We start from the raw sequence: 129,050 nt of genomic DNA, 5'->3' as shown, positions 1-129,050 counted from the left end.
TTAAGACGCTTCATTTTTTCGATATTTTTTTTAAAAAGATAATTTTAACAATAAGACGAATATTTTTTTTTAAAAACATAATTTTAACAATACGACGAACGCGCTTTTTTATGAATTTTTAATGAACTTTGAGACGTTTGCTTACCGCTCCTGCACTTTAAATTTGCGTGCGAGTTCCACAGTGAAAGAGGATTATTTTCCTGTTCTTCACTTCATTTTTCGTGTAAGTATTTTTTTTTTTCTGTTCACAACTTTGATTTTTCGTGCAACATTTTTTCCATTGCGTGAATTCTTTTTTATATGCGTGAATTATTACAATTTCTGTGACATTCATTTGAAGAACATACTTTTTCCGTGAATTCACACTTTTTTTGCGTGCCGATAAATGCAACCCAAAGGAGAATCAGGGCAGTCGCTCATTGTCTACGTTTTCCTTTTTTGTACGACAATTTTCCATTTGAGAGAACCCTTGTTTGAGTTCTTGATGTTGCATATCGTGCCGAGTCAGAGACGGATCCAGCAATTTGGCAACACCGGATTTTCTCCATTAAAACCCATGTTCAATAATCGATTCTTGTTGGAGCACCTAGTCCCTCCAAGAATCGATACATTCCTATTGTTTTAAATGGAGGAAAGCAATGTTGCCAATTTGCTGACTCCGCCAGTGTGCCGAGTCTCCACCAGTGGATGGGTTGTCAGCTACACCACCATTCTTCACTTCTTGAAGATCTCTTGTCAAAAATACTTTTTCAACAGGCTCCCCTTGTCGAACTATACTTCCGTGCATAGGACTTTGAATCTGAAATCGGAAGATTTTCCAAACGGACTACTTACTTTTCCTCGGATTTTTAATAAGTATCTTTAAGAATATGACTAAATTTAGAAGTTTTCGACAATTCGTAGTTTCCCAGACGAGGGAACGTGACTCTAAAATATTCTGTAAAAATGCCTATCTACAGGGTGTCCGGATGTTAACGTATTTAACTTTCAGGGTCGATTTTTCTGCTCAAAATATGACGATTTTTTCCTATACAAATATGCCCGAAAACGCTTCATATGCGCTTCCAAAGTTGCTATTTTTCTTTCAAATTGATGTAACTCTTCGTTATTTTGTCATAAGTATAGCTGAAACTTTTTGTAGCGGGGTATTTTTTAGTCTGTTGTTAATTTTTTGTGTTTTTAAGGGCGTGCGTCTTCGGAAAATGACGCTACGAGCGTTCCAAAAGATTAAAATTGCGATAAGTTTTTTGGTAGGTGATATTTGGAAAAACGGATTGCGGCAACAGCTCCGGGATTTTACATGAATGGATATGTTGCGCATGTGTGAGGAATTTGCAATTTGATTTATGATTCCTATGTAAAAGTTTACGAGAAACACGATGGTGCCACTGGTTTTCTCTGAAATCAACTCCCAAGCTCAAAAAAAGCTCTCAAGTTGAGGCCAAAATGGAGGGGATATCCCACGCTATCCTGAGAGTCCACGTCTACATCAAGACAAACTCTCCATGCCAAAGATAGGGTGCGAATACATTAGCAGGGATGCCACTTTATTTGGGGACTCCAAAACTGAAAACACGGCAACCCTGCTAATGTATTTGCTCCCTATCTTTGCATGGAGAGTTTGTCTTGGTGTAGAGGTGGACTCTCAGGGTAGGGTGGGATATCCCCTCCATTTTGGCCTCAACTTGAGAGCTTTTTTTGAGCTTGGGAGTTGATTTCAGAGAAATCCAGCGTCACCATCGTGTTTCTCGCGAACTTTTACATAAGAATCAACAGTCAAATCGCAAATTCCTCACACATGCAACATCTCCATTGATTATGCAATCGGTCGCTGGCTTTTTTCGAAGAAAAAAAAATCTGAAGTTTCATTTGAAGTATTTAATATTCTAATAACTTAGGTGGCCTTCATTTCACTGACTCTTTTGAGGTGAACTCGTCTTTTTTATCACTAGAACGTCGCAACTAATACGGATTCTACTTCAAGATGGAATCAAAAGTCTTTGATAGCTTTTACGGAGGCGATATGAATAGTATGTCCGAATGAATTTAATTGCGAGAGTTGATGCACCGATTTTTAAAGCTTGCTTTTTGAATTCAATTCATTAGGTTCCTGTATGCATTCTTAACTACTTCTTCAAATAATTGTTTACTTGATTCAGAGCGTTAAGGAATGAATTTGCGTATTTCAAATTACCTGCAGAGTTTGCAGACTCATTTTAAATAATCAATTCAGAGATTAAGTCAACTTGAAGTGATTCAAAATTTTACTTGCTCGAGGCGAGCCACCAGTGGCGTGGCGCGCTTTGCGATTTATCGATTGCTCTGCTATTTAAACCTATGGAGAAGGATCAATAAACATGGTGTTCGCAACGAACACCTTAATGATCGATTCTTCACCATAGCTTCAAATGGAGCATAATCGAAATTCGATCGAAATCGAAATCACAGCTCGCCACTGGGAGCCACCTCTTTTAAAATTAGATTTATTTACAATCTTGAATGAATTGTGTTTTTTACATGCGCGTATATATCGACGGTGAAAATAGCAGACCATGTATCCTGTTTGTGGCGTTTGAAAATATCCTCTCCCATTTCATTTTTTTGAATGATAACAAATCCAGGGCTGGATTAAGGGGTGGCTACATGGGCCGCGGTCCATTGCGGCAAATCTAAGGGGCGGCAAAAATTTGCAATTTTTTTGAGTGTAGGTATAAAAAAAATCGGATTTAGACAATACAATTACAAACGAGAAAAGGCGACAAAATCTCTCATTTACTGAGAGTATAGTAATTTCTAATTTTGTCGTCTCTTAGTGATACAAGAGACAGTACCTTCAATTAGTCGAGTTATGAGAGAAACCAACACGCAATCTAGCCTTGAACGCGCGACTTAGAGAGAAATGATAACGAGGACTTGAGATGAAAAGGAGAAGCCCTCAGCGCGGCGATCGGCATGCAACACATATTAGCGCCTACAAGACTGCACGAATACCTCTCGCATTGCATCAAACTCAGTGCGGTCATTGCGGTCAGCGTGAAACGCATAGCGCCTGCAAGCCTGCGTGAATACTTCACGCATTGCGTCCAACACAGTGCGTTCTGCAGCGGTCGGCGTGAAACGCATAGCGCCTACAAGACTGTCTGAATACTTCACGCTTTGCGCCAAACATGGAAGGCCTTGTCCACACGGAGATAGGTTTACGAAACTTAACTTTCGCGCACTTAACTTCCGTGAACTTTTGCTAGTAGTGTTGACAGGGCTCTCCAAAAAAATGTGTTCAACACGAGTAAATGCGTCTTATGCACCCACACCCCTCCCCCGCTGGCACGTTCACTTGATGATTTTTATCGAGTTTTATTACGAATGAGAAAGGGGCGGGAAAATACAGGCGGCCATCGGCGGCAAGTAGGTGAATCCGGTCCTGAACAAATCAGTATCATTCCTTGGAGTTTTTAGTGTTTTCTTCAAACAGAGCGAAACAAATCAAAGAAGTTTTGAAGAATTGACTCTGGGCACATTAGTATTTAAGGAATAAAATATGGCAGGAAATCTGCAACGTCGCAAATCGAGATGCGTGGTCTAACTTTCGCGTGGGATGGTAATAGATACACGGGAAAAGATTTAGAGTGTCCTGAATTGGTCCGAAACACGTGATCAAGAGTTTTCCGGTGGTGACAAATTGCGTATATTGCGGTGTATTTTAGACATTTTGTAAGTTGTTTCTTTAACGTTATTTTCAGTCGCTGCTTACTACAAAAAATCTACTCAGTTGGTTGAATCGCATGTTCGACAGTCTCATTCTTCCCAGAGAGATTTGAATGATTGTATGTAGTCTCTTCGTCAGTCCTTTTCGTCTATTTGCGACCCTCATAGCTCCATACAGGTTAACCTCAAGCGATTCATCAAAAATCACCACACAAATGAATACACTTGCCATTTATAGTTCAGATATCTCAATAAAGTTACCATAACCTGGAGTAATTTGCAAGAAACGCGGGTCCGGTGCTCTGCCATGCATAGGAAAAACGCTGTATGAGCTTTCAGAGGTTGCCAAATTTCCTCCGATGAAATGTATGTTCATGGGGAGAGTTACACGCATTTTCCCTTGAAATTTTCAGATGATTTAGATCTGGTTGCGAATTTAAGTCTCTGAGTAACTCGAGGAAAAATCTTCACAGTTCTCCCTGAAAATTCATAAATTATCAAGGAAATTTGGCAACGGCAGAAGGTTCATACGGTGTTCTTCCTCAGCTCAGCAGCACTCTGCCGTGCTTAGGAAAAACGCCGTATGAACATTCGAGAGTTGCCAAATTTCTCCGGATAAAACATGCATTTTTGAGGACATTCATGCATTGTTTTCCTTGACATTTTCGGATATTTTAGATTACATTGCGTACAAAATTGTCTGAAACTTTTGCAAAGAAACATTCTTAACTTTCTCAGTGAATTCGGTTTTTATCGAAGGAAACTTGGCAACGTCTGAAGGCTCATACGGTGTTCTTCCTCAGCTCAAGTACTGGTACCCGCACTGCCGCAAACGGGCTGTCCGCCCGTCTTGACCGCTCGAAATCATGTGTATTTAAATGACCAGTACTGTGCTGCCGTGGTAAGGAAGAACGCCGTATGAACATTCGAGAGTTGCCAAATTTTCCCCGAATAAAATGTGTATTTTTGAGTTTTGTTATGCATATTTTTCCTCGAAATCAGACACTTTAGATCAAACTACAAACAAAATTATCTGAGAAATCGGCGGAAAAATACCCAAAAATTATCCTGAAAATTAGTGATTTGCCAGAGGAAATTTGGCAATGCCGGAAGGCTCATACGGCGTTCTTCCTTAGCACGGCAGTGTGATTACCAGACTGGAAGCGCATGTAGGATTGCAGGCTAGAATAACTGAGAGCGTGAATCGATGGGCCTCTAGACAAGGTATGAATTGAAGCACGACGCTACGCGTTTTCTCATCAGAATTTCACAAGGAAAACGGTTCATACAACGGGAAGTCTTAAAATCAACCACAAGCAAGACATTATTGTATACGTTTTTCTATTAACATTGGTTATATGACAAAAATAAAAATGACGTCATTTGTATAATCGAACTTCCATTTGGATTGCATTTTGCAAAAAGGAACCACTAGCATTGCAATGTTGCTAAGATTGTGCAACTTCTTTTGTCTTGGAAAAAAACCTGATTATCCAATGACAGTTTCTATTTTACTCGCTGAAAACTGTGAATCTAAGACAAAAATTACCATGTGAATTTCATATTTTTTCATGATTTCAGTTATATTACTGCAAAGGATAAATTTTCACAATCTTAGCATCATTGCAATGCTTCTGGTTCCTTTTTGCAAAATGCAATCCATTTTATCTGTGATTAAAAGACTCGTTAAAATGTGTGTGGTTCAGGAGTTGATTTCAAAACTTCCCTTAGTGTGGATTGTTTTCTAATAAGATTTTGAGGAGAAAACATGTGATGCTTCTTTCTAGTTCAGATCTTGTCTGGTCGCCCATTCGCCTTTCATCCCCATGATTCATGTCTCGATTATGCAAATCTAGGATTTTTAAACTTTTTTTATCAAATTTTGGCGTTATAACTTTTTTTTTTTTAAAAAAAAAAAACTTTTAACATAATTCAATTTAAGCATAGTGAAGCAAAAGGAGCAAAATCAATTTTGCCAATGAGCCCCGCAACGCTACTGTTCTTTGGAGGTCCAGGGCTCATCAGCAAAACAGACTTTGCTCTTTTTGCTTCAAGATACCTCAACTTTGTGTTGAGGTTGGCAGCAACTTGTAACTTTCAAAGATTGGCAAAAGCCCCCCTCCTACCCAATGGCACCGCTCCTTTCGGATCCTAAAGGATTCAGAAGAAAGTGCTTAGGTAGGATACTCTTCTCTCAAACCCTCGAGGTAGATGAGACGAAGGTATTCCTTTCAAGTCAAGCACGTAAGAGGGACAAAACGCTCATTTAGTCTTGCAGGGGAATTTGTTTTGGGGAAAAAAAGGATCACATTTAGCTGGAAGGAACCAAGTCACATCAGCTATTGCTAAATTTAATTGGACACTTAACTGTTATACATGAACAGATGAACACGACACAGTGAATTTTTTTTTTGCAAACAGTGCCTTTTCTGCATAGCATGCAGCAAAGTTCTTGAAAGTTTCAAAAGAATCCGCAGGAACGTTCGCTTATGTAAAATCGAATTGCTTTGTTAAAGTTGGCAATGGCTTATGTGTCTTGGTCCCTTCCTGCTAAACGCGATTGAAATGGAACACTGGTTTAACTCTCCGCCTAGACTGATACGAAACCAATGCGATTGAGCGTTTTGTACCTATGTTTGCTCCTAAATGGAGAGAGTACTGGAGAGTACAGATATGTCGGTCATTTTTGTGGTCATGGAGCTTTTAGGGTCCGCAGGGCGCGAACCTAGGAATTCAAATCATCCAGAACGATTTATTATTATAATTGCTACGACTCGTCGTTTGTAAACTGTGTTTTTTACTTACTTTTTACGTGCATTTTCTCATTGTTGCGGAAGAACGTTTGGGCATCGCCATAGGCGTACCCAGGTCATTTTGCTAGGGAGGGCCTGGCCCACCTTCTACAGGGGGGTCTGGGGGGTGAATCGCAGTTGCGCTAGTGGTTTCCGTCGGATCCACACCCTCGGAGACTTGAACGATCGGGTAGAAAATGGAATACCCCTCAGTGCAAAATAGGGTCCCGGGAGCCTCCTCCAGAATTTTTTTAAAATTTCAACCCTGTTTGGACGCATTTTGAGGCTTCTGTGATGCAAATTTTCCATTCATTTCTGCCGAAGAATTACGTTTATTATTCACTTTCGGCAAAGAATACTCTCAAATTGTTGCATTGAATAGATTCGAGAATTTTTTGAAATTCTAACTGTATTTGGCCCCATTTGAGGCCTCCATGATAAAAATTTTAGAAAATACTGAGTGAATGAACACGGTGTTTTCAAATTAGGGCCGCTTGTAAGATCTCTTGTCAATCTCTGGTCACCAAATCAGTGGTCAGACTCTGACCAGCAGTCAATCTGCTAATCAGCCTAACTACTGGTTTACAAGAGAGAACGAAGACTGACCGGGACTTGACCTGAAGAAATCCGGGAGTCATACACACCTATACCTCTGGTCAACTCAAACCACCAGTTTCGTCAAGCACCTGACCAGAGGTCTTACAATCGGCCCTTATTATACAGGTACACTTAAACCTTTGGGCCCTAAGAGCTCCATATTTCGACATCTTTGTACTCTCCACGTACATTTTTTCTACATTTTAGCTTCTCGACCAGGGGAAGAGCAGACCTTGGCTTCACTTACCTTCCTCTACAGGAACCCCAGTGGTGCCTCCAAGACGTTGCCGGGATCCGACGCGGATTCGGCAACAGGGCCGGGTGGTTGTTGCGGTAGGCGCGGTCACGGGGCGACCCCTGGGGGGGCGGGGGGCGGCGGGGGGCCCGGCGGTGGCGGTGCCGCGGCGGACAGCGGTCGGCTCGCGGCTCGCCGCTCAAGCATGTGCAGTCGTAGTGTCGTCGTGACGGTGGCGCCCGGACGCGCTCTTCTCCTGCTCCACCTGCTCCTCGGCGTCGGCCCGGGGATCTCCGACTCTCACGCAAGCAAATTCGACGCCGACTACCCCCTCCTCGCCGCCAGATGCAAGTCCAGCTGTTTGCTCCGGCTCGCCAGGCCCCCCGCCCCGCCGCCGCAATGCCGCAGCGCCCACGCAACAGGTACGCCCCCCCTGTTCTCCCCATGCTTGCTCTTAATCTTAATCGGGGTGTCCACTCTACGGGAAAGGCACGGGTTCACTGGGAAAAAACCACATTGGATCTAGAGTCCAGACTCTTGAAAATATTGACAAGAAAAAGGACTCTTGATTCAATCAAATTTAAGCTCAAATGGACCGCGTTAAGCAGAAAGGAGCCAAGCCACATCAGACATTGCCAAATTTAATCTGGGCAATTTAATTTATTACATGAAAGCAGTGAAGCGGATTTGTTTGAAAATTTCAGTGAATTTTCTGCATGTTACAAGGCAGATCCCCTAAAATTTTCAAAAAAATTCGCACAAACGTTCTTTTGTAGAAAATTAAAGACCTCTGTTAAATATGGCAACAGCCGATGTGGCTTGGTTCCTTTCTGTTAAACGCGATCCAAATCAAAAGGAAATCCGCTCAAATTAAGAGGCTTGGTTCTTGATTTAAGCTTAAATCTGATCGAATCAAGAGTATTTTTTCTTGTCGATGTTTTTAAGAGTCTGGACTCTAGATCCAATGTATTTTTTCCCCCAGTGTTTTAAAAGAATCAGTGAGAACGAAAACACACCAACTCTAAAAGATGAAAAGAATGAGGCGCACACAAAACTGCACAGTATGTGAAGAAGTAAGTCCAAGAAGAACATTTTTGGTGCCGAAAGACAAGTACTTAAGGACACTTTAAAGGTCCAGTTGGAACAGATTCGCTATTTCCCTCACTTCAATGCCTTTTATGAAAATTGGCTGTCCTTAGTGAAAATTGAGGATTTTAGAGTTACCGAGTTGGTGTGTTTTCGTTCTCACTGATTCAAACGGATTACCTTTTGCAATAAGAAACCACTATCTCTGGCTCTCATACACGGAGAAAAAAACTTCGTGCGTGGGATCTGAAGTTGAGGTCATAGGGATCTCTGAAGTTTTCGGATCACGTATCTAAAAACTTGAGGTCGAGCTGCCAAATTTCGGGTCAGACATCTGAAGTACTTCGATACATACCGAAAGGTTCGGGTCACACATCTGAAGTACTCCGGTGCATACCGAAGTGCTTCGATGTCTGACCCGAACCTCGGCAGCTCGACCTTAAGTTTTCGGATGCGGGATCAGAAAACTTCAGAGATCCACATGACCTCAACTTCGGGTCCCATGCACGAAGTTTTTTTCTCCGAGTAAAAGCTTATATCTGTATAGGGAAACCAATGGCATGTATGTTCTTTCTAAAATAAGCCATAGTATGGCAGTGGCTCCTCATTGCAAAATGTAATCCAAATGGTCTGCGAGCTGATATGAAATTAATAAACAAAGCGATAGACATGGAAGGCACAGGGAGTAAGGAGCGATCCTACGGGTTGAAGTGAGTGGTTCCTTTAGACTAAGGGAGAAAATGATGGACTAACTATAGGGTTATTTCTCGTTGGTTGCTGTTAGTTAGTCTATTACTTACTTCCTCTGCCCATTGCAACCACCCTTTTCCACCAATAGGATTGCTTTATTTTCAGTATATCATCTTTGCGGTGATATCAACTGGTGTTCATAACAGCTCAACATTGTTTACCTTAATTGAAATCGGTGAACTATTGTCTTTGTTTTCTTCGCAAAATAGTGTGGATCCATCGCTATTTCACCACATTATTACGTACAGTTTGGGCCACGTTTCTTAGTGTTTTTTTCTTGTACCTATATAGGGAGACTACGGACAATACGAACATGTCGGTGACTTATTACTTTTTTTTTACTATTCATATGACCCGTCGTTTTTAAAGCGCGTATTTGACTCATAGACCGTGGCCAGCAAGGGGTAACCCTCCCCCCCCCCCCCCCCGGTGGGAATTTCGAAGGTGGTGATTTTCTTGAAGCTCTCAACTAGTAGAATAAGATTTTCCTTGTCTACGCGAATTTTATCGTGGTGGGGGGGAGTAGGCCCCCCCTAAACCCCCCAAAATTGCTCAGAATTCCGACTTTTCCGCGAATTTTCCCACTTTTACCCGAAAAGGCTTGATTTTAGGGCAAAACTCCACATAACCATTCTGAAAGCTCGTAAAATTCTGGTCTAGAAAAGTTTTAAGTGACTTTGACCAGGACCCGCGGTCCCCCAAAATGGGGGGGCTTAAAATGTCAAAATATCTCAAATTTCCGCGAAAATGACCGTTTCGCCGCGATTTCTCGCCAATAACGCGAAGAAGGTTGGTATTATCGTAAAATTGTTTACCCCTATAATAACAGAGCATTAATTTTTCATTCTAGGGCGGCCTAACCCCTCGTGGGGGGGAGGGGGCCCCCCCAGCAGTACCCACCCTATAAAAACCGTCAAGATTGGCCGCTTCCTTGAAGTAGCGTTATGCGCAAAAATGGGCGGCAAAATGAAAACAAGTAGCGTTTGTTCTGAGAGAACATCAATGTGGATTCTTGTGGGGGGTGACAGGGGGGAGGGAGGTACATCCTCCTCCCTCCCCCTCCCCCTCCCCCCAAAAAATAATCACGAAAAACGTTAATTAAACGCGAAAATTCCACTTTATAAGACGACTTTCAGGGCTTGTCATTGACACGCTTACACTAACATAATTTAACGAGGGGGGGGAGGGGAGAGGGTTTACCCTCCCCCTCCTCTTCCACCCCCCTCCCCCTCCCCCCAAATAAATAATCACGAAAAAATTTAAATAAACGCGAAAATTCCATACTCTAAAAGGCGACTTTCAGGGCGTGTCATTGTCACGCTCACACTAATATAATTTAATGAGGGGAGGGGGGGGGTGTTAGACATCTTAGCCTCCCCAGCCAACATTAAAAAGGGTGGGGAGGGTAATTTATAAACGTTACTTACTTAATAATAGGAGGGACGGGGAAACCTAGCTGCAGTAGGAGAATTTTAAGATTTGAAGGGATACGTAATTAAATCAGGGAACGTAGAGATACTATTTTATTTTTTGGAAATGACTGAAACTGAGGGGAGTTTATTCATAATTGACGGAAATGTACATACTTAAGCTTATGTCAACATTTTTGAAACGTTTGGAGAATAGGCTCAAAGTGTATTGGATCGTTTGCCAAAGTATTCAATCATTCATTTGGTCACAGACAGATACTGCAGTGAACTCTGATTGACGAATAGTTATCAAGATAGTTCGACTCGGAAAAAAGCAAAATTATTTGAATGTTTGCTTCTTATTGGTTTGATTTTTATTGAGTTTGCAAGATGAAGTCAACTTTCACACCGTCAGCGGAGGTAAACTGGCTAGACCCATCTCCATGCCTTAATATACTTTTTCCAGTGAGTATATTGGGTGTATTTCTTTCGGTTCCATTCAGTTAAGAATAGATCGATAAGTTGGTTCTTGTTTTTACACTTGCCTAAATTACTTTTCAAACTACGGGGTATTTTGGTTGGGGGTCCATTCGTGAAAAAGTATCCCTTAATCCCCCCCATAATCGCTGAATGTTTTTGATAAATTTATCACTGCAGTTTCTGTCTGTGACCAAATGAATGATTGAATACTTTGGCAAACGATCCAATACACTTTGAGCCTATTCTCCAAACGTTTCAAAAATGTTGACATAAGCTTAAGTATGTACATTTCCGTCAATTATGAATAAACTCCCCTCAGTTTCAGTCATTTCCAAAAAATAAAATAGTATCTCTACGTTCCCTGATTTAATTACGTATCCCTTCAAATCTTAAAATTCTCCTACTGCAGCTAGGTTTCCCCGTCCCTCCTATTATTAAGTAAGTAACGTTTATAAATTACCCCTCCCCCACCCTTTTTTAATGTTGGCTGGGGAGGCTAAGATGTCTAACACCCCCCCCCTCCCCTCATTAAATTATATTAGTGTGAGCGTGACAATGACACGCCCTGAAAGTCGCCTTTTAGAGTATGGAATTTTCGCGTTTATTTACATTTTTTCGTGATTATTTATTTGGGGGGAGGGGGAGGGGGTGGAAGAGGAGGGGGGAGGGTAAACCCTCTCCCCTCCCCCCCCTCGTTAAATTATGTTAGTGTAAGCGTGTCAATGACAAGCCCTGAAAGTCGTCTTATAAAGTGGAATTTTCGCGTTTAATTAACGTTTTTCGTGATTATTTTTTGGGGGGAGGGGGAGGGGGAGGGAGGAGGATGTACCTCCCTCCCCCCTGTCACCCCCCACAAGAATCCACATTGATGTTCTCTCAGAACAAACGCTACTTGTTTTCATTTTGCCGCCCATTTTTGCGCATAACGCTACTTCAAGGAAGCGGCCAATCTTGACGGTTTTTATAGGGTGGGTACTGCTGGGGGGCCCCCTCCCCCCCACGAGGGGTTAGGCCGCCCTTAGAATGAAAAATTAATGCTCTGTTATTATAGGGGTAAACAATTTTACGATAATACCAACCTTCTTCGCGTTATTGGCGAGAAATCGCGGCGAAACGGTCATTTTCGCGGAAATTTGAGATATTTTGACATTTTAAGCCCCCCCATTTTGGGGGACCGCGGGTCCTGGTCAAAGTCACTTAAACTTTTCTAGACCAGAATTTTACGAGCTTTCAGAATGGTTATGTGGAGTTTTGCCCTAAAATCAAGCCTTTTCGGGTAAAAAGTGGGAAAATTCGCGGAAAAGTCGGAATTCTGAGCAATTTTGGGGGGTTTAGGGGGGGCCTACTCCCCCCCACCACGATAAAATTCGCGTAGACAAGAAAAATCTTATTCTACTAGTCGAGAGCTTCAAGAAAATCACCACCTTCGAAATTCCCACGGGGGGGGGGGGGGGAGGGTTACCCCTTGCTGGCCCACGGTCTATCAGTTTTAGTGTAAATTTACTCATTTTGGTAGGAGACTGCTCATTCGTGAACATACTCTTGGTCATCTTGGTTTGATATTGGAATCTGAAGGTTGGAAGTGGTTAATTTTGTGTTGGAGGGTTGGGTGCCCTTTTGGATCCTAAAAGCTCCATATTTCAACATGTTCGTACTCTCCCTACATCGGTGCTCTAGTATCAGTTACATGACAACGCCTGGATGCAATTATTTTTGCTTGAAGGATGACCGGGTTGCATACCGAAATATTCAAGGCGCTCTGACTTTGTCATGCGGGCCACTCTCACATTATATTTGCCCTTCAATTGAAGTTAAGCTTGTGTCATCTCGACTCTCTCTCTCCCCCCTTTCTCTCCCTCTCTTTTGCAAACCTACGTAAAAAATATCCAAACAGGCTCTCCCAAAACAAACATTTTGACAGTTTTTCAAGAATTTTCATTTTAAAATCTTAGATGATTTAAAAGTTTGTTTCAATAGTCGCTGCAGAGTAAGTGTGTTGCATAATTCTTTAGTGCTTGCGAGGTTATAGATAAAGATCAACTAACTTTTAGTGTAAGCAGCCCATGTGCTGTTGGTTTCTTAACTAGTTTGATATTTTTACTTTTTTCCGTAAAGCTGTCCATTAGACCGATGAAGGTGTGAAAACGGAGCTGTCATGTTCGGCAGAGGGATTAACTCGAGGTTTTTTACTATCACGTACTCTTGAGGTGTAGTTTCTTGATGTAAAAACTCTGCCGTTCTGAGTATAAACGAAGTAAGAGCATTCGGAGTTTGCCAAACTTCGTCATATAGTATTTTACTCTTGAAGAAAGTCGTGAATATTTCTCATTACAATCTTTGAAGTTTTTTCCCCGCAACGTGATCCCGCACTCCTAAAAATTAAAATGATATATATTTGTTCGAAAAGATGCATTTGGTCGAAAGTGATCTGACAACCTAATATTCATACGTTGTTTTTCCTAGAGCGGGAAGGCTCCACCAAGCCAGAAAGGATCAGATTACCTGCCACATATTCACGCCCCCCTCATTTTCTCTTCATTACATCTCGTAGAGCATCATAAAGGAGGAAAAAGCGAGGGCAATTTAAAGTGCACTGTCACCTACATATTATCCAGCTACGCGTGTTGTCAGTTTTAATTTTTTGTGCGAAAAATGCAGAAGTTTGAGGCTCCAAATAGGACGAATAAAAAACGCGTAAAGCAGGTGTAGATAGAAATATAAATGAGTCACACGGGAGATATGAAAACTGATTGCACTTCCTCTCCAGCAAAGTTGTACCAAAATCTTGTCAATTACATCGAAGTCCTCTCTTCAACGCACTATTTTTGCGTGGTTCGTTTTCCGCGGGCAGTACTTTTTAGCCGCCGGAAATCACATCTACTTAGAGTGAGATAAGATGGGAAAATAGTACTGGCTCCACGTTATTTTGGGGGAGAAACAAGGCCTAAAAGTTCAAAAATGTCAACTTCAGTCGAAAAATTTTGAGCTTTAATGGATATTAGCACAAGACTGAGATTAGAGCTTGAAATTTTTGGACTCTAATTGGAATTTGTGAACTTTTTGGCCTTGTCGGCCATTCCTGAGGACGTTCTCAAGTCATTTTTCCTGAAAAAAGGTTTCCTCCTACAAGTTTTTCTATTATTTCTTTCCTACTTTCCTCTTGCCTCATTACAGGTCGTCCTACAAGTATAATGTCCTTATAATTTATTTTCAAAGGAAATTTGTCCTATTTTCGATTAAAACATAAGTAAATTAAAAAACATAAATTAGAATATTAGGGGTGTTTCCTAGAAATCAATTCAAGTTGCGAGGTTATGTCAAGAAATGTTCCCTCTAAACTTCACTGATGTTAAAGTATCAACTTCAATTAGGACAAATACCCCTCGAAAAAAAGCCAGTAGGATATATTACTCGCAGGACTCACTGTAATGGGATAAAAAACGAGTAGGGAAAGACTATCAAGAAAAATTGCGATGGGACGGAAAAATTTAGACTAAATGACTTAGCATCGGCCTTGTCTCCACCGCAAAAGAGTGTGTACCCAGCACTATTTTACTGTCTTGTTACATAAAATTTGGGCCACTTTTCTTAGTGTTTTTTTCTTGCTCAGAATGAGACATATACATCAGTTGCACTTTTTTGCAACGAGGCTGCAATCACGCCGTCGTATGTGTTCGTTTGCACGGATAGCATGTTCGAAATATGATACGGGGAAAACGGTCGTGTGGTGATCTCATGGGGGGAAAATGCCTTCGAACCAAAAATTAAAGTCTGAAGTGCATAGGTGAGTGCAACGAGGATATGACGTTGCATAACGAGGCATGAGAGGCGGTGAGGGGTCGGCACTGCACCGTGGGAAACATAGTTGAAACCGAAACGTTGGGTTGTTGTTGGGATCGACAGACGATTGTAGTATTCTTGTAAAGCTCTCTTCAGCTAAGAACTGTGAGTTGCTTGCAAAGATACCTTCACCTAAAAGTTGACAAAAATACCTTTTATAAGGTTCATTAATTTAGAAACATGCTACGAATGTCCACTCTGTTTCATAATCTTATGGGATCTTTTTATTGGCGCTAAAATAACTTTTGGTCGTTCTTGTAACACTGGCTATTTTAAAAAAAAAAGGCAAAAAGAATAAATTAAAAAACTTGCACATTTTATAGGGAAAATTTTAAAAACAATTATTAAATTATTCTATACTTAGCAGACTTTTTTGTTATTTTTAACGTAAATATGTAGCCATCTTGCACATGTTAAAGCTTTTTGTCACTTTATTTTAGTAAGTGCGAACAGAAATTTCTCAGATTCTTTTTTAGTTTTTTTGTGTTGCACATTTTGCCTTCTTTTTTTGTTCCAGTATCATTATGAATGATTTGACGTTAACAACATTTTGATGCATTTTTTTTGCATAACTTTTTTTAACTTAGATTTCCTATAAATTTAAAACTAAAAAAAGAACAAAGAGGGTTTCCTACACCGAGGGAAAATAAAACTCTAAAAATGAGTCAAGTGATTCTAAGATACTGTCTTGACTACTCGCGCAGTTAACTTTAAATCATGGGAATGCAAACATAAGTATACAAGGATAGTCAAAGCATCATCCACGGATCTTCAAACAACGTTTTTATTAGCCCAAGCCAAGCTGTATCGCAGCATTTTATTGTTCTCTGTGTAACTCGTAAATTTTAAACAAATTTTTTACGGTTTTCTTAAAATCCAAAAACGGTCGATATGTCAATAGTTAAGCATTTCTGAAAAGTTCGCACAGATCTTAGTTGAGATAGATCATCATCTTTTGAGAGAAAAAAGGATTCGAGTTTTTGATCTTACAATATGCGATAAAAACGTGGATCGCATTAAGCAAAAAGGAGCCAGCGCGATTACAGTATTTTCAAAACTGTGCAGATTCTTCTATTCTTTTGAAAATAACCAAGTATACGTGCAGTATTACAGTTTACAAAATTATTTTCCTTTAAAACTGACAATTTTTTGGTGGGAAGCAAAAACAAGATAGGAGGAAAAAGGAGGACATCGTAACTAAAAAACATTGACAAAATAGGTATTGCTTACCGCCACAAAAAAGGGCGACCGCGGAAAGAATGAGCAACGCGGGTTTTAGTATTGCAACATTATTAACACGGTCTATGGAAAGCAGCCGGAAAGAGCGTACACTACTAGCGTGGTGAGCGCTCAAAAAATTCGATGTTCTGAGAAATTTTTTAGGCAATGGACCACTAGACAAGGTACAAATTTAAGCAATCTGATACATGTTCCTTAACCAGAATTTCACGTAGAACACAATTCGCGCAACGAAAATTACTGAAACCAACTCCTAACGGAGATATCAACATTTTTATTTCACATTGGTTACGAGGAATTTGAACTGCCCGCTCACAAAAAACTCAAAGCTCTCCGTGAGTCAAATCGCGCACTACAACGGTTTCAGCAAGCTTCTCAATCGAACTATGTTCATTTCCCACCATGTGTTTTTCAAACTATAAGTACTTTGCCATAGCTGAGCCAAAGTGTCAAGATTGAGGTTGCCAGATTTTTATATTGCAGAGACTGTCATGATAACGTTTAGCGCGCGATGTGAATCACGTAGAGCATTGAGTTTTCATGAGCGGGTGGTTTCAATTTATTCACGCACCGAGAATCATTAAATATCTTCAAAAGGAGTTGATTTCGGTAATTTTCGTTGTGCGCATCGTGTTTTACGTGTAATTTTGGTGAAGAAACATGATCAGAATGCTGAAATTCGTACCTTGTCTAGTGGTCCATTATAAAGAGGCAAACTTTTTACCACACTGGAATCGCTCTGGTTCCTTTTACTAAGCGCGATCCACGTGCTAATTGGCATGAGCTTAATCTCAAAAGTTCATCAACTCATGGATACGAGTTGCTTGGAACAAAAAGAGACCTCTTTTGAACAGGCTCGACCCGGCAACCTAGAGGAGCAATGCAGTGGCGTGCGTGAATTGCGATATATCGATTGTTATGCCATTTAAACCTATGAAAAAAGATCGATTATCAGGGTGTTCGCAGCGAACACCTTAGTAATCGATTCTTAGCCATAGTTTCAAATGGCGAGATATCGATAATCAATTATTCACGCCACGCCACTGTTGCAATGCAAATATACCCTGCAGTCAGGCCGCCACACCGTGTGGTTCATAATTTGAACCTCAAATGAATCGGTTTCTGTTAGACGGCGGAAGACCAAAAATTTATGAGCCCTGGCGTCCTGCGTGATTAACGAGAGCCAAGGTCATGAGTTTCTGGACTAATGCTGGTCTAACAGGAACCGATTCAAATAGACGTGGCTCACCGCGCCCGCCCTTTCCCCCTGTCCCTCCTTACATCTTGGGGTTTTAGGTATCGATTTATTCGCTACTGGAACAGGATAGTCGTTGCCAGTAAAAACTCTTGTTCTCGCTCTCTTCGGAGCTGTACAATTGGACCGCGTGAAGCAGAAAGGAACTAAACCACATCAGCCATTCCCAAATGTAAACGAGCAATTTATTTTTTTGCATGAAAACGGTTGCCAATAAGTTAAGAAAAAATGCCTCCAAACTGTCGAGGCATTCTGTAATACTACCTCATAATGTAAAATAATTGTTTATATTTCTCGTTGAGAAGGTAACAAAAATTCAAGAAATAAGTAAAAAAAAATAAAAAAGAATGGTTGAGCGGATTCTTTTTGCAAATTTGAGTGAATTTTCTGAATGGTACGAAGTAAATTCCTTGATATTGTTCTCTTGTAAAAAATTGAATTCTCCAGTTAAATTTGGCAACAGCTGATGTGGCTTGGTTTCTTTTTGCTAAACGCGGTCCAATTACTTCACCACAAGTAGTCAGCAACAACGTGATTCCATTTGAACTATAATGATTTTGAGGGATGCGAAAAAAAAGAGTGCTTTTTACTTGCCATCATTAAAACGTGTTTTATCATTCTATGCGTCGTAGTGAGCAGATAACTGATTGCCAATGTTGTAAATGTGCACCTCAGATTGCAAAGTTTTAACTAGATACATTATATTTTAGAGATCATTCAATGCTATCTCACCTTCCGTGTGAAAGTTATTTTTGGAAGTCAACGCTTGGATTCGCCTTATGATGACAGACGACTGGAGTTTCAAGCAATTTGTGTTGTAAACAAGAGATTTGCTTCAAGACCCACCCGTTTCGACAATCACCAGTCACTGCTCAACTTGTTGCTATTCAATCGTTCCCGGGTGAAAAATAGTTCTAGTCTCCGGAATGTCCTTGACGTCCTTGACGATTTCCTCTGAAATTTTTGCAGTGGTGAATGCATAGGTGAAGTGCGCTTCAGCTAGAATTGTATTTACAATTGTGTGGTTTTTCTACGAGGATTAAAAATAAACAAGTGGCACGGAATATTACAAAAGAATATGAACTATGCAAAACAATAATCCGGGTATCGGAACTTGGCTGTTTTGAAAACGCCTTCAAATGCGGCGTGATACCTCACGCATTCCGGAGAGTTCAAATAGTTGTATCATTGCGCCTTAGAAATGCGACGAAAGATTTAAATGGAGATAGCCTCCATGCACGCTGGGCGTGTCGATTTCCTTTGACATTTTTGCAGTGGTGAATGCATAGCTGAAGTGCGCTCTAGCTAGAACTGTATTTACAAATGGGTGGTTTCTCTACGAGGATTAAAAATAAACGAGTGGTTAGAAATGGAAACAATATAATATGAACTATGCAAAACGATAATCCGGGTATCGGAACTTGGCTGATTTGAAAACGCCTTCAAATGCGTCGTGATACCTCACGCATTCCGGAGAGTTCAAATAGTTGTATCATTGCGCCTTAGAAATGCGACGGAAGATTTAAATGGAAATAGCCTCCATGCACGCTGGGCATGTCGATTTCCTCTCAAATTTTTGCAGTAGGTGAATGCATAGCTGAAGTGCGCTCCAGCTGGAATTGTGTTTAGCAAATGGGTGGTTTTGATAGGAGGATTATAATTAAACAAGTGGTTAGAAATGGAAACAAAATAATATGAACTATGCAAAACGATTATTCCGATAATGGAACTTGGCTGTTTTGAAAACGCCTTCAAATGCGGCATGATACCTTACGCATTCCGGAGAGTTCAAATAGTTGTACCATTGCGCCGTATGAATGTGACGGAAGATTTTAACGGAAATAGCCTTCATGCAGGCTCGCCAGAGCGCGTCTCGGGCTCTGGTACCAGTTTTAAGGTCCGGGCCCCAAACATGGAGGGGGGTTGGTCCGAGGGGCATCCCCCGAGAAATTTTAGACTTTATCCGACCAATCGGACGCATTTTGAAGCTTCCATAAATAATTTTTCCATCAATTTCTGCGGAATAATTTTTTTTTTTTTTTTTTTTCCTACTTTCAGCACAAAGTACTTGCAAATTGTTGCATTCAAAACATCTGGAACTTTTTTTATTTTTTTTTTGGGGGGGGGGGCATACGATACAATTTTCAGTTCTAAGAGGGCCAGGCCCCCTGGACTCCCCCTTCGTTTGTCTATGGCAAGGGAGTTGAGCCATGAGCCATTGAAGTCGAGGATGCCCAGACTGGAGACTCTTAGCATCTGACGACGGAAGAAAATGAAACGCAGTTACTAAAAATATCCATCTGTACTGAAAATCTTGAAAATAGATAAAAATTTTCCAGGAAGTATACTTCTTTGAAAATTTAAGAAGAATTCTACAGTGCCCTAGCGTGTTTCTGCAAATCTATTCACCTTTTGCGAAATTTTTAGGGTAAATTTTTCACTTTTTCTTACGAAACAAGGGTTGCGTGTGAATTCGTAGTGGTGTTTCACGGGTAACACGGGCTCCCTCCGGGGCCCGGGCCCCGGTACCAGGGACCCAGTATCCCTCCCTTGTGGCGGGCCTGAATAGAATGCCCACAAAGCATGGGAACTACTACCTGACGATGTAGGTAACGTTGTGTGTTGTCACATAATTGTATCACAAATCGAGAACGCCTTCAGTTCGCTATACTTCTTCACGCGATACTTCACCGCTCACACCAGAGCTTAAATATTTGTATCATAAATTGCCGTGTAGAATCCTCCATTTTTTGAACGTTCATGAAGTATTTTGTCTCTCATTTAGTCGGGAAAACCATTTGGAAACTTTTAGTAATATACACTCGAGGTGATACAGAATTCCACTCGAATTTTTCGATAAAGATTATAAAACTAAGAGAGCATCCCAAGTCAGTCTCATGGCCGATAAGGTCTCTCTTTACAATTCTACCCACCCAGCATTAATTTTATTGCAACAATCCCATTTCAACATTACAACGCGTTCAACCGCAAGAAGGGATCAAAACTTTAACGTTACTCGAACAGCTTGTTTTCAAATAGACCGACGGAACACATTTTTTGAGCCTTGGTTCCCCTCATCAATCACATTTCAGCAGATCATGAGTTTTAGCGCTCGGACTCTTTCACAAATACACGACACAATCGCTGATTGTATCACTGAACACAACAAAGATAGCCATCGTCCGCCCTAAATGGACTGCGTCAAGCAGAAAGAAACCTAGTCACACCAGCTATCGCCAAACTTAAATGGGCAATTCAATTTTTTACAAGAAGACGGTTGTGCGAATTTTTGTGCAAATTCCAGTGAATATTCTGCATAGCGCGAAGCACATCCCTTCAAATTATCAAAGGAATCCGCCCCGAAGTTTTCTTGTAAGAAATTGAATCGCCCAGTTAAATTTGGCAATGACTGATGTCGCTTGGTTCCTTTCTGCCGAACGTGGTCCAAATATGTGTGAGTCGCTTGTTCAAATCGGTTAACCAGCCATAAACTTTTGCGGTGAACTGACCATTCCAACTAATGATTCGCGATCAGGCATGACGTTCGGTCGAGCGGTGAGCGGTCCTCGCGGAGGGAACGAGATGCACTAAATCCGGTCATAATTTACGGTTTTATTCGAGGGTGAAAAAGGTGCCGATGGCATCTCACCTGGCCGTGCAATCTTCTCAGCCATAAAACGGAGCCTTTTGATTAGCCTGTGCCGACGTATGCATTCCCTTCTGAGAAGTCCACTCTGATGAGCGGTCGGAGGGTGAGTGGACGCCGACTTATGAATGGGGACCCTCCGCTTAATTTGCGGGGTTTTGCGTCACAGTTTTGCGTGTTTTCCTTGCATTGCGGTTGTGGATTAACTTTAACGATCCAATAAAATGAAATGCCGCGGACCTCTGGTGGCGTCCATGGCGCTCTCCGTTCCAACACCTACTTTTTTATGACGCAGTGCCTGGCTGTGGATGGAGTGACGTTGAATCTTGCAGATTTTGAAGGAAATATTCGATTATTAACCCCAGTCTGACAGATTCGAACCTTTTAACACGAATTTTCGTCTTTCAAATCGGAGATCAAAGGAAAGAAGAAGAGAAGGGGGATAAAGAAGAGGAAAAAAGAGGAAAAGGAGGCCAGTTTTAGTTTGAAAAGTGAAAATTCTCTTTCTTTTTTCTTTCTTTTTTCTTCCTTTTCCACATCTTCATCGCATTTTCCTTCTTTTTCCTCTTTTCGTCCTTTGACTACTTTATTATTTTTTTATTTTTTTCTTCTTTTCCTTCTTCTCACCTTCCTTTTTTTCCTCTCCATACCATTATTTTCCCTCTTCTTTACCATCTCCTCCTTCCCTTGCTCTGTTTCTCTTCTTACTTTTCTTCTTATTTTTTCACTCTCTTTGTCTTTTCCTCTTTATCCTCCTTTTCTTTTTTTTCTCCTCCTCTTTTGTCCTTTCTTTCCTTCTTATGCTTCCTCCTGATGTTTTCCTCCCTAATTCCTTTGCCAGTTTCCTCATCTTGTTCATATTCTAACTCTCGATCTTCTGCCTCCCCTTCTTATTTTTCTTCTTCTCATTTTTCTCCTCCCTCTCCTTATTCCTACACTTCTCTGTCTCCCGATTTCTGAAGCGTCTTCACTTTATACATCTTAAGAGCAGTAAAGAAACAATTTAGAGTTCCTAGCTCCTCGCAACTTGGTAAGGTAACCCAATCACGTTACTCTTCCAGATGTAAAGGACATATCTCACATTAGGGGAGCATACCTGATCTGTAGGGAATATAACTCACTTTCTGGAGGTGGAGAAGAGCCATTTTCGAAATAGAGACATGCACACCACCAATTTTTCTACGAAACATCTCTCCCCGATATGTTAAAAAATTCTCGAGGTAAATGAACTCATTGTTGTGCTTAAATAGTTTTGCACTGCATTCCAAAAAAGATAGGGAGCATAGCCGGTTAGGCGTCATAGACCGTCAGAGATTCCTAGAAAGCGACGAGGTCGTAACAGTACGGCATGCATACAAAAATTTTAATAACTTCTCGTTGTAATTCCGTTTTTTCCCCGTTTGGAGCCAAAAAAATAATGATTGTCTCTCATGCAAACGGCCATAAAATATCACGAGCGCATCAAAAAGTGTAAATCTGCTCATAAATTCACCATCTGCGTCAGAAATTTGCAGATTTCGAGTTGCATGCAGAAGGAGGTCCTCACGGCATTATATTATGGGCAGTGGCGTGGCGTGAATTGCGATACATCGATTGTTATGCCATTTAAATCTACGGAAAAGGATCGATAAATAGGGTGTTCGCAGTGAACACCTCAATAATCGATTCATTACCATAGGTTTGAATGGCATACTAATCGATGTATCGCAATTCACGCCACGCCACTGATTATGGGGCTCATGGGAGTCACCCTCAGAGGCGTGTCGTGTTTTGCGATATACCGACCGGTCTAGCATTTTAATCTGTGGAAAAGGATCGATAAACAGGGTGTTCGCAACGAACACATTTATAACCGATTCTTTACCACCAGTTCAAGAGGAGAAATATCGATAATCGATCATTCACGCCTCATTAGTGGTCACGCTGGTTCCACAAATGCACTCTAAGCTAAAAATGGGCGCTGTTTTGTGACGCAGTTCCTCATGTGCAAAAAAGAACAAACGTACATCTTTTTACTTTCTCGCCACCCTAGGGTAAAGGAAGTATTGTCATGCTGCAAGGGAGGGGGGCTGAAATTCCATAATTTCTAGACGTTTTAAGGTCCCAGGAGTCAAAATAACCATACTTGAAATAATGTGTGTCCCTCCGTCAGGCGTCCCTTAAATCTGTGTACAGCGATATCTCAGAATCTATCAGTTCGATTTCATTAAAAATTTGCAGAGAAGACCATATCTATGGTCTCCTTATGCACGTCAAAGGATTTCGGGGTACGCTAAGATTTGGGGGGGGGGCTAGGGGTCAAGGTCCATTTTTAGCAAAATCACACGGAAAGCTCATTTTGAAGGACTGTAAATTTTGAAAAATGCCTTTAATTCTATAGAAGTGGGCATCAAGCACATCACCTAGGTCATTAATTTAAGTTCCTTAAATATCTTTGGACTGAACTCAAAAGTCAAGGTATACGAGGCACAATAGTAGTTTTTAACTTGACTTGCAATGCAGGGAATGAAGGGTATTGGATGTATTGCATTTGTTATGTTGTTTGTACAATTATTTAATTGAGGAATTGCGACTTACCGTCCCTCCAGTGACAGGAGGGCATATCTTGATTTCCGTATGAGCTCCAAAAAGCATGGATTCAAATGTAAAACAGGGCTCACGTGGAAATTGAGATACGTCTTTATGAGACGATACGACGTCGTCCGTACTATGCTATTCACAGCTCGGAAAAGCGGACAGCCAGAACCAGTTAAATGGAGATGTTACATATGTGAGGAATTTGCGATTTGGCTATTGATTCTCATGTAAAAGTTTGCGAGGAACACGATGGTGCCACTGGTTTTCTCTGAAATCAACTCCCAAGCTCAAAAAAAGCTCTCAAGGTGAGGCCAAAATGGAGGAGATATCCCACGCTATCCTGAGAGTCCACCTCTGCATCAAGACAAACTCTCCATGCAAAGATAGGGAGCAAATATACAATAGCAGGGATGCCGGGTTTTCAGTTTTCGAGTCCTTAAATAAAGTGGCAGCCCTGTCAATAATGTGTTTGCTCCCTATCTTTGCATGGAGAGTTTGTCTTGATGTAGAGGTGGACTCTCAGGGTGGGGTGGGAATGGTGGGATATCCCCTCCTTTCTGGCCTTACCTTGAGAGCTTTTTTTGAGCTTGGGAGTTGATTTGAGAGATAACCAGTGGCACCATCGTGTTTCTCGCGAACTTTTACATAAGAATTAATTGTCAAATCGCAAATTCTTCACACATGCAACATCTCGATTACCGGAACTACCCACCTATACATGCTCTCGACTTTCGAAATTTCAGTGATTAAGTTCAAGTTAAAACAAAAACGGTTTTGCAGGTTTTCTCGTGAGTTCCAGTTTCGTGAAAATGTATATCACTGATTCGAACTCTGATCCAATTTTGACCCAGAGTAAGACACACTGCAATTCAAATATAATTATTCTCTTCATAGATGCATGTGTCTCTTATTTTTCTGATGCCATTAATGTCCATTTCGTATTGAGTGTTCTTTTATTCTACTTAAATGCGAAAGTTCATGATTTTTCATTAATTCTTGTGCTTTATTTTTTTTCCAGAAATTATTGAGACTACCTGAGTTTAAACACGTGAGTTCACATTCCGCTCATTTTATCTAATCGTAACATAATAAAAATCGAATAATATATCCGAAGTTCCATGCATCATTTGTTATCTTATAAACTTTTACAATTACTTGACCACCTTTAGCAAAATGGAACCAAATATTTTGCGAAGTCTCCAAAACTCGTGCATGCAAGTTTCTACAATGGGCAAAAACTCCTGATAGTTTAACCAGCCTCTATATTTATACACACGATTAGACAAAAAAATAAAATAAAATGAAAAATTGAGAATTCCAAAAAAGGGACTGCAATTTTATAGTCGAACTTTCATTTGGACGTATATCTATAAAGTGGGCGTGATTCCCTCTGGGGAAATGGAAAAGTGGAATTTTCCATTCTACCAAACGGAACTAAGCGCCAACTGTATGTGGCACTCATGAGTCATGGGCATGTGACAAGAGTGTTGTGGACAGGGCTCATGAGTTAAAACGCATATCGACGGTGAAAGTCGGCAGTCATATAACTCGCTTGCGGTGTCTAAAAATCTCCGCCTCTACGTCATTCTTTTAAAGGAGAACAAATTGACATTATTTTTTGAAGTTTTTGCAGAATTTTCTTCGCATTGAGAAGAAAAATCATGACAGTTTTAAAGAATTGCCGTTGAGTAGTTTTCCATTTAAAAAATAAAGTATGACAGGAAGTCTGCGACGTCGCAAACCGAGTCATGTGATTGCCGACTTACACCGTCGATATGGGCGACTGCGACGGCGGCTGCATCGTCGCCGCTGACGTCATTGGCGCTTTATAATTCCCACTCACTCATACGACCCTCGACCAACGAGCACACCCCGTTTCTGGTTCCGTTTAGGAGAAATACGTCCATTTCGTTCCATTATGGTTTAAATTTTTGCATATTTTGGTTATTTCTCCCCGATGGCAACAAAGTTGTGCCATATCATCAACACTGCAATACTACCGTGCTAATGAAGAACACCATATGAACCTTTAAGCGTTGCTAAATTTCCTTGGGTAAATCATGAATTCTCGGGAAAATTTGACAATAGTTTCCTTCCAATGTTTCTGATAATTTTGTTCGCAATTTTACCTAAAGCTCATGAAAATATCTTGGAAGAATATTCATAACTTTCCTCAAATATAAACATTTTTTCAAAGGAAATTTCGGCTCTCTCGAATGTTCATACGGCGTTTTTCCTCAGTACTGCGGAATATGCTTGGCTTTTCTCCCCGAATCTCGGTTCAATTCCTCGATGTTTATTCCAAGAATGTTCGTTGAATTTTCTTTCTTATTACATCGGGTTGGATCATGCCCAATTTTCTGTTTATGTTTTATTTACCTCCATTTCTATCGATTTTACGGGCACACTCGGCCTGTTTTTCTGTTGTTCATGGAAAAATACGCACAACTTATCTACTCGTTAAAAAATCTTATAATATTAACATGTTACAAACGTTTCGTCAAGCGGCCTTCAGATCAGTGGCGTGGCGTGAATTGCGATTTATCGATTGTTATGCCATTTAAACCAATGGTAAAGAATTGATTATTAAGGTGTTCGCTGCAAGCATACTTTTTATCGATCCTTTTTCATAGGTTTAAATGGCATAATAATCGATACATCGCAAAACAAGCCACGCCACTGCTTCAGATGGTATCGAGCAACTCGTCATTTTATCAATCAAGGCCTCGCACGGTAGTAAAAATAATTATATCGACCGTACCAAATCTTCCTCTCTTTTAGCGTTGAAATCAGTCAAGTAAGACGTAGGTTTTATTGACAGATGCCAAAAATTTGCCCAGTTTTCTCTTGAAACTGTGCCATGATGAATTACTGTCTGGCACATGAATAGTCGTTTCTCGCACGAAGGGACGCAACTCCATTCTAAGGTTGCAAAATTGACAAAAAAATGAATTTTTAACGAGCATAAGCTTGCATATAATTTTCGTCGAATATTTGTCGGATTATCGCGTGGGATCTGAAGAACAATTTGTGAAGTTTTCTCGCAGAAATTTTCAAATTCTCCTGGTTGAAATGCAATTTGCGCGAAAATATCAGGCAACATTGAAATTTAGTTACGTTCTTTCGCGAGAGGAAGAACGAAATCTGACTTTATATGCACTGTAATGAAAAAAAGAAGAAAAAAAACGGAGCGATAACAGCTTCCAATTACTTTCGTTTTTTGCTCGTAAAATTACAAATTCAGGGTATTGTTGCGATTTGCGGCAGCCTCCGTCGGTTGAATTTGTGCTGATCTCACCGTTTTTGGTGTTTGTTTGTCGTTTTTTTTTCCTTCCTCTCTTCACCTGTTGCATTATAATGCAATTTCTGCTACTAAGAATACCTCATTCATTAAGACGCAAGTCAACAAGTGGTGGTGGTGGCAAGTGGTTTCCTGCCTGTCTGGTGAAATATAACTCAGTCTGGTGTAGAAGGAGGGGTAATGTGAGATAAAACATTTCTTGAATGAGAAGCTCATACGTCTTGTACTGAGGAAGAGTTAAAGTGACACTTAAGGAAATCTAAGGACTCATAAGGCCTTGTCTCCACGAGCCGTTTCACGAGATTTGTCCCAGGGAAAAATCCCACTTACGAAGTTGGGAAAAATATTGAGTTAATCAATATTTTTCCCAGTACCAAGTATGGTACTTATACCCCTAGGACCCACTAAGAGAAGAAGAAGAAGTGAAAACGAATTGTGCGATATTTTATTCATTACTAAATTGTTCATGTTTGTTTAGTTAAAATAATGTGTCTAATTGTCAATTGAGTGCAATTATTATTTTAATCCCGGTTAAATACTCGACTTTAACTAATTTATCTTCCCGCGCAAACTAGTCGCAGGACTGTATTAGCCCCGTCCAGTGGAGACGGTAACTGGGAAAAATCCCAGAAGTTTCATTCCTGCGATTCGAACTTGGGACAAATCCCATGAAAACGTCCCGTGGAGACAGGGCCCAAGGAAAGATAGAGTCAGACGAAAATCCTTTCAACGAGCCGTCCCTAAAATATAACGCATAACGCTCCAAAGGAGGAGGGTCTTTGCCAGCTTCAGACGGCGTTACAGAGGGATGGGGGAGGGGAGATTAGAGCGAAGCGTTACGTAACGAGGTTAAGAGATATTTTTCAAGTTTCCGTAAAATTTTTTGTCGGTTGTCTTATAAAGTTGTGAAGAATCTCGAAAATATGTTCTAATACTTTCACTTTTCCAACCTAAATCGAAATGCCAATCCGTTCAGTAATTGTAAGGAGATATTTATTTTATTTTTATCGAAATGAGTGGGAGGGTCCAGTCAAGCGTTACGTAATATTTTAGAGGAGCCAAGAATAGCTTTACGGAGCGTTACAGGGGGGAAGGGATGTTGAAAAACCGAAAATTCAGGGTCACGGAATTCAGGGACGGCCCCTAAGATGGGGTCGCATTCTGCACCATTCGGCACAAGGGATACTAAAAAATTCCAAAATATGTTCTTTTTGAGAGCGATTCAAATTCAGAACAGTGACTCTCGACCTTCTGTACATGTACATGTTGTCACTTAAAATACATTGTCATTGCAAATAAATGCATTGCAATACATTGAGACACAAACCTGCTAGTCTCTGGCATCAATACAAGGGTTGAGCTTGCAAATTGTCGACCAACTTTTTATTTTAATTTATTTTTTATTTGTTTCGTTTGCTTTTTTTTTAAAACTTAAGCTCTTTCACCGAAAGGACCCCCCACGTGCCCTTTGCGGCCCTTTTGGGGTCCGTGGCTCACAGCTTTGAGAATCCCTGATTTAGAGACCGATTGATCCCTACTTTGCGAAAAATATATATGAAGTATGGTGGGACCTTTAGTTGCCTATCTTGCCAACTTTAGCACCGATTCCCTTCAAACCCTTTGTAACATCATAAAAAATGCAAATTATGGCTTCACTTTTTGATCCATCTAGGATCTTAGAAAGTGTCCAGCAATGATATCTGAAAATCTAAATATTTTTACCTCAAACTTGATTTCCGGCTGTACTGAACGATTTGAGTTTCCCTCTCAGTGCACATTTTGCCTGACACCATCACGAATATGAATTGACTGTAATATATATATCTTAATATATAAATTGAAAAATAGAATGAAATTGTGAATTAACCTCTGTACTAATTGCGAGGGGCGTTGGTTCATTTGAAAGGTGTTGTACTCAATGCTTCGGGAAAATTATAAATTATTTTCTGGGGTTTGTCCCCGATTTTTAAATCCCTAAAAACTCATAAATTGGATGAGGGGAAGTAGGGGTTTTTTCTTTTTTGTTTTTCGGAAAAGCTTTGTTGCTACGCATCTTACTTTACTATCTGCTGTCTTTTTATCAGCTGTTTTCATTCAACAATCATCATTAAATGAGGTTACCTCCAACACTCAACTGCCATCAACTTACATTTCTCTTTTCCCGCGTTTTTTCTTTTCCAATTTTACCCCCAAATCGTGATTGGCTCCATCTTTTTCTTATTTCCAATTTTTCCTCATTAAGTCAATAACCTCCAATTTTTCTTTCTCATTTCCAATCAGAACGTTTCACGCTGTTAGTTATTTCCTTTTCAATGTGCATTAATATGTATATTGTTTCACGCTATTAGTTATTTTCTTTTCAATGTGTATTAATATGTTTATTACTAATTTCCATTTACTTTCCATCCTTTTTTTTCTGATTTATTTTTTTAAAATTAGTAAACGAACTTTGCAGTTATGATTTTGTTAAAAGAATAATAATTTTTAAACGTCTAATTTTAATTTTAAATTTAACATTTGTTATGAGTGAAATTTTAAAAAAGAAAATAAGACATGTGAAAGAGAAATGTGTACAGGAAAAATAAGGGCCTGCGAAGCAGCCCCATAAGCCCCTAGTATTCACTAATCTGTATGATCCTCGCATTGTAATTGAGTAAGCGTCACCTTAAAACAACTTTCATGTTTAGTTACTTGGTGCTGTTCATGATTCTGTAAGGTTCAGTGCCGCACCATCAATAATATCTGGTAAAAAAAAGAGCGAAATGACTGCAGTAGAAGTTTCCATTTTCAACGTTACTATCTTCTGCATTCAAGGTGTTGATAATGAAAACTAAAATGTGCATTTTTCTAAATGTGCTTATTTATTTATTTAATTAATTTTTTGTTATAATATCATTGACAAAACTCTCATCACGGTATTCATTCATGTGGACCACATTTTGTGATGACGGATACTGACAGACCAACTTAGCTGAAAATACAAGGGTAAAACTATTCCACACATCCAATTTTGGATAGGAATCTTACAAACTATATACTTAAGCGCTACAGGAGATAGTTTTTCAGGGGGTACAAGATATTTCAAAATTGTACCCTTAATAGAGTATAAAATTCTGCATGGAAATGCATGGAAAATACATGAAGCTCTTAGAATGATTACATATAATTAACAAAACCGGCTCTTATTTGGATTTCATATAGAGATAGGATATTGCAACAAGATTGAGGACAATCGGTCAGATATTGATGATCCTAGCAATTTTATCGCCAAAAAGTCGTAAAAAAATTGCGACTCGATTCCAAAGTATCGCGATTTTTCCGTTGAAAAATGTAGCCGCACAGAGAGAAATATCTAATACCTACACAAAAGTTTGTTTAATAAGGGAAGTAAAACACAAATTAACTCTAGCCTTCGGTTGGGAATTTTGAGAGAAGAGCCAGCTAGTTTTCTTGAAGGAATTTAATGAAACACGAGTGGTTGAATACGAACGTCGCAATCGGAGGAATGCATTTTCTCAGTCACTCCATTGTTTTTTTGCGCTAAATTCACCACAAATTGCAACCAAAATCAACACAAAATTTGTGTTGCTTTGTGTTTCACAACCTATATTGACCAAAAGTACATAAGAACACAAATATTTTTATCAGGGTTGGGTTACGCGCGAGAGGCGGCGATTTGCGGCGACAGCCTCACCAAGGCGTTGAACTGCTGCATTGTTCTACCGGGCGATCGGAGAAACAATCTTTGGACAAACGAGGGCGACTGATAGCAGATGCAATATCTAGTTGTCCCACGGCAAGCCCCATGTATATGGTTGTACTCTAACTTTCGGAAAAATCTAGCAGCGACATTCAGAAAACGACAGTACAGGCGGCACCATCCTTCAGCGTCGGGGTGGATATACACCATGCAAGGGTCGATCATTTTCTTCACAGCCAAACTCATAGCGTTACCGACTGGTTCTCTAAGTCTTGGATTTATTGGAATATCCTAGGCAGAAAAATAATATTACACGTAAGATAAAGTAATCAAAATTTTGTGTTAATCAGGGGGTAAGCCCCCTGACCGCTACGCGACCCAAACCCCTGGGAGCGCGTAGCGATAGTACAGCTAATTTGGCTCGGTAACAACCAGGAGTCTCGGATGAAGTCAATTTTTGTGTTGCGTATGTGGGTCGTACTGGTTCATATAAACCGTTACAGTCCAAAACAACCGTTGCGTTACCTGGCCCGAATTGAGACTAATGGGTCGACGACGGACAATGGATCACTAGACAAGGTACGAATTTAAGCATTCTGATACATGTTTCTTAACCAGAATTTCACGTAGAATACGATTCACGCAACGAAAATTACTGAAACCAACTCCTAACGAAGATATTAACGTTTTTATTTCACACTGATTACCAGGGATTTGAACTGCCCGCTCACAAGAAACTCAAAGCTCTACGTGAGTCAAATCGCGCACTACAACGGTTTCAGCAAGCTTCTCAATCGAGCAATGTTCATTTTCCCTCATATGTTGTTGAAACGATAAGCAATTTGCTAGAGCTGAGCCAAAGCGTCAAGATTGAGGTTGCCAGATTTTTATATTGCAGAGACTGTCATGATAAACGTTTAGCGCACGATGTGAATCACGTAGAGCATTGAGTTTTCATGAGCGGGTGGTTTGAATTCACGAATTAAGAATCATTAAATGTCTTCGTAAGGAGTTGATTTCGGTAATTTTCGTCATACGCATCGTGTTTTACGTGAAATTTTGGTTAAGGAACATGCATCAGAATGCTGAAATTCGTACCTTGTCTAGTGGTCCATTAGCCTCCAAAAATAATCTGAAGTTTTAAAAAATATGCGGAGAAGTGAATATGGGTCTGTTGCACGCAAGCCAACGAAATATACATTCTAAAGGTGAATTCACTCGAAAATTACGTTGGTTACATAAAAAAAGTCTGGAATTTATTCCTTAGCGCGCAATCTGCGTAATTTTTTAACACTATTTTCCAAAATCACCGGGCGGGCAGTTTTTTGTGGTGGCCTGCAGTCAGGTTTGCCCGGAGACAGATCTAATCTGAATAAGCAAAAAATCTCGCGAGCTGCTATAAACTCCCCTCGCGTAAGATTTTAATTCACCCGCAACTTTTGTTTTTACAAAAGAAAGATAGAAAGGAAACAAACGCTTGATAACAATTGAAATCGTACAATATGGAAAGTTAGTGAAATCGATTTTTTAAGTTTTTCTGACTCCTCTGTCTGTGCGAACCCTTGTTGTCGGCGACTGCCCGCCTGCCCGCAAACTAGAGTCCCTTTATACTGAGAGTCAAGACAATTCGGCTCATGGATGTCACAAACGGGAATAAAGATTACAGAAATTGAACGTTTTTCGTAATCTTTGATCGGCCCATTCTCGAATTCCTTTCTTCGTTCCTTCCCTCATTCCGTTTGTTCCTTGCCGAACCCGTAATTCCCCGGTCCATTCCAGATTATAATCTTTGCAATCGGTGAAACTGTAATCTTTATTCCCGTTTGTGACACTGTGAAGGCCTAAAATACGGGAACCAATCAGAAATGGATTCAAATTGTCTTGACTCTCAGTATAAAGGGACTCTACCGCAAACGTGGGAAACTTGAAAAAGCGCGTGTTACAAACTATTACGTAAAATAAAAAATTCTGATTCTTATGAAAGATGATCACGGTGTCAACGATCACGACGTTAACGAAACTTAAAACTTCCCTCCATAACATATTTCAAATTTCAAGTCTTGTTTTTCTTGTGTTATTTACTCTAACCTAACCTAACCCAAACCTGACCTAACCCAAACCTAACCTAACCCAAACCTAACCTAACCCAAACCTAACCTAACCCAAACCTAACCTTACCCAAAGCCTTATAAAACCCAGCCCACTTTCACAGAACTTAACTTTCCCCGGCCTTACCCTACCTAACTTTAACCTTACCTACCTAATCTAACCGTACATATCCTGACGTAAACTAATCTAATCTAACCATACGTGAGCCAAACCTCTCCTGTAGACTTGATTTTTCAAATTTACTCACAAGGAAGATATTTTTCTGTTTGTTGACACCGTGATCGTTAACACCATGCCCAGGGCCCATTCTTGCGTTTCACTGCCTGCATGAGCATGACGTCAACAATCGTTGACTCCATGGTCAGATTTAGGGTTTCTATGTCACCATGATCGTTGACACCCTGCAACGTTACCTTTACAAACTTTGCAGATTGCGCACTGAGGAATCAATTTTAGACTTTTTTGACGCGCTCAAAGTCATTTTTGTGCGATTTTATCAGAACAGAGAGTATTTATCTGACTGTATCTTCTGAGTGCAATAGACCCATTTGAGCAAGAATCAACCTAGAATAATTTGGTCACGCAATTCAATTCCGTTCCCGCCCTACATTAAACTTGCAAACTTGGCCCGATTTTGCCGCCAATCCTCCAGCCAATAGGATGCGTGGCTTCATTTTTTGCTTTCAGCGCTCCGTCTGTATGTCTTTGGGGTTCACTTACCATCAGTATATTATATCCGTAAACTTCCGTTAACCTCCTCAGAAGTGCTGCGAACGCTCCAAGCCAGCTAGCCGCTATATTCGGTTCCATATGTAACAGCATTGCGGACGGATTAGCTATGTAATTAATCAGGGCTTCCTTGAAGCTCTCCCCCACAACGGGTCCCATTGCTGTCACCTGCAAAGTGAGAAAAAGTAACCGATGATTTCCGTTAAAATGGGATGTACAACACGAAGTGACCGAAAAGTGCGGTTAAATTCCTTTACTTAGTTACTAGGGTACCATGCCCCCGAAGACCGCTTCACGGCCAGCGAAATTGTCGGAATCACCCGTTGGCGGCTTATGAGCAAATAATTTCAACTGAATAAGGGTGGTTTCACGATAACTGGAATAGTTTTGTCGCTGTAACAGACAACACATTTTTCGGTCATATTTTTAGTAGAAATGATAATCACTCAAATTTTTTCGGATTAATCTTCAAAGGGTTACGTATTATAACACTTCCTAATGATTTATTGTTCTACTTCTCAATTAATCTTATGCAAATTACGAAAATGTGATGTCTGTTACGCGGTAAAAAGTTTGCACATTTTCGGCCGTTTATATATTGAAATTGAAAAGTAGGGCAATAAGTCTTTGAAAAGCGTTACAACACGTAACCCTGTGTAATGCAAACAAATTTGAGTAATTTTCATTACTCCTAAAAATATGACCGAAAAATGTGTTGTCTGTTACGGCGACAAAACTATTCCATGAGTCATCGTAAAACCACCCATAACAAGACGATGCTTCCGCCAAAAAATATTCTTAATGACTTTCTTCTTACTCTGAATTTTGATTCCTTTTTTGGAATTCAACCTTGACAGGGCCACATATAACTGTCCATGGCTAATAGTAAGCTAAGGCCTCTTTTAGTAAAGACCGGCTCTATTAAAACTCTGGCCTTTGAACTCCCCTTCCTCACTCCGGCCCATCGACCGTCTTATTCCCCTCCTTCATCCCGTCCATCGAGTGTCTTAAAAATTATTTTATCAGAATAGGGAGGATTCTTTTCGGGCACATGCACAAAATCTTTGGGTTGAAAAGAGGTTGTTCCAAAAACGCCGATTTTGGCCCCCCCTGGATTTGGCCCAAACTTTGCTCAGATGTTGTACTAAGTGTCCCCGATGCTTGGGCAAAATTTCAGCCCCCTCGGATAATTAGGGGGGAGGGGGCAGGGGGGCAAAGTTGCAATTTTTTTAAAACTTTAAAAATCGATATCTCGCGAACGGTTTGAGTGTAAGTGTTGCGGTTTGCGCTAAAAAACGTCAAAAAATATTCTCTACAAGAATATTAATGCTGTTTGCAAGGTTGCGTAATTTATCGCGGTCATAAATCGATTTTTTCGATTTTGAAGGTTCGACTTTTTTTCGTTTTTCGTCTCTCCTCTCTTTGGAATCGTTGCTACGTGAATAAAAACCTGTTGAGGTGATTCTCCATGAAATTCTGCATCTACCACACTTTGTTTGATCTTGGGGAAACGATTCGTTCGTGAGTTATAGCGATTTTTCTGCGCGTTATCGGTTACGCGCGGGCGGCTTATCGGCGGCGCTCCATCCCGCGCGGGCAAGGCAGAGGTTGTTTCACCGCTAGGGCCTTATATTCATGCTGTAGGCTGTAATTATCGATATTTTCTCCTCCCCCCACCCTTCCCCTGCAATACATATTTGTTTAATACTTCGTTATACAGGGTATCCCAGACCACCCGTAACAGGTCTTTTTCTCGGTTGGTTTAGGTAGTACGAAGTGGGGGGCCGCGGGATTGAATAGGGAATTGACCCCAAGGAATCCGAATTTCACGGTCCCGAAACCCCCCATGCCCCCCTTGTGAGGTAAAGAGGGGGTCACGATCCCCAAAGTCGGGAGACATTGTGCCTCCCCCTTTTACCCCCCGAGGGTGGCTAGGGGGGCATCGGGACCATGAAATTCGGATTCCTTGGGGTCAATTCCCTATTCAATCCCGCGGCCCCCCACTTCGTACTACCTAAACCAACCGAGAAAAAGACCTGTTACGGGTGGTCTGGGATACCCTGTATAACGAAGTATTAAACAAATATGTATTGCAGGGGAAGGGTGGGGGGAGGAGAAAATATCGATAATTACAGCCTACAGCATGAATATAAGGCCCTAGCGGTGAAACAACCTCTGCCTTGCCCGCGCGGGATGGAGCGCCGCCGATAAGCCGCCCGCGCGTAACCGATAACGCGCAGAAAAATCGCTATAACTCACGAACGAATCGTTTCCCCAAGATCAAACAAAGTGTGGTAGATGCAGAATTTCATGGAGAATCACCTCAACAGGTTTTTATTCACGTAGCAACGATTCCAAAGAGAGGAGAGACGAAAAACGAAAAAAAGTCGAACCTTCAAAATCGAAAAAATCGATTTATGACCGCGATAAATTACGCAACCTTGCAAACAGCATTAATATTCTTGTAGAGAATATTTTTTGACGTTTTTTAGCGCAAACCGCAACACTTACACTCAAACCGTTCGCGAGATATCGATTTTTAAAGTTTTAAAAAAATTGCAACTTTGCCCCCCTGCCCCCTCCCCCCTAATTATCCGAGGGGGCTGAAATTTTGCCCAAGCATCGGGGACACTTAGTACAACATCTGAGCAAAGTTTGGGCCAAATCCAGGGGGGGGGGCAAAATCGGCGTTTTTGGAACAACCTCTTTGTAACTCTGTTGAAAATTAGGCGCGAGCTGCCAGAATCGGACCTTGATCGGAGGGGTAGTATATGTATTCAACGTAAGGGTGAGATGACGTTTCCGCACAAAATTTCCGATTTTGACATTTCCATACAAAAAACTTGAATTGAAAACTTGAAATGGAGATGTTGCATGTGTGAGGGATTTGTGATTTGACCATTGATTCTTAATGTAAAAGTTCGCGAGAAACACGATGGTGCCACTGGTTTTCTCTGAAATCATCTTCCAAGCTCAAAAAAAGCTCTCAAAGTGAGGCCAAAATGAAGGGGGTATCCCACGCTATCCTGAGAGTCCACCTCTACATCAAAACAAACTCTCCATGCAAAGATAGGGAGCGAACACATTGACAGGGCTGCCACTTTATTTGAGAACTCCAAAACTGAAAACACGGCAACCCTGCTAATGTATTTGCTCCCTATCTTTGCATGGAGTGTTTGTCTTGATGTAGAGGTGGACCCTCAGGATAGCGTGGGATATCTCCTCCATTTTGGCCTCACTTTGAGAGCTTTTGTTGAGCTTGGGAGATGATTTCAGAGAAAACCAGAGGCACCAACGTGTTTCTCGCGAACTTTTACATAAGAATCAATGGTCAAATCGCAAATCCCTCACCCACGCAACGTCTCCATCGAAGCTTGAATTTCTGAGGGAAAAACTTGGATTGAAATTTCCGCACAAAATCATCCCATTATTTTCAGCTAATCTACAAGATTCAAGCATCAAAGCGCGATTCTGTGATCAGCGCAACTGACCCCCTCTCCGTTGGTCTGAATCTTACTTTCTCTCTGCTGTCTGCTAGTGCTGGGTCTGTTGGGTTGGTTGCAACAGGAAAAATCAGATGATCCGGGGTGCTATTGAGAACGCCCATCATATAAGCATCGGGCAAACGTCCGCGAGTTCGCGTCCTCTCGAGTCCGTAAGAACCACGTAATCGCCATCCCCCACTGCGGGTTTAGTGACGAGGTAGAAATTGTAGTCCCTGTAAATCGGTTGGTCTGGCGAAGTATTGGTAACTTGTTTACACGTGACTTGGATTCCGGCTCTCGGGTTGTAATATACAAACAAGTTGGGACGTGAGCACTCGTACAATTTCTGGCCGTGCCTTCGAAACTCGATGTAGAAAGTCGCCTGGCAGACGAGGAAGCCTCCAAAAAAAGCGAGCAGCCCCCAAAGCCTCATACTTAACGCTCTGCACGGCCGGCTTCTCGTGGGATGAGTCTCTGAAAAACAGCGCGAGTTACGGAATCGTAGATCCATGTCAGAATTTAAGGTGATTCGATGGACGCCACATTTTGTGTCAGAATGGCGTGCGATATCGCATCAATGGACCACTGGACAAGGTACGAATTTAAGCACTCTGATACATGTTTTTTAACCAGGATTTCACGTAAAACACGATTCTCGCGACGAAAATTACTGAAACCAACTCCTGACGGAGATATTAACATTTTTATTTTACATTGGTCACGAGGAATTCGAACTGCCCGCTCACAAGAAACTCAAAGCTCTACGTGAGTCAAATCGCGCACTGCAACGGTTTCAGCAAGCTTCTCAATCGAGCAATGTTCATTTTTTTCAGCTACTCGTCATTTTTCTCCAATTTTGCGATGGCAAATCTGTTGTCAGGAGACTAAAGCACTCACTTACCAATTTTAACAAAGAAATTCGACGTAATAAAGGCGTGGTTTTTTTAGAGAGAATACATCGCATTTCCCACCGTGTGTTCTTCAAACTATAAGCAATTTGCTATAGCTGAGCCACAGCGTCAAGATTGAGGTTGCCAGATTTTTATATCGCAGAGACTGTCATGGTTACGTTTAGCACGCGATTTGAATCACGTAGAGCATTGAGTTTTCATGAGCTGATGGTTTGAATTCACGCATCAAGAATCATTAAATATTTTCGTAAGGAGTTGATATAGGTAATTTTTGTTGAGCGCATCGTGTTTTACGTGCAATTTTGGTTAAGAAACATGTATCAGAATGCTGAAATTCGTACCTTGTATAGTGGTCCATTGGTTCCATTTTTTTCAGCTACTCGTCATTTTTCTCCAATTTTGCGATCGCAATTCTGTTGTCAGGAGACTAAAGCACTCACTTACCAATTTTAACAAAGAAATTCGACGTAATAAAGGCGTGGTTTTTTTAGAGAGAAAACATCGCATTCGATACTGATATCGAAACTGCATTCGAATGCGATGTTTTCTCTCTAAAAAAACCACGCCTTTAATACGTTGAATTTCTTTGTCAAAGGTACATGGACTCTTCAGCCTCATGACAACAGAATTGCGATCTCAAAATTGAAGAAAAATGACGAGTAGCTGAAAAAATGGAACCAATTGATGCGATATATCGCATGCCGTTCTGACACAAAATATGGCATCCATCGAAACAGCATAAGGTTAACCCTTGTTTTGTGTTGGGCGACGTGCGATAATCGCATCGATTTGCTCGATAATTTCAGGCTTTTGTCGTTTTTTTTCGCATTTTGAGATCGCACTCCTGTTGTCATGAGGCTGAAGAGTCCATGTACCTTTGACAAAGAAATTCAACGTATTAAAGGCGTGGTATTTTCAGAGGAAAAATATCGCATTCGAGTGCAGTTTCAATAGCAATAATTGAATGCGATATTTCCCCCCTAAAAAAACCACGCCTTCATTACGTTGAATTTCTTTGCGAAATTTGGTACATAAATTTATCAACCTCATGACAACAGAAATGCGATCTCAAAATTCTAAAAAAATAACAAGTAGCTGAAATTATGGAACGAATCGATGCGATACATCGCACGTCGCTCTAACACAAAAAATAACGTCCGTTGAATCACCTTAAACATAATTGAACCGCGTGTAACAGAAAGGAACCAAGCCACATCAGCTATTGCCAACTTTAACTGGTCAATTTAATTATTTACGAGAGAACGATTATGTGGATTCCTTTGAAAATTTTAAAGAATTTGCTACGTGCTTACTATGGAGAAAATTCACTGAAATTTGCACGAAAATCCACACAACCGTTTTCATGTAAAAAATTAAATTGACCAATTAAATTTGGCATTCGCTGATGTGGATTGGTTCCTTTCTGCTTTAACACGGTCCAACGTATAGGTATCTAATTTATAGAGGTAAAAGATAGTAATCGTTGCCTTAATACCTTAATATGAGTTCATTTTAAGGATGAGTTATTTAATTTATTATATTTTAAGTCTATTTCAATATGAGTTTATTTTTTATTTGCTATCTTTTCTCTGCTTCTCTGCTTGTTTACCTTCTCTGCCTGTCATTCTTGAATTAGAATTGAATCAATGTAAGCTGTTTTAAGTAACTTTTTCTTTGTAGATTTTATGACCGATTTAAGACCGTGTAATATTTGGTTTTGTCGATTTAAAAAATAAGTCCCACCCTAGGGTAGGTCCCCTTGGACCCCTTTCCTTAGCCCACCTACGCCCAAGACGAGGAAATTAAATCGAATATTTTTCGCGTATCGTTGATGAGACAGACTACTTGAAAAAAAAGACATCCGTGATTCCGTGTGCATGAAAGGGGCAGCTGAAAAATCTGCCACGTTTTTCGTCGAGAAATATTTTTGTGCACACCAGACTCATAGAAATTTGTCATTCAAGTGTAGTTTTTTCCATATTTTTTTGCGAGTATGAAAGGTTCGTAGAGAACACAGTGTAAGCAATGTACAAAAAATATAATACATGGAGTAATTAATGGAAATGATTTCTTGCGGTTCGGGAAGTATCGTCATTCCTCTGACGTTAAAGTGCGTTTAGCGCGTTATGTGCGTTAAAGTATCTCCTTTTCACCTGATCCGCGAGATGTATGGAGCTATATCGTACATATGTCGCAGGAAAATAGTCAAATCAGGCATTTTATCAAATCCCTAGAGATGGTCAAATTTTGAAAATGTACAAAGACTTGTATGTTTTTGACGAGGAACTTTTAAGTTTCCATTGTTTTGAAAGTAACAATTCATCAAAACTACCAACTTCTCTTGTATTTTGCCCTCCAAGTGCTCCTCATATATTTTTAACTTTCAGAATGTTAAAAGGTCGGTATTATACGACAAGCTGAAAATCCCGAAATGGAAGCTCGTCTAAGAACTGGATTTAATTTATTTACAATTGGATGATGTCAATTTTTACAGAAACTCCTTGTCAACTCGAGAGCAGAATAATTATTTTGTTTAAAATTAGGAAAAAAATCAGAATTTCAATCCAAGTAAGATTATTTGACTATTTGCCCAGGCGTTTGAAAAAATGCCTGAATTGACTAATTGCCTGCAACACATACATACATATATAAAAGCTCAACAAGAAAAGCAGTTACACATTGGCGTCAGAGAAACGACGGTATGTGAGAAGAAGGAAGCAGATAGTCAATCCTTTGAAATGATCATTTGTTTCTTGAGCTTTGAAGGTCATCCTGTGAGCTAATGTCTTTTGAATGGAAATTTCGAGGAAACACTGTAATCCATAGAGCGATAACCAATGCTTTACGGACGTATTAACGACAATGCAGCTGAAGGGAAAAAATGACTTCTGTGACGCAGATGCTGAAACTGAACTTGCCGTTTTAAGTAGATAAATCTCTTAAGACTACTCAACTCACAAAAAATTGTCAAAATAATCGCCTCCTTTCCCACAATGAAAAGAAAATCCTTTCTTACACGTGAGAAACTTTTTCGTCAGTCCTAAGAAAATAAGAAAATGAATTGACAAAAAATTGTCTTATTATTTACGTCATTAACTGACACAACATTCTACTCACACAATAGCAACGTTATTTATTTTGCAGTGATAAAAGATGAGATCATTAAGATTATGCTTAAAATGAAGGTACATGAACAGTCGCTGATGTTCGTCGGGCGGTAAACGGCCAAAACTCGTTTAATTTGTTTTTTTAATTTTTTTATGCAAGAGAGTGAATATGCTTTGGAAAATTTTAAACTGCTTTACATGAACTTAAATGATGGACCGTTAATAATTTTAAAGACAGGTAACTTTTAATGGGAAGCATAAAAACTGACTTACCCACAGCTGAAATTCGTCGGGTGGTCACACGAATCATTGACGGTCCATAACTACAGAAACATGTCAGCGTGTGCCTAGCGAACTGCGAGGTGAATATCCTCGACACAGGTTTTTGGTGAAAATACTCAGCTACAAGTTCCTACGAAGCAGCGAGCTAAAAAGAAAATTAAAATTGAAGTTGAAGTCAACTTGAATTAAAATTAAAATTGTGCAAAAAACAAGGGGGAAAACACTGAATAAAGTCCAACGTCAGAGAGGATAAGTGCAGATGTACAATGACTTCGCTGTCAGATTTTCAAAAAAAAAAACAAAATATAAACACAGCAAAAATTATTGAGAATTAATTGAACTGATGGAATACTGTCGAAAATTCAAAGAAATTTGAATAATCCTGGAAAAAATAAAAAATCCTGGAAACTTTGTATACAATTTGCAACACGTAATCTGAGTAAAATAATTACTACGTGGATTTTTTGAACTGAAAATTGACATTTCTCGGTACAGAAATATGAAACCGTTAACAGAATGACGTCAAATGATTTTTTCTGATCTTCACTTTTTTGCGTCATGCATATTCCATCGCCGGACTTCACACGTTCTACAATTTTTTTTACGCATGTAACATCTGGCAAATTTTAAAAGCCACGCATAGCGTTGCCTGAACAGTCTATAATGAGGTTTTCAACGCTACAAGACTACGACAACTGTCCTCTATAAAACCTACATGCAAGATATGGACATTTTTCCAAGACTTTCAACATCAACGAGAATGGGAGAAATTAATATTTTTAGTTCATACTGGACGTAGAGTTTTTAAATTTTCCGCCTGCAGAAAATCCTAAATTAACCTACGTTAAAACTGTATACCAGCATAACTATAGGACACTTTTTACAAAAAACTCAGGCGAAATTCGCATCAGTTTGACTTAAAAATAGATTTTGACTAGGGATTACAATAATTTGCCACTACAAAAACTACAAAATACGAAAGAAAATACACCACGAGTTTCGTAAGTCATATGGTAGGTTCGAGTCTACCTTAAAGTTTGTCGAAATGATAGATTTTTTTCTTCCGAAATGTATACTTTTTGCGGTAGCAAATCATTGTAATCCCTTGTAAAGATTCATTTCCGGAGTTGCTTTACTAAATTTAGCTTAAAATTGGCAAAAATGATCGTCTTAATGATGCTACTTTGATGGACTCCTTAATCCTCCATTTAGGAAATGCTTCAGAGACGCATAAGAATCCGAACGCCCTCTTAGGGTTATGTTGACACGTTTGCCGTCGAATCAAAAGTATAAGTCCAAAAATTTAGTTTTAAGAAAATAGCCGCAGAGCAATCATGGTCAATCCTCAAACAACTCCCTTCCTTAAGAGCCCTTAAATGCGTTTGAGAACGGTTTACTTTTCTCATCCGCGTTAAAGTCTCCAGTGAAGTCATTCAAGTCCTTAAAGTCGCCTGTGTCTTAGGGTGCTTCAATGCACAATGCAATTGTTCTTAACGTGCGTTCCAGGGTCGAATTCACTTTTTAAACAGCTCCTTTCCTCAGGGAGAAAGGCTCCCTTCCATATGTTTTACATCTGTACAGCAAGCACAGGCATGAAGAATGAACATAGTGTCACGAAAAGGAACTCATAAGTTGCTCAACTTTAGTAAACTTGAGAAGTGAAACTTTGGAGATGGATCCTTACAAGAAATTACAATGATTTGACTTCACAAAAATACAAAATGTGGACGAAAATTTGCGCGTGTTTTGCATGGGCGCACGAAAAGGGGGTCCAGGGGTGGCCTGGCCCCTTAGCTTTGAAAACAATATCATCTGCCCCCCCCCCCCCCCCCCAGAAATTCTGGTTGGTGGGAATGGACCTTCGACGAGGATGGTGAACAATCTGTTAGAGGGGTCGTTCCATTCAATCCCTGCTCAACATGGCCGACGCTTCCGCGCGCAATTTGAGGAGAGCACGAGGTCAACAAAGGTAGATATCTGTCAACGCGAGGACATTTTGAGTGCAAACACGCCGATTGTTATCAGGTGGTTAGAATCATCGTCCCGTCACATGTGTTTTGGCGGATTGGCGTCGGCTTTGTTGAACATTACGTAGTATCATTGTGAGCAGGGGTTGGATGGAATGACTTCTCTAATAAAATGTTCACCTGTGCCGTGGTATCGTCTCCGAGGCGGGAAGCTCGAAGAAACGCTGATTTCTTACGCAAATTGTGAAGGAAGGAGTGCATTTCAGACTTTGCCGATGCGCTCATCGTGATTTTGAGACATTTTCTGTAATGCCGTGCTAAGGAAGAACGCCGCATGAACATTCGAGAGTTGCCAATAAATATAAAAAGTTTATGCCGATAGAATGTTTAATTTTGAGGCAAGTTATAAATATTTGTCCTTGAAATCTTCAGGAGCTTTAGGTGAAATTGCGAACAAAATTATATGTGAAATTGGAAGAAAAACTTTCATATCTTTACCAAGGAATTCGTGTTTTATCAAAGGATATTTGGCAACGCCTGAAGGTTCAAACAGCGTTTTCCCTTATGCCGCAATCACACGCTGAATGTGGGAGCTGGATGTGGCTTGAATGTGGAAGTCATCGGCCCGATGCCTGAATTTTGCGCGTGACGCGCAAAATTCAGCAACGACTCTCAGCAACCATCGGACTTTTGTTGAATTTGTCTGAACTATTCGAGTAGATTGAATACACATCTGGATGAAAATAACTCGAATTTGCTAAATTTCAGCCGTTTCGCGATGACTGTTGACTTCCACAATCAGCTGCTGAATTCAGCGTGTGATTGCGGCATTAGCGGGGCAGAATGAGGAACAACTCTTATTTTAGCTCTCGCAAAAGTTCGCAAGAGGCCTGTTTTCTGCATGCCAGATACAAGCGCTCCACATGCTGACTATAGAGTACCTGTATAGCGAGGTATAGACAGATGTAAAACTCCGAAAATCCATCAGGCCTTCACCGATGCCTCCCCCAATAAAGTTAGGGCCCAGAAATGCAGCCAACCTATGAATTTCAATTATTCAGAGCGATTTATTACTACAACAACAATTGTTACGAACCATCGTTTATAAAGCACGTATTTGACTTAGTTTTTGCATAAATTTACTCATTCTTGTGGAAGAACGCTCATTTATGTACTTTCTTAGCCATCTTCGTTAGAATTCGAATCTACAGACTGGCAGTGAAATTTTGTGCGTTAGAAGTTGGTTAGAAGGGTGGCTGCTTTTTTGGGCCCTAAGCCCTCCATGAAGCGATCTGTCCATACTCTCGCTATACAAGTACTCTAGCTGACTACGACTAGAGTCCCTTTATACTGAGAGTCAAGACAATTTGAATCCATTTCTGATTGGTTCCCGTATTTTAGGCCTCCACAGTGTCACAAACGGGAATAAAGATTACATTTTCACCAATTGCAAAGATTATAATCTGGAATGGACCAGGGAATTACGGGTTTGGCAAGGAACAAACGGAATGAGAGGAGGAACGGAGAAAGGCATTTGAGAATGGCCGATCAAAGATTACGAAAAACGTTCAATTTCTGTAATCTTTATTCCCGTTTGTGACATCCATGAGCCGAATTGTCTTGACTCTCAGTATAAAGGGACTCTAAATATGACGTCATGTCTTCTTGCAGTGCGCGGAGGAATGCCTGAAGACGCGCTGGAGCTGGACCAAAGCGGGCGACTGCGGCGCCGCGAGCGACGACTCGAGGGCCACGGCACTGGGCAGCGGCGAGAACGTGGACGCGGACGCGGTGTTCCTGGAAGCCTGCGTGGCGGCCTGCCGCTCGGACATGGACTGTCCGGGAATCACCGATAAATGCTGCCCGCACTCGTGCGGCGCTTCCTGCCGATCCCCGCGCGGACTAATTAGCAATCCAGGTACGTAGATTTCACAGAAATTAGAACCGGAGTCCTGCCGGAGTCCAAGAGCAAGGGCCGAGGCCTCCGCTTATTAGTTATTATTCTGCGACGTCCCCGCCACCCTCCTAAGGAAGAACGCCGTATAAGCCATCGGGTGTTGCCGAATTTCCCTCAAATAACATCGAATTTCCAGGAAAATTTGTGAATATTTTCCCTCGGATTTTTCAGAGGACCTCGTTCGAAATTCGATCTAGGAAGTCTGAAAATTTCAAGGGGAAAATATCCATAACTATCTTCAAAAATTGAGATTTTCTAAGAGGAAATTTGGCAACGTTTGAATGCTCGTAGGCGTTTTTCCTAAGCACGGCAGCGCACTTGGCAGCAGTCTACCCTCCTAAGGAAGAACGCCGTATAAGCCATCGGGTGTTGCCGAATTTCCTTCAAAAAACATCGAATTTCCTGGAAAATTTGTGAATGTTTTTCCTCCGATTTTTCAGAGGAGCTCGTTTGAAATTCGATCTAGAAAGTCTGAAAATTTCAAGGGAAAATATCCATAACTTTCTTCAAAAATTGAGATTTTGTAAGAGGAAATTTGGCAACGTTTGAATACTCGTAGGGCGTTTTTCCTTCGCCTGGCAGCGCACTCGGCAGTAGTCTACCCTCCTGAGGAAGAACGCCGTATAAGCCATCGGGTGTTGCCGAATTTCCTTTAAAAAACATCGAATTTCCAGGAAAATTTGCGAATATTTTCCCTCCGATTTTTCAGAGGATTCCTTTCGAAATTTGATCTAGGAAGTCTGAAAATTTCAAGGGAAAATATCCATAACTATCTTCAAAAATTGATATTTTCTAGGAGGAAATTTGGCAACGTTTGAATGCTCGTAGGGCGTTTTTCCTTAGGACGGCAGCGCGCTCGGCAGTCCACTCCCAAGAGAGGCTGCAACTGCGGCAATGAACTCGTCGCTTGGCTGACAAAAGGGCGTAACTACAATTTGAGATGAGCCCGAGGAAGCACTGAGTTATATGGAAAACAGGGCTCATCGTCGAGTGTAGTTACGCCCTTATGTCAGGAAGGCGACGAACTGGGCCCCTGACCGCTGGTCTTCGGTCTCTGGTGCATCCAGCACCGGGGGCAAAGTCCTCTTCGGGTGGATGCCCATCGGCCTTGAATTCCTCCGCTGTTGTCTCTTTTCACCTCGATACTGCCATGCTTAGGGGGGAAAAATTACGCGCCAAAAAAAAAAAAAAAATCGCACAAACATTTTGAAGTAAAAAATTAAATCGTTCAATGGAGATGCTGCATGTGCGAGGGATTTGCGATTTGACCATGGATTCTTAAGTAAAAGTTCGCGAGAAACACGATGGTGCCACTGGTTTTCTCTGAAATCATCGCCCAAGCTCAAAAAAAGCTCTCAAGGTGAGGCCAAAATGGAGGGGATATCCCACCCTACCCTGAGAGTCCACCTCTACATCAAAACAAACTCTCCATGCAAAGATAGGAAGCAAATACCTTAGCAGGGTTGCCGTGTTTTCAGTTGTGGAGTCCCCAAATAAAGCGGCAACCCTGCTAATGTATTTGCTCCCCATCTTCGCATGGAGAGTTTGTTTTGATGCAGAGGTGGACTCTCAGGGTAGGGTGGGATATCCCCTCCATTTTGGCCTCACCTTGAGAGCTTTTTTTGAGCTTGGGCGATGATTTCAGAGAAAACCAGTGGCACCATCGTGGTTCCCGCAAACTTTTACATGAGAATCAACGGTCGAATCGCAAATCCCTCACACATGCAACACCTCCATTAAATGTGATAATAGCTGATGTTGCTTGGTTCCTATCTGCTTAACGTGGCCCTATTGTTAAAAGTGCGAGTTATTTATGTGATATGAAAATATTTTTCAAGTCTGGAGGCTCACCAAAAAATTTAATTTTACTCCAACGTATCTCAGTGCAAATTCCCGAAAGGATTACCTTACGCCGGCCCCTAAGTGAATCTACAGACTTCATGAAAAATAGGAGGAAAACAAGGGGAAAATTGGAAACCAGGCTAAAATACAACAATAAAAAACCCGAGACGCATTGTTTCAAAACCGAGTCGAAAGGTCTAATTCATCTCTATCTCGGGGTTTTGTATTTTAGCCCTCTCCCCCCCCCCCCCCGGTGTTTTTTTCCCATTACCATTGTCTCGGGCTACGCCGTAAAAAATTGTATCCTATCCTTTTAAAAAGGTATCGTGAAGTGTTCAAATAGCATCACGCACATTCTGCCGTGCTAAGGAAGAACGTCGTATAAACATTCGAGAGTTGCCAAATTTCCATGGATAAAATGTTCATTTTTTAGGAAAGTTATGAATATTTTCCCTTGAAATTTTCATGACTTTTCGGTGGAATTGCGAGCAAAATTAGCCGAAAAATTGGGAGAAAAATATTCACAAGTTTACCGGGAAATTCGTGTTTTGTCAAAGGAAATTTGGCAACGCCTGAAGGTTCATACGGCGTTCTTTTTTAGCACGGCAGCATTGTATAGGTACTCTAAATGTCATTGCTGTGCTGAGTGTGAGTGTGCTGTGTAAAGGCTCTCCGATCAACTCGGCAAAATCGGAGCCCATGCATACATCGCGATGAAAGATTTTAGTCTTAGTGAATTTCGTAGTTTTTGCCTTTTACGACCGAATGACGCACGGACTCGGGACGGAAAAGTGTTGTCGCCAAAATCGGATGATTTAGAGGAAAAAAGTAGATAAAAAAAAAAAATGAAAAAACACAGCTAAGCCACATTAACCGCAAGGTGTCGCAATGTTATTGGTTCGAAATACTGAAAATTTTCCGCAGACCAAGTGGCAAAAAGCTAGAGGGAAAATTGGGGGAAGAGTAAGAGATCTGTTTGAGAATGTTGCTGTGATAGCGAGAGAGCAGTAAGTGTAAAAATGAAGTTTTGAGAAAACGGGGTCAGAAGTTTCAGACCGAAAAATTTTTATTGAAAGAAACCTCCGTTCCTTGTCAAATTGCCCCTGATCCTCTGAGAGACTCCAAGAAATGGTTTCGATGATTAAAAATCGACTGGTTTTATTTCAATTGCAAAAAAGGGTATTTTCCATTTTCGTGACTCCAAGACTCCAAAGACTCCAAGCAATTGTTCCGATGATTAAAAATCGACTGGTTTTATTTCAATTACAAAAAAGGGTATTTTTCATTTTCGTGCTAGGATATTGTTAGGCAAGACAGCCGTAAGTGCTATTTTCTGCATGTTTTCGTGGTTACGTTTTGGACACACAACTAACGCATTTTCAGGTTAGAAATTGGCAGAAGAGGGCGGAACTTTCCTTGAAAGCACTGATATCATTTGCTCTCTGGAGAAATAATGTCACTTACTGCTATTTTGTCTGAAACTACGTCATTTTTTGTGCACTTACGGCTGTCTCATAAGTCTCTTTTTTACACAATTAAGTTGAATGTGGCTGTTTTTGCTATTTCAGTGATTTCATCTAAAAGAGATCAGACGAATTTTGAAGGTAACTCGATCTCGAAAATTTGACACTTACTGCTCTCTTCGCTATCACGGCAGAGTGGGTAGTGGATTGAGTAGGCGCCGAATGCGCAAAGAGGGATGACGCATAAGAAGGGGTAGCGGACACCCGCATGCCCCCAGCGTTATGTCCTTAAGTGTTACGCTTGTTACGCCTATGATTTTATGACATACAGGGGGTCCCAGGATTAAGTGCGAATATTGAAGGAGTCGATTCTTTGGGTCAAGAAAATACGTTTTTTTTGGTATGACTTTTTTTTCCAAAAACGCTTTCCCTGGGGGCCACGGCCCCCCAAAGTAGGAGAAAAAAAATCGTATTTTGACACAGTGACGATGTTTATAAACCAACAGTAATGAACAAAAAAAAGGAAAACTCATTTTAAGGAATGGAGGGGTTTAGGGGGTATCAAACCTAAAAATTACCAAAATTAATGTTTCTATCGACAAAAATTTATTTTTGACGGCACCACTAGATTCAGCGTTAAAAAATATTCCGAAAGTGTGTCTCACATTTTTTTGCAATGACTCATCGTTTTCGAGATAATGGGACTGAATGGAGTGCGGGATGGGCGCGAAAGGGATGGGGGCGGACCCCAAGGAAAGCGTTTTTGGCAGTAGTGCCATTTTATTTCATCAAAAGATTCCGAAATAATTCCGATTTCCGGAAACATATTCCGATTTGCCAAAGTTCCGAGAAAAATTCCGGATTGAGTTCCGAAGATCGTCAAATTCAATCATTAAGTCCCTGAATTTGATCAAGTTAGTGGTCAAACTGACGAAAAACCGCAAATTTCGAGGAAATTCTGAAAATAGCTGAAAATTCCGGGAAAAGTTCCGATTTTTCCGAATTTCGGAATTGATTCCGGGAGATGGCAGCACTGGTTTTTTGAAAAAAAAAAAGAAGTTATACGTATGTACCATAAAAACGTCTTTTTTTGACCCATAGAATCGACTCCTTCAATATTCGTAGTTAATCCTGGAACACCTTGTAGAGTAAGATTTCTTCACGCATAATCATTAGCGGATCCAGCAAATTGGCGACATTGTTTTTTCTCCAATTAAAGTTACGGAAATACTAGGGGGTCCTGCCCCCTGACCGCTACGCGGCCCAACCCTCGGGAGGGCGCCTCGCGCCCTCAGGCCCACTGCGCGGGCCCTATACGCATATGTATAGGCAAAAATGGTCTTCCATTTTAATACACCATTTTGTGTTCGAGCTGCATCGATTCCAAAATTTTTGACGTAACACTCAGATTTGTAAATGATGAGGAATAGCTGGATGTACATAATTCCACCGTCCACTTACTGGAGAAATTTCCATTTATTCTGTTATTTTTAAATACTTAATTTAAAACAAAAAAAAAATCGGATTTCGACCGTTAAGAGTTAATAATATTTTGTCCGTCCCGGCGCGACGCAGCGCCTGCCTTCTCACTTTGTATCTGCTGTTTATCTGCTGTTTATCTGCTGTAAATATTAATAGAAATTCAGCAATCAAGTAAATTGACCAATGCCACAAATCGAAGCCGGAAGAATGAGGAAAAAAATTGAGTAAAAACCCTATACCTTGGACCTTGAACCCTGAGCGATGCACCGTTCCTCAACTCTTCGAATGAGGAGCCCTTCACGAGCTTTTCCATTGTTTTATTGTTTATTCGAGTCACTCAGGTAGAATCCCACACCTTGACGTTTCTAGCGGAAACGACATATCTCTCACGCTATTAACATTGGACTTGAGTGACATGAGCTTTAAAAGCTCTACAACATTAAAAGTTCGGGGTTTCATAATTTTTTGCACATCTTCATCTACTACAGATGACATACATGTAAAGATCATCCTCATCGGTCCGGCAGTTCGTCAGAAATAGTGCTTCCAAGATTTTGCTTGTAGCTGTATAATATAGATATCGATTCCCAGAGGGGCCAGATGCTTCGACAAGAATCGATTATTTAACACAGGTTTAAATGAAGGAAATTCGGTGTTGCCAAATTGCTAAATCCGCCTATGCGCATAATATTTTGTTTTTCAGATTTGCCGAGGATCCCGGAAAACGTGACCATCACGGAGAAGTTGGAGAAGAACGCGACGCACGAGACGCTGGACGCTTTCGGGAGCTGGAGCGTGGGCGGGTCGGAAAAAGGCCTGGTGTTCCTGGTGGAGGCGCGGCACCACCTCGGCTGCAACTTCTCCGAGAGGAAGCTCGGCCCGTGGACCCTCGTCCGGAGGGAGATTCGACCCAGGGTCAACCTCATGAGGGTCATGACCTACGGCCGCTGGTACCAGATACGGGTCGCCGCCGTCAACGAGAACGGCACCAAGGGATACTCCCTCCCTTCCAACCACTTCCAACTCTCTTTCGGTAAGTTCACTGAAAAAAAATCTCGGTGTATTTACCAAGAAAAGGGTAAAATTACCAAGAATTTAGGGTTCTATCTGATCCCAGTTTTTTTTTGGTAAAATTACCATTTATGGAATTGGTAATTTTACCGAGAAATCTCGGTAACGCGCGCGAAACCCCGACTTTTCAAGGGGCCATATCTCGATTAATATTCAACGTAGAAAGTTACCGTTTGGACGGATCTTAGTATTTATAGCTAATCTACAAGAATCAAGCATCAAAACACGATCCCGTTACCAGCGCAACTGGCCCAATTATAGATGGAAATAACGTTTTTTGAATATTGGTCAGAACAAAGTTGTGAAAGTCTCCTCTGTAAATTTTTGGAGCACCCGGAACACTACACGTTCCATAAATTCACCTCCTGCAAACTGTTTTTGGGTACATTTTTGTCGCATTTTTTTTCTTCTTCTTCAAGGCTATTGTGACCCTGGTAAAAATTGGCGATAGGAGCTGCGTTTCAAAATACCACAGGAGTTCTTTTAGCCGACTGAAGAAGGCGATAGAAAATCATACAGCTGGCTGTAGAAAGTGGAAAAAAATCATACAGCCAGGCTACACGAAGCGATAAAAAATTAAACAGCCGGGCTATAGTTCTTGTCGCCGGGCTTTACACTTTATCGCCTGGCTGTTGCTTTTTCGCCATCGGCTATAAAAGGCTATAAGAAATTTTGTAGAAATTCGTGTGCTTTGTAAATTCGCAAGTTTGCACGGAATCACCATAATATTTACCAAACGCACATTATATTTTCCTTTACTACATATTTGGTTTCATCAATTAAAATGAGAATAATCCATACAGAGTGTGCAAACATTTCAAAGTCATGAGTTGAACAACGCTGACTCCACTAGATTAAATATTAGAGCCTAACACAAAGCGGAGTGGCGGCGCACTGGCGCCTACAAACCTAACAGGGATACTTCACGCATTGCGCAGTGCGTGAAGCACGGCACTTGAAGCAACTATTTCACACCAGAGTTATTGCACAGTATCGTACGAAATTGAAGGCTCTCCGACGTATTAGGAATGGCAGGCATCCTTCAAAAGTACGGAGCTTCCCTCGCAAAATAAATCAAGATACTACGGCCCAAAAAGAGAGTGGTAGTCCAAAAACTCACTAAGTCCTAGTCCTAGCATCCGTAATTAGTAACGGATAGCATACACTTTATCGTCAGGCTGTTGCTTAATCGCCATCGGCTATAAAAGGCTATAAGAAATTGTGTTGCCGGCTATAGAAGCTATTGGAAATCTTACAGCCAGCTTTCTAATCGGAAAGTTTAGGCTAAACTTCCCGCCAAGACTGGAAATCTGTAGCGCGGCTTATATTATTTTGCATTCAGTCTATCTTGGAATGCTCCAAGAATCCTCCTTAAAAAGACCAAGAAATACAACTTTATTGGTTACAATAACAACATTGATTTCAGAACTAAAATGCCTTTCATACCGTGTATCATACCGTTGGTTTCAAATCGCCTTATGCAGCGTCCGCAGCAATTGCCGTCACGAACATATTGTGCATGCTAATTTTAGCTCATTACATACTCGACTCTCTGAAGGCGTTTTATGTGCGCAAATAGCGCACACAAACGAAAGAACAAACGAACTAACGAACAAAGTAGGGATTGAGCAATCCACTCAATTTCACTTCTATTGTTCTCCAACAGGTTGCTCTACTTGCGCGCATGAAAAGTTATCAGAGAGTCGAGTATGTAATGAGCTAAAACTAGCACGCACAACACGTTGGTAACAACACTTGCTGCACACGCAGCTGAGGGCGAATCGCTTTCGCACATAAAACGCCTTCAGAGAGTCTAGTATACGTAATGAAGTGAAATGAGTACGCACAACATACAAATAGATAGCTCAAAGTGTTCCATTCATTTTATTCTCCCATGCAGTGCATTTTTACTCGTATTTACCAAGTATTTGATAACTTTTATTTTCTTTGTAAAGAGCCCATGGGACCAGAGGCACCAACTGGAATCACGATTCACTCGGTAGCTATGGTGAATGGATCTGTGTGGGCGGAGCTGAGATGGAAGGCTCCGAATTCTAGTCTTCCGATCACAAGATACAGAATCAGTTTAGGACACGTGCTCGGGTCTAGCTCGGAATCTCGTAGTGCGGATGTGTCATTCATTAGGGACTTTTTCGTGCCAAAGGTAAGCAGCAGACAGTTTAATAAGTCGAGGCCGAAGTAGCCGGAGTGCCGCGCCGGGGTGCAGTAGAAGCCGGGAAGCGGGGGGAGTGTAGCAGTGGAGTTTTGGATGTCATGGGGCTCTTCCTTTTGAAAATTTCATAGTTCCATCCATGGAGACTGCCCACCCGGTGTAAAAACATGAATCGAGTTGCCAGGGTTGGATTAAGGGGGTGGCCACATGGGCTGCGCCCCATGGCGGCAAAATTAGGGGGCGGCAAATTTTGCAATTTTTTTAAATGCAGGTACAAAAAAATCGGATTCAGAAAAAAATTACAAACAAGAAACGGTGACAAAATCTCTTATTTCCTGAGAGTTCATTAATTTCTAATTTTGTCGTATTTCGGTTATACAGAAGACTGCGCACCTTTAATTAGTTGAGTTAAGAGAGAAACCAAACACGTAATTTGGCCTGGAGCGGCGCGGCGCTGAGAGAAATGATGACGAGGACTTGAGATGAAAAGGAGAAGCCCTCGCCGCGGCGGTCGGCATGTAACACATATTAGCGCCTACGAGACTGCATGAATACTTCACGCATTGCGTCAAACACAGTACGGTCAACAGCGGTCGGCGCGGCGAGAAACGCACAGTGCCTACAGGACTACATGAATACTTCACGCATTGCGCCAAACACAGTGTGGTCAGCGCGGCACGGCGGCGGAAGTTAAAATTATTAAAGCACATTTATGTTTGTTCTTTCTTAATTTTTTAGTTCATTTCTTACAAATGAAAGGCCTTGTCCACACAGAGATAAGTTAACGGAACTGAACTTTCGCGCGAAGTTCCGTGAACTCTTGCTAGTAGTGCTGACAGGGCTTACGCAGAAAATGTGTCCAACACGAGTGAACGCGTCTTCTGCACCCTTCTCCCTCCGGCACGTTCGTTTGATGGTTTTTATTGATATTTCAAAATGAATGAGAAGAGGGCGGCAAAATACAGGCGGCCCATGGGCGGCGAGTAGGTAAATCCGGCCATATGCGAGTTGCTGTTTCTTGGGAAATTTCTAGAGTTTGCTAATTTTTCTTTAGGCATGATCTTAATTGTCATACCATTAAAATACAGAGTATGTGCGGCGTGCAAAATTTGAGTCCAATTTTAATATTTTAACTGCCCTTGAATAAAATGACCGTGGGGGCTGGGACGGTGGGGAAATACTAGCCGCAAATGAGACATTCCTTTTTGCGGAATCGTAAAATGCCTTCAATTTGAGAGTATGCAATCCGCAAATGTGCGGGCCTCTTGTTACGCTCATTCAATTTTGAGACATGACTTTATTCGTCGCCTGCTGTTTGATTTTCCGGCGATTGCTATAGCTTGCAATAAGGCATTTGAGCTATACAAGATTATTGTATAATCACAGGTAGGATGAGGATGACACAGTAGTTTCTGCTCTTACCTGAGGACCAAAACATCCGTAAAAAATTTCTGAATTTTAAAAACATAGTAAGTTTTTCTTAGAGATGCATTAAATATAAAAAAATGAATCCAACGTATTTTCTTTGTTTGTCTTGAATCTCCTTTGGAAATTCTTTGCTCCGTCATTGTTGCGAGATTAGATAAAAATTTGAAAGAAAAATGCTGTGAATTGCGTTTTTACCCGCAAGTGAGAGTGAATCTTGTAAAATTGAGCTTTTTTAAATTGTTACAGGATCAACATATTTTCTTCCTGAGAGATTTGACTGTTCCAAAAGAGTTCATGGTTCAAGTGCAAGCCTATTCCAAGTACTGCGAGAAACGGTTGACGGGACTTACTGGCGACTTAAGATTTTTCATAGAAAGAGGGGCAGGTGAGTAACGGTATTTCTCATATTAAAATGAGAGTAATCAAGATTTTATTTAGATTTTTCCCCCATAATCAGCGCATGATGGATTTCAATTCTGAGCGTCAACTCGATTTCAATTAAGTGACTTTAAAAACTAATCGAAAGTATTCCATCTGAAAGCTTGTCGCAACACTGAATTTTAATGGATCTGCAAATCGAATTTTTTCTAGCGACATACAGTATGTTTCACCGGCAAGATTAAAAGTTTTAATTTAAAAGTTGATTGAAAAGTTAATTCAAAAGTCAGATCTAAAAGTTATCAACGAGGAGAACCGTTCGATATTTTAAATAATTGGAAACTTTAAAAGGTTATAACTCCATTAATACGAAAGCCAGAGGTTTAAATGTGATATCATTGGGTTTCTCGTAACATTTTCCTCGGGTGGCATCTCTTAAATTTTCAAATGTGACAATAAATCGAAATCAGTAGTTTTAGTCAATAATTTAAAATCCAATTTTTCCTAAAGACTGGCTTTACTGCGCGAGGTCGAAAAATTGTTTCGTAGCCACAGCGCGCTAGTCATTGAAATTGATAGACAAAGGGACAGACAAGAAAGACAAAAGGGATAAAGAGCGATCCTGTTTGCAGTTGATACGCATATTTGTTATAGACTAAGGAGAAAACTGATGGACTAACTACAGGGTCCCTCATTTGTTGTCGTTTAGGAGTCCATTACTGCCATGCCAGGGAAGAACGCCGTATGAACATTCGAGAGTAGCCAAATTTCCTTTGATAAAACGTTTGTTTTCGAGGAAAGTCATACGTATTTTTCCTTGAAATCTGCAGGAGCCTCAGATCAAAATACGAGCAAAATTTTCTGAAAAATTGGAAGAAAAATATTCATAAGTTTACCAGGGAATCGGTGTTTTATCGAAGAAAATTTGGCAACGCCTGAAGGCTCATATGGCGCTCTTCCCTAGCATGGCAGTACTCTGCCTTATTGCTATGGAAAAACGCCGTGTATGAGCCATCAGGCGTTGCCAAATTTCCTTCAGCAAATCACAAATTTTCGGGAAATTTTTTGAACATTTCTCTTCCAATTTTTCACGGGAAATCGTTCGTAATTTGATCTAAAAAGTCTGAGATTTCAAGGGAAAAAGATTCGAACTTTTTTCAAAAATATCTATTTGCTAAGAGGAAATTTTGAAACATGCTAATGCTCCTTCGGCGGTTTTACTTAGCACGGTAGTACTTACCTCCTACGTGCGTTGCAACTACCCGCTTCCGCCGATCGGATCTCCACGCTCTCTCCTCGTCTCTTTGTCTGCAGCTTTGTCTATCAATTTCGATTATCAGCCTGCGAATAACGCACGGTTTTTTTCTTGCAGATGACGAGTTGCTGTGGTTCGCTGATACGGGCGAGATGCTGAGCCCGAAGAAGTTGTTGAGCCTGGAAGAAAGCCTCAGCAAGCCGAAAGTCGACCGCAATCGATTCCGATGGAAAGAGGGCGAACTCAGGGCGCACGTTCGATGGACATGGTCCCGCAAACAGAGCAACCTCACCTTCGAGATCATCTGGCGGCAAGTGGGCCTCGGACCCAGGTCTACCTTCGCTGCAACCACCGATGTAAGGAAAACTGATCTGCGCAGCCAGGGAGCTGATTCGGAATGGAGATGTTGCATGTGTGAGGAATTTGCGATTTGACTGTTGATTATTGTGTAAAAGTTCGCGAGAAACACGATGGTGCCACTGGTTTTTTCTGAAATCAACTCCCAAGCTCAAAAAAGATCTCAACTTGAGGCCAAAATGGAGCGGATATCCCACCCTACCCTGAGAGTCCACCTCTATAGATCAAAACAATTTCTCCATGCAAAGATAGGGAGCGAATACACTGACAGGGCTGCCACTTTATTCGGGACTTTAAAACTGAGAACACGGCATCACTGCTAATGTATTTGCTCCCTATCTCTGCATGGAGAGTTTAGTTTGATGTAGATGTGGACTCTCAGGATAGCGTGGGATATCCCCTCCATTTTGGCTTCAACTTGAGAGCTGTTTTTGAGCATGGAAGATGATTTCAGAGAAAACCAGTGGCACCATCGTGTTTTTCGCGAACTTTTACATGAGAATCAACAGTCAAATCGCAAATTCCTCACACATGCAGCATCTGCATTTACAGGTGTCTCATTTGTGTCAATTGTGAACCCCAGATCAAAAACTCTCAATAAAATGATTGTGATAATTTGATATACTTATAAGAATTTCTGTTAAAAAGCTAGAAATATTCTTTTGAAAAAAAACTGACAGGAAATTTAAATCAAACTAAAAACATTTTGGAATTAAAAACGTCTATTATCGGCAAAAATGAATATAAATCAGCTGATACGCCGTGATCGTAATTCATCGTTTTCATGCGTAACTAGTATTAATTTTCTGCAAATCGATCAATCAAGGCATGTCTTGATGCTACAAAGAGTACTCATCAGTGACTAGAAAAATGAAACTGAACACGAAGGAACCGACTGCTGACTATGAACTGCAAACCACATTTTCCTGAAAAAATTAATGAGACACGTGCAAAACACCAAAGTTACATAAAAATGAACCTCTAATGAATAGGGCAGACTATGAAAAAAAGGAGTAAAAAATGTGATGGGTTGACTTTATTTTTTGTTCTTCTGACTTGCGGTTTTGTACTACAATTTTTTACACTTACCCGTAATCATTTTTTTATTCATTTGCACTGAAAAAAAATTCTCGGCATTTTTACCATGGTCCGTTGGTACCTTTACCATTTCACTTTTTTTACCAATTATTGGTAATTTTATCAAGACAGACTGGTAAGCATTTATTTCAAAAGGTGTATTTATAGTGTTTTTCAGGTAAGAATACCACTTTTATTGGTAATCAATTCCCAGTAACTTTGCCATTTTATCTCGGTTATTCTACCACAGTCGATAAAAAATATTGGCGTTTTTAACAAGGTCCAGTAAAACTACCTAGAAAGTTCAATAATTTTACCGAAATTTCTCGGTAAAATTACCTATTTCATAAATGGTAATTTTACCAAGAAAAACTGGGATCAAATAGAACCCTGAATTCTTGGTAATTTTACCCTTTTCTTAGTAAATACACCGAGATTTTTTTTTCAGTGTGTTTGACTTGATGGTATTGATTTCTGATAACGCTAAATGTTTGGTTTCTTTGGCCCTCCTCTCCCCGTGTAATTTTAAGCGTGCCAGTAGGGCTCGCTTTTTGAAATCACTCGGATGTACCATAGTACAGCACACAGATCAACCAATGCTATTCAACGGGTCGTCCAAATACTTTTTTCCTCGCACCCGTTTCTTTGTCTTTGAACCATTACACTGTCAAGCCCTGATGGTCTTTTACCAAAAAATCTAATGAACTGCTAATTGGAAACCCTTGAGAACATTTTTCTGTCAAAACCGTATTATTCAATTTGACAGAAACCTCATAGGAGCTTTCTTACGCTCGGAGGACTCAACTCTAGAACCTTCTTTCCCGCCAAAACTCTATAGCCAATGAGCGTCTTGCACTGTAAGTGCAATCTGTGATGAGCCTCGTGACTCATTATACTATGTACAAACCATGGCCCCTGCCGAAATCCACTTAAACCACTACAGTTATCTCGCGATATAGCTTTGGGTGTCCGGTTTCGAGCAAGGCAATAAAAGACGGCGAGGCGATTAACCGATTAACCATTCACCGTGATGCCAGGATCCACCAAATTTTCTCAAAAATTGTTTTCCGTCTATTTAGCGAGTTTTTCTTTACTTTCCGTTGAAGTACAAATAAAAAGAGACCTCATTTGTACAAATCGGCCGAATAGGAGAGAAGTTACAGTTCGAAATCCAAAGAGATTAACTGAACGCGATTTCGATGCACGGCAGTTCGCCCAAATCACGGTCGTGCGCAAATGCCGCATATCAGCTTAAAATCAAGATAATTGGACGGAATCTTTAAAATTAATTTACATGTCAACGTTCATGAATCAATATTTTCTCCCAAATTTAGCAAAAAGTACCAATTGATGCAAAAAGCAAAGACGTGAAAATAAGAGGTATTTGTCCAACATTTCAGTTATTCGGCACGCTTTTCCAACATACTCATGTTGGATTTTTTCTTCTTGTTTTTTTTGTGACGCTGGTCCCTGCCCTATTCTTCAACACGTGAAAACAAACTAGCTTAACGCACCTCTTGACAATATCCATCCCTCCTACGGAAGTTTTGTAGATTCTCTACCTAGCTGGCAATCAGACTTTGAACATCTATGTAGTGCGTTGTAGATGGCTATAGGTTTCAGCCCGGTTTCACTAGTGAACCATTCTTTTTCACCATAGTGCCTAGAGCTGTAGAACTCTCCGCACTGTAGAATTTTTTATTAGAAATTGATGCAGTGCACCATTCTTTCCATAGTAATGATACAAAAGCTACTTTGACCCCGCTTTTAGCAACGGGACAGTAGTTGCAAACTTGATATTTAACTCAGTTTTCGCTTTTTCCTGCATTTTTTCGATTATCGTTCAGTCTTTTAGCCGAGAGCTAGACTTTGAAAGTCTATAAAGATGCAATCCCGTTTTAAACGGGCAAATATCGCGCCAATATGTCTCTTGCCGTCATAAAAAGGATTGACCGCCATGTATTTTTCACCCATATTTGTTACTTTAATTTTTAGGTTTCAATGATAAAAAGAGGATTATTGAAATAAGGTTCCAATTCCATCTTGAACATGCTCGCAATATTATCGTCGCTTGGAGTGAATAATTTTGTCGTTGTTTTAAAAGAAATTTTTTGTTTGTAATGGTCTAAATCATACTGTGCGGTTCAACTGCATTGGATTCAAGGCGATTGAAACCATGGATTGTCGTCTCATATAGTGTCAAACGTTTCAAGCCAATGAGAAAATGTTTACATAATTTCGAATTTAGGCCTCTTTTTCAATAAAAATAGTAGCTCTGAGCTTCTGAGGGCTCACGAATTCGTTTTTCGCTTGAATTTACTTTAAAAGCTCTTCTTTTCAGGACAAATCACTGGAAAAAGTCTCTTGGATCTAGAGTCCAGACTTTTAAAAATTTGACGAGAAAACATACTCTTGATTTAATCGGATTTTTGCTGGAATCAAAAGAAAATACGCTTAAATAAAGGAGCTTGATTCTCGATCTAAGCAAAAATCATATTGAATCAAGATTATTTTATCTTGTAAAAGTTTTTAAGAGTCTGAACTCTGGATCCAAGAGACTTTTTTCCATAGTGTTTCTGGATGTTGCGACAGTTCTATCGTCTGCCTTGCTTTTAGATGGAGGATAATGTGATCAATTGGCAGGATTTCTTATCGTTATTGTTATGCAGTGCTCACTCGAAACTCTCTCTAGAATGTTGCATTGACAGAATTTTAATTTTGTTACAGAAAACATACTATGAAATCGGCAGTCTCCGTTTCAACAGCAAGTACAACGTAACTCTCAAAACGCAGTCATATATGAAGCTCCACTCTACCTTCACAGTTTTTAAGACACCATCATGCGAAGATTTGAGCAAAAGTAATGAGGAATTAGACTGTAAATTAATTAAGGATCTAAATTTTAGTAAAAATCTAGATAAGTGACATGTATCCTTGCATCATGAGACCTCATATCAACGAGTAGATTGCCACGATAGAATTGAAATTAACTTTTACTAAGAGGAAAACAAAGACATTCTACATTCCGTCCATTTTAAATGCTCGGCATGTGACTACGAATCATATCTGTGTTAGTTACCACGCACGCAAGAATCCCTCTTTTGGAACAGGACATTTTTTTCCCACGGACAATACGTTATGAAACTTTAAAGGGTCGCAAAGGGCAAATAATTTGGAGTGAAATTTTTTAAAAAATCCTTAAACCTTTGGAAGAGGGGTTCTCTCCTTCCCCTTAAAGTATCATTAAAATAATCAAACCTCTGAAATAGCTGTATTTAAAGAGACAGCGTCAAAGACATTAGCTTTTCCCTGGTAAAAGCTCTTTTTATGTTGCTCTTTTTGAGGTTTAATTATTTTATTGAAACTTTGAGGGAATAGAGGGAGTCCCTCTTTTAATATTTTTATGTTTTTTTTTAAAAAAATTTGACCCTGAATAATCATCACTTTAGGACACTTTAAGGTGTCAAAATTTAATGTCCGTGACGAAAAGAGCGTATAACTTTTCATTTTGAAAGTTATGTGGCAGTTGCTCAAAAAATTATTTTGCACCTGTTTGCCGCTTTCAAGACAGCTTCAGCTTCACTCGTGGTGATCCCTTCAAAGCGCACTTCTCATTTTCACTTCATTTCATTTTGTCCTGATAATGCGATTCTTTGATTCAGACAAAAAGCCAATACATGTATATTCAGAACAATAGAAAGTGATTTAATTTTGGGTGTAAACAAGGCTAAAAATATTTTTAAAACATTAAAAAGGCAGAACGTTTAGAGCCGTTATACCAGCTCATTTCCGGTTGCGAAAACGAAAAATAAAAAAAATTGAGTGACGACGAGACAAACGTTGTTCACTCATGTTTTAGTCTCTTTCTATTGTATTTGTATTTTTGGGCTGTCCTCTTGTGTGCTTTCTTTGTATTCAGAGTTATAGAGGAGAGTGCAATTCTTTATACATGGCTCTCAGGATGCCACAACTGAAAAAGTTCATCAGATTATTGTTGGTGCGAACGAATGGAGGATTTCATCCACGCATTTTTACAAATTCATTTGCTCTTGCCGTGGGCGTTAAACCCAGAATCTGATTTAATTTTCTCGAGCAGAACAAATATATTTCAAAATGAAAAGTACGCAAATAATTCTGGAATTTCAAGAAATTTTCTTCCACCCACGAATGAAAACCATGCATGAAAATAATTTCTCCATGTTAAAGTAATTACAATACCTATAACTGTAAGATATTCGAATCTAAATCTTATTTCATCTACTCACCATCAGTTGGCTACAGATTTTGTGAGACGCGTGTTTTGTTAAAAAATGCATTCGAAATAAAAAAAAAGTGTGAGGAATATGATTTAATTATTCATTATAGTAAAATTATAGTGATTTTGAAAGCTCGCATGTTTGCTACTTCTTAAAAATTGACATGTAACACATCGAACAGTTTAAATATCCAGTGTTAATCCATTCCAAAGACTATCAGAAAGTCGCTTCATTTATTGTTTTCTAACTTTGAATTAAGACATGATAGCTTTCGGATGCTAGCAAGCGGAGAGATATAGTCTTATTAAGGCCATGACTTAATAGTTAGCATATGGATCACTAAAAAAACAAACACTTTTAAAAATACTCAGTTCCGCCCGCTTTTTGTACGTTAGAGAGCAACCAACTAGTTCGAAGTGGGTATGTGCTATGCCTCCTTTCTCAAAACATATATCATGAAAAATGAAAAAGAAAATAATGCATTCGACTTCGAAAAATGTATTAATAAAAACAACGGGAATTTCATATGATACGCGATTAAGAATAGTAGAAAGTTTCATTTTAAGAGTCGGCGGGCAGGAACGAGTCTTTCAAACCGCAACATAATTCTCCTTCATTTCGGAAGTTATGCCACGCACGTGATATGTGGGATAAAAAGCAGTTTCGCGAATTGAAGGCTCAAGGAGAATCCGTTTCTCTATGAGCTTACTTACCGTTGATATTCTAGGGGAAAAAATACCAATTGTGAGTACTGAATGTGCCCATTTTTTGGCGCCGTATTTTCAGTGTATCTGTACCCGTTTAACTCAAAATCTAATAGCAGTCTTATCCTGAACGGAGAGTTACATTGCTTTAAAATATACTTAGTACAAACGTGTATATTTTTTTAAATGCGCCAAGGAGTTTTCTTTCTTTTTCACTTGAGTTCTGGGTTCACACTTCGATTTTTTTACAGTTAATGACATATAATTTCATTTGTTTCATTTCATAGGGCATTAATGTATTACATTTGATCCCATGTGAACTGAATTAATGGTTCTGGATCACAATTTTCTTCTGATTATGACTAAATTTTGCTACGCTGTAGATATGATTAAAATGCTTGTATATTTGCTCATTTTCATTTATTACAATTTTAATTTTCAGTATAAAAACTGGCAAAAGCTCAAAATTAATTATTACTTAAGATTATCATACAAAGAAAATAGACAAAAAGAAGCAACGGATAATTTTTCATGGAATGCAATCAAAATTGACAAAAAATAATAAAGGGAAACTGCACAGGGAACCTTTTGTTTAAGACACAGAATTTCACCTAAAACATGAACGAAAAGAAAACGTGCTAACGTAAAATTTGCTCTTTCATGAACAACATCACATTAAACATACTAAATTATCAAACAGACCAAACACATAAAATAATACGAACACATTACATAGACTAAACACGTCAAACATGCTGAACTTAGGAGGCATGTCAAACATCCCGATCAAAACATACGCTTTACTCAATTGACGTAACAAATTCATGAATAACATCAAACCATACACACCATTCTTACCGAACACATTCTACACAGCAAACACACAAAACTTATCAAGTAACAAACATACCAGACACTTGAAACACAACTAAACTTTTTGAAAACTCTACAATGCATGAGTTATGGAACCAGCAAGCTAACAGTATCAAAATTCAAGATATAACCACATATTTTTTTAGAAAAAAAAAACAAAAGAAAACTACTACTATTAAAATGTAAATTATTTCCAATTTTATGGGATCTTTCATGTGATCTTTCTTTCTCCAATCCAACAAATACTACAATGATTCACCGCTTGCACTATCCAGCTCAACAGGCCATTCACTATGGTCCTTGAACTCGCGCGCATAGGCCGCAGCATCCTCCATACTAGGCAGCAGCAACACGTCGGTGACCAAGGGATGAGGGTCCCTTTGTATCGTGTTCAAGCGACAGTCCCTGTGGAGTTTCTTGTTGAAACCGGGAACGAAGCGCACCGGCTTTGGGATCGTGCTCGTTATCCACCAGACAATCCAGTGATAGCCGGAGCAGGAGTCCTCATCGTAGAAGGTGACTCTGTTGACCCACTGTGTCGCTTTTTCTTCGACATCATGCGCGTCGTAGCCTGCAAGCGTAAAAATATGCGATTTTCACCAAACCATGGGTGAAATGGACGTATTTCTACCAAACAGACCTATGGTTTCTCACCCAGGTGAGAAATATGGGGTGTGCTCTAGAGAGCTGCGTAAGGAACAATGTAAAAGTGGGTGTGATTCCTTTTGAAGAATTGGGAAAGCGGGATTTTACATTCTATCAAACAGACCTATGTGCCAACTGAATGCGGAACTCATGAGCCGCGGGCATGGCAAGAGAGCCTTGTGCACAGGGCTCATGAGTTAAAGCGCACCGTCGACGAGCTCGTCGTCGTAGCGCGTATCGTTCGTTGCCGCTGACGTCACTGGCGCTTTATTATTCTCATTCACTCTTACGCAAAGAGAACTAACGAGCGCACCCCATATCTCTCACCTCCACATAGGTTTGTTAGGTAGAAATACGTCCAAATGGAGTTCTAATTGCATATGTCAGGGGCCGAATGGAGATGTTGCATATGTGAGGAATTTGCGATATGACTGTTGATTCTTATGTAAAAGTTCGCGAGAAACACGATGGCACCACTGGTTTTCCCTGAAATCAACTCCCAAGCTCAAAAAAAGCTCTCAAGTTGAGACCAAAATGGAGCCAAACCCAATACGGTCAGCGTGATACGCGTATTAACGCCTACAAGACTGCATGGATACTTCACGCATTGCGCGTCGTGCACGGACAGCGTTTCACGCGTATCAGCGCCTACAAGACTGCATGGATACCTCTTACATTGCGCGTGCAGCCCGAATGGAGGAAAAATATTCAGAATGGAGTTGTTGCATGTGGGAGGAATTTGCGATTTGACTGTTGATTCTTATGTAAAAGTTCGCGAGAAACACGATGGTCCCACTGGTTTGCTCTGAAATCAACTCCCAAGCTCAAAAAAAGCTCTCAACTTGAGGCCAAAATGGAGGGGATATACGACGCTATCCTGAGAGTCCACCTCTACATCAAGACAAACTCTCTATGCAAAGATAGGGAGTAAATACATTGACAGGGCTGCCACTTTATTTGGGGACTCCAAAACTGAAAACACGGCAACCCTGCTAATGTATTTGTTCCCTATCTTTGCATGGAGAGTTTGTCTTGATGTAGACGTGGACTCTCAGGATAGCGTGGGCTGAACTTGAAAGCTTTTTTGAGCTTTGGATTTAATTTCAGGAAAAATTCATGGTTTTGAATTTTTCCAAAAAGCTAAAAGCTGTTGGAGTCAAAATGTGCATATTCAGACTAATGGCGCAGTAATATTCAAGGATAGGATGTTTTTTTAGGCTGATTGATTTTTTTAGAAAAAATTCCAAATGCTGTTTCACTCCGTCAGCTTCTTCTCCTCATCCTTTTCCCTCCTCCTCCGTCTTTTTTTCCTCTCGTCCTTTTTCCTCCAAATTTTCATTTTCCTCCCTGTACTCTTTAGAACTGACATGAAAAAGCGCGAAATTTTTCGCACGGATTGCCTCGCATAGCTACATTTTCCCGGGTTCATCGGTCTATTCTGCCGTGCTAAGGAAGAACGCCGTATGAACATTCGAGAATTGCTAGATTTCTTCCGATAGAATATTTATTTTTGAGGAAAGTTATGAACATTTTCTTTTGAAATTCTCAGTTGATTTAGATCTGGCCGCGAATAAATTCTCTGAAAAATTCAAAGAAAAATGCTCACGGAATTCCCTGAAAATAAACATTTTATTAAAGATAATTTGGCAACGTCTGAAGGTTCATACGGTGTTCTTCCTTAGCATGGCAGTGTTGTTTGATGGTCTATTTGTTGTACACAATTTAATTGTGGATTAACTTTACATAAAAACGAGCTCTTCTAACGATATCACAAATAAAAATTCCAAGTCACTTGAAACTGAATACGTAGACATCGTACTTACCTCCACTTCCAAGATTTTTGCAGTTGTTGCAATCAAAGTTCGGGAATCTCTTCCGTACTTTGTCAATTTGGTCTCGAGCGAATAAACCTTGGTGTTTAGTATCTCTTGGAATAAGGTGCAGCAATTCAGATCTGAGGACAAACGATAATAATGCCAATCGAAAATGTACCATGTTACCTTGTCGTAAGTCCATATTTAGTCATGAATATTAACATTGAGAGTAAAAAATCTTAATTTAAGATTTTCGTTCGTTATTCTCGACCAATTTTATGTAGATGTCATGTATATTACCGATTTTATTATTTTTTATATATTATGTAGCGTTTTTTCCGATTGAAAATGGCTCGACTTTGAAGCGAAGCATCTCGGTTTTATTCTGTATTTTTAGCCTTGTTTCCCGCCCCCTTGTTATTTCACCTTCATTAAACATATCATGCATGTCTAGTGATTGATATATTAAGTGAGGTATAAGGATAAAGAAACAAAGAACAAAAACAACGAGAGATGATTTCGAATACCTTTCATCATGATTAGACAAGTAAAAATACACAGTGCCTGCAAAAAAAAAGATATAAAGTCCCAGATGCGGCTTTACCTGATTAATTTGTTTACATGACACGCGTTGTTGTGAGCCCTATCAATCTATTGTTACCAGTTAGAAACGCCTTCAGTTTCGCGCGATACTTAATCGCTCACACCAGAGTTAAAGTATTCATTAAAATTGCCCTGCAAAATCTCTGCTTTTCGAACATCCATGAAGAATATTTGACGGTGGTATATTGTCTTGAAGTATATTGGCTGGGAAGCCCTTTATAAAAACTGTTAGCATGTACAGGTTTGGGAAACTTTTAAAAATCAAACGAAAGAACTTAACGAGGAATTAAACGAGGCGAATCATAAGAATTCAGCTCAAGCGCCTCGGGGGTTGACAGGTTGGACCGCGAAACGGTCAGAGGGCTCAGCCATCTAATTCGAATAACATCCCCGAGTTTCCGCAAGAAAAGGGAACTATTTTGTCGGGCTCTTTATGTCGACGGTGAAACTGCAAGTCCGCATATCTCGGTTGCGGTGTTTCCAAATTTCCACAATTATTTTATTTTTCAATAGGAGACCAAATCAACACCATACCTCAAAGTTATCACAGAATATATTCTTCATAAAGATAAAAAAAAACCACTGAAAAAAACATTATGTTCAGCAGTTATCTATGTAGAAAAGAAACTATGACAGGAAGTCTGCAATGCCGCTAACCGAGTTACGCATTTCTGCAGTTTCACCATGGATGTCTGTGATGATTATGCGACATTTCACCGCGTGACATTTCACCACGTGATATTTCACCGCGTGACATTTCACCGCGGACATTTCACCGCGGCGACCTTTACAATACGCACTACAAAATGCAAAACGTGAAATACGTTACAAGCAATCGGAATAAGCAGCTGGCTGTCTATGAAGGCTGTATATATAGTTCAGAGGAAATTGTTGGTGCAAAGAAAATTTAGAAATGTGCCAAATTCTGGAAATTACGTTGTTATTTTGAAGAAACTTGGATACGAAGACTAAATAGAAGGAGAAGGAGACGACGCCCCATTTTTCCAATTGAAATGTGGAATTGCAAATTAACAACAATCGAGGGCCTTTCTCGAACGAATAATGGTATTGAAGGCTGGCACAACACTGTGAACTCCGCGTTGGCCAGTCCTATACGGAGAAAAACACTTCGTGCGTGGGCCCCAAAGTTTAGGTCATATGGATCTCTGAAGTTTTCGGATTGAGCACCTGAACACTTTAGATCTAGCTGTCGAGGTTCGGATCACACATCTGAAACTTCAGTTCTTACATCTGAAGTGCTTCAGTTTTCACATCCGAAAAACTTCGGTTCTCACATCTAAAGTACTTCAGATGTAAGAACTGAAGTTTCAGATGTGTAATCCGAACATCGACAGCTAGATCTAAAGTGTTTAGATGCTCAATCTGAAAACTTCAGAGATCCATATGACCTGAACTTCGGGTCCCTTGCACGAGGTTTTTTTCTCCGTGTAAGCTTGGAAAAGTGTGAAGGAAAAGTTAAGCCTTAGACATTATCGCAGGCGGTGAAATGTCGCGCGGTGAAAAGGGTCCACGGTGAAAGGTCGCCGCGGTGAAAAGGGTCCAGGGTGAAAGGTCACTGCGGTGAAAAGGGTCCACGGTGAAAAATTGCCGCGGTGAAATGTCGCTCGGTGAAATGTCGATCTACCGTGTGCGATGACCAAGAATACGACCCTCACTATGCTTTCAGCATAAAAGAAGAGATGAAGAGGCAAGGGGAAAAGACAGTCATTACCCGCTCACAGCCAGAAACCAGTGAAACCTCGTGACGATGTGTTGCTTGACCAGGTGGCAGACCACAACGTCGCCAGGTTCCATCGGGAGATTTTCCAGCGCTTTCCCTCTCCTCGTCATCAAGTAGAGAAGCGTCCTCCTGCTGGGCAGCTCCTGCCACTTGGGACTGGGCACCCTGACCCCCGACGACCAGGACGCCCAGCTATTGAACGACTTGGATCCGGCCGACCTTTTGCTGTCACCCCTTTCCTTCAGCTTCTTGCTCGGATGTTCAGCTTTGGCGCGCGCGTAGTCCTTAACTTTATCTGGGGACGCAACGTTCGCCTCTTCAGGCCCGAATCGATCTCCCTCATCGACGGAAGAACGTCCAACTTTTCCAGTTCCATCTAGGGATGGTCTATTCGCAACGTTCACCATTTCAGGCATGTATCGATTCTTATCGAAGGAATTAGAACCTTTCGCGCGTGTATCTGGGGATTGTCTTCTTGCAACGTTTACCATCTCCGGCCTGAATCGATCTTCCTCGTCCAAGGAAGTAGATCGACCATCTCTTCCAACGCCATCTAGGGATGGTTTAAATGGAACGTTCACCATTTCAGGCCTGTATCGATCAGTCTCGAAGTAATTAGAAGCTCTGGCGCGCGGGTAATCTTGAACTGCATATGGTCTTCTTGCAGCGTTCACCATTTCCGGCCTGAGTCGATCTTCCTCGTCGAAGGAAGTTGATCGTCCAATCCTCCAATCAAGTCCCGATCGCGACGGAGATCCAGCACTTTCCTTCCTCTTTTCGTTTCCTTTTCTGCTCCGTACTTTCTTCGGGTGGTCGGCTCTTCCATCCGCTCTTACGTCATCGGAAGACGTCCTTCGGGCGAGGTACTTTCGGGATAAGGGTAGGTCGTCATCGCTCCTGGGGGGTGAGAATGTGCTCTGGTGCCAGGTGACTGATGGTTTTTCTGGTTCGAGATCTCTCGAGTTACTCTTGTCGATCCGCCTCCTGCTCGTCTGCTTACCAAGTTGTCTCCCCCGTCCGAGATCGTCGGTTGCACGAGAAATGCCGTCAACACGACGACGAAGCTGCAAAAAATTAAGACGTTCTTTAGCCGGAATAGTACCAACCCGATTATTCCTAATAGTTTCTATTTTACTCGCTAAAAACTGTAAATTTAAGACAAAAATTATACCATCTAAATTTCATAGTTTTTCACAATTTCCGCAATTTAATTGCAAAGGATGAAGTTGCACAATCTTAGCATCATTGCAATGCTAGTGCCGCTAGTGGTTCCTTTTTGCAAAATGCAATCCGTTTGCCGCCGAGAATTTTTGTATCTTGATTTAAACTAAATTTTTCTTGATGAAAGAAAAATGATGCTCGGGCTAAGCAGAAAATTAGTTTAGATTAAGCAGCAAAATTCTTGATCTATAAGAAAAAAACTTATTGGTGGCTTTAAGATTCTTTTTTTTTTGGTGAATCACTGCACAAGGTGTGAATGGAAAATTTGCACACAAATTGTTATATTGCTTTGTCTGAGAGTGTTTTTAGAGCTGATTTCGCGGTATTTTTTACTATTCTCTCTGCTATGGAAAATGGCATAAAAATCAATTTAAAAGTGAGAAAATGCATCGCCTAGTCAAGTTATCTGGGGGAAATTCCCACTTAAACACACGTTTTTTATCTCCTCAAACTATACCTTCAGGATCAAAGAATCGGATCTTTTTATTTCGTCTGTAGTTAATAAGCTTCGATACCAAATTACAATTTGTTTGATTTTTACAAGCATTCGTGGAAAATGAGAAGAGATATCGATTTGACTCTTGTGGCCTTTCACCGCCATCATTTTCCCGCCTTTCCGGTGCGTAAATACCTTGCTAAATACCTGCTAAACCATCTCGTCATCCACTCGCCTGGTACTTTTAGAATACTAAATAAAAGACACAAGTTTTTGTGACCCATTTTATTTCGTGCGCATGTTTTTTTTTTTTTGCACAATAAGCACTCAATTCTTGCATTCATCCGTTACAAGTTTCTTTTTCAGTAAACGTCATTTGGATACTCTAACTTCCATTTGCTTTTTATTAAAAAATATCAAGAAGTTAAAATTTTAGATTAAAAAAGATTTTAATTTTGGATTTTCGAGGAAACTTGAATTCACTGAAACCACTGTATCTTCGTGTGACCATTTACCCAACTCCTGGTACACAGAAGTTTCCTAATTTAATCTCAACACGCGAAATCGTGGAAGGAAAAATAATAATAATCAAGGCCGGATTAAGAAGGTGGCCACATGGGCCGCGGCTCCTGGCGGCGAAATGAGGGGGCGGCAAATTTTGCAATTTTTTTAAATGCGGGTACAAAAAAATCGGATTCAGAAAAAAATTACAAACAAGAAAAGGTGACAAAATCTCTCATTTCCTGAGAGTACATTAATTTCTACTTTTATCGTATTTCGGTGATACAAAAGACTACGCACCTCTAATTAGTTGAGTTAAGAGAGAAACCAAACACGTAATTTGGCTTGGAGCGGCGCGGCGCAGAGAGAAATGATGACGAGGACTTGAGATGAAAAAGGAAAAGCCCTCGGCGCGGCGCGGCGGTCGGCATGTAACACATATTAGCGCCTACAAGACTGCATGAATACTTCACGCATTGTGTCAAACACAGTGCGGTCAACAGCGGTCGGCGCGGCGCGGCGTGAAACGCACAGCGCCTACAGGACTACATGAATACTTCACGCATTGCGCCAAACACAGTGTGGTCAGCGCGGCACGGCGGCGGAAGTTAAAATTATTAAAGCACATTTATGTTTGTTCTTTCTTAATTTTTTAGTTCATTTCTTACAAATGAAAGGCCTTGCCACACAGCGATAGGTTTACGGAACTGAGCTTTCGCGCGAAGTTCCGTGAACTTTTGCTAGTAGTGCTGACAGAGCTTACGCAAAAAATGTGTCCAACACGAGTGAACGCGTCTTATGCACCCTTCTCCCTCCGGCACGTTCACTTGATGGTTTTCATTGATGTTTCAAAATGAATGAGAAGAGGGCAGCAAAATACAGGCGGCCCATAGGCGACAAGTAGGTAAATCCGAACATGATAATAATAATAATAATAATAATAATTTGATTATGCTTCCAAAATTTTGATTCTGATGTGTTTAACCACTCATTCCGTGAAATTATAGGACACGATGCATCCCTAAATCAGCGAGAAAAACAGACTTTATGGAGCGATTTGCTTCAGCTTTTAAAGAAAAATATATAAATTTGTAGAGCTTTTAATATTTTTCAACAAATTCGATGTAAAGGCGGATGGTTGTATCAAAGTAACTCAGTTCAAGGCGCGCCGAGAGGTGAACAGACAATAAAGATGCAGAATGTTGCACAAAATCTTATTTTCTCACTGTTAAGTTGATGAAAAATGTTCAACAAGTTTAGTATACCGATTTGAAGCTTAAACTAGGAGATACAAAATAATTACTTTTTCGTTTTATTTTTCTGTACTTTTGCTTTTATGGGCCTTTGAAAACTTTGGTGCGATCCGTTTAAGCGGCGGAGGGTAAGCACGCGGTCTTAACGGTAGTTGGTCTTAGTAAATATAAGATCTCTCATACATGACTACATAAATTAACAAAAATTTGGGCTTATCATAAAGTTGAGATTATTCCCTATACGTAATTTTCATGCCGATTTGACGTATTTTTAGTTTTGAAGATGTAAAGTAGAGAAAATTACTCTTTTCAAGAACCTACATAGTTATTGTAATTGTTCGTTTGTTTGAATTGTTGTACTTACTAAACTGTCTTATTCATTGGCACTTCGAATTGCAGCAACTTTCCTCAAAACACAGGGTACATCTCGCTGAAAACGAATAAAAGAGTCTGAAATTCACAACTTTTTAAAGTTGTTCGCACTCAATTGAATATTGTTTCATAATTCCAAGAAAGCACTTAATCTACTATCAAAAGTTTGCAAGAGGATATAGCATTGAGTTTCCAATTACGAATGAACTATGAGCAAAGATTCATCTTTTTATAACCCAGCAAACCCGTGCGTGTTGTCTTTTTCTTTTCAAAACTTTCGCCTCTTTTTTGCGAAGAATAATGAGGTGCTTTCCAAGAAAAAATAGTTTTATGACGTGCCGGTTTTGCAATCAAAGTCAAGCAGGACTTTTTTCCATTTTTTTTTGGAAGGCCAAAGGTGAATCTGATACAGTGGAAGGGAACTTCATGGAGGGACTGTAAATCTTTTTTCATTCCTGATTTAACCATTTGTAGTTAGAAAAAGTTTTGCTGTAGATTTTGCAATAAACAAATGCTAAATTAACCACCCCCGTGGTTGATAAATTAGTTGTCCACTATTCTGCCGTGCTAAGCAAGAAGGCCGTAAATCCATCAAGATTTTCCCGCGTTTTTTGGAACTTAACAGTTAATAAACTAAAAACCGTTTTGCACACGCACCTCAAATTTTCAGGTAAGTTCTTGATAGTATTTGCGAAGGATTTCTGTTAAAACCTTGTCCCAAGGTACACAATAAGTTTCTCTGCTATGATACATTGTTTCCAAAAAATGTAAAATGGGGTTTACGGCGTTTTAGCGATGCACGGCAGTATTGTAAATTGGACTACATTTTGCAATTAGGAACTATAAATTCCGGCCCGGTACGAAAACAACGTATGTGCCATTAATTTCCCTATGCACATAAGTGTTTTTTCAGAGAAGCCAGAATTTATAGGTCCAAATTGCAAAATGCAATTCAATTGTACATTTGAAACATGCCGGACATATTCTTCAACAATTCAATTGTTAAATCAGAAATCCATTTTTTCCGTGTATCTGAATGTTTTCGTAGCACTCGAGTGTGTCACAATGCTGCATCACATGAACATTCTTGGTTTCCTCGAATGAATTCGGCAAACTCTTCGATCAACGCAACCACGATGAAATGAAGATTTTTTTTGCATTTCACTCACGGGCCGAACCCGGCAATAATCAGCGAGGCTATTGGCTATTGGGGCACCCTCTCCGCGAAGATCCGTTATCGGGATAACTTTTACCTTGTTCTTCCCAGGCACTTAAAGACAAAGAAACAAATAAATACAACAAAGTGTTATCTGGCGGAGGAAATCGAATTAACGGCAGCGAAAGCAGAGGTCGGGGCGCCTCATTCTTTGCCGAGGAAAGGGCCAGCTGACTTTGGCGCCGACGCAAAGTTGCCAGAAATCGGAAATAAGATTCTACTTTTCCTCACTGATCAAATGCAGAGTTCATAGAGATCCTCTGAAAATTCGATATTTTGACAGTTTTTAGCAGAAAGGCACAAAGCCACGTCAGCTATTGCACTGAAAAAAAAGTAGTTAGCGTTGAGAACTAATTTGGTAAGTTCTCGCCAAGTAGAATCAAAATTAGGCTTCAGAACTAATTTATTGTACTGAAGCACCAATCAATTCGCTTCATACGCTGACTTGACTTTACTAGAGCGCGAACCAGAATTGGAAAACAGCACTAGCTGTAAAATTAGCGCTGTGGTAAGACAAATTCACTTTCGGGTCAAACTAATTCGCCCTCAACGCTAACTGCCACATTGTCCGTTACATTTATTTAGTTTCGAAAAAGTGGCGTCGGTACAACAGCCTCAATCGCGTCAGCTCGTGAAAATCAATTAAAATGTGAAATTTCGGGCTCGTTTGACAATGTAAATACTCCCGGTATGATTTATAGTGTCCTCTCTTTCTTGAAAACGTTCGAAAGCAACATAAATAAACCTGTTAAGGTTAGAAATCGTCTGTTCGATTCGAAACGTAAACAAGCATGATATTCGTTGGAGTCGTCAATCTTCTGTATTAAATTGCGATTAAAGCGTTCCGCGTTCAGTTTATATTTTACGAAAATCTGTGAACTTACTGCTTACTTCTATAGTTCGTGTTCTCCCGTAATTTCAAAAGAATATCTCAAGTGTTCGGACGAGATATGTTTATTCAGTGTGAACATTCGCTACCGTTTCATGTGTGAAGGTGTCTCTCTCTAAAGGATAATTCTGTCTACTTGCACATACCTATGGGATATTCCTTTCCTCTGCCGTTCATTTGGAACCGGTCAGTTTATTTTTACCTCTCGTCTTTTAAGAAATCTTCTTTTCCTGAAAGTATTGTCCAGTTATCATTCGCTAAGCCGTTTTCTCCTCTCTCAGTTTTGAGGTTAGGTTGACCCAACCCTACCGAATGCGAATTAGAGTAGCGGAATTAGTTTCCAGCACTAATAGTGGTTAGTGTACAGAAACCAAAAATCATGTGTGTCCAAATCACACAATTTGAGTTAGTGTATAGAAACCATTTTTAGTCCTCTGACGCTAACTCATTTTTTTCAGTAAGCCAAATTTAACCGGGCAATTTAATTTTTTACGTAAAAATTATTGTGCGGGTTCCTTTGAAACTTTCAAGGAATTTGCTTCGCACTATGCAAAAAACTTCACCGATATTAGCACAAAAATTTGCGGGACCGTTTTCATGTAAAATTTAATCAAATAAATTCGGCAACAGCTGATGTGGCTTGGTTCATTTCTGCTTAAAGTGGTCTATTTATTCTCAAAGGAGACATAGCTAACTCTGGGGATTTTTCGTGAGTGAGATGATCTTCTCTCTTTTTTTCTTTCACTATATTAGATATCTCTACCCTCTAAATGTACAAATTAGGGTGTCCGTATCTCGTATCAGGTGTATTGAACTTAAGATAGTAAGTTGGAATATTTTAGCCAACGTGCGTTAAAAATCGGCATAAAGCTGAAAAATCAATACAGAGGGGAGAAAACTCACATGAGCACAATTTTTCCTCAAAGAGATACGCTGTTTGGTGTAACACTAGTCACTAGTTAGTTGGTTAGTAGTTGGTTTTCACGACCCTCCGAGCTTGGTAGCAGAAAATTCAAGAAGCTGCGCCATACCGATGATGGGTCCGATTAGACCCGAAGCGCGTCTGCAGTTACCTTCCTGAACGGTCGTCGTGACTAGTGTTGCACTAAACAGCGTATCTTTTTGAGGGAAAATTGTGCTCATATGAGTTTTTTCCCTCTGTAGTGAAATATCCAGCTTTATACTGATTTTTAAGGCACGGTGGCTAAAAAATTCCAACTTACTGTCTATACAACTTGTGCGTCTACCGCAATCAGTTTATGTTAGTATATTAAACTTCCTTATGTCAATGGGCATAATCTTTTCTTAATCTGCAATGGTCCGGTTTACTGGGAGAAAGACGCAAGAAAACCGAACTTTAATAAATGAACGATATCGCAGACTGTTTCAAATCCCTCTCCGCACGATTTCAATCAATTTGAGGTGCATTTGATTTTGCTCTTTTATTTTAATGAGGAGAAAACAAACGCTCAAACACCCTTAAAATAATATCCGAGACAGATTTATAACAGTTAGCGAGCTTGTTTATTTATTTATTTATTTATAATTTTAAGTTGAGTTTGCATAAATCTCTCACCGAGATATCGCGATTGTTAGCAAAGAGGGAAAAGTGCCCGCAGACGTGATAAATTTGAAAATGCTGAACAATGACAACGCACATTATCCGCTTCTAAGTATTAGAAACCTCCGATGTGTTAAATTTGACTTCCGGGTTATTTCATTCACAAAAAGTCAAAACGCCGCACAGTAGATCGAGTCAACAGGAGAGGTCGGACATGTTTCATTAAGAACTTAAAAAGCGTATATTTTCATGAATATGGAATATTGATGTTTCAAAAGTAGTTTCATTGGTTTTCTCGTAAAATTTTAAATAATAAGCACATCTTAAAATTAAAATTGTGATGAGACAAACGGAAAATTTTACAAGTTTGGTCAAACATTTCGTGTCCGCCTTCCTCCAACGACTTGTTCCACTGTGCGCCGTTTGCTGTCTCTCTTGGGAGCAACAGACTCATTGAAGAATTGCAACCACCTACACTTGTATATGATTTTTTGAAATTTAAATGATGCTACAATAATATATTACTTATCAACGGTGTAAGTCGGCAATCACATAACTCGGTTTGCGACGTCGCAGCAGACTTCCTGTCAATAGTTTATTTAATAAACGGAAAACTACTCAACGGCAATTCTTTAAAACTGCCGTGATTTTCCTTCTCTGTGCGAAAAAATTCTGCAAAAAATTCAAGGAATGATGTCAATTTGTTCTCCTTTAAAAAATGACATAGAGGTGGATATTTTCGGACACCGAACACGAGATATGTGATTGCGGACTTTTTCTGTCGTTATACCTTTTGTAGAGTTGTTTTCTAAACTTCCTGGTGAGTGAATTAGTTTCCACTTTGAACTTTGAAGAGAAAACAATTATATCACTGTGATTTTGTTTGTACCATTTCTGGTGCCTCATTGTCTGTCATGCTATCTTGGCCTCAACTTGGAGTGCTATTTGCGAGCTTGCACGATATCAGTCAGCATCGTGTAAACGTGCCATACATGAACTGTTACTGCAAAAAAATGCGTATTTCAGGTTACGACGTTGCAAACTTCCTGCCATTCCAAATTTTTAGAAAGGAAAATTACTCAACTTCATTTTTTGGAAACTTCTCTGATTTTCTCTCTCTACGTCACAACTAATCCATGGAATTTTCATGCTGTATCGTTGGTTTGTTCTCCTTTCATTGAATAAAATGGGAGAGAATATCTTCAAACACCGCAAAAGAAACACGCACACCTGCAGTTCCACAATTGACATATTTTGTACTACATGTTGTTTTGTTGTTCCTTCTGAAGGACTATCACTGTTACTAACGCGTACAAAACACTGTAGCGCTGAGCCGTGACACTTTAGGTAAAATATCGCCAATCGCACAGGCAGTAGTGCTGAGCCCTACGGCTTTAGGGACCAGCACTACTGCCTGCAGTTGGCCATATTTTACCTAAAATGATAGGGCTTAGCGCTAAGTTATTTTTTCCGTGAACAACCGTCATAAAAACTCGAGAGACCCCTCGAATTTTAAAAAGACGCCTCTCAAAGATTTTTCAAAATTCTTGTTCTCAAAAAATATTTTTTGGATATTTCCTAAAATGTAGTTTACATAATTTTTAACAGTTTTTTCGTGAATTGTTGAGAGGTGCTTTTTAGCGGTCTTGTTAAGATAACGTACGAATAGTTCATTATTTCGTTAATTCCCCTCTCTTCCGGGACTTCGCCAATTTCATGATAAGTTTGGCAAACGGACAATGCTGGCCTCTTGAGCGCGTTGGCTAACATAAATCAAGCGAATATTGGCCCACCCATAACAGCGATCGGGGATCAGATGAGGGGAAACCGATCGTTATAAAATTCGCCTGAGCTGACCCCAGTTTAGACGGTCGAATTTCACGACTGCGAGGAGAAGTGAGGCGTTGGATTTACTTTATCTTGATATCGCGGCTGCGAATGAGGCCGGAATATGCGAGGAGCCAATTTTTAAGCGAATTTCATTGACAGAACGGGCACAGATTTTGATTAGATCCAAGTTCCCAGTTGGAGCTAAGAGCCAATTACACCATAATCAAACGTCTGGGTAGATGGCCGAGATGAGAGCAGCGCTCATCGATGACCAAAGTCCAAAACAACGTATCTCCATTCCAGTGGCGTGGCATGAATAGCGATCTATCGATATTTCCCCATTTGAAGCTGTGGTGAATAATCGATTATTAAGGTGTTCGCTGCGAACAACCTGTTTATCGATCCTTTTCCATTGATTTAAGTGGCATTACAATCGATATATCGTCACCTTCCAGGCAAAGTATCACAAGCGCCATGCGACGTTTAAAAATTTCCGCCGCCATTTTATTTTTTTACAGAGAAATTGTTCAACGAAGCTGTCCGAAAATTTCACTGAATTTTCTTTGTGCTGCCGATAAAATTTAGTGAAATTTCCAAACAGATTCAACCAAGAATTTCTCAGTAAAGAAATAAAATGGCGGCGGAAATTTTTAAACGTCGCATGGCGCTTGTGATACTTTGCCTGGAAGGTGATGATATCTCAAAGCACGGCACGCCACTGCTCCAATCTACTGTTCTACTGTTCTACTGTTCTACTGTTCTACTGTTCTACTGTTCTACTGATCTACTGTTCTACTGTTCTACTGTTCTACTGTTCTACTGTTCTACTGGTCTACTGGTCTACTGATGTTATTCTTAAAATTGGGTCGCCCATGTTGGAATGTAAGTGTCGCAGGCAAATAGTAAAATCAGTCACTTCGTCAAATGCCTAGGCAGATAGTTAAATTTTGACGGTCTACATAATTTTGTAACTTTATGGCGAAGCTCTCGAGTTTTCAATTTTTTTGGAAAAATAACTCATCAAACCTACGAACTCTTTTAGTCTTTTCCTCCTCGATTGCTTCTTATATTTTTAGATGTTGAAATTCTAAACATTCGGTTTTTTATGACGTGTTGAAAATTTCAAGGTAAGTGTTGGTCCAGGAGTTGGAAATCGTCTAAAATAATTTTGTGCGATGCAAATTGTACTGAGAATTTTGTTCCTACAGGAGCAATTGGATTACATTTTGCAATAAGGAGCCACTATTTCTGGATCATTTTAGAAACAACATATAAGTCATTGGTTTCCCTATGCAGAAAGGTGCTTTTATGGAAGAGCCATGCAGAGATAGTGGGGCCCATACTGCCGTGCTAAGGAAGAACGCCGTATGAACATTCGAGAGTTGCCAAATTTCCTCCGATAAAACATGCATTTTTGACTACATGCATGCACATTTTTCTTTGAAATTTTCATATGTTTTAGATAAAATTGCGCACGAAATTGTCAGTAAATTTTGGAAAATAATATTCACAATTTTCCCAGTAAATTCGGTTTTTATTGGAAGAAACTTGGCAGCGTCTGATGGCTCATACGGCGTTCTTCCTTAGCACGGCAGCATACGGCGTCCTTCCTGAGGACGGCAGAGCGGGCAGTGGCATAGGCACGGGAGCGAATCTGACCTCGAAAAGCGAATGATATATGTCTCGGGGTCCCGGTGGCGGGGCCCCCTCGAACCCGCTTAATTAATAGATAACCTATAAAAAAGGTGTAAGAATTAAAGAAAGGAAAGGAAAGAGACCCGCCGCGGCCGTGCGGTTTGGGTCGCCGTTATGAAATAATGAGCGCGGCTCCGACTTTTGGCCCCGCGCGCATGCGCACTAGCTGTTCAGCGCCGCAACCCCCCCCCCCCCCTCCCCCCGGTTCATTCAACCACTCCGGGCCCCGGGGGCCGCCGCGTTCGGTGGCCACTTTTGGTGACAAACTTGACGTGGACCCCCTGTACTGAAGTGCTAAGGAAGAACGGCGTATGAGCCAACAGACGTTGCCATATTTCCTTTGAAAAAGCACGAATTTACCGGGAAAGCTGCGAGCGGTTTCCTGCAAATTTTTCGGAAAGTTTTGTTCACAATTTTGACAGTTTCGTGTTAAATATTCGATTCATGTCGGAGCACCTGGCCCCTTCAAGAATCGATACGCTTCCATAGGTGTAAATGGAGAAAAAACAATGCTGCCAATTTGCTGGACCCGCCAATGTTTCACTTACGAATAAACTGTCGTAATGTCACAGGACTTCTTTTAAACTTTTGAAGAATCACCCTAGAAGGGGTCCTTTGGAGGGAAAGGAAGGTCCCTCTACGATCAAAAATTCAAAGTCGATAAGTAATACTTTTGAATATAAATTTGAGCGATAAACCTCATCTCTGACGTTTAATCACATTCAGGAATTTAAATTCATATTTCTCTTTCGTGGTTAAATTTTGATGTGACTTGGTTTTATACGATAAACTCGGTCCACGTGTAATCTTTTGCAAAAAAAATAAGGGTCACTGCCAATAAAACCTCATTACTGACATTAATTTCCGAGCATAAAGGATTATTTCATGAAAAATTTGGGACAAGCCATACCAAAAAAGTGAAACCTTGGTAATTTAGAATTTTGAGTTCAAGAGATGTAATTGCGAAAGAGTAGGGAAGGAAAAACGAGAGAACGATTTGAAATCCAAAAGTTCTTTGCAACAAATACGTCTGGCAATACTTTAGGTTTTGATGATTTTCGCATGATTCTCATTTGAAAGGGTTCCCGACTGATTATAACTAGAACTAAGAGTGCTCCAAAAGTTACATCTTGTAATTTAAGATCCATTGTACACTCGCGATGGGACCCAAAATAATGAGCCAAACGACCTTCACCCGATTCGGTGTTTACGTTTTATTTCGACGAATAGTCTGAAATAACGTCTAATGATGCACTATATGTTTGATTTCAACGCGTGAATTTTACGCAAAAATGTTTTATCAATATTTTGACGAGGCTTTTTTTTTGTCTTGCGTGTTTTTTCCAGTGTATTTTTTTGTGGCGCAATAGTATTTCAGCATGAATGAAATCCAGTAGATAATGATGCATTTCGTTCCAAACACTACCTGAAACTCTAAAAATAATTACCACAGCTTGTCAAAAAAGGCCGTGAAGGGGTCTTAAAGAGGCTATACTGAGGGTTCATTACGGGAGTATCTCTCATTGAATGTTTCGAAAGTCTGGTACAATCCACCACATTTAGATCTGAAAAAAATATTGCAGTTGCAAGTTTTTTTGCGTATTGACCGGTTCATCCATAGGAAGATATATCATACAGAACTTCACCATGATGATACGTTTCATGCCCATCGCCACGGTGCAAAACTACAAGTCTCCGTTGCGATATGTTTCAAAATTTTCGTTCCTATTTTATTTTTTCAAAGAGAAACAAGCCAACTTAAAAAACTTAAAATTAATACAGAATATTCCACTTGGACATGATTATCGGTTAGAACGTATACTAATTCCAAAATCGTAAAATTGGAACAGCGTCTAACAGAAACTCACTAAGTCGCATAGAGGAAAAGAGGTTTGAAGTTTTATCCCTCCGTATGACTCAAAGTTTAAAACAAAGTCTACTGACCATTTACATGTCCAACATTTTTTCAAGTTTGACAGGAGAATATTCACGACTAGTTGAGTTCAAAATTACTCCACTCGGTTTTCGCTAAAATGCAACTTGATGCATTTCTGTTAAATTTGAACCAGGCGTCTGATCGAGCGAGAATTAGAGGTCTAGTAACTGAGTTTGCCTTCAATTTTGGGCATATGCAATTTCGTATACTTAGAGGTCGAAATAGTTGCATTACACACTCTGGCCCATTTGCCACTAACTTAGTGGTGACTATTATTTTTCTTTGTATTTTTTCTCATTATTTTTTCTTTTTGCTTCTTCCTACTCTTTTCTTAATAACCTTCTCCTAATCTTCTACCGGTCCGGGAACCAGAAACCACGGTCAAAAATACATGTCGACGGAGAGCTTGCACCAGGATTGGGCCGGCTCAGCGTACTGCCGTGCTAAGGAAGAACGCCGTATGAACATTCGAGAGTTGCCATATTTCCTTTGATAATATGTTTATATAGGAGGGAAGTTCTGCAAATTTTTCCTTGAAATTTTCAGGAACTTTAGATCAAAATACAAAGAATAGTCCCTGAAAAATTGGAAGAAAAATATTCATAAGTTTACCAGGAAATTCGTATTTTATCGAAGAAAATTTGCCAACGCCTGATGGCTCATGCGGCGTTTCTCCTTAGCACGGCAGCGTAGCGCACAGTAGAGTGACCCATTACAAGCGGTCGGACATGAAATTTTGGACTAAAACTTTAGACTTAGATGTTCACCTCGTCACATTATAAATCTTAAGGGGTGCGTAGGATAGAAATTGTAGGATATAACCAATGAAACCAAATGTATACTTCTCAGTTTCGTATACGAACTAAAAAAGTTTCCTTACCATGTCCAACCTCCTTTTAACCAGTGGCGTGCCGTACTTAGCAATATATCGATTGATCTGCTATTCAAACACATGACAAAGGATCGATAGGCAGGTTCTTCGGAACGAACACCATCATAATCGATTCCTTACCATAGAATCAAACAGGGGTACATCGATAAATCGATCATCCCAACTGTTCATAACTCGTTCCACCGCGCAGCGCCGGGGCACACGTCCGAGCGAGCAGGTCTCCGATTTTAGAGTGTTTTCGGTTTTAAAACCGAGATTAAGAGTAAAAGTAGGTTAGTGGACAAAAGTGACACTCGGAGATGCTCTAAAAGTTGTTCCGGGCCTCCACCCCCCCCCCCCCCCCCCGGGGCGACTCGTCCGCGCTTCTCCAAATACATCCTCTCATTTGGTGGAATCTTAATAATTTAAAGACAAATCCGTCGTAACACTTAATTCGTCGCCCCTCGAACGATCTCGATTTTCCCGTGAGCCCTATCGCTCATTTGATTGCGTGTTCTCCAGGGCTCACTCGGAAAGGGGGATACGTCTCGCGTCTGCCGGTTCTCGGATCGGAAACCGGGGGACCGAACATTTACAAGCGTACTTTCACACTCGGGCCTCATACGAACGGACGGACGCACGCCTCTGCCCGTGCCGTAAATTAACGGAATGGTGGTGGATGCGCGCTGAGGAACAATATGCGTAATGCGAGGCGATGGGGAAAAGTGATGGATGTCCCATGGTCCCTTGTCCGCCTGTCGCGGGAATTGAGTCCGGCTGTCGTTTACGAGGCTTTAACCCTAGTCCTGACTCCGGGATTTCAGTTGAGTCTCGCCTCGGAAAGAGGTCAAATATGAAGGGGACATTGAGTCAAAGAAATGTGGACGAATTTTCCGGATAGCAGTGATCGCGATATCGAAATTTAGACTGCCCTTCAGTATTCGAAACTCAACTTTGAGTTTTAGGAGCCATGCGGCGCATCAAGTCTGATTTTTAAGCGCCATTGAAGATTTTCAGGGGCCAAATTGACTTTTTTCCTATATATTACGGCATATTTAGTGAACAATTAGACGCAAGATGTTTTCGTAACAGAACTATTAGGTAGCTGTAACGTGGGGAAGACAAAAGCACTAAGAATGAAATCGTGAAGAATAGAAAAAGCTTTCACTTGTAGTGCTGAAAATTTCGAATAATCACCTAATATGAAAATTCAGATTTTTAAGGGGCAATTTTTAGGGGCCACGTTGGCGCAGAACCATCATTTTTTGGGCGCCATGGCCGATTTTTTAGGCGCATTTGGTGCGTTGGCGCCTGTGAGTTTCGAACACTGCTACCCTTGGTGAGGAAATTCTAGAAATATTTATCCTTAAAACATCAAGAGCATTTAATGGCATCGAGAAAATAGGTACTAGTTGAAATTGATTCATTTATTTTTTCCTATAGGGTGAAAACCCCCGGTAGAAAGCTAATTCTTTAACCGTTCAAGTATACAGTTCAATCCGATTGGGGTTTCCCGGTCATCCTTTCATTAGGGTGTTCATCTTAAAGTGCTTGATAAATTTGAAGCATGGTTCACCATAAAATGGCCGCGATATTTGTCTGGAAACTTTTTCGATTAATTACACGATGAGTTTAAAGGCTTCTAGCCATTCTCGGGGTCTGGTTTGTATAGTATGAAACCTTAGAGTTTACACACTTTCAAATGACTACGAAGATCAGCATTAACGCACATGTGTAAATCGATACGCATGACAGTAGTTAAAATTGCCTACCCGGGGTATTGAAGGCAACTTACGCTGCCAATAAGTGTCGACAACCGACAACCGACGTGGCGTCTTCCATATTCGCTCATCTGACGTGAGGGCTTATACTGGTTTCTATATAAGTCCCGTTTTACATAAATAACCATGCTTTCTGGCGTTTATTCGGAAATTGAGATACGTCTTTACGCCTGAGGAGCGACGATATGTGGACTAATTTGAAAGACAAATTTCATAATTGGAAAAAGAAGGAATTCTATAGGACCGACGAGATTCGGCCCTTACCTCTTCGGCCTTCGGGGATTATTGAAATTTATACACAAAGCTATAGACAAAGAGGGAATTTGAATCTGTGTGAACGAAAAAACACCAACTCGAAAAATGAAAATAATCAAGACACGCACAAAACTGCACAGTAGGTGAAGAAGTTAGGGTAAGAAAAATATTTTTGGTGCCTAAAGACAGGTACTCAAGGACACTTTAAAAGTCCGAGTTGGAATAGTTGCGCTGATTTCAATGACCTTTATGAAAATCGACTGTCATTCATAAAAATTGAGTATTTCCGAGTTACCGAGTTGGTGTATTTTCGTTCTCATCGATTCATTTGGAGTATAGAGCGATCCTATTGATTGAAATGGGTGGTTCAGAGAGTAAGGAGGTAAATTATGGACTAAAACACTATCTGGTCTCTCGTGGGCCGCTATTAGTTAGTCTATTACCTACTTTTTTGTCCATTGCAACCACGCGCTTTGACCAAAAGGATCCCCTCATATCATTTTTGTCCTGCTTTGTCTATCAATTTGTCCATCAATCAGCCCGCAGCTGTTCGATGTATCGAATACGATCTGTTACCGGTGGTTGGACAGACGGGGTTCGGCCCTCGGATCCACTGGAGTCCCTCTATATAGAGCGAGTTGAGACAACGCGGCTTGTGGATGTCACAAACGGGAATGAAGATTACAAAAATCGGACATTTGCTGTAATCTTTGATCAACCCATTCCCGAATTCCTATCTCCGTTCCTTCTCTCACTCCATTTGTTTCTTGCCGGACTCCCAATGTCCCGGTCCATTCCAGTTTATAATCTTTGCAATTGATGAAACTGTAATCTTTTTTCCCGTTTGTGACACCGCGAAGGCCTGAAATACGGGAACCAATCAGAAATGGATTCGCATCGTCTCTACTCTCCGTATAAAGGGACTCTACCGAGCACAGTGTTGATTTCCAGCATCCATCAGTCTTCATCAGGCGAATTTTATTTGATTCTTTGCTCAATGGGCGATAAGAAGCGTTGACCTCTAAAGACTTGGCCTCATCCGAAGACATTGATTATAAATGTCAACACTGCATACGGTCTCTGTAAATGCATTATTCCTGCTTGGGACACCCCGTAGCGCCAATAAACTTGCAATTACTCCGATGCGATATCTCAATTTGTTTGTTTTTTTAAACGACCAATGTCCGACGTTTGTGACATTAAGAAGGCCTGAAGTACGGGAACCAATCAGAAATGGATTCGCATTGTTTTTACTCTCAGTATAAAGGACTCAGGACTCTATCTTAAATCGTTAACTCTATCGTCTGCGGGGCGACGCCAGCGCTCCTCGCGGCGCGCCGCCGAAGCACCGAGTTTCACTTGCGAAAAGGTCACCCACAGGCGCCGCGCCGGGAAGTGGGTCATGAAAATCAAAGGTGCGGAGTGCATCCGACGCGCCCGGCATCTACTTTCGGTTTTATTTTCGAGGCGCCGAGTCGGGCTGACCGCGGCCGTAAGTTCGCAAGCTCCCCCCCCCCCCCCCCCACGAAGAGTGAAGGGGAGGGAGGGGGTGAGGAATTGGCCGGCGGCACTCGGATGGGTTCTTTAGGTCACGAAGACCGGGCCGCAGAGAGAGTCGAGTCAGGGTCTCGCCGTGTTTGCCGATTGGGTGCGGATTTGCATATGGGTAATGCGGGGACGTGCGTAGAATTGGCAACGGTGGGTCTCCCTCTCGCGGCCATTGTGGAAGTCAATGCCCCCTCTGAAATCCGCGAGATGCCGACAGGTGCCTGGTGGGCTAGTGCCGGTGTCGGCCGGGCGCACAGCGGGACCGACTCATGATTAGTCGACCAACACCACAGTATTTGAAGTTTACTTCGTCCCGTTTTAGAAATTTTAAAAGGCGACTCGTAAAAGGCATTTTGTTAGAGAGCCGAAGGTTGAATTTCATGCTTTTAGGTTTCACATTAAAGAAGTTTTAAGATTTTAAAGCTTTTGAAATTTTGTCCACGTCTCCCGATATTTCGGTCTACTGTGCGGCGCGCGCTAGTGTCGGCGAGGATCGCGACTTGGACGTCGCGTCCCCGCGTTCGATCTTTTTCTGCGATCCAGTGAAATGGAAATTGGTCGTTTAAAAAAACAAACAAATTGAGATATCGCATCGGAGTAATTGCAAGTTTATTGGTTCTACAGGGTGTCCTGAGCAGGAATAATGCATTTTTAGAGACCGTATGTAGTGTTGACATTTATGGCCAATGTCTTTCAGATGAGGCCATGTCTTTAGAGGTCAACGCTACTTATCGTCCGTTGAGCAGAGAATCAAATAAAATTCGCCTGATGGAGACTGATGGATGCTGGATATCAACACTGTGCTAGGCGAGTTTTTGCAAATCAGGGAAGGATTGCAACTTTTTGTTCATGATTGATACAAGCAGTCCGTACTTTTATAAAGTGACCAAGTAAAGGCCCCCCCTCCCCTCCTTCACCCTGTTTCACATCAGACGATGTTTAACGCGGCTTCAGGACTGTCAAATTCGGAATTATGTAGGGAAGCATCTTCTCCCATAGCCTCTAAGTCAATCTAGCGGCATTTAATTTTGGGAGCGAAGGGGGCGGGGGGCTCTGTCCCCCATCCTCAGGGGTCAGTATTTTTGGACAAAGATTAGGTTGGGAAAAGATTAGGCATAAGTGGCAGCCCTGTCAATGTATATGCTCCCTATGTTTGTATGGAGAGTTTGTCTTGATGTAGAGGTGGACTCTCAGGATAGCGTATGGGATATCCCTCCCTTTTGGCCTCAACTTGAACAGGGCCGGATTTAGGGGGTGTTCACATGGGCCGCGGCCCATGGCGGCAAATTTAGGGGGCGACTTTTACAATTCTTTTAAATGTAGCTATAAAGAAAAATCGGATTCAGAAAAAAAATGAGAAAAAAAACGAACAAACGAGAAAAGGTGACAAAATTTCTCATTTCCTGAGAGTATATATCTAATTTTGTCGTCTTTCTGTGATTCAATTGACAGCACCTTTAATTAGTCGAGTAAGACTAGGAGAGGAACCAAAAACAAAATTTGACCTGGAACGGCTCGGCGCGCGCAGAGAGCAATGATGACGAGAACTTGAGATGAGAAGGAGAAGCCCTCGGCGCGGCGGTCGGCATGAACACATATTAGCACCTACAAGACTGCATGAATACTTCACGCACTGCGCCAAAGACAATGCGATCGCTGCGGACAGCAGCGGGCGGCGTGAAACGCAAAGCGCCTACAAGACTGCATGAATACTTCACGCATTGCGTGCAGCAGCAGTCGGCGCATAGCGCATACAAGACTGTGGAAATACTTCACGCATTGCGCCAAACACACTGCGGTCAGCGCATAGCACATACAAGACTATAAGAATACTTCACGCATTGTGCCAAACGCAGTGCGGTCAGCGCGTTATTAAGCGCGTCAAATTAAAATTATTAAACCACATTTATGTTTGTTCCTTCATAATTTTTTCGTTTACTTCATATAAATGGAAGGTCTTGTCCACACAGAGATAGGTTTACGGAAGTTAATTTTCGGGCCAAGTTCCGTGAACTTTTGCTGGTATTGTTGACAGGGTTTTCGCAAAAATTGTTTCCAAGACGAGTAAAATTTGAGTGGGAATATGCTCATCCTCACTGGAATTTTTTACCTTATTTTTTTTTTTTTTTTTTTTTTAAATTTGAGTGCGAATATGCTCATCCTCACTGGAATTTTTTTATTTTTTTTTTTTTTTTTTTTTTTTTTTTTTAAAATTTGAGTGCGAATATGCTCATCCTCACTGGAATTTTTTACCTTATTTTTTTTTTACCATTTTAATAATTCTGGGAAATGGTAAGTTGATGGAAAAATAAAATAATTTTGATCGATCAAATTTTGTAAATGTAAACCTGATGTTTTCTTTCAATCATTGAACCTGCCTGAGCTGTGCTTCAATCTAACAGATTTTTTTTTTTTAAATATATAGGAAATAACTGTTGTGATGGAAAATTTTAGTTGAATATTTATCTAGTTTTTTTGACTTTGAGATTTTCCTTGTCGATAGATCCCGTTTAGTTTTGAAAAAATGTGAGAGTCAATTTTATCTTAGTCACTTAATGTGAGGTCGATATAATTCCTTCTGATTTCGAGGAATTCCAAGCCTTTCCACCTAAACCATAGGGTCATTTCCTCTTAAAATAACATGATTCACCGACAAGTTTAATCATTTGCAATTGTGATTGGTTTTATAACATTCCTCTCAGAAGACAAATCAACCAGAGTATGAAATTTTATCAAATAAGAAAATGTACCACGGCTTAACTTTTTTGATCATTTCCTGTTTGAAAGTCGATATTGATCAAAAAAGAGAAACTATAACTCAGAGATAATATGATTTTTCAGGAGCAGAGAATTTTCTTTGACCTTCTGTGGAGAATCTGAATCAGCTTTCATCAGGCAAATTTTAAAGCAGAAGAATTAGGTCTTTTCATGTTTGAAAAACACCAATGAAGGAGGAGGTTAACTTAAAAGTTCATTGTAAAATATTCATTCGTCTTTAAAGTCTAGCTCCGACGTTTTTCGAGCTGAAATAAAAATTGTAATGCCGACTTTGGACAGAATATTTTCGCTAAATTCGCTTTAAAAGGTTTTTCAAATTACGTCTATTATATGCTCTCCTTCTACGAGGTGAATATTGAGAATGATTTTTTTGAAAGCTCGACCCCTCATCACAAATGGACTGCATTTTGCAATTTGGAACTATACATTCTGGCTCCTCTGGAAAAACACCTACGTGCATAGGGAAACTAATGACACGCACGTTGTTTTTAAACCGGGCTAGAGTTTATAGTTTCAAATTACAAAACGTAGTCCAAATATATTCAATAATGGAACTGAAGTTCTCGTATATGGTGTATGGACGTGAAAGAAATCCATGATCCAATAGGTCTGTTTCACGCAATAAATAGACTTTTTACGGTTAAAATCGCACAAAAATCACGATGAGGACATAAAAAAGTCTGAATTCCACTCATTGGAGCATTATCTACGTAGTTTGTAACACGCCTCTTCAAATTCTCCGCGTCTGCGGGCAGTTTTTCCAAGTAGTCGGCAGTCAAGTTTTCCCGAGGAGGAACTCGAGAAAACCTACCCAAAATAAACCAAAAATCTCGTGAACTGTTACTCTTCTTATACGTTAGATTTTAACTGCTTCAAAGCATTTGGTTTTGGAAAGCAGGAGAGAAAAATGGAACAAACGCTTAAAAACTATTAAAATCATAGTTCAGGGAAAGTTTGCGGAATTGTTATTCTTCATTCAAGTTTAGTTTCTTACTCCTGCTCTGTTTTTGCAAACTTAGTGGTAACTGAGAGCTAACTACCCGTGGATATGGAAAACTTAAGATGTAGTTACAAACTACGCAGATTGCACGTTAAGGAGTAGATTTCAAACTGTTTTGATGCGTTCATCATAATTTTCATGCAATTTTATCTGTAAAAAGTGTGTTCACTTGGTTTTATCTCTTTCATGCAACGGCCTCATTATAGATACATTTTTTTTTAAATCGAGTAAACTTCGTCTAATGCAGCAACTAGTAAACGGGCGAAGACGTTTTTGAAGGGAGGTTGAGAGGTGTAATAGTTTTTACACGATCACAAAGTTTTTGGACAGATGGGCTGAAAACTAAAATTGTAGATCATCTGATTTGACTCTAATTGCGATGCAAAATGTTGCAAACTATTGACCTTTTAGAGCTTATGAAATTTGATGGTCATAATATGGTCAATCTGACTATCGGTGAGTTCAAGACAACTCCCAACTCTTTTTTTCCCCAAAATGCCACTTGGTGGCTCTGTGTTAACTCAGTTCACAAGTAGGCACATTCCTAAAGTAGTCAGAATTTTACCACAAAGAAGTATAGATGGGCGAATGACATGTAAGAATTTGATAACACACGTTTTTTATAAATTTGTTTTATTTTACAAAAATATCAGTTAAAGTATAATCCGTTAATTTAACGTACAATACATGTATGTTTAAAAACAATTAAATTATCTATTATTTCACATGGGGGTTTTTGCTTCCTCGCAGAATGAGCTTTATTTCGCCCAAAAAGCAGTCTCAAAGCCAAGTGAATCTATGACAGTAAAATACTAAATATTCCTAAAATGCTTTGCTAGAGGAAAAAGACGGCCTACGCAAAGGTAATTTCATGCAAGAGAGGGAGAAAATTATTTTTGGCGCCAAAATCGCTTAATTGATGAGATGTACAAAAGGACACGCTCAATAAACACTGATTGGCTGTCGGTATGAGAGTATACTAAAACCACTTCTTAGAAGATGGAGAATAAAGTGCATACATGTTTTCCCCGATAAATTTAGACCGATAATCAGCAGATGTCTCGATATTAGCTATTAGACTTTTGGCGCCTTAATTTTGAGCAAACATAATGACTAGATACCTAACCTCAAATATTTTTCCTCTTTCAAGCTAGGTCGAAGCAAACATACTGGTTTAGAATTTTAGTTTATACGTTTCTCTCAAAGAATTCCTTAGTTTTGGATGAAGCTTTTTCTCTGAATGTGTGAACAAGTGAATCAAAAAAAGCGGTTCATTACGTTTTTGGAGTGCTTTCACCGACGGCTGATATTTGAAGAAAAAGGTTCAAAATTATAGAATTCATAAATAAGTTCATCATCATGTGAGAAAATGTCCGGATTATACCGAAAATGTTCTTAAAGTGAATCAAAGGGCTACTTCGGAGACAAAAATTCTAAGATGAGCAAATTTTTAGGTGGAATATGAAGAATAAAGAGTATCATTACAACTGTATCCCTAAGATTTCGAGGTAACTGTTTAGGATACTTTCAGATATTATTTTGATTGCTATGTATTTAGTCGGGTAGTCTACCGATTTTATGATACGTGCAAAGATACCAAAATACATTTTCATAGTAGAGACATTTTGCATCGATTATAAAATCAGAGGGATGAATGAAATAGAGAGGTGTTACTCGAACGCGGACAGCACAAATGCTCTAATAATTCAGCTGTTACTACTTGATCTATGCAGAACTGAAAAAATGCTAAATCAGATTGAGTAGCTAGTACAATACAAATAATACGCGAGATAGCCTATAAGAGTGACAATGTATCAAACATTTGCCTTCCGATAAGAACCATTGGGTGAAAAATTGTGGGGAAACCTGTGTTAAATAATCAATTCCGGTCGGAGTACCTAGCATCTTCAAGAATCGATACATTTCTATAGGTTTAAATTGAGAAAAAACAATGTTGCCAGTTTCAAGGAAAAAACAGTTGGGTGGCATTAGGCATTTACCACACTCCGGTTAAAAAACGGCACAACCAGACAGTATGGTAACCTCCACAAAAATTATTAATAAGGAAAAATCTTGTTTGACGATAATTTTGATCAAAGTTACCATACCCTCCGGTTGTGTATTAACCAAAGAACGACTATGAATACGGCCGTAGCAGATTGACCTACTTTACCCAAAAAGAACCAATTATCACGGCTCCTTTCGGATACGACAGAACTTGTATCGATTTCTTAAAACCAGCAGGTATTTTTATACATATCCTCGGAGACTTAAACGCCCGAGAAACAAAAAATAGGTCGAATTAGTGGCTCTTGTCGACCACCAGATGTCATTCCGAGGTGGTCGCGACCTTTCGTTGGATCTTCGGGACAGGCATCGACAAACCGAGCCGGTTGCACACACGATTGCCAAGTTGTGCACTTAATTAACTTAATTTCGGGGAATGTTCGTCTTCTTCCGCACGATACGGCAACGAAGACGCGTTTGCATTCTCACATCCGCGCGACCGGATCCTCTCTGGCTGACACGGTTGTCGGGTGAATAAAAAAATTCTGTGTATCGTCAACGAATTTTTAGGGAAGTTTCATCTGCCGTGCACTGGTAGAGTATCTTCAATCAAGCAAACTGGAAAAAAAAGTCTCTTGGATCTAGAGTTCAGAGTTGAAAAAAAATTGATAAGGAAAAACGCTCTTGATTCAGTAGAATGTTTGCTTGAATCGAGAACCAAGCCTCTTTATTTGAGCGAATTTTCTTTTGGTTCATGCAAAAATCCGATGAAATCAAGACAATTTTTTCTTGCCCAACTTTTTATAAGTCTTGACTCTGGATTGAATTGGCCTCTTTTCCAGTGCAGCTTATTCTTCATTGGAGAAAAATTACACGGAAAAAATGGATTGTTGCCTCAACTATTGTTAAAAAAACATGTCTGACATGTTTCAGTGTACATTTTACAAAAATAGAAAGCTAATTAACCAAAAGTAGCATTATTTTATTGTAAAACCTATATTGTAACATGTCGGACACTTTTTTAACTATAAATTTGTTCAACCAGCAATTTCATTTTTTTCGTGTACACTGGAAAAAAAAGTTGCTTGGATCTAGAGTCCAGACTCTTGAAAACAATGACGAGAAATAACACTCTTGATTCAATCGGATTTTTGCTCGGATCAAAATGAAATCCGCTCAAATTAAGAGGCTTGGTTCCTGATTTAAGCAAAACTCCGATTGAATCAAGAGTATTTTTTCTTGTCAACGTTTTTAAGAGTCTGGACTATAGATCCAAACTTTTTTTCCAGCGTATTTCTTGGGGGTAAATTTAAGATTTTCCTTTCCCTTGATGAATTAACGCGCATCGCAGACGAAAATCAAATCAAGTTTACCCGACTCCATCCACTGCCCACTCCCTCGACCCCCCGCAAAATTCGGGCCCGGGCAACTTTCACCGGGGCAGAATTTACGACAAAACCGAGAGTAGAAGTTTTCGCGGCGTCGGCGCCCCGGGAGGTTCTCGGAATCGATGACCGGATTTCGAGGATCTCTTTCTCTTTCGATTTTTTTCCACTAATTTATTTTTAGTCCCGAGACCTGGCTCCGAGACAATAAAATAGCGCCGGGGCCGGAGCGGGGCGCGGATCCCAAATCCCACTTCCGAACCCAAAACCGCGTAACCTGCCATAGTTCCCACGGCGCGATACGCTGTTTCTGCAGACGAGGAATCCGGTTCTTCCAGCGGAATTTTAATGTCGGACCGCGGCCGTGGACTAACCTCAATTCGCGCGAGCTCCGGCTTTTGCTTCCAGCCACCGTTTGCATACGCACACACACACACCCTAGCGCGCGCGGAACGCATTTAAGAAAGGAGCCGCCTTGCGACGCGTTGCCGTTTTTTCGTCGCCTTTGGCCTTTCCGGCTCGAGCCCGGGATTCCACGAGATTCAGCCCGACTGCTAACACATTTCCTCTCGTGCACTGAAAAAAAAATCTCGGTGTATTTACTGAGAAAAGGGTAAAATTACCGAGAATTCAGGGTTCTATTTGATCCTAGTTTTTTCTTGGTAAAATTACCATTTATGGAATTGGTAATTTTACCGAGAAATCTCGGTAATGTTATTGAACTTTTTCGGTAATTTTACTGGACCTTGGTAAAAACGCCAATATTTTTTATTGACTGTGGTAGAATTACCGAGATAAAATGGCAAAGTTACCGGGAATTGATTACCAATAAAAGTGGTATTCTTACCTGAAAAAACAGTAAAAATACCGGTTTTTAGGTAAGCTTACCCGTCTGTCTTAATTAAATTACCAATAATTGGTAAAAAAGTGAGATGGTAAAGGTACCAACGGACCTGGGTAAAAACGCCGAGAATTTTTTTTCAGTGTGTTTCATTTTTTTTTCTCAAGAAAGAACCGCACAACAAAACGTCTCGAAAAATTTCGTCGTTTCCCGCACGAGGGAACGTGACTGCATTTCAATGTTGCCAAATTTCCTCGCGCAAATTGAATTTTACCGGGAGAATTTTGTGCATTTCTGACTGAAAAATTCCCTGATTTTTCTTCTGATTATATGCGAGAATCGGACCAATTTTCTCCAAAAACACGCACAGGTCTATTCTTGTAAAATATTGAATTGTTTGAGTCAATTTTGCAACCTTGGAATGGAGTTACGTTCTTTCGTCCGGGAGACGACGATTTTGTGAATCCTCTTCATATCATAAAGAACATATGTACAAAATTTCAAATCAGAGTGCTGCTCGGTTCTCTATTAAAAACATAAAACACGAGAAAGAATTCAGCAACACTTTGATAAAGGCTTTGATAATTAGGCACCAAGAATTTCTGATAATTTAACCCTTTCCAGCAAGAACGCCGGTAAAATATCGCCGGTATTATTTTTTCGTAAAAGAGGTATTACCTCCCTATTGATCCATTGTCACTTTTTTTGGGAGCTGGTTTCCATAGTTCACGCTAAGAGTCATGGTCAAGATTTGCACCGTACTGCTGCTTAGATAATTACAGCTTAAAAAATAATTAAAAAATTGAACATACATAAAATATTGACTTATTAACTATGAAAGTAATATCTGATAAACATCATTATTTACACTTTTACATGATAACAAAAAAGTTATATGAAATTGAGCACTTAATTTCCGTAAAACTATAATAATTTTATTTTTTAATTATTTTTTAGCATATTCTAGGGATTCCTAAAAAAAATTTCAGGAGGAAACAAAAGGAAAAAATCACGGGCAAGAATTTATTAGTGCTTCTTCAGAATCAGACAATTGAAACTAGATGTATAAGAGAATGAATAGACCGTTGACTCCGAGGGTCAAACCGAAAATATATCGTTGGTGAAAGGACCGAACTGAAGCTTCAAGTTTTCTCTTGCTCAATAAATTTCGATGTTTCTTTTGATTTTGTTTTATTTTATGGAGGTCGTGCTCTGCACACAGAGATTAAGTCTTCGAAGCTATGCAGATTTTTTTTTTCAAAGAAGTTATTCATTTTTCCCGCAGAAGAAATCCCCAGGTGGAGAATGTTTCTGGAAACTGTCTCACGCCAAGTGCGGAGAAAGAACAACAAAAAAAAGTGAGGTAAAAAATAAAAGAAAATAGAATAAAGTACTGAGCTTTTTGTGCAGAATACGACTGAAAATCTATTTAAAACCCGTTTGTTATGACAGAATTTTATAAGAGAACGTCTTTGAAACGTTTTTTCCTATAAGATATTGATCAAAGGCTCTCTTTCTTGACCCGGTTATTTTCATTTACCGTTATTTATTTAGATTCGGACAAGAGCGCTCATTGAGATGGAAATGTATCTAGATCATATAATTTCTTTTAAAGATCAGATAATCCCCAACCCAAAAAGGGCTATTAGGTAAATACTACTGTTCCTCATTACAACAATTTTTTCTGCGCTAATCGTCTTAAAAGTAACTTACATCAAACAAATTGTTAAAACAGGCAACATGATCGTGTTCCTCCCTTCTCGTTGATTTGAAATTGACAAATGAAATCGCATCGTTATAGATTGCACCCGTACTTTGACGCTTAATGAAAAAATAGTCTACTGAATGAAATGAGTAGCAAAGTCAAAAACATAATTTTCAAAGAAATGTTAGACTTTTCAGCTCTACTCATGCGTCAATTCAAACGTAAATCTTCACAGTGCCCAATCAGGAGAGAGGTAAAGACGGATCCAGCAATTTGGCAACACCGAGGTTCCTCCATTTAAACCTATGTTAAATAATCGATCTTAGTCGGAGCAATTGGCCCCTCCAAGAATCGATAAATTTCCATAGGTTTAAATGGAGAAAAACAATGTTGCCAATTTACCGAATCCGTCAATGGAGAGATGAGGAAGGAATACGATAAATATAATACATAGTTAATAAATCAGGCACACCATGGTTAACACTCAAGACACAGTCAATCTTGTCTCCTCGCACTCTTTCTCACAATAATCACAATTAAAAAATTTACGCAAGCAAACTTACAAAGAAGGAAAAATAATTTAAGTACAGAAAATTATTTCGAAAAATAAGAGAGAAACTTCCGTCAGATTTATACGTGATTTTATGCTAGCCTTGAGCCTAGAGTATAGAGATAGAGGCACGTATACCATGAACTTACTCCTACCAACGATCATTATCAAGACAATGAAACGCAGAATTGCTTTTGATTCTAAAAATCACAGTTAAAATTCACTAATTTTTCAATCTTAGGACATTGACCAAGCGGTTAAATAGCATACCTGAAATTAACGGAAAATTATTATTCAAGGCACTCATTGAAAATAATTGATCATGATTAGTTCTTAAACAAATTTTGATTTTAAAATTTTTTTTGATACATCGATTGAGTGATTACATCTCTAGGCCAATTAAAAATCTTTAATTATGTACCTATAAAGACGGGAGATTTACAGGAAAAAAGGCGCTGAAATCAATGATGGCATGCACAGCACGATGGCGAAACTTATAACTGAAAGTCAAAATAAATATACAACAGTCTTTTTAGCTACCCTTATAAGAGCCTAGTTCACAGCAACAAACCCATCTTTGGTCCGAAAATAAATGAGGTTTTACCTCGTGATACATTAGAAAACAGATTCGCAGCAATAATATTCGCAGAACAGAGAAGTTTTTTCCGCCCCTTCCTCGGTTTCAAAACTATATAATTCAACTTTAACATTACCCTGAAGTAAAAATCATAATTCTAAAAGCAAAGGTAAAGAGTTTACTCTTATTTCTTGCTCTACCACCGTGTCATTACCTCAAACGCCCTGAATAATTTATGAAAACGTTCATTTCTCTAATTCATTTACTCTTATTACTTTACACATTTTTCTGCGTGACTTTTTGTGAAGAGTTATGCTATTTTTTCTCACAAAAGTTAGAATTGACAGTTTGAACAGTCAGAACTAACACGAGACCTGAGAGAGAAAACAAGATTAGAAATATTACAGACGGCATTGAAAAATAGAATTCTCTCGGGTGGATTTCAATGCGTGTTAGCAAACTGCTTAAATTCGAAATTTACGACTTTTTTCCAGCCATAGTGTTGTGAACTAGGCTCAAATTACCTCGCGAATCATAGTCGAGGAAACTACCAGTAAGAATAAATAAAATACACAAAACAATGTAATAATTATGATAAGAACATAAATTAAACTATCTTAAAAAAATAAAAAATTGTATAAAATTGTATAAAACTGTAAACAATTAGAAGACTTACATAATTATAGCTATCGTGGGTTCTATTGTGGTAAAAAGTACCTAAGTATCAAATTCGGAGGAATCGTTCGAGGCTTCCTTCAGAAGCCTCTACTTTAATTCCTACCTCACAGCATTTAAACAGATCAGTTTATGATACGTACTGGAGCGTTGAATTCAATATTAAAAGGAGCTACTAACGTCTCACGTTCTTCAAGTTTCCTTTTCGAAAACAGAAAAAAACGGAGCCGTAAATTGTTTTGGCATCGAAATTCACCATTCAAATATTAATTAATACGTATTTGTTAACTTAGCACAGTAATAAACCAATTATTTGGCACAATAGCTACAGTGGCGCGGCATACTTTGCGATCTATCGATAATTCTGCCCGTTTGAAGCAGTGGTAAAAATCGATTATTAAGGTGTTCGCTGCGAACAACCAGTTTATCGATGCTTTTCCATAGGTTTAAATGGTCGATCAATCGATATATCGCAAAGCACGCTACGTCACGGAATAGCTGCCGGATAGAGGTACAACGGGGTTTCAGAATCATTTTATTCGAATACTTTCGGAAAGGGATATGCGGACTGAGCGAGTCAATTTTTACGAAACTTAAAATGGCAGAAGGAAGACGCTTGAATGTATCACTACTCAAATTTACTTTGGTGGTAGGTCGGGTACTATATCCCCAACTAGTTTCGTTTGTCATTATAACCTTACCCTCATCAGCATTCAAATTTTTGTCATCATTTATAAATGTTTATCGATGGATCATCGTTGCGCCGTCCCTCGGCCGTATAGGCAAAACGCGACCCGCAAACAACAATATAAATACTATAGATCGGTAGTAGTCTATAAGATTTTCAAATAGTTCTATTTAAATTTGACCGAGGTCTCAGAACAGAGGAGTCAAATAAGAAATTATGGAAACCACCTACTTAAGGACTATCTTCACCCTAACTTAAGGTTTGCTCCTGGTGGGATATGAAACTCACCACTGGTGAAGAATAAGATCAGTCAATCCATTGTATTTCTATCGTTGTTCACCGTTTATTCACCAAACGGTGATTTAATGGTCCGATTGCGATCAAGTACAGATTTGATATTCAGTCGAAATGACGCAACTAGATAACCGACATGAACTCGCATTTTTAGCTATCGCCAATTAGAAAATTCTACGCGACCAGTCGATATTTCTGGCCCTTTCCGATTCGCATCGACTTCAAGTAGGGGGCGTCACTATGAAAACGAGAAGAAGCATTTTGATTTTTTAGGAACGTTATGAGATGAGAATGTGGAAGAAAGGTGCTTCTTTTTACTAAACGGCCTCAGCCTCGTGTACAGGAAGGCGGACATGATGCAGGTCACAAAGAGAATGGCTAAGAGTACGCAGAGGGTGGCCGAGAAGCCTAGCGTGGTCATGCAGATCATGCCATCGTCCGGCCTGGCCGGGAATACCATCGGAGGAAGCGTGGAGTTACTGGAATCGTCTAGGGAGAAGGTCAAGTCTCCCGTGGAAACTACTCGGATGATCCTACTGACTCCAACATCCTCCTCTTCTTCGGGGACCTCCCGACGGTGTCTCCTAACACGCCTCTCGTCCCTAGGTCGGGTGCCTCCGTGGAGGTACACGTCGATCGGCAGAGATTGGGCTGGTGGAGGTCCGTAAGCTCCGGCTTCAGGTCCGATGGCGGGATGGTGGGCCTCCAGGAGGCTACTGTGCTGAGCGTGGAGGATTGCACTGGGGTCGGAGCATTGGTCCGGGCACTGGTAGCGGCAGATCTGGATCGTGCACTGGAAGTGAACCTCCATCGAGTCCGGGAACTTGAAGGCCTGGAAGTGAGCGTAGGAGAGCACGGAGGCGCTGGCCCCGAAGTTCTTGATCTTGGTGAAGCGTGACATGAGTTTGGAGCGCGTGACGCAGCCGCGCTGGTCGACGAGCTGGATGGGAGCGCGTTTCCCGTCGTGGGCCATGCAGTTGCGGACGAGCATGTCGAACTTGGAGTCGTCGTCCTTGATGGCGAGGACCATGGTCATCGTCTGGCCGATCTTGACCAGGCCGGAGACCTCGGAGGCCCAGGGGCCCTTGCCGACTTGGATCTGCATCCAGCAGCCGACGTTGTCGCCGGCGAAGTCGGCGCGGACCACGTCGAGCATGTCGACCGGGAAGGGTCGGAACGTGACGGACTTCTCGTACTGGTCGTGCCAGGTGCAGCGGAGCTTCCGGGCCTGGTCCCAGACTTCTTGGACCTGCGGGTCGTACTGGATGACGATGATGTTCTCGAAGTAGGTTCCGGACCCGGAGTCAGCGCCGTAGCCGTAGAGGCCGTTCTCGGTGTTCCCGGCGGTGCCGCAGGCGTGGATGCTGATCTCGAAGCTGGCCGAGGTCCTGCCCAAGCCGGCCGGGAGGTGGACGCAGTTGACGTTGCTGTAGTGTCCCTTGCTGAAGACGATCCCGTAGAAGGGCTTGTCGAAGCCGATGAAGACCTTCATCAGGTTCTTCTCGCACTTGACGTCCAGGGACACGATCTTCGGCATGTCGGAGGTGGAGATGGGCCAAGGCTCTCCGCCGTTGTAGAGCTTGTCGAGGACCTCGGGGGAGGGTGGGAGTGCTGGTGGGTGGGCTTTCTGTGGAGGAGCTATTGGGGGTGGTGGTGGGGGTGGACCGTGGTAGCCGTGGAGGGGCGGGTGTTCGGGGTGTCCCTTGATGTGTGCCTGGTGGTAGAGCTTACCGGGTGGGCCATGGTGAGGGGGTGGGTGTCCGCGCACGGGGAGGGAGAGGGGATGGCCGCGGTTTGGCGGGAGGGGTGGCGGACCGTAGTTTATCTTCGGGGCGGATTCTTGTTGTACTTGGTCGGGGGTGGATTCTTGCGCTACTTGGTCGGAGCTGGCCGTCTCGGTGTCGTCCCTGTTTTGGGCTGTTTGGCTAGGGGTGTCATTGGTTTCGGGGGCTGTCCTGTGTTCGGGCGCCGAGCCTGACACTGCTTCGACCACATCCACTTCTTCTCCGGCGAGCTGAAACAGAAAAGGAGGGAAATTAGTTACAGCCATTGTCTCAAGTGATCTATGAAACATTCACGGAAAAATGGATTGCTGATTTAACAATTAAATGGGCCTGTTGCATGCAAGAGATACAGCCGCGCGAATAGACTTTTTAGAGGTTAAATGACACGAAAATTACGATGGTCACATTAAAAAAGTCTGAAATACACTCCTTACTGCGCAATTTGCGTTGCTAGGAACGCGCTTTTTCAAATTTCCCGCGTCTGGGGGCAGTTTTCTAATCACCGGAAACGAGCAAACGGCGGGCTCGGTGATTTCCGGATGTCGAGTCGTTGTTGTTGTTGTTATTTTTTCCTTCAGTTTGTGTACAAATCCGACGTGATCTCTTACAGTGGTCCATATACGCTTTATGAGGTAACCAAATCGATTAACTTTTAAATATCCAACGCAATTCTTCAACATTTCATTTCACGATATCACGAGCTCCGATTTTTAGGTTATGTTGTCAGTTTTAGTTGACCGGAAATAGCCGCGAGTTCCCGTTAATTTTTTCCGTTAGGTTTCTGCCCCCAGACGCGGGAAATTTGAAAAAGCGCGTTCCTAGCAACGCAAATTGCGCAGTAAGGAGTGTATTTCAGACTTTTTAAATGTGACCATCGTAATTTTCGTGTCATTTAACCTCTGAAAAGTCTATTCGCACGGCTGTATCTCTTGCATGCAACAGGCCCATTATGTCCAACATGTTTTAAATGTACATTCTACGATAGAAGAAAGCTAAATTAACCACGAGGGTGGTTAAGTTAGCACGTTTTAATTAAAATCTACATTGAAACACGTCGGACACTTTTTTAAACAACAAAATTGTTAAATCAGCAATTTCAAATGTCCGTGTTCATTGAGTGCATACCCCAGTAGTACTGGCTATAAAAACAGTTGGAGAAAATCCTTGAGAAAGTTGTGGGAAAGTATTTCACTTAGGATATCATTTTTGACTATTTAGAAGTAAAAAAATGAATGGTAAAATTAACGTGAAAAAACTCCCAGAAAAAAATGCATACTCTCTTCACAGCTTCCAACATTTTCCAAGTATTTGAAGTAATAAAAAGTACAATAGAATTATAGTTATCGCAAAGAGATATTTAAATTGTATTGGGCTTAAATTTTACTTTAAAAATATCCAAAAAGACTACTCTTGAATATAAATGTCAACAGCGTTCGTAAATGTTATCGTTTTAAAATGCTTGAGTTTTTCATTTTTTTTAACAGACGTTGCCGCATTAGGAAGCTCAAAAGTTTCAACCGTAAGAGAGCGCGTAACATCTGTGTGAAATTGCCCTTAGAGGATTAGACGACTGCAGGAAAGGAGGTTCTTCTAATGAGCAAAGAGAACTCTATTCGTGAGCTTTCACTTTAAAAAAAATTGTGTTTCCTTGTATGAGTTACTTAAATTATCGTTTAGGAGACAAAAGTTTGGTGGTTAACGATAATAGATATTGCTGGCCCACATACATTTATCCAGCTCTATTGATTTAAAAGAAAGAAAGAAAAAATCTAAGCCCTCTCATTGACCTGCACATGTCTCTGCAAAAAGCCCGAGATCTGTGCGTTTTGTGAGAAGTCGTTTTCTTGACGATAACCCTAATGGAGACCTGCCGAAACTTCACATTTTATGTTTTGCTCGTTAAACGGCCCCAATTGATAGGCGTTAAATCGGACCAACGATGCAACCGCAATAATGCGCAGGGAGTGCCGTTCCACGAGAGCAAGCTCCCTTTCGCCTAAAAAAGACATAAAAGGGGAAATCACTAAATAAAAAACTTTATAGGCCAACTCCGCATGCAGTCCTGCATGGATGCAGCCGGTAGTCTGCGGCAATTAATAACCCTGCAACGGACGTCCGACAAATTTGGTTTCGCCAGCAAAATCACAGTCGACCGTGGCACAGTGGTTCGAGTCAATCAGAGAGATGGACACGAAATTTTTGAATAAAACTGCAAATTTTGATGTTCAATTCGTCACATTTTAAATTTTAAGGGGTGCTCCTGCACTGAAAAAAAATTCTCAGCATTTTTACCACGGTCCGTTGGTACCTTTACCATCTCACTTTTTTTTTACCAATTATTGGTAATTTTACCAAGACAGACTGGTAAGCTTACCTAAAAACCGGTATTTTTACTGTTTTTTTCAGGTAAGAATACCACTTTTATTGGTAATCAATTCCCGGTAACTTTGCCATTTTATCTCGGTAATGCTACCACAATCGATAAAAAATATTGGCGTTTTTACCAAGGTCCAGTAAAATTACCGAGAAAGTTCAATAATTTTACCGAGATTTCTCGGTAAAATTACCATTCCATAAATAGTAATTTTACCAAGACAAAACTGGGATCAAATAGAACCCAGAATTCTTGGTAATTTTACCCTTTTCTTAGTAAATACACCGAGATTTTTTTTCAGTGCGAGGTAAAATTTCACGAGGAAACCATTGGGACCATTTTTAAAATCTCAAAGTTTTGATTTAACGGAGTTATAAGCGTTTGAAGTTTCCAAATGCCGATCCACTGTGCGTGGGCCGATCAATTTATAAAGTGGTGTCACCGTGTCTAGCGTTCTAATCTCCCGCGATATTTTCATTTGTCCCCGTTCTCCGGTGCTCCAAAACCGGAAGAATTCCGGCCCGGTCTCCAAAACAAACATCGCGGCACCTCGCCTGAAGCCCGGTGAAAATTTGAATGCTGTCTCGTTCGTAGGAGCAGTAGCCCCTGATCAAAATGCATCGATTTTTATGATAATCCGCCAGATGCCAGGCTGCGGTGCATTGGATCCTGACATTATAATGGTTCCGGTTCGGATATGATGGATTCTACATTTCGCTCATTAGGTACCTCAATCAAATGCGACAAGCTACCTTCTCTGGTCCTTCCCTCCCCCCCGCCTCGAACTGACCGCCTCTGTTGACCGAGACCCGACAACCACTGCCACTCCCTCGTAAATTCTTTCTCGATTAATTTATAAATTGTGGAATGAAATCGACTCCACGTCGGCCTGGTCCGGTCGACTTGAACATCTCTTTTTGGTTGGTAAAATACCGGAGCTGAGGCTGAAATGTCGAAAATGACTTTGAGGAGTGTAATTTTTTACACGGACGCAAGATGGCAAGAGTGTATTAGAAGAACCTCTTTTGTAGATAATTTCGTTGTTTAAACGAATGAAAATATTAGAGAAAAGTTTGACTGCCTTCATGTAAGTGGTGTATGCAATCTGAGCTACTCGGAAGTCCATAGTTTTATATCATGCGATTACGATCTCTGGATGTAAGGTTTAACGGAGAGCAATCGGATGTATTCATGCTGAAAGGAACTATGAGCATAGGGCTTGCATGCAACATAGTTCCTATTAGCATAAATACGTCCGATTGAGGCGTGGAAGAGATAAAATGGTGCGGAGTTACAATATTTTCAAGACAGAGGTATGGATTAGTTCTGGTGAATACAAGTATAATTCTGGTCGCATCTTCACCAAATGGTATTACTGTGTGACCAATTAAGTAGACTCATAGTAGATTTTACCATAATTCTGTCAGTGCAGAGAATTTCAATCAAAATTCAATATTCAATATCCTAAAATTTCAAAATGGAACTACTTATAATTTCCCCTGAGAACAAATATGTTACAAGAGGAATTCCAGCAGCATTTGACCGTCCATATACGGCGATTTTCCTTAAAATTTTGAATTTTTAGATTCAAATTTTCTGGAAAATTTGTGAAGAAGCGTTTACTCACAATCTTTTTTACAGCTCCTGAGAAATTCAAAGAAAAATCGAAGATCTTCATTTTTTCGTTCAAGGAGAAACATTTACCAAGAGAAAATTTAGCAACACCCAATTCTGCCATGCTAATGAATAACGTCTCATGCACATTCGAGAGTTGCCAAATTTCCGTCGATAAAACGTTTATTTTTGAGGAAAGCTGTGAATATTTTTCCTTGAAAATTTCAGGAACTGTAGGTGGAATCGCAAACAAAATTATGCAAAAAATTGGCAGTAAAATATTAAAAAATTTCCCCGAAAATTCGTCATTCACTAAAATAAATTTGGCAACGCCTGGAGGTTCATACGGCGTTCTTCCTTAGCGAAGTAAAGTAACGACGCGCTCGAATCCAAACGGAGGCTGCAAGCTGCGACTCAATTAACAGGTGGACTCGAATTTGTTCTGCCCTGCTAAGTGCTCACCGGCCGCTTGGGTGGGGGTTGGTGGGGAGGGGGGGAGCGAGGGGATCCGCTTTTGATTACACTCATCACTCGTATGCTGATTGTTTTCGGGAGCGGGAATGAGCCTCACAATCAGGAGCTGGCCTCAATCCGCGCGCCCGCCCGCCCAAACTCATTTTCTCCGACTCTTCGAGCCTCGGCTTAGCGCCCTTCTTGTCCTCCATTGACGCGCGGCCCACTCAGTTGCCGTTTTTTAAGGGTTTGTCAATGAAATGAGTCAATTTCTGTCGTTATATGGAGAGAGGATTCTGTGGGAAAAGTATCCTTTCTTAACTGCGACAGCGAGCTGATCATTGAACTTGATACACAAAGCTATAGACATAGCTATAGATAAAGAAGACAAAAGATAAGTGGAGGAATCTGTAGAAGATTCTGTAGGGAAAGTATCCTTTCTTAACTGCGATAGCGGGCTGATCGTTGAACTTGATGGACAAAGCTGTAGACAAAGAAGACAAAAGGGATGTGGAGGAATCTGTGGAGGATTCTGTGGGGAAAGTATCCTCGTATGTAAGGAAAACCAAGTGAAAATACGAGACGAAACGACTAAAATCGGCAACATGCCAGTTATTCATTATAACCGAAAGGTCTCCTGCTCCATCAAAGAAGCACTTGTCACAATTACGGACTCTTAAGTCACAACAGGGCGCTTTCCCTCTCGCAGACGTCGCGGCACCTAGATTTGAAACAATGTTAAAACATGACAAGTCTCTCTCCTGAAGACACCTGAAGTCTATAATGATACTTGTATTCTAAAGTTCATCAGATTATAAATCGGCATGTTCGGTTCTAATATTTACCAGTTCATCCGGTCGTCTGTTGAAAATTTCCCATTTGAGACTATGTTAATGAAACGATTATTGAGGTGTTAGTCGCGCACGCCCTGATTTTCGATCCTTCTCTACAGGAATAAATGGCGGGTTAATCAATCGATCCATCGCAAAGAAGGACATGCCATGTTAACGTGGTATTGGAGGCGGTTTGCAACTTAACACGCGGATACGCATAATTTAATTGAGGAAATGTCACATGAAAAGAAAATTTTCGAAGCAGTGCTCGTGTTCTTTAAAAGTGAGTGATTAGAGGAAGTGTCACTTGTTCAAAAAGATTCCTGGAGGCCGGATTTTAACAAAATCCATTTGGATCGCACATATGAGATTCATTTTGTTTCGTTTTGGGAAGATTATCCGAAAGATCGATAAGACAACTTTACAGACGACACTAAGGACTGATTTTCTATGGATGGAATGGGTTCGTTGTAAAATTTTACCGCGGTGGCAAAAAAACATTCTCATGGAAAACGACTTGATATTAAGGATGATCGTAACAAGAATATCTGATTATCGACCAATTACTTAAGTAATCCGTGGGAGGATTCTGTGCATTTTAAACAGTTACAACACTCCACGCAAGTTTGAGAATGGCTACTCTCTTGTGATGCACTTTTATAATTTAAAAACAAAATTGAAAAATTCACGAACACCATTAGTATGACATCGTCACTTTTTAGCTTTTCAAGTTAGGTGTAGTAAGCAATCGTCCAAATAATTATCAAACGTTCTCCGCTAGCCATTTTCATGCTGATAAAAACAATGTACACAGAAATAAAACCAGGAGCTTGCTATTTATGAATTTTCGTGCATGGAAGTCAAACAGTCATCCAACGCAAAATAGATGGCCTCACAAGAATTTAATTCCTCTTGACGAAGAAACACTTCGCGTTTCCTCGAGAAACTAGCATCTGGCGATGAAACGCGGCGCCAGCAAGTGTCGTAGGGACGTGGAGACCAAAACGCCTTCAAGTTTTTGCATATGCAACACGGACATCCCAGGAGCTCGAATAGTTGTATTAAGGCGTTGACATTCATTTTCCGTTTCAACGGATGGACGCGTGTGGCTTAATGCTCAGGGTTTACCGGCATGATATTATTCTTCAAGAAGATAGCGTGGATGACTGTTTGAATTTCATGAACAAAAATGTATAAATAGCAAACTCTTGATTTTATTTCTTTGTACATTGTTTCTACCAGCATAAAAATGGCCAGCGGAGAACGTTTGATAAGTATTTGGACATTCTCATACTGAAACTAACTTGAAAATCTGAAAAGTGACGATGTCGTGCTAATGACGTTTGTGAATTTTTTTCTTCTTCTCTCAATTAAGAAAGTGCATCACATGAGAGTATCCATTCTCAAATTTGCGTGGAGTTATGAAACTGTTCAAAAACGCATTACATCCTCGTACAGATTAGCACCTTGGAAAAAAAAAAAAACACATTGGATCTAGAGTCCAGACTCTTGAAAACATTGACAAGAAAAAATACTCTTGATTCAATCTGATTTTTGCTTGAATCAAAACGAAATCCGCTTAAATTAAGAGGCTTGGTTCTTAATTTAAGCTAGATTCTGATTGAATCAAGAGAACTTTTTCTTGTCGATGTTTTCAAGAGTCTGGAATCTAGATCAAATGTGTTCTTTTTCCCAGAGCACTTCCCATTCATATCACTCAAAGTTTTTGGGTGCTATATAGTCTCTGGCACCGAATTTCACTCCTCCATTTTTAAGAGTGTACGATAAACCGTGTGTTTTAATCCCACCCTGGCCAGCGGCCCATTCAACTTGCCTGACAAGAAGCCTAGATAGCGGGGAAGTGGGTCAAAATCAGGAGCTTTTAATTTTCCGTCTTGACGGCCCGGCCAGGCTCTCGAGTGCGACGACGGGTGAAATTTTCGAAATGTCAACGCTTGGAGGCCGCGCATTCCTGGTTCCCTTTACGGTTCCTAATTCCGTTCCCCGTTCCGCGTTTTAACTCCGCTGCCATTCCGGCTTCCGATCCCAGCGTTCTCACCGGCGGCCCGGTCCATCGACGCACAGTGGAATGAGTCGATAGGATGGGTCGGACAAAATTCGGAAACTTTAAACGCTCATAACTCCGTTTATACAAACTTTTGAAGTTCTAAAAGTGGTTCCATTGGTTTCCTCGTGAAATTCTCCTCCAGTAGCACCCCTTGAACTTTAAAATGCGACGAAATAAACATCAAAGTTTGCGGTTTTTGTCGAATATTTCATGTCCGACCTCTTTAATTGACTCGGCCCACTGTGCGACGCTTGAACCGAACATGTCCATTAAGTAAGGAGCCCTGAGATACGGGCATTTTTAAAGAGCTCGAGTCTCATCGGATTTTTGGATCCAGGTATCCGCGATCGGATTCCCACAATGCCGCCTGAGGTCGCGCAGAATCTCCTAATGTCTTACTTTCCCTTTTCCGCCAACGGTCCTCGTCGTATCTTCATTTATGTATAATCGCATCCCATGCGGATGATTGTACATGGTGTCCGGAAGTTCAGGTGATTTGTCTCGGGTTCTTGGCGTAGTCGAACTGTGTGCGATATATCATATCGATTATGTATAAAACATCTCGGTGGATTTAGACTCCGGAAAGTTCAGATCCGGAAGTTCAGATGATTTCGCTCGGGTTCTTGGCGTGGTCAAACCCTGTGCGATATATCGAATCGATTAAGTAAAAAAATCTCGGTAGATTTATACTCCGGAAAGTTCAGGTCCGAAAGTTCAGATGATTTGGCTCGGGTTCTTGGCGTGGTCGAACTGTGTGCGATATATCGAATCGCGATTAAGTAAAAACAAGTCTTGAGTGTAAGCCGAAAGAATCATTCTCAACCAAAAAACATTAAAAAATTTGGAGAAATGAAAGCGGGAATCTTTTTGGAAAAAAACGTTGCATTTAATATGCCGACTTTTACATCGAGAGGAACGTTTTTTTCAATAAGAATCCTGCTTTCATTTTCCGCATAGAAGCAAATTTTGGTTTGATTTGCAATCTTTGGGCTCATGCGCAGGAGATATCGTCCTTCTCTTGGCTAAAAAGTCAAAATCAGCCGATATTTTTTCTTGATAGATGCGCTAGATGGCACACCAGTTCGACAGCGCTGTGAGTCCGGAATGGATCTTCCGAATACCAAAAGTAAGACACACAGAAAAAAATAAATTCGGTCGCAAGGAATAGACATCGTTTCAAATTGAACACCACATTATCTGGTATGCTGTCATTGTAACTAAATTTTTGCGAGGTGAACTATTTTGGATTTTAGAAGAAAGCCGGCTATAAACGCATGCTACATATTAATTTTGATCCATAAACATGTCTCTCAACATTTCTCAGTTTGCGATGCTTTGAATATCCTCTACCACATTCTTAATCTGCCTAAGACTCGGAGTTTGAACACCAACTTTTCTCAGTTCAGGTTACCAAAATTCTCGGTCATACAAACCGGATCTAAGTTCGGTTTTCCCCCGCGTAGCATAAAAAAAGAGGTTTTCTCAGAGACTCGCATTGAAAAAAAAATAATTTTTTGATTCCGAAAATCAATTTCCAAAGTCTGGCCCATTAGAGCCCGAACACCCTGTATAACCCGACGCATTAGCACTCCGTGATGATGGGTCGGCCCCGCCTTGATGCCCCGCCACATTAAATACCAGAGCAATCAGGTGATCCAGGTCAATCAAATCATCAATCTCGAATCAGCTGATTTTTCGCGCCCGTGGGAGAGCTCCGCGACTTCGCTTCGCTGAAAAAAAAGCTATGACTACATGGCTTACTGAGTCCTGTTATAAAGTCATATCAGCGGGCTGATTATTGAAATTGATGAAGAAAACTATAGACAAAAGGAAAATGAAGCGATCCCATTGGTTGAAACCGGTGGTTGTTACAGACTGAAGGGGTAATGATGGACTAACGAAAGGGTCCCTAGTAGGTTGCGGTTAGTTAGGCTATTATTTACCTCCTTTGTCCATTGCTACCACCCATTTCCACCGATAGGATCACTTCATTTTCCCGTTGTATTTTTTTGTATATTACTTTGTCTATCAATGACAATAATCAGCCCGTATCTAACATTTACGGATATTTTATACCGAAGTGTTTGTCTTCAGAATCGGGACGAAGGATAGACGTGAGAAGAAGAGAATGTAACAATGTGAAGTTGCAAATCTTTCAATTCCTCTTTACATTCTTTTTTTCTTCTCCTTCTCGTTCTTCTTTACTTTTTCTCTTACTTCCTCTGCTTCTTACTAGCCCTGCTACGAATGTAATAGCGCAATATCAACAAAAAAGAAAAAAAAATGAAAAATTCAAAATTTAAAGAAATGCGAACAGGATTTGCGACCTCATAGTCTCAGGCAACCCGGACGACCGCCCAAGAGATGGGCACAGAGCTGCCTTTCATCCCCACAGAATTAATCCCCTCTCATCACCATCATATTTTATTTGTCATATTTATGTACCAATTTAGAGGCTAGACAAACAGGGTCACGGCCCTAGTCAGAAGACGGAAGAAGAAGAAGAAAAGCAGGATTTGGCAACGAAAAAAAGTCGCATTTGATACCGTAATTTATTGACCTCTGTACTGAATGGAACGTTTTTCATTGTAGCCAAATCCTGTTTTCATCTCTCTGAAATTGGCATTTTCATATGCCTAGAATGATTCCATACACTATCGCCATATTATCAACTAGCGCATAGCTATCGTCCTGATTTTCGCTAAATGTCAGAATCGCACACCAGTTCAATCACGCCGAAATCCCAGTACGAATCACCTCAATACCAGTGGCGTGGTGAGTTTTGCGATGTATCGATTGATATGCCATTCAAACCTATGAAAAAAGATCGATTATGACGGCGTTCGTTACGAACACCACAATCGATTCTTGACCATAGCTTCAAACGGGATAATATCGATAGTCGAATATCACGCCTCGCCACTAGCTCGATGCCTTTGAGGGCTCATTCATAATTCGACTGGTGTCTTCTCATCAGGATAAAACAGCGATCTGCAGAAGTTTTTTAATGTCAAGTGGGCTGGGACTTAGCATTAATCAAATTTATTGGCTGCTGATTTTTGACCGGGCCCAATCGCGGACACCATAATTTTCTTATCAAACTGTTATCAGGGCGATCGAACGAGCGCGAACAGTTAATCCAGCTAATCCAGTTTCCTGTAGTTGCTGACCAGTCGTTTTTGCGAATTCAGGATTTGGCAGGCCGCTAAAAGCGCGGGTCATAAATCAGGTATCTTAACTTCCAATTCGAAGGTGAAGTATAATTATATTCTGTCAATGATTTCTTCGCTTCTCAACTTCTCGAGCGAGATTTAGGTCTTCAGCGTTTCTGTGAAAGGGGCTCCTGGAAATGCGTCAACAAATTAGACGGATCTAACCGGACTACATTTCACGTTGTCTATTTTCTTGCGTGTATTTTTTTTAAAGAGAACTAAGCTATGGCTCCTTTTGAAAATTTTGTGAATTTACCACATATTATGAATCAAAAAATTTTATTGGTGTCTTATTTTCCTGTTAAAAAAAAATAAATTATCCAAGATAAGTGTCAATGTCTGATGTAGTTAGGCTGATTTTGGTTACATTTTAGCATTTTTTTTATTTAAAGCACATATCTGCATAGAAAAACTAACTCCACATACGTTCTTTCTAAAATGGGCAAAAACGTATACTTCTATTTTGCATCATAAAGTATATGCCGTAACCCAGACGAAGAGACGAAACTCCATTCTGAGGTTGTAAAATTGGCTCGTATAATTCTAATTTCTACTAATTGTTTTTTTTTCTAAAGGTGATGATTCAATCCTTGCTCAAAAATTTGGTTATTTCTGCTCGTAATCAAGAGGGAAGTTAGCCAAATTTATCGTCAAACACTGAGGGCCTCCTGAAGAAATAAGTTGTTTAGGGAACGTACTACATCAATAGAGGGCATTTGATGCATTAGTAAGGCTGAGACTTGGAGATTTTAACGCAGGATGAGAAAAGTAAACCGTTTTATGATCGAAGAACATCAAGGGCCTCCTAAAGAAAGGAGTTGTCTAGGGTACGACTATGATCATGATCCTAAGAAGAGTTCCTATGTTCCTATGTAGGGAGAGTGCAGGCACGTCGAAGTATGAAACTCTTATGTCCCAAAAGGGCAGCCAACATTCTAACACGAAACATGTCACTACCAATCTTCAGATTTTCAATATTTAACCAAGATGGCCAAGAATGTACACAAATTAACATTCTGTCACAAAAATGAGAAAATTTAAGCAAAAGCTAAATCAAATACGTGCTTCACAAACGCCTTAAACAGGAAATCATCCTCTGAATAATTTGGATTCATAGATTGACTGCCTTCTTGGGCCCTTAAAGCTCCAATACCTAACCTTAAAATTACCAACATGTCCGTGCTCTCCCTACGTAGGTACTCCATGACCTAACCTCAAAAATATCAACATGCCCGTGCTCTTCCTAAATAGGTACTTTAGCCCTAGGTCCTTAGCGGAGATTAATAATTTTTCCCGGTAAATTTGGCAATGAGGTGGCAATTAGCCAGACGCGCTAAGTGCTCCGCTGAGGAGTCATGGCAGCGCCTCCGGGAGCGAGGGCGGGGCATCGAGCGTAATGAAATAATGAAGTGAGCGAATTATTAACCAGTTCATCGGTCGGGAGGGAGGGAGGGGTCGTGGAAGTAGTTCACAAGTGCGAGTAAGCGCCATTCAAATGAGGGTGAGAAATTGCCGGCCAGGAAGCGGCCCCGCATTTCCGTCCTAAGGAAGAACGCCGTATGAGCCTTCAGACGTTGCCAAGTTGTATCTGGACCGCGTTAAGCAGAAAAGAACCAAGCCACATCAGCTATTGCCAAATTTGATCGGTCAATGGAGTTGTTGCATGTGTGAGGGATACGCGATTTGACTATTGATTCTTATGTACAAGTTCGCGAGAAACACGATGGTGCCACTGGTTTTCTCTGAAATTAGCTCCCAAGCTCAAAAGAGCTCTCAAGTTGTGGACAAAATGGAGGGGATATCCCACGCTATCCTGAGAGTCCACCTCTGCACACCAAGACAAACGCTCCATGCAAAGATAGGGAGCAAATACATTGACAGGTCTGCCACTTCATTTTGGGACTCTAAAACCGAAAACACGGCATCACAGCTAATGTATTTGCTCCCTATCTTTGCATAGAGAGTTCGTATTGAAGTAGAGGTGGACTCTCAGGATAGCGTGGGATATCCCCTCCATTTTGGCCTCAATCTGAGAGCTTTTTTTGAGCTCGGGAGATGATTTTAGAGAAAACCAGTGGCACCATCGTGTTTTTGGCGAAATGTCACCCTTGGGCCTATTTCCTGGGGGGATTCTCCTATTTTGGGGGGTGTTTTGGGCCTATTTCCCTCGGACTTAATCCCTGAAAATGTCAAAGCCTGGAGTATGGTTGTGCATAGTTCCAACATCCTAATTGGCTTAAAATTTATTATGTTCAATTTTGAAGGGAAAGAATAAAAATTTGACGCCCAATGGGACCTAATTTTGCGATAGGGGACTGCTTTATCTGGCTCGTCCATAAAGGCACCTACATGCAATTGTAAATGCAATAATTAACGATGAAAGAATTTTCCTGTATGGTGATTTTTTTTTTTTTTTTTTTTTTTTTGACAATGTGACACTTGCCTTGCATCAGAGGAAAAGGGAAACGTCTTTGGAATCAAAGTTCAGACAATGCTCAACGTAGCGATTGTATTTAACGGTTGATCAGGCCTAAAATTAGCTATGGCATTTTGCGACCTGGACCTTTGAATTTACTGTTGAAACGTGAACTACACACGTTCTTTTATTTCTAATGCATGAATACATTTTCGAAGTTTTTAATATTTTCCACGTGTTCCGCGTTAAAGTATAGGATAATAATAAAACAAGTATTTTCGGGTTTTGACTCTTACTTTGTCTCAGAGTGTCCATTGATATAAAAAGGGTATGATGATTCTGTCCTCACTGTTCAAGGCAATTCAATCCCTATTTCTTCCGAGTGGTGGCACCGATTCAAAATTTTTGGTGATTTCTGCCTGTAGACACTTTAGAAAAAATCAAGACATAGTAGTTTCATCACTAGCATAGCCTTCTTCGTTTCCTCCCAGGATAGACTAAAAGTTAATTAGCAGAAATAATTAAGAGTCAATCAAAATAGTCCGTCGGCATTAAAACAGTTTCATCAAATTCCTCAAACTTTCCAAGTTTAGGATCGGAAGTCGGAATTTCAAAGCCACAAGGATGTGCCGAAGGTAGGCACAAGATGCCCCCTCTTGGGGGATGGGGGGAGGAGGGGGGGGGGGCAGCGCAAGTTGCAGACTGGTCGCGGTCGATCAGACACCTCAATGCAGGTTTGTCAGACCTTGCACAGAACCTCACCCATTCTACCGTTTTCACGAAGTGGACGAGAACGCCTAACTATTCGAAATTCCGGTTCCTTCAGAATTCAACAAATCCAATTTAAATGAGTTGATTGATTCCGTTCAACCATAACAAACCTGAGAAAGCAGGCAGTGCGCAAGGATTGCCGTTACCTATTTAGTAGACAATGCAGCAGTAAGTCCATATACTTCCGTGAATGATCTTTGCTAACTGCTGTCTTGACTAAAATATTACCACCTTTTTACTGTAAACCCAAAACCCTACATATACATTTGCTGTAAGTGAAGAATATAGCGGCTATCCTAATGTGGTATTTTTTTCCAACGACATAGTTCAACGTAAAATTCGTCGGTTTTCAATCATCTTTCATATTTAATTTATTTTCGGTTTCCAATACATTTGGCTGCAGTTTTTATACAAAATTTCTGCATGCAGAACTGTTAGTTTATTTTTTTATTCTACGTTTAAGTCTCCAAGAAAACCTTGCCAATGCTCTGCTGTGTCTATAATGAGTCATATTCAATTTATTTTTGGTTTTCAAAACATACTTCAGTTTTTAGACGAAGTCTCTGCACGCAGAAACATTAGTTTACTTTTCCACCCCGCGTTTAAGTCTCCAATAAAATCTTGCGAATGCTATACTGTGTCCGTAACGAGTCATTTAAAATTTACTATCGGTTTCCAATACATTCAATTGCAGTTTTTAGACCAAGTCTCTGCACGCAGAAATGTTAGTTTACTTTCCTACCTCGCGTTTAAGTCTCCAAGGAGAACGGTCAAGTTCAACTTTGAAATATTCGAAAAATCCCCACCGAAGCGGCAACACCGTCTCAGTGTCAAGAACAGCCGAGCTGGAGCAAGTAATATGACCTAGCATACTGGGCCGAGCCCCCGGGCGGGCTCGCTTTCTGACCTAGTGACGACCCGGCGGAGGTCCGTCTGCCCGCTCGGTGACGTCACGCGGGTACCGCGACGAGCGCACCGCACCGCCGGCCACCTATTTTGTTTAGCAGCTACGCTCGGGTCTAATCGCCGATTTTACGAGGCAAGGATCGCTAATTTAATGTGTTTGCGCGCGTTCCCACTCGCTGTTGCCGAATGGCTCTGTTGCAAAATTCTGATGCGAAATGGGCCTATTGCAAGCATCAGCAATACACCGAAAAAAAGGCTGCTGAATTAACATCTTGTATGTAGAAAAGTGTGTGACAACTCACAAAACGCTGAGTTAACCGCCACACACTGGGAAAAAAAACACATTGGATCTAGAGTCCAGACTCTTAGAAACATCGACAAGAAAAAATAGGTACTATTAATTCAATCAGATTTAAGCTTAAATCAAGAACCAAGCCTCTTAATTTGAGCGGATTTCCTTTTGATTTAAGCTTAAATCTGATCGAATCAAGAGTCCTTTTTCTTGCCAATGTTTTCAATAGTCTGGACTCTAGATCCAATGTGTTTTTTTTCCAGTGCATCAATTAGCTTTACATCTTGACATTGCCACAGTAACTGCTGTGACGGTTAAATCAGCGTTTTATGAGTTTTCGAACATTTTTTTACATCACGATGTTAAAGTCAGCATCCTTTGTTTTTCGATGTAGCAAAGAGAAGAGGGAATTCTCATAGACAATGGCTCAAAAATCACAATTATTGCATCGAGAACGTCTGAATTACACTCCTTACTTTACAATCTGCGTGAGAAATATGCGTTTTTCAAGCTTCCCGCTTCTAAAACGAGAATATGGCATAGGTGAACATTTCGTGAGAGGAGTCGTTCCATTCAACCCTTGTGCGCTAGGATGCTGCAAAATATTCAACATGGCTGACGGTTTCGCCCGCAAATCGTGAGGAAGTGCCAAGGTCTGTATCGACGTAAAATAAATGTAAATGTAAACAGGCCGATGGTAAAAATTCGTCTCGTCACGTGTATTCTGGCGGGTTGGCGTCGGCCATGTTGAATATTCTGTAGCATCCTTGTGCGCAAGGGTTGGATGGAACGATTCCTATTCCGAAATGCTGAACTGTGTCGCAGTATCATTTTTGAAACGGGAAACTTTGAAAATCGCATACTTCGTACGCGGATTGTGAAGTTAGGAGTGCTGCGTTTAACAAAGTTCTTTTTAGAAAAAAAGTCCATACAATCCTTCTTTCACTCTAACACAAATTTTTCGATTGACTCATTAATTTCAAACACATGAAATGCACATACTTTACGAGGTTGGATGCACATTTAACAAGTGTCCCTAAGGTTTAAAAACGTGACATTATTTTTGCGATTATGTGAAGTTAGGAATGCTCTTCAGACTCGCCTGACGAGCCGATGAAATCGATAGACAAAGCTATAGACAAAGAAGGCAAAAGGGATTTGGAGAGATATTTTTGGTAGAAGTGGGTGGTTGCAATGGACCAAGGAGGCACCGATAATAGACTAACTAACGGCAACCCACGATGGGCCATTTAGTTAGTCTATCATTTCCTCCCTTAGTCAATAGGAACCAACCATTTTAACCAAAAGAATCGCTCCATACTCCCTATATCTTCTTTGTCTAGATATTTGTCTATCAATTCCAATAATCATCCCGCTGTCGTACGAAGTAACTTTCTTTTTCGCTTTGGCAAAATCTTGTAACCAACCCACTGCGCAAAGATTTTCACGATTATTATTATTTACTCGAACGTGATAGGCAACCTCGCGCCCAGAGTCCTGGTAGTATTGCACGGTCATTAAAGGAACAGGTTTTTGCGGCCGTGCCGTTTCATCACTTCGGTCCAGGATCGATGCCACTTCCGGATGTGTTTGCTCATCTGCCTCTCGAATTGTTCGGCGATGGTCCACGAATTGAGGTTTCGTCGGAACCAATCGAGAGAACCGGTGTAGGAACGGCGCGAACGCACAGAGGGCTGATTATTGGCGTTGATGGACAAGCGGGAAAGCTCATTTACGTTCATGTTAGAGAAGCACTCAGCTGTTTTCTATGTAGGCGCGTTTTTAAGTTCCCCGAAGAATATGAACACCGTTGAGATGAAAGAACTCTCCTCACTAAAATTTCAACTGAAAAAATTAAACACTAAGAAGTGACCCGAACTGTATGTAACAAGGTGGAGAAATGGTGCTGGGTCCACACCATTTCGCGGGGAAACAAAGCCAAAATATTCCAAAAATTAAAATTACAGTCAAAATAACTGGTAATTTTGACTCTAATTTTAATTTTTGGAATCTCTTGGCTTTGTTTCCCCGCGAAACGGTGTGGACCCAGCACCATTTCTCCACCTTGCTAAAATTTCAACTATCAATTATTTTGAGAAAACTACACTACCGTTAAAAAAAGTTATAGAAAAATGGTTGTCGTCCTCCGTACTTTGATATCAGAAGCATTAGATAAAAGTATACCGGATAAATCTATTCTAAATAAGTGAGGATACTTTCTTGCTGTTGAGCCGGTGCGTCATTTGGACTGTAAATTCTAACCCGGTTTAAAAACGACGTATGTGCCACTAGTTTCCCTATGCACATAAGTGTTTTTCCAGAAGAGCCAGAATTTATAGTTCCAAATCGAAAATGCAGTCCATTTGAAGGTATAGTCACTAGTAGGTATACTAGAATACTTGAGGCAGTTTGAAATCAAAAAGCGGTCCCTATATCGGCTGAGCAATAGACAAAGAGGCCAACATTAAATTAAATTTGTTAGATCAGGATTATTGGAGGGAATAATTAAAAGTATAGTTAAAAAAAATATTTGAAGAAAAATCGTCATCGACACTTTTGTCAAAGTCTAGAGATCTCTTATATTGATGCGAGACGCATAATGAACTGCAAAACATAAAACATAAGCAAGTCAAATTGTAAGTAATGTCGCTGTGAAATATTTGTCAAAGTTCACCTGAGTATGGGACACGAAGACTATGAAAATGCACGGTGGATATTGTAAGTGCAAAAAAAAATAATAAAACGGATTCTTATCTCGGGCATGTTGACAGTTTTGTAAGGGTAGATTTGAAAATCTCTTAAAATTCCTTTAAATACCGACATTATAGAAATCTGCTACATGAGTCGTATTTTGTTCGGAACAACAAAGTTTTTCTGTTTTTATTTCTTCTTTTTTTCACTCAGTTCCAAACAGCCAATGAGAGAACAGCTTCCAATTTTAGGTTAGAAAACAACATTGTTTTGGGAAACAGTATAGCAACATGCTCTGAGGACGTTGCATTTGTTGCACAACAATTGTTACCTCGGGGGCTCCCAAATTTTGTGCGCCAAAATAAGCCCACCGCAACAACACAAAACAACTTCGAAAAAAATGCGATTGTTGCTTGTTTTCGCAACATGTTGCGGGTGTTGTCTCCGAACAAAATACGACTATGGTAAAGAACTAAATGAAGATTTTCTAAAATGACGTCATGGCTAGAGGTCTGTTCTGAAGCAACGCACGCATTCGAGAGGCTTGGATCCGGCGCAGAGCGGGCTGCCCTTTTACAGGCAGTACAACGTGGTACGCGCTATTTGTACACTCGTGAACAAGCGGAGACAAGACTAGCATGAGTTCATACACTCGGGTTCGTCTGATTGGTAACGGATCTGTACTCATAAGGCGCACAGCGCACACTCAAATAGGACAAGGGGCTGAGGGGCACCCCTCCCCTGTGATTGTCAATGTCGTCTAGTTGCCTGATGATCAATAGAATTCCTTTGTTTTTCCACATTGGATATGACTACTCGAGTCACATGTTTGTAAATGCAATGAGAAACATAGATACCGAGAATTAGAACCTGTAATGTATGTGTCGAAGGCAAATAGTAAAATTAGGCAGTTTGTCAAATGCCTAGGCAAATAGTGAAATATTCCAACCAAGATTGAAATTCTGATTCTTTCCCTAATTTTAGACAAAATAGTTAATTGCTCCAGTAAGAAAGAATTCTTTGTAAAAATATGCAGCATACAATAGTATTTAAAAGATTTTTAGTACCTGAAAGCACATTTATCTTGAAATTTTCAGCATGTCATTAAACATGGAATTTTTAAAATTTCAACATTTATATGTGCGAGAGGCATTTGATGAGGAGGGAACAAGGAGAGTTCGCAGGTTTGAAGAGTTATTCTTCCAAAAATATTGAAAACCAGTGAACTCCTTGCCATAAATTTACAGGATTTCGTAAACTGTCAAAATTTGACTACCGGCCTAGACATTTGATAAAATTCCTGATTCGACTATTTGCATGCGACTTATGCATTTTTTTCAAAAACTAAGATGTGATGGAAACATCGAGGGGGGGGGGGGGCACACCACAAGTCAAATTATGATAAAAAATTTTTGGTACCGACTGATGATGGAGCTCTGAGCTACGAAACACGTCTCACCTAAAACCATTATCGTGTTGATCGTGAGTATCGAATAATTTATGTACATTTTTTTATCATAAGATGTGATCGACTATTGCTCAGGTTTTTGCATGAGGTTGTTATCATGTTTGATGAATTTAATTATTTGTGCGGCGTTTCTTCAGATTAAGTTGTTATTTTATTATGTGATTTGGCTAATTTAGTTGTTCATTATGCCCGGTATTAATTTAAGGCCTTTTAGAAGACTAACATCTCATTGGATCAAAACCGCCCGGAAAAAAGAGATGGAGGCGCTTGGATGATATTGGCATCTCCAACTGATTGTGATAGTACCCTATATATTCGGTATTTCCCCGAGATTTTATGTTAGAAATATACACTGAATGAAATCTAGTAGATTTTACCATACTCTGATACAGTGATCCGAGTATGGTAATTAACACCTGATTGTATGGTAGCTTTTCCCATATTGTGATAAGAATCACCTGAGTTCTGGTGAATACTACTATAATTCTGGTCATTTTTACTAAATAGTATCACTGTGTAAAAAATCAAGCAGAGTTATTAGAGCCGTTACCATACTTTTGCAGTGCTATAACTCCCCAAAAATTCCGTGCCACTGCCCCCTTTATGACAATTTTGACTTCCTCAAAGTGATGATCATCCATTAACCTTCAAAACATCTCTATTACTCTGAAAAAAAAAAATATAGTAGGTTTCACCATGCTCTGACTCAGAGATCCGAGTATGGTAATTAGCACCAGATTGTATAATAATGGCATCTACAATATTGTGGTAAAATTCACCTAAGTTCTAGTGAATACCACTACACTGAAAAAAGTAGTTTGGATCAAGCATAATGATTCTTGAATTTGCCGCCAAGAATTTGTTTTGTCTTGCTTTAAGCTGACTTTCTTGATACAAGAAAAATAATTTTCGGGTTAAGCAAAAAAAGTTGCTCATATTGACCACAAAAATTCTTAATTTAAGAGGAAATACTTCTTGGCGGCAAAAAAATTCTCTTTTTTTTTCAGTGCATAACTCTGGTCATTTTCACTAAATATTATCACTGCGTAAGAAATAAAGTAGACTTATAGTAGCCGGTACCATACTTTTTTTCAGTGTAGTTGAATCTTTTCAGACCGTTTCTTCCTCAAACTGTCAACATGAATCGATCGATGGCCGAGAGCAGCGACGTAACGGCTCCCGCCACTGGTCTTACCCCTCCTCGATACGGAGAAAAAAACACCGCAAACTGCGTTGCAATATAGCACAGCAGTACCGCACACGCAAACGCACACAATCGAAGATGGATCCGTCGATCGCGATTGTGTGCGTGCGTTATGATGCGCAGTCCTTCCCCCTCCCCCGCCTACTTACAAACGCGGTCCCTGCAGTTGAGTTGCGTGGTTGGCATCAGTCTCGCCGAATGAAGCCTGATTGTTACGGTCGATGAGGTGACCCCCCCCCCCCCCCCTGGAAGAGGGGGCCGTGCTCCCCTTTCTGAAGCTCACGGTTGTCGCATTTTTATTTTAATTATTTTTTTTTCAATTTAGTATGTGTGTGACCGAATATATGAAAAGGGTCCTTAACCCATACATGCCCAAAACTAATTTTTATAAAATTGATTTTTTATTTACTTATTATTTTTCACGTTATGTAGACAGGGTAAACACGTGTTGAGGCACACAAAAAAAAAAAAAAAAATAAAACAGGCTTGCCTATATCCCAGACATGGATTTTCCTGTGTCGAACACATGAAATTCCCTAATTTACACTAAGTGTGTTTAAAACGTTAAGTTTAAAAAGTTAAAAACTGGGGTGGGTCGTGAACGACCCAATGGGCATATTAAATTCTGGGGAACGATATTCTTTGACTTATTGCAAATGCGCATGAAGGGTGAGAATCTGGCCTTGAAATCTCAAAAATTGAAGGGGGTATTATGCCTGAGGTTCCACGGAAAAAAGGCTACATGAAAGGCCTCTACTGCTCGTAATAGAATGTTAGGGATTATCCCCTAAAGTTGTGGTACTTATACGCCGATTTTTTGGGTGACATGAGCATTTTAAATTAATTTTATAGTGGTACCGCAACATTTGGGTTAGTAACCTAATTCATTGGAGTACTACCTCAATATTAATTGGAAATGCCCAATTTCCCATATAATCCAACAACCACTATACCTCTTTTTCCCCGTGTTCAGAACTAACATTCTTTGATTGTAGAAAAAGTGGTATAAGCGTTTGCAAAAAGTTAAGGAAACCTTTTTTCCAGAAAGAGCGGCCCCTTCTATAGAGCAGGTCGCAGGTTTAATACTTGAATAGGATCTAGGTTTATTCTACGTCAATTTACACCCCTCGCTCACGAAAAAACCAGAGTTTTCAAAAGGAGCACTAAATTGATTTCGGTATATTTTACGATAAAGAATTTTCCTATATGCACTAACCTTTTCTCTTCAAAACACACATTTTTACGGATAATTTTTACTCACAGAAAATATTAATGATTTTACCTAAAATTATGATGAGAATAAAAATTTCAATCTGAGTAAGAATATTTGACCATTTGCCCAGGCATTTGACAAAATGCCTGATTTCACTATTTGCCTGCGACATTGATATTCTTTGTTAAGAAGCCTCCATATCCCTTTTGTCTTCTTTGTCTTTAGCTTTGTCTATCAATTTAAATAATCAGCCCGCTAGCGACTACCCTTGACCCTGATTTAATTCAGCGCTCGACCCCTAGTTCTAACCCTGCTGGCCGATTATTGAGATCGATAGACAAAGCTATTGACAAAGAAGACAACCCCGATATGGAGGGATCCTGTTGGTGGAAGCGGGTGGTTGCAACGGACATAGGAGGTAGGTAGTAGACTAACTAACGGCAACTCACGAGGGACCCGATAGTTGGTCCATCATTTTCACCCTTAGTCTACAGGAACCACCCATTTCAACAAATAGGATAGCTCTATAATCCCTTTTTCCTCCATGTCCTCTTTATCTATCGCTTTGTCTATCCATTTCAATAATCAGCCCGCTGGTGACTACCCTTGACCCTGATTTAATTTAGCGCTTAACCTCTAGCCCTAACCCAGCGGGCCGATCATTGAGATCGATAGACAAAGCTATAGACAAAGAAGACGAAACCGATATGGAGGGATCCTATTGGTGGAAGTGGGTGGTTGCAACGGACAAAGGAGGTAGGTAATGGACTAAGTAGCGGCAACTCACGAGGGACCCGATAGTTAGTCCATTATTTTCTCTCTTCTATAGGAACCTTCCATTTCAACAAATAGGATAGCTCTACTATCCCCTTATCCTCACGAGGGACCCGATAGTTAGTCCATCATTTTCTCCTTTAGTCTATAAGAACCACCCATTTCAACCAATAGGATAGCTCTATCCTTTCTATGTCTTCTTTGTCCATAGCTTTGTCTATCAATTTCAATAATCAGCCCGCTGGTGGTTACCCTTGACCCTGATTTCATTCAGCGCTTGACCCCTGGCCCTAACCCTGGACGAGAACGAGGCAACGTCGTCTAACTGGACGTCGACGAACGCGCGTGGATCGGCAGAGCCATAAACGATTCCGCACGGACCTATTTTCCCGTAGTACGCCTTATTCAACCCGGAGCCCGGAGCTTGTTTTTACCAAATTAGCTTGTTCGTCGTTGCTCGCATTCTCGCGGCTCAACCCACCCGTATTGATCCTCCGCAGGGTTGCCGCACCGGTGCCGTAAATTACCGATTCAGGGCCTCGAACGGGGGGATCCGGCGGAAGTCTGGCAACGCGGGACCGCGAATGACGTACGCGGAGACGCGATACCGTTCGTCATTGGGTCAATTGGTCCGGGTCAAAATTACCGGGGGTTTCAGTTACGCGCCGCCGGCATGAACCGTACCGACGGGTCTTTTTCAGAGAATCGGTAACTGTTAGTTCCTCTCCCGCCAAAAATTTAAATTTTCGCAAACTGTTACATGTTTATCACCAGTGCTCATGTTTCCGGGAAATAGCACAGAATTTCGGAGCTTTTGAGATTTTCCTGAATTTTCCAGGAGCTTTTGAAAGTCTCGAAATGTTCTGCGTTTCCGGCATTTTCATCCAGCAAGGTTCATCTTTTGCATTTTCCGGAACTTTTGAAAAAATATAACCAGGATTTCGGAACTTTTGCCGGCCACGGAGTGGGAGAAATTGGAACAAATACGTTCTGAGTCCCAGAACTTTTGACGGACATGGAATAGGAGCACTGTTTATCACACACTGCAGAAAAAAAATACTCCGGCCGTGGAGGCCGTACTTACGGGCTACGGTACGGTAATATATGTATTTGCCACTGCCAGTGGTTTAAAAAACACGACAAAAGAGTTCCCACTCCAACGCACGTAGAATACGTAGATATAAGCTTGTATGACGAGATAGAGGCAAGATGTGTTCCGAAGAATGCTTGGTATATACATATAAAAACCATAAGCATATTATTTCAGTTCCACTGCACCAAGGAAAAACGCCTATGGACATGTGGAATTTTCAAACTTTATACGGATAAAAACTAAATTTTTCACATGATTCAGATAAATTTTTCTCGAAATTTTTCTCAAGATTTTACTCGAAATTGAATATGCTATGTCGATCAATTCAAGATAGAAAAAATATTTGTAACTTTCCCTGGAATATCGGAAAAAAAATAGCAACTGCCAAATGATCGTAAGGCGTTTTTTTTTCACGCGTGATGAAGCTGTAGTAATCAATTTGTTTAATAAATATATCTTTCATGATGATCAGTAAGCCATCAGCTGGATCGCATTTTACAGAGGAAACCAGCGCAATTACAGAATTTTCAAAATCGCTTAAGATCGTTCTCATTTCAAACCAATGATTTTTTGGTACAATAACAAACGCTTTTTCCTGTTTCTTTGCAATTTCCTTGGATGAAGATGAAGATACACACTTTTTACAACACTGTAATAGCATTGGTTCTTCTCTGCTAAATGCGATTCAAACTGAGCAAATGAAATATAGATGACTAGGATAATCCATTTTCTTGGCTCTTGGAATGCAAAAAATAAAATTGAGTATTACTTACCCGGTGTATGACGACGCAAGCAAATAAAAGGGCTCGCAGCAAAAGCATAGTTCCGGAGATCACCTGCTCAGTCCTGCCACAAAACAAAAATAGCAGGAATTAAAACTGGATCACATTTTAAAAAAAAAAAAAAACGGTTATATATAGTTGAAAAAGTTTACAAAAACTCATTGACGGTTTTTGAAAGTTTAATCGACCCACATGATAAAACAAGAATTGCTGATGAATCTAAAAAGTCCTAGCGGGAACTGTTCATCATCGAACATCATCGGAAATGTGGAGATGGGCCAAGACATTTTCATTTTTCAACGATTTATTAATTTTTATAGTGACTTTTAAGATTGGTTCCTTTCAGATTTATACCGCAAAACATTTTGAGAAACCAGTCAAAAAATGAATAATTATTCAACCAGGCAGAGACTTTCATTACTGCAGACACAAAATGACATGCAGGGGTCATTGTCTTTCCAACGTCGGAACTGATTTCATCTGTCTCACTAATTTAATTAATGAGTCATAGATTCTATCATCCCACTCTACTATAACGTAGAAGCTTTAGTAGGCTTTTCTTTTCCCGACATGACTTTTGATGCATTGAGAACGAACTTTTAAAACAATGAACAATTAGCATTGTACTCGAGGGAGCGTTCAAATTGAGTGAAGATCAATTCAATATCCGCCTGCAATTACTTCCTGTCAATGAACCTATTTTCCTCTGGGAAGGGTCCCATAATCAAAAAATATTTATACCATATCATGAAAAATTTAACCCCAAAACATTAGACAGCATTAGACGAATTATTTTCAACATGCATATATATGTCTTTTATACCTCCGTGGTGCTCTGTAAAAATGAATTGCAACAGCTCCTCCGTATATGCTATTATTTCTCTTGTGTAGATAGGATGAGTTATAAATAACAGTTCTTCATTGCAGAATGTAGTCCAAGAGTGACTGATTTCTAGTGAATTTTAATTTAATCCTCGTTCACACCTATAATTCATTCGTTTGTCCTTATTTATAACTCGTTGATGAGAAATACATATCAACTTAAGACGGACACTAGGCAGTTGAAGAATATTTTTCAAATCAGGTTTCACGTCCGATTGGAGTGAGATATATTTTGTATTCCATTTGTACTTCACTGGAAAAAAACACATTGGATCGACAGTCCAGACTCTTGAAAACATTGACAAGAAAATGGACTCTTGATTCAATCAGATTTAAGCTAAAATCAAAAGAAAATCCGCTCATATTAAGAGGACTGGTTCTTGATTTAAGCTTAAATCTGATTGAATCAAGAGTATTTTTTCTTGTCGAAGTTTTTAAGAGTCTGGGCTCTAGATCCAATATGTTTTTTTTCCAGTGTTCCATACGTTATGAATTGGATTGAGCACAACAAAAAGCAAATAAGTCACATCAAGATTGAACCGAAGATAAAAGTAGTTTGAGGCTTTATCCTCCAATGAGACTCAATATCAGAGATGAAGTATAGTACCTCTTGGACAAAATATAATTTCTCGACTTCAAGTACTTCAAAAGAGAAACTGAGCGACCAGCTAGGATCAAATCTATTCCTTTTTTTTTTTTTTTATTCAACAAATTATGTTACAACCACCTGTTTACAAGTGTAAATTAACTTCGTTTTACAAATATAATAACAAACAAATTAACCATTTTTAATTTTCATTTTCAACTTTTGCATGTATAACCTATTCTCACACAGCACCCAGACTACATTCATACACCTTAAAACTAGAGTAGTGGATTAGAAAAAATAATTTTCAGAAAAGAAGATCAAATCTATTCCTAAATATTTTTTTTCCCTTTTTAAAATGTAACTCGGTTCGTCCATGTTGACTCCAGTCCAGTTTGTTACGGGAATAGTTCACCATGCTCTATACAGATGACCATTTTGAAAAACATAACTACAAAGTTAAGGTCTGACCCTGTCTGGTGATCCATTACATGACGTCTGAGCTATTCCGGCAACACCCATAAAGATGCTATGCAAGTCATAATGATGGTCACTTTCTCAAGTACTTACTCCTGACAACGCGCGCCTCATCGCTGCCAAACTCAACCGAAAACTCCGGTAAGAGATCCACCCCAGTCGGTTGCTACGAATAGCCGCACGGTGGATCGAGTCAATAGGAGAGGTCGGACAAAATTTGGAAACTTTAAACGCTTTTAACTCCGATTAAACAAAACTCTAAGGTTCTAAAAGTGGTTCCATTGGTTTACTCGTGAAATTTCCTTCCCAAAGCACCCCTTGACATGCAAAATGTGACAAAAGAGACACCAATATTTGCAGTTTTCGTCAAAAATTTCATGTCCGACCTCCCAGATTGACTCGATCCACTGTGTGCCGTAGCGCGGTGACGGCCAAATTTTCGAAAATAAATTTTCTTCAAAATTTATCTCATCTAAATTAGCCTTGGCCTATGATACGGTTTTTTGTGTAGAAAAGAACACGACCCTGAAAGACTTATAAAGTACCGCATCTGTCAGATTGCAGTTGAGGCTCAGACTTGGAGACTTTAACGCAGATATAGAAAAGTAAACTGTTTTATCCTTTTATCATCGAGGCGCATTGAAAGTCCTCTGAGGAAAGGGGATGGTTAAAGAAAGATTATAAGTATGGCTCTAGGCTAGGCTTATCTTGTCAAAAGTGCCGTGATGGCGAAGAGAGCAGTAAGTGTTCAATTTTCGGAATCGATTTTCCTTCAAAATTCGTCTAATTTCTTTTAGATGAAATCAATTCAATAGCTAAAATAGCAAAACTCATCTTAATTGCATAAAGACGAGACACATGAGAAAGCCTTAAGTGCGCAAAAAATGGCGTAGTTTCAGGTAAAACAGCTGTAAGTGACCTTATTCCTCCTGATAGCCAATAAAAACAGTGCTTTGCCGATTTCTAACCTGAAAATGTGTTTGTTGTGTGTCCAAAATGCAACCACGAAAGCATGCAGAGGATAGCACTTACGGCTGTCTTGCCTGAAAACAACTTAGCATGAAAATGAATAATACCCTTTTTATGTAATTTACATAAAATCGGTCGATTTTTAATCATTCAAACGATACCTAGGAGTTTTTCGGACGATTAGTGGCAATTTGACAAAGAACGAAAGCTTCTAACAATAAAATATTCCGGTCAGACGCTTTTGAGCCCGTTTTCTCAAAACATCATTTTTGCGGTCACTGCCCTCTTCGCTATCACGCACAGTGGATTGATTCAATTAGGGAGGTCGGACGTGAAATTTTTGACTAAAACTGCAAATATTTATGTTTATTTCGCCACAGTTTAAACTTTAAGGGGTGCTTTTTGAAGGAAATTTCACAAGGAAACCAATGGAGCCCCTTTTAGAACTTTATACTACTGTATAAACGGAGTTATAAGCATTTAAGGCAAATTCTTATGTTTATATCGCCACATTTTAAACTTTAAGGGGTGCTCCTACAAGGAAATTTCAGAAGGAAATCAATGGAGCCCCTTTTAGAACTTCATATTTTTATATAAACGGAGTTATAAGCATTTAAAGCAAATTTTTATGTTTATTTCGGCACATTTTAAACTTTAAGGGGTGCTCCTTGAAGGAAATTTCACAAGAAAGCCAAGAGAACCCCTTTCAGAACTTATAGTTTTGTATACATGGAGTTATAAGCATTTAAATCAAATTTTTATGATTATTTCGGCACATTTTAAACTTTAAAGGGTGCTCCTTGCAGGAAATTTCACAAGAAAACCAAGAGAACCCCTTTCAGAACTCATAGTTTTGTATAAAAGGAGTTATAAGCCATTAAAACTTCCAAATTGTGTCCGACTTCTCCTATCGACTCGATCCATTGTGTCACGGCAGAAAACTAAAATATCGGACTTCATTGGGAAAACAAAACACATTGGATGTAGGTTCCAGACTCTTGAAAACATCGGCAAGAAAAAATACTCTTGATTCAATCAGATTTAAGCAAAAATCAAGAACCAAGCCTCTTAATTGGAGCGGATTTCCTTTTGATTTAAGCTTAAATCTGCTTGAATCAAGAGTCCTTTTTCTTGTCAATGTTTTCAAGAGCCTGGAGTCTAGACCCAATGTGTTTTTTTCCCAGTGTTATCTCTTAGGGAGGCCGGCAGACGTGTCAACACCGCGCGCTTAGCCATCCCCGACCGATCGAACGGTTTGAGACAAACAAACAATACTCTCGGGCGATGTTTGTCTGTTTGTCAGTTCCGACTCTTGGCGAGTCCACCACCGAAAGTCCTCGTTTTCTGGGTCAAGAGGTGACTTTTTAATGAACCCCCCTCGCGGACACAACTGGATCGTCGCCGCCCGGCGCAGAGTTGGGAATGTCCGAGACCAGTGGCGTGGCGTGCTTTGCGATACATCGATTGATTTTCCATTTAAACCCGTGGAAATGATCGATAAACAGGACGTTCGCGACGAGCACCTTAATAATCGATTCTTTACCGTAGCTTCCAATGGGGAAATATCGATAATCGATCGTTCACGCCTCGCCTCTGTCCGAGCCCGGTGGCGTGGCGTGCTGTGCGATACACCGATTGATTTTCCATTTAAACCCGTGGAAATGATCGATAAACCGGACGTTCGCGACGAGCACCTTAATAATCGATTCTTTACCATAGCTTCGAATGGGGAAATATCGATAATCGATCGTTCGCGCCTCGCCACTGTCCGAGACCCGACCCGGACTCGGGAGCAGGCGAAGTGTGGGTATAAGTGATTAGTCCGGATGCTCCGGCTGATCTTCCATTATCGCCTGTGATCGATCCCGTATCGATGTCATTGCTCACAACACAACTTTTTTTTTCATCTTGATCCGAGTCTCTCGGACTCGCGGCTCCTCACGTGCGGAGTTTCGAAAAAAAGAGAGAAAAAACGCACGGAGGAGAATCGTTTTCTTCGGAA

The 129,050-nt window shown here is 40.4% G+C and overlaps 4 protein-coding genes across 4 annotated transcripts; 1 reads left to right on the top strand and 3 right to left on the bottom strand.

The window, feature by feature from the left end:
- Positions 1 to 7,523: 7,523 nt before the first annotated feature.
- On the top strand, positions 7,524 to 60,982 carry Kal1 (anosmin-1 Kallmann syndrome 1). Its single transcript, XM_072304924.1, has 8 exons — positions 7,524 to 7,751; positions 24,630 to 24,659; positions 44,874 to 45,120; positions 50,650 to 50,979; positions 52,973 to 53,181; positions 54,865 to 55,003; positions 56,369 to 56,607; positions 60,413 to 60,982. The coding sequence occupies exons 3-8, from the start codon at positions 45,033 to 45,035 to the stop codon at positions 60,608 to 60,610; spliced, it is 1,203 nt and encodes a 400-aa protein (XP_072161025.1). The 5' UTR covers positions 7,524 to 7,751; positions 24,630 to 24,659; positions 44,874 to 45,032; the 3' UTR covers positions 60,611 to 60,982.
- Positions 29,515 to 37,547, bottom strand: LOC109030913 (uncharacterized). The gene is made up of 3 exons (XM_019042135.2): positions 36,968 to 37,547; positions 33,442 to 33,618; positions 29,515 to 30,903 (listed from the first exon to the last, which is right to left on the bottom strand). Exons 1-3 carry the CDS (start codon positions 37,058 to 37,060, stop codon positions 30,568 to 30,570), a joined length of 606 nt encoding a protein of 201 aa, XP_018897680.2. The 5' UTR covers positions 37,061 to 37,547; the 3' UTR covers positions 29,515 to 30,567.
- A 4,938-nt stretch (positions 60,983 to 65,920) lies between the features above and the next one.
- On the bottom strand, positions 65,921 to 76,686 carry LOC140225565 (uncharacterized). The gene is made up of 3 exons (XM_072304814.1): positions 76,660 to 76,686; positions 68,313 to 69,385; positions 65,921 to 66,117 (listed from the first exon to the last, which is right to left on the bottom strand). Exons 1-3 carry the CDS (start codon positions 76,684 to 76,686, stop codon positions 65,952 to 65,954), a joined length of 1,266 nt encoding a protein of 421 aa, XP_072160915.1. The 3' UTR covers positions 65,921 to 65,951.
- A 21,083-nt stretch (positions 76,687 to 97,769) lies between these two features.
- On the bottom strand, positions 97,770 to 99,751 carry dy (transmembrane protein dusky). The gene has a single exon (XM_072305311.1). It carries the CDS (start codon positions 99,721 to 99,723, stop codon positions 98,425 to 98,427), a length of 1,299 nt encoding a protein of 432 aa, XP_072161412.1. The 5' UTR covers positions 99,724 to 99,751; the 3' UTR covers positions 97,770 to 98,424.
- Between the last annotated feature and the right edge of the window lie 29,299 nt (positions 99,752 to 129,050).

This window comes from Bemisia tabaci, chromosome 10, assembly GCF_918797505.1.
Source record: "Bemisia tabaci chromosome 10, PGI_BMITA_v3".
NCBI classification, from domain to species: domain Eukaryota; kingdom Metazoa; phylum Arthropoda; class Insecta; order Hemiptera; family Aleyrodidae; genus Bemisia; species Bemisia tabaci.
The sequence above is the reverse complement of the archived record's forward strand: the minus strand, read 5'-3'. Positions and strand labels throughout refer to the sequence as shown.

Coding starts and splice junctions, on each gene's coding strand:
- LOC109030913 (XM_019042135.2), bottom strand. CDS start 37,060: ATGATGGGCGTTCTCAATAGCACCCCGGATCATCTGATTTTTCCTGTT. Junction 33,619..36,967: donor TAGCAGACAGCAGAGAGAAA/GTAAGATTCAGA, acceptor CTCACTTTGCAG/GTGACAGCAATGGGACCCGT. Junction 30,904..33,441: donor ACGGATATAATATACTGATG/GTAAGTGAACCC, acceptor TTTTCTGCCTAG/GATATTCCAATAAATCCAAG.
- LOC140225565 (XM_072304814.1), bottom strand. CDS start 76,686: ATGACAGACAATGAGGCACCAGAAATG. Junction 69,386..76,659: donor ACAATGAGGCACCAGAAATG/GTACAAACAAAA, acceptor AATTTTTTGCAG/CTTCGTCGTCGTGTTGACGG. Junction 66,118..68,312: donor TGGTTTCTGGCTGTGAGCGG/GTAATGACTGTC, acceptor GTTTGTCCTCAG/ATCTGAATTGCTGCACCTTA.
- Kal1 (XM_072304924.1), top strand. CDS start 45,033: ATGGACTGTCCGGGAATCACCGATAAATGCTGCCCGCACTCGTGCGGC. Junction 45,121..50,649: donor CGGACTAATTAGCAATCCAG/GTACGTAGATTT, acceptor TTTGTTTTTCAG/ATTTGCCGAGGATCCCGGAA. Junction 56,608..60,412: donor CCTTCGCTGCAACCACCGAT/GTAAGGAAAACT, acceptor ATTTTGTTACAG/AAAACATACTATGAAATCGG.
- dy (XM_072305311.1), bottom strand. CDS start 99,723: ATGCCGAAGATCGTGTCCCTGGACGTCAAGTGCGAGAAGAACCTGATG.